Below are 135,749 nucleotides of genomic sequence, written 5' to 3' on the forward strand. Positions count from 1 at the left end.
CTTGTTCATCTCCCTGTACTTCCCCAGTTCCCTATCACCTACCTCTGCCTGTCTGTGCAGGGGTGAGCCTTGAATCACCTGGGGATTTGTTGAAAATTCAGGCCTTGGTCCCTCCTCTAGTCCTGTTAGTTCAGGTGAGGCCCAGGAAGGTGAAGTTCTAAAAAGCTCCCAGGTGACTCAATTTTAGAGCCACTGACCAGTTCAGAACCACTAGTGACTTACTGTGTATAAAGAGCTTTTATGGACTTTAAAATCACAACTGTAATTCCTAAACTCCATGTATCTGTCACTATGTGCCTTGTTTGTGTGTATTGATCACTGATTTGTTTATCAGTTATTGGTCTTTGGCCAACCATAGCATTTAACCAGTATCCAGCCATATTATATCATCTAAAGCCATGTACCAATACTGGTTACATGTTTATTTATTTTTTTTAAGAGAACTTTTTTTTAATATTTATTTTTTAGTTATCGGCGGACACAACATCTTTGTTTGTATGTGGTGCTGAGGATCGAACCCGGGCCGCACGCATGCTAGGCGAGTGCGCTACCGCTTGAGCCACATCCCCAGCCCTACATGTTTATTTATTAACACACATCAATTTAAAAGAAAATCAGTAATAACTCACATTGAGTACCTGTTACGTGCCAGGTACTGTTCTTTCCAGGCAACAGAAATGAAATAGTAAACAAAACAAGGTCCCAAAGTTTAGCATAGGGCATGGTTAGGTGGTCAGAACTGATTTCCAACTTGACTTCAATCCTTGGGAACACAATGTCTGGCTGGCAAGAGGGGCACTTCTGCAGAAGCTCCAGAACAAGGTGGAGAGTGGCAACTGATTAAGAGGATGCAGAGGGAAGTCGAAGGCGGTGGTATTTGAAAATAGACGTTTGAAGGACAGGAGAGGTCCGGTGGATGGCGGATGGCGCACGGCTGTAATCCCAGAGACTCAGGAGGCTGACGTAGGAGGATCACAAGTTCAAAGCCAACCTCAGCAACTTAGTGTGGCCCTAAGCAAATTAGCGAGACCCTGGCTCAAAATAAAAAAAATAAAAAGGCTTGGGGGTGTGGCTCAGTGGTTAAGGCCCCTGGATTCAATCCACAGTACAAAAAAAGAAAAAGAGAAGCAGGAAGGATTTGTTGATCAGGGAGCAGCTGGATTGGAATAGAGGAGCCAAACTCGAGAGCACAGACAGCCCCCGGAGGCCTGACTGCTCCGCCTCCTCTCCTTGAGAGGCTCCGGGTCTCTCTCGGCCGTCTGTGTCAATCTAAACCTGGTGGCCAATGGTAGGAGAGAAGAGAGCACTCCCGCACCTCAACCGCACTTAGGAGGAGGGTCAGAGGGCAGGAGAGGCGGGCCCAGAGTGATCACGTGCGCCACCCGATTGGCCAAGGGCCAAGGCGGTGCCGAGTAGTTTGGCGGCGTTCATTGGCTAGAGCCGGTCGGCTGGGCTCGGAACCACGCCCCCTGCGGTCGCGGGTTTGGTTGCGCGGCTGCCGGGGAAGGAGACGCTGCCCTTCCTCAGCGATGGGATCCCGGGTGAGTGCCGGCCTGGCTGAGTCGACCCTACGGGCGGGCAGCGGGACAAGGTCCCAGACAGAAGCTTGCGATGCGCGTGGCTCAGCCCTGCGCAGGGAACTGGGCGGGTGCAGGTGTCCCGGCCCAGGCGGACCGGTAAGGTGCTCAGGATGGAATGAGTAGGTACTCGGGCCGAGGGAAGCGCGAGAGGGTGCCTTGCTTGGCGGTAGAACGAGAAGGTACCTGGGTCAGAGAGGAGACACCCGGGCCTGGAACGTTGCTGGTATCCGAACATAAATGCAGGTGTCCGAACCCAGACTGAGAAAGTACTCGGGATGGAAGGACCAGGTGTGCTGGCCGTGGGTGATGCTGGAGGGTGCCTGGACGAACCTCAAGGATATTCTAGGAGTAGGAGTCAAAGAGGAAGGGGCCTGGCCTAGGCAGTGCAAGATATCCGGAATGGAATGAGCACTGCTGTCTCAGTGCTTGTCTACCCAGTGCTGGGCCAGGTGGGAGTTCGGAGGTATATGGGATGGGATGAACAGAAGACTGGGCACAGGGTGGCCCAAGGGAGGGCCTGGGTTGGGGACATTCTGGGGTCAAGATGGATTAAAGGGTACCCAGGCCAGAGGCCTTTGGGGGTTGTCCAGAGCAGGGGAAGAGGACCTAGGATGGAAGGCATGGGCATCCAGGCTGAGAGTGTTGTAATGTCTGGAAGTGGAATGAGGAGGTGCTGACCCAAGATTGTAGAGCAGGAAAGAGGTGGTTGCCCAGGTGGAGCCCTGCCTTGCCCAGCGATAGGTGTCTTTGTTGGGGGGGGGGGTGTTGCCACAGGGTTTTCACTATAGTTAGGAGGTGGAGGCCTCTTTTCCTCTGGCCCTGGCTTGTGCCAGGGGGATGTATAGGTAGGTCATGAATGGACTGGATTTGGACCCTTCCCTGCAATGAGGTGGGCTTGGAAGGGAAGTTGTTACCTTCTTCTCAAGGGGGACAGCAGAGGCTATCTAGACTCTCAGGCAGACAAATACCAGGCCTCAGTGCCCCCTCTACCTGTCTGGCTCCTGGCACATGCATCCGTGCTCATCCTTATAACCCCAGGTGGGCTTCTCAGAAGCTCAGGGGCTTGAAAGTCCTTCAGGTGTGGCACAGACAAGCAGTGGAGTTGGAGAAAGCAGTGCCTGGGAAGCACCACTGCAGCCTTAGACCCCCACCCCCACCACCACCCCCACCCGCACCCCCGCCAACTGGGGATATTTGAGTGACCTCAGTGAAGTTGCTCACTTCTCAGAGCCTTACTTTCCCCATGATAACTGTGGTTATCATGAGGGTTCTGCTGTGGCTGGACTCAAACCTGTAATAAGTGCTTTGGGAAAAGTAGCTGCTGAACCTCTGATGTTCTTATCACCCCAACTCCAGGCCTGAGCCAGGCTTGGGGATGGGAGGAGGGGCTTGCAGCATGACCTGGACCAACCACTGGAGGTCACAGCTAATCGAAGCCTCCTGACAACGTGGCAGTTTCCTTAGTCCTAGAATGTCACTGTGCCATCATTCCTTGCACCCCACCTCCCAGCCTCAGAGCTGGACTGATAGGACTGTAGGTCCTTCCCACTCACTGGGGATAAGCCGTCTCTTGTGCTGGCCCAGTGATTTTGGCCACTATCCCAGGGAGACAGGGTCTGTCCTGGCCTGTGTGTTCCTTCTGCTTGAGGTCCCTTGAAGGCATCCTTAGGCTTCGTGCTGGCAGTTGGGGAACACCCTGCAGGGTCTTAGGATCTGGGCTGTGTGATCAAGGTACTTATTCCCTGGCTTTGGAAGGGAACAGTAGGATACTCTGGGAGGGTTTCAAAAGGTCCAGAGAAAGCTGCTCTTGTTCCCTGTGGTTCTTCTGGGCCTGAGCTTCCTGCTTCCTGTCAAATTTAGCAAAAGGGTTGCATTGAGCAGTCTAGAGTCCAACAGAACTTGATCCAAATCCTGACTCCCCACACCAGTATGACTTTGGACTCCTGACAGCCTCCCGAGACTCAGTTTCCTCATTGGAAGGTGGAGGCAGCACAGGCAGAAGGGTGAGTAGGTAGCATCTGCTGTGATGTTTCCCAGCAACTCGGGAGGAGGATGAGGCAGTAGGATTATGAGTTCAAGGCCAGCCTGGACAACTTAGTGAGACCCTGTTCTCTCTCACCTCCCCCCAAAAAGAAGAATTGTGACAGATCGATGAAATAACATAGATAAAGAGCTCAGCATAAAATAGCCATTGTCCTCGTCTGGGGAGTGGACCCTGCTGTCCTTTTCTGGTACAGTCCACAGAGCTTAACTTCATAGAAGGTGAAAAAGATGTGATTATTCTCAGTCTTGGGCTGAGAATTTTGTTTAGCAAGTGGCCCGGGGCTTAAAAAGGTGACCTGTCCATCTTCCAGGCCTGGGTCCTCTTTTTGGCCAGCATGCCAGAGGTGCTGCCTTCTGCTCCCAGGGCTCGAGGTGGGCAAGGGTCTGTGAGGATCTGGCTGCCCACCTGCTGCCAGGTGCAGGGTCTGGGGCCCGATTCCAGCTGGTGTTCCAGACATAGGCTTTGTCTCTCCCTGTGCTCTGAAGCCTTGTGTGGATCTCTGTGTCCATGTGTGCATATCCATGTGCTGACCTGGTTGTCTGTCTCTCAGATCTGTGGAGGGACTCTCTGGTATGAGTGTCCCTGTCTGGTTGGCGAGTGGACGGTGCCTCAGACCCGGTGGGCAACCAGCTGAAGGTGTTCTCTTGGGAAACTCTTGGCCCCACGGGCTCTCTTGCCTGGGGTGCCGGTCCTGCCATGGCGTTCCGGAGGACTGAGGGCATGTCCATGATCCAGGCTCTGGCCATGACGGTGGCGGAGATCCCTGTATTCCTGTACACAACCTTTGGGCAGGTAAGGATGGGGATGGCCCTGCCTCTTATGCTTCTGGTCCCTCAAACACTGAACTGCTCAGCCCAGGGACCCTCAGTGTCTGGGAGAGCTGGGCCCTTGTCACTGATGTCCCAACCATCAGGTGTCATCTCTGAGCAGAGTAAGAGGGACTGGGTTAGGAGTCTGGGCCCTGAGCCTGGTCTTCACATCAAGGCCATGTGAGTCCTTGACCTCAGAGCTTGTCTGCAGAAGCAGGTGGGCTGCCTCCCTGGCAGCTCAACTTTCCTGGCTGACCTGGGCTCTTTTGTTTTTTGGTACCAGGGATTGAACTCAGGAGACCTTGACCACTGAACCACATCCCAGCCCTATTTTGTATTTTATTTAGAGACAGAGTCTCCCAATTGCTTAGTGCCTCACTTTTGCTGAGGCTGGCTTTGAACTCGTGATCCTCCTGTCTCAGCCTCCTGAGCTGCTGGGATTACAGGTGTGGCCACTGCACCCAGCTGACCTGGACTCCTGGCGCTTCTTTTTTTTTTTTTTTAATAAGTTTTAGTTGCCAGTGAATTTTTTTTACTTTATTTTTTTAATTTTATGTGGTGCTGAGGATCGAATCCAGGGCCTCACACGTGCCAGGCAAGCGCTCTACCACTGACCACAGCCCCAGTCCTCTGGATGCTTCTTGAAGCCCTATCCTATGGGATGTGGTCCACCCAGCAGGCTCCCAGTCCAGCGAGCAGAGGGCGAGGGGAGAGTGAGACGCATCATCATCTTCGCAGAGTCTTTGAGAATCGAGGGCCGGCAGACCGGAGTTCCCATGCTGCCTCTGTCACTATGAGCATGTGTCTTAACCTCTGTGACTTCCATTCCTCACCTGGACAATGTGTCACCGGGATGTGACACAGCTCAAGTGCTGGTGCAGTGCCTGGTGAGAGGCGCTGTATCCCTGTGCCCTAGGTCATCCTGACTAATGACTTCAGGGATGCCTGCTGGACCCCAGGCCTCAGCTCCTTGGTGTTGGCCCTTTTTCATCTTTATATATCTGTAGTCCACTTTCAGAGAGGCTGATCAGGTCCTCTCTCCAGTAGTGACTACCTTTGTCACTTATCTGGTCAGTGCAGGGACATTAGGTGCCCAGCACCTGAGTGCTCTTGGGATAGTGTTCCCTGGGGCAATGTAACCAGCCACCCTCTCTTTCCCACAGTCTGCATTCTCACAGCTGCGGCTGACCCCAGGCCTGCGCAAGGTTCTCTTTGCCACAGCCCTCGGGACTGTGGCCTTGGCCCTAGCTGCCCACCAGCTGAAGAGGCGCCGGCGGAGGAAGAAGCAGGTTGGCCCTGAAGTTGGAGGTGAACAGCTGGGCACAGTGCCCCTGCCCATCCTTATGGCCCGGAAGGTCCCATCAGTGAAGAAAGGTAAGCTTGCAGTGGGGAAGCACTGACTTGGTCACATTCCAAGGGCCACCAGTAACTGTGGGGTCTTGGGCTAGTGCCTTCCGTCTCACAGCTAGATTCCCACCATCCAAGAGACAGGGGTAGAACCTTCTTGCAGTCATCGTAAGGGTCTAGTGGATGGTGTGCCTGATGCACATGTCCCACCAGTGGGTGGTTCCAGGGACCCTTTGGGAGCACCTGGTACAGAGGGGCGCTGGTGGGTGTGGCCGGCTGGGGGCAGTTCCCTGAGGTTCAGGGACAGGAAGGGCCTTTGGCTCTTGCTGTAGCTCCCATCCCGTGTTTTAGAAAACTGAGCCACAACTTGCCTGCGGCGATAGTCACCCTTTTCGCATAACACTTCTGAGCGTTGACATGCATATGGTCATATAATCGGCCCACAGCAATAACCTTTCTGTCATCCCCTCATCCCCCCCAGTCCCTTTGTCCTCAGCCCCTCTCCCCTACTCCTATTCCTGGCAGACGCCCATCTGTGGCTAGCTGGTATGGGTTTAGAAAACTCATGGCTCCTTGTAATCTATTAAATGAAGCTGTCTGCCACACCTGAGCATCCTATCAATCTGTTCCAGCGCCAGGTGTTCTCATAAACTTTCACCTGGAGAGAGATTCATTTTAAGAAGCCAAAGCCTCCTTCTGGGGAGAACTTTTTATTTATTTATTTATTTTTTGTACCAGAGATTGAACCCAGGGGTGCTTAACCACTGAGCCACATCTCCAGCCCTCTTTATATTTTATTTAGAGATAGGGTCTCACTAAGTTGCTTAGGGCCTGGCTAAATTGCTGTTGCTGAGGCTGGCTTTGGACTTGCAATCCTCCTGCCTTAGCCTCCTGAGCTGCTGGGATTACAGGCGTGCACCACCACATCTGGCTGGAAGAAGAATTTTCGATATAAAATTTCACAGCAAAATAAAGTTTTATCTTTATAGTTAGAAGAAGTTAACGATAGTCTTGTCACCTTGCAGTGGCCCCTGGGAGGTCTGGACCCATGTCCACACCAGCCTCTAGTCTGCTTGCACTGTGCCACCACTACCATCCCACTTCACCTTTGACCCCTTCCCTTCTTTACCCAGGGCCTCATGCATGCTAATCATGTGCTCTACCACTGAGCTACACCCCAGCCCCTACTTTTCTCACTTAAAACAAAATTTTCTATATGTTAAAAATGTTTTTGTCTTGACTCCCTCTTGGAAGGAGGAAAATTCCAAATCTTTCACATAACCAACAACACAGGGAAGCAGAGTACGGAGGCAGGGAAGTGGCCGGACCTCATCCTGAGCTCATCCCAGCAGGCCTGGGATGCTCCTCCGGGCATGGTCCTGTGCTGGATGACAGGTTAGGGCTTGAGCAGAACAGCAGGAGCCCCGTGTTCCTTGGCTCTGCTGTTACCTGACCCAGAAGGTCAGGACGTGCTCCCAGATGAGGAGTGCCAGGGAATTGGGGGGTTTCTGCATGACCTGCCTCCTGTTCCTCACAGGTTACTCCAGCCGGAGGGGACAGAGCCCCAGTAGCAAGAGCAATGACACTCTCAGTGGCATTTCCTCCATTGAGCCCAGCAAACACTCAGGCTCCTCCCACAGCCTGGCCTCGGTGAGGAGCTGGGGTGGGGATGGCCAGGGAGGGCACCCAGCACAGCCCCCACTCTGCCCTCAGGGAGCTTCTGGACTAGCAGGAAGACTGGAGAAGTTTCAATTTATTCGTGCCTTTGTTCATCCATGCATATAGGTCTTCAGAGATGGCTGCAGGCTGCAGCCACATGGGAGAAAGGTGGACAGGTGCAGAAGAGAGAGGCTGACGGCCTCTTGGGGAAGGCACTTATCTCTGAAAATACCTTTCTTCATTCTTTTCTCAGACACTGAGCAAACGCCTGCGTGGTGACAGGGACACTGCTAGGTGCTGAGGATCTAGAGATAAATAGGACAAAGGGAAGCTTGTTTTTTCCTGGAGCAGTGCTTCGGCTCCTTCACTCGTCTAGTTAATAATTCACTCAGCAAGCTCGAGCCCAGCACCACCCTGGGGACACAGGGGTGAGCAAGGGATGGTTCTTGTCCTCTGGAGCCCATAGCCTCTGGCAGGAGGGCGCAGCCAGTCCTGTGGATGAGAGACTGGCAGGTGGTGGGCACTCCTGCCTTCTGAGTCTGTCTGGTACAGCAAGGACTGGGAGCATGTTTCACAGGCAGACACTGAGTGCCAGGCGGGCCTTGGCCTGGTTCCTCCTGTGTTGGTGGCTCTGGCTGGCATCGTCAGGTGCTTGAGCTGTGGATTCAGGCCATTCTGAAAGTTGAACAGTGGCCAGGCTTGCAGGATGGTTTTGGGAGGCTGTGGGGGTGGGCTCAGAGGGGTCCTGGAAAGGGTCTGCAGAGTCCTCACTCCTTGACCTTGTGCTTGGCACCCAGATGGTGGTGGTGAACTCATCCAGTCCCACTGCTGCGTGCTCGGGACCGTGGGACATCCGAGGAATGGAGGAATCTGTGCCCGTCACCGACGGCAGTGCTGAGCGTCTCTACGCACAAGGTGCAAGCAGGAGGCTGACTCCGCCAGGGCGGGGTGGAGGAGGGCTGCCCAGAGCCGCTGGGGCTTGGGCCCTGCTCCAGGTGCTGCCCCAACCCTGCCCCAAGCCCCCCATTCAGTGATTTTCAGCCCTTTTTGGACAGGGGACAGTGTCCAGGAACAAATTTGGTCTAAGTGAAGGCCTGGAATCTGACCAACTCTGAAGAGTGGTCAGACCCAGCTCCCCAGGCATGCTAGGTTCTCCTTTTCCTGTGACCCCCTGCCTCCCTCCGTGTGCGCCCTTCTTAAGTGAGGCTCAGGAGGCGGGGCCTGACTGTCCTCCTGCCTGTGCCCAGGCATGGAGCTCTTCGAGGAGGCACTGCAGAAGTGGGAGCAGGCCCTGAGCGTGGGCCAGAGGGGGGAAGACGGCAGCACCCCCACGCCAGGGGACAGCCTCCGGAGCCCTGAGACTGCCTCTGAGGCACTGTCAGAGGTAGGTGGTCTTCCTCCACGTCTTGCCCCCGGGTCATTTGAGGTTGGTGACGTGGAACACTGGGCAGCCGCGCTGTCTGTGACTCCTTTCCTTCTTGGCCTGAAGCTTCCCATCCATGAGGGCATTATTGGGATTTATAAAACAGTCCACGATGGTGCTTGGCACAGTGCCTGGCACTTGGTAGTTCCTCAGTAAATGATTATCAGACCCCTCCTCCCAACTCTGAGAAAATGTGCATTGACGAAAGCCTGGAAGGAAATGGGCCTCCGTTCAGAGGGGATTGACTCACGGGGCCTTTTTTGTTTGTTTTTGGTACCCGGGATTGAACTCAAGGGCACTCGACCACTGAGCCACATCCCCAGCCCTATTCTGTGTACTTTTTAGAGACAGGGTCTCACTGAGTTGCTTGGCACCTCATTTTAGGTGAGGCTGGCTTTGAACTTGTGGTCCTCTTGCCTCAGCCTCCCCAGCTGCTGGGATTACAGACATGTGCCTCCGGGCGGGCTGTTTTTCTTTTCTTGGTGTATTCTTTTGGAATACTGTCTAGGTGGTTTTCTGTAGTGAATTTTTATTTTCCAATATTAGGAAAGAAAATAAAGGTGGCTGCTGCTTTTTTTGTGGGGCTGACAATTGAAGCCAGGACTTCACCCATGCTGGCCAGGACACTGCCACTGAGCCACATCTGCAGCCCCAAGGCTTCTGTTTTTCACAGTAAACATTTCTGTGAAAAGGGCACCAAACGCATGTCCCAAGATGGATGTTCACTGAAGTTAACACAAAATCCTGGAAACTACCTAAATACCTCTAGCCACTGTAAGGAGCAGGGGAAAGCTGTGTGGACGGACAGGCCCAGGGTGTGTCATTTGAATGAAAAAAATAAGCCAGAGAACTGTGTGCATAGCACTACCCTGTGTGCAATGGCTTTGAACAAGACGCACGTGTATGTGCAGTAGAGAGCACTGGTGTGTTCGTACATTTCCATTTTTCTCTGGATGCATTTACTAGGGGAGAGTTCTGAAGAGGAAGGTGGGAAAAACTTCTACTTTACTGTGCAGTACTTTTCTTTTCTTTTTGAATATTTTTAGGTTTTGTTTTGTTTGTTTTGGTGCTGGTGCTGGGGACGGAGCCCAGGGCCTTGCCATGCTTCTGTTGCTGAGCCGCACCCTCAGCCTCTCTGATTCTTATAATGTTGAACAGACCCTTATGGCAAGGTGCCGTAGTGATATCTTGGGCTGTTTTTTTTTTTTCCCCTCATGCCTTTCTGTATTGAAAAAGATAAAAAGCAAAACCAAAGGCTGGTGGGTCCCTGTCCTGCTGGAGGACAAGCAGGAGCCCTCTTTCAGGAATGGCATGATGGTATCTGCAGCCAGCCAGGAAATGGCAACAACTTGAGGCGCCAAAAACAGGGAGTTTCCAGAGACTTGGGAGATGATTGCAAGTTCAAGGTCAGGCTCGGCAATTTATCAAGACCCTCAGCAACTTAGTGAGAGCCTGTTTCAAAATAAAAAATAAAAAGGACTTGGTCTGTGGCTCCCTACTGCAGCATCCTGGCCCCAACCTTCAGTTCTAAATCAAACCAAACCAGACAGGGAGTTTAATCCAGGGACTCAGTTGCCCGGATGAGGGAGGAGCTGGAGGGATGTGGGAAGAGGTTGTGGCCCTGAGCCCAGGTCAGGGCTGTTCTATGGGAGCTGGACCCACAGGGGAACTCACGGTGAAAATGCCCACTCTTCCACCCTGCACCTCTGTGTCTCACCTGCGTCTCCCGTTGGCCAGGAGCCATCAGGTGGGGGTGCTGGCAAGCAGTTTGCAGACCTGGATTGCACCTGGCACAGCCACTCAAAGGCTAAGAGTGCACCTGCCCTCTGCCCTGACTGGGGCATGAGCTCAGAGGCCTCCTGCCATGTGGGCATGCCTGCAGGGGCCGTGGGCAGACACGAGGGCAGGGAAGTGCCTGGGGCATGGTGTAGAGGGCCCACGCTATAGCCCCTTGATGCCAGTCCATGCAGTAGATGATGGACACCTGCAGGCTCTGTCAGGGAGGGGGAGTGAGCGAGGCTGCTTTGTTTCCCAAATTATACTCATTGCTGAAGCTGCATCTTAGGATCCTGGACCTTGTACTGTTTTCCTCACTGTGAAAGCAATGGAATCCCCACTTGGAGAACAGTGAAAACCACAGAAATCCCAGAGAGGAAAACGGAGGAGCCCAGCCCCTGCCCTCGCAGCTCATGGTTGTGGTGTGGGGCGAAGGCCCTCAGCCTCCTGGCTGCTGGGCTGTCACACAGGGTGCTTGTCATTGAGCCCCCATCCTTTCCCAGGAGTAACCACTGTGGGCCCCCAAAGGCATATTTCTACACTATAATTTTTAAAACAGCTTTATCAAATAGAATTCCCATGCTATCAAATTTATACACTTTCTATAATTCAGTGGCTTTAGTAGCTTCCTGGAGTTGTCTGTCCATCATGGAAATTGCTCCCAGAACATTTTCATGAAACCCCTTGCACTTCAGCAGTCACCCCCACATTTCCTCATCCCCCAGCCCTGGACAACCGTGAGTCTCCCTTCTCCATATATAGATGTGCGTATCCTGGACTTTTTTTTTTTTTTTTAGAGAAATTTTTAATATTTATTTTTAGTTTTCGGCGGACACATCTTTGTTTGTATGTGGTGCTGAGGATCGAACCCAGCGCCCCGCGCATGCCAGGTGAGCACACTACCGCTTGAGCCACATCCCCAGCCCCCTGGACATTTTTTAAAAATCTTTATTTTATTCATTTATTTTTATGTGGTGCTGAGGACCGAACCCAGGGTCTCGCACATGTGAGGCGAGCGCTCTACCCTGAGCCATACCCCCAGCCCTATCCTGGACATTTTTATAAGTGGAATCATGAAATATGTGGTTTTCTGTGGTTGGCTTCCTTCATATGGCATTGTGCTTCCAAGATTCACTGCTGAATGACATTCCAGCATATGGATATCCATTTTATGTATCCACTTGATTGATTTTTATACATCAGTAGATGGATGTTTGGGTCATTTGCACTCTGGCTGTAGTGAGAACGCTCTATGAGCATTTATGTAGGGGTGGTATTTTTGATTTTTGGTTTTTTGTTTGTTTTGTTTTGTTTTTGTACTAGGGATTGAACCCAGGGGTGCTCTGCCACAGAGCCACATCCCCAGCCCTTTTATTTTTTGAGACGGGGTCTTGAACTTGAGATCCTCCTGCCTCAGCTTCCTGAGTAGCTGGGATTACAAGTATGTACCACCATGCCTGGCTGTTTACACTTCCTTGATAGTATCCTTTGAAGCACAAAATTTTTTTTTTTTAATTATTGGTACTGGGGATTGAACGCAGGGGTGCTTTACCACTGAGCCACATCCCTAGTCCTTTTTGTTTTATTTAGAGACAGGGTTTCACTGAGTTGCTGAGGATGGCTTTGAACTTGCAATCATCCTGCCTCAGCCTCTGAGCCACTGGGATTACAGATATGCACCACCACCCCCAACCAAAATTTTTAATTCTAAAATTCAGTTTACTTATTTTTTAATTTTATAGCTAAGAAACTTTTGCCTACTCTGAGGTCATTTTACAGCAAAGTAGTGAGCAGGCTGCTGCCAGAGCTGCTAGGCTCTTCTGGCCACACAGACGGGCCCTGGCCCTGCTATAGAACCCAGCAAAGAGGCCCATGGGTCTGTGGTCCTGTAAGCTGAGCCTGGGTCTAGCTATGCCAGGCTATAGCTGGATAATCTGGGACACTTCTTGAGTTTTTAAAATTTTTCTATTTTCTTTCTTTTCTTTTCAATACTAAGGATGGAACCCAGGGCCTTGTGTAATGTAGGCAAGTGCTCTATCACTGAGCTACAACTGCAGCCTTTTTTGGGGGCGTGGGGGGATTGAATTTAGGGGCAATCAACCACTGAGCCACATCCCCATTTTTTTTTTTTTTTTTTTAATTTAGAGACAAGTCTCACTGAGTTACTAAGTGCGTCACCATTGCTGAGGCTGGCTTTGAACTCACAATCCTCCTGCCTCAGCCTCCAGAGCCACTGGGATTACAGGCATGTGCCACTGTGCCTAGCCCGTAGCCCTTTTTTTTTAATATTTATTTTTTGGTTGTAGTTGGACACAATACCTTTATTTTATTGATTTTTATGTGGTGCTGAGGATCAAACCCAGGGCCTCACATGTGCCAGGCAAGCTCTGTACCGCTGAGCCACCACCCCAGGTACCCACAGCCCTTTTTTTCAAAAAAAAAAATATTTTTATTTGTATTTTTTAGTTGTAAATGGACACAGTTCCTTTATTTGATTTATTTATTTTTATGTGGTGCTGAAGTTTGAACCCAGTGCCTCACACGTGCTAGGCAAGCGCTCCACCACTGAGCCACAACCTCAACCCCCACCCCCCCAGCTCTTTTTAAAAGTTCTTATTTTATTTTTTGAAACAGGGTCTGGCTAAGTTCCTAGGCTGACCTGGAACTTGCGATCCTCCCACCTCGGCTTCTGGAGTCGTCACCATGCTCTGCTACCTCCTTGTATTTTCTCTGTGAATCTGGATCACAGTATCCCTGCCTTCCCAGGACACCTTGAGGCTGAACAGCGAGGTCCCTGTCCAGGGCAAGCCCAGTGACTCCCAGCCCTTCCAGCCCTTTCTCCCCAGCAGCCTCCTCCCAGGGTCCAGTTACATGCAGGGGCAGGCTCTGGTAACCTGCAGAAACACAGTAGTCGGCTGGCTCGTGTCTCTCCCTGGGCCCAGAGCGCTCAGGGTTCAAGGAGGCCTTGGAGGCCACAGGGTGCTGTGTAGCAGAAGGCAGTGTCCCAGGAAGCCTGCTCACTCCAGACCTGCACCCCCCCCACCCCCCATAGCCAAGACCCTCCTGGGCCTCTCTGCAAGCATCCCCTTGCCTCCCTCATCCTCCCACACAGCCTTCCCTCTGCTGGCCAGCCTTGTGATCTGCTGGCTACAACCCCACAGCATGGTGCTGGGGTTCTTACACTCTGCACCCCAACACCACAGTAACAGCTACATCAGTCAGCATTTTATCGCTGTGACCAAAATACCTGACACAGGCAAGTTGGAGGACAGGTTTATTTTAGCCCATAATTCCAGAGGTTTCAGTCCGTGGGCGGTGGGCCCTGTTGCTTTGGGGCTGAGGTGAGGCAGAACGTCTTGGCCGAAGGGCTTGGGAGGAAATGTACTCAGCTCATGGCAGCTGGGAGGCAAAGAGAAAGAAAAGGGGCCAGGCAAAAAATGGTCTCCCAGTGACCTACTTTTAAAAATTGGGCCCCACCTGCCATAATGCCATTGAATGGAGTCCATGAGTGGATTCTTCCACTGATGAGGTCAGAGCCCGCGCAACCCAGGCACCTCCCGAAGCCCCACCTCTGAACCTTGCTGTGTTGGGGCTGAGCCCTCAACACGTGACCTTGGGAGTCATGCCAGATCCAAGCACAGCAGCTGTTACCTGCAGTCAGGCTCTGTCCTCACAAGGCAGTGCTGCTGAGGCTCAGTGCAGTGCTTTCCCAGGCGCGTGTGGCTAGCAACAGGGAATTTCATCCCATCTCTTCTGGCTCTGAACTGCTCTCATGGTTAAAATAATAACTACAGTAATTATCATGAGAGCTGGCAGCCACGGGCTGTCACTATGGGCCAGTGTTTGTGTGAAGTGTTTTGCATACTTTTTCTCATTGAAGTTTTTCCCCAAACTCTGGGAGATGGGCACACTCATTTCCACTGACAGATAATGAGAAGCTCAAAATGGGAAAATTATTTGCCAAGGGTCACACAGTTTGGAACTGGTGCCAAGATCCACACCCAGGTGTGTTTGGCTGCAGAACAGCACTGTTCAGTAGAAAGCCCCATGTTAAAATTTTGTAGAGACCATATTAAAAAGCCAAAAAAGCCAGGCATGGTGGCACTCACCTGTAATCCCAGCAGCTCAGGACATTGAGGCAGGATTGCAAGTTCAAGTGCAGCCTCAACATCTTATTGAGACCCAGGGGATGTAACGGAGTGATAAAGCACCCCAGGGTTCAATCCAATATTCAAAAAAAACAAAGGCAAAAACAAATTTTAAGTTTAATTTTAATGATATGCTTTATATCACTTGGTGTATCCAAATTTTGATCATTTCGGCCTGTAGATGACCTAAAAGACTGCTGAGATATTTTGCATTTCCTTTTGGCTCTAAGTGAGGGATCCATTGTGCATGTGTACGTAGGGATGTCTGTTGGGACTGGCCACATTTCAAGTGCCCATGGCCCTGGTGTCTCCTGTCATGGGCAGCAGGTCCAGAGCTCGTGCTCTTGGTGCCAGGCCCCAGTGCCTTCTCCCCTTTCTCCAGGGGCTGGATGGGGCAAGAGGCCCTTCACTGGGGAGGTGGCAGGCGTGCGTTGATGGTCACGGCTTTCCTCACAGCCAGAGTCACAGCGCAGGGAATTTGCGGAGAAGCTGGAGTCCTTGCTGCACCGGGCCTACCACCTGCAGGAGGAGTTTGGCTCCACCTTCCCCTCGGATAGCATGCTGCTGGACCTTGGTGAGGGGGCCATAGAGCAGCTATGGGGCTGAGGGTGGGGGATGGAGGTATAGAGGAGCCAGAGAACCAGGGGGCCCCTTCGGTGCCTTAGACAGCTCCTGACTCCCGGGGCCCACTGGGGGTCTGGCTTCATGCACCCAGTCCTTGTTGCGTAGATGAGGAGCTGAGGCACCCTTTCAGCAGGGCCAGTAGAGCAAGTGAGGCCCCAGGAGCCCCTGGCCAGTGTACCTGTGCAGCCCTTGGGAGCAGGCCTTGGGGCCTGTGTCAGCATGTTCCTGAGCTCTGAGACCTTTGGGAGGCTGAGTGGCTGAGTGCCTTTGAAGGACCAGAGCCTTCTACACTTGAGCAGGCAGAGATGGGATGCCAGGAGTGGCCACTGCCTCCCTCAGGCCGAGTTCCAGCCTGTCAGAGGGGAAGAATCTTGCCCAGGACTGCACAGTAAACTGAGTACTTTCCTGCAGAGCTGAGGGGCCACCAGACCTCAAGTCCAGTGGTGTGACCATGGCAAGTCCCCTTGGCAGCTTGGTGTCCACACCTACCAGGCCCAGGGAAGACACTGGAGGCCAGGAGGGCTCAGTTGCTGATCCCTGTGCCCAGATTCCTTTCAGCCCCGAGAGGGGCCTCAGTTCAGCCCTCTCACTGCTCTTTCAGAGAGGACCCTCATGCTGCCCCTCACCGAGGGCTCGCTGCGTCTGCGGGCTGACGACGAGGAGAGCCTGACTTCGGAGGACTCCTTCTTCTCAGCCACTGAGGTAACTGGGGCAGGGAACCAAGCAGGCTGGGCAGCCCAAAGCTCCCTGGAGGCCAGCCTGGGAGCACTGGGCTGTGGGAATGTGAGGCACTTCCTCCAGCTGGAGCTGAACTTCGCAGAAGCAGAGTGTCGCTCCCTGGGGACTCTGAATTGCTGAGGACTGGGCCTGAGATGCTAGGCATCATGGCTAGAGAGGAGGCCCACCCGGGGCTCTGGCCCCTACTCATCTGTCGTGGGGTTGGTGCTTGGCATTAGCCTCCTGTGTGGCCTCCAGTGTTGGGCACACACATGTCCTTGCCTGGGACAGGAGGACTTGAAGCCAAGCCTCCATCTGATGGACCAGTGTTCCCTCTGATATGCTCTGAGAGGGGCAGTGGTCAGACCCCTCGGGAGCCTCTGCCGGCAGAAGGGTAGGCAGGCGCCCTCGCCTCGTGGAGTGTTGCTCGCTGGCTCCCTCAACCCCTCCTGTGTCTCTTCCCCAGCTCTTGGAGTCCCTGCAGGTGGGGGACTACCCGATCCCACTATCCAGGCCTGCTGCTGCCTACGAGGAGGCCCTGCAACTGGTGAAAGATGGGAAGGTGCCCTGTCGCAGCCTCAGGTGAGGGTACAAGGAGGGCACAGGAGGCAGTGGGCGAAACCCACTGCGTGGAGCTGGTGGAGGAGCTGCTCGTGGCTTCTGCCCCTGCTGAGGGAGACCTGGCTGGTCTTGAACGAAGTCCAGCAGGTCTGCTAAATGACAGCTGCAGGGCTGGGGCTCGGGCTCAAAGGTAGAGTGCTTGCCCCGCATGTGAGGGGCCCTGGCTTCGAGCCTCAGCACCATGTAAAAGTAAATAAAGTATTATGTAAAAAAATTTAAAAAACCAAAAGTTACAGTAATTAATAGTTAACCATTGTTCTGAGTTCTCAAATGGTCCATCCCAGCAGCACAGTGGACACAGTCCTACACCATGTCCTGACAACCCTTGGTAGTAGAGGTTAAGAACCCAGGCTTTGGGGACAGAGCCCTGGCTTCTGTCCAGGTTCTGTCCTTTGTAGTGTTTGGGCCTGAGCAGGTCTGTCCCTTCTCATCCTGCTTTTGTTTGTGCTTATATTTCGGTCTCTTTGCCATCAGAGAGTTAGCTTTTCTGTATAGTATAAAACTCAAATTTTCCTAAGGCTTGCAAATTCATGTATTTAAAAGTCCACTGATCAGGGCTGGGCTGGGGAGTAGCTCAGTTGGTGGAGTGCCTGCCTTGCATGCACAAAGCCCTGGGTTTGATCCCTAGCACCACACACACACACACACACACACACACACACACACACACAAAGTTCACTGATCAAAAATGGTTGAAAGTTCTGGTTGAATCTGTGGTGATCTGGACAAAGGGCAGCTGCAGCAGGTGGAAACCCCCTGCCCGATGTGCTGCCCTCTGGGAGCAATTTGACCATTTTGGTCCTTTGCCAGTGATGGCTGAGGGCTGGTTGTGGCCTAAAGGAGGCCAAGGTCAGCCCAGCCACCGTGATGAGGAGGCTGGCCTCTCCTCAGAGACCATCCGTCAAACCTCTGCCTCAGGCTGTGGGAGGCTGAGGCCTACAGGGAGGCGTCACAGTGCCAGGTGAGGCTGGCAAAGCTTCCCGCTTCCCACTCCCCACCCGAGTGCGCCCTGTCCCCCACTCGACTTTGCTGAGCAGGCAAGTGTGACACTATCTGTCCTCCCCTCAGGACGGAGCTGCTGGGCTGCTACAGTGACCAGGACTTCCTGGCCAAGCTGCATTGTGTGCGGCAGGCCTTTGAGGTAGGTGTGGTCCAGGGCCTCTTGGGGAGGGTGGAGCCAAGGATGAGGGGCAGTGTGGCCATGTGGTGTGCACATGGCTTCCATCTTGGCCAGAGCGGCCCTGTGCAGGATACCTCCTGGGCAGATGGGATCTCCTGCCCAGCCCATTGTACTGCCTCCTCCATGGGCAAAGGGGCCCCAGCAGCTCTCCCTTCCTCATCCTGTAGGGGCTCCTGGAAGACCAGAGTAACCAGCTGTTCTTCGGAGAGGTCGGCCGGCAGATGGTGACAGGCCTGATGACCAAGGCTGAGAAGGTAGCCAGGGTGGGGTTTGTTTTTTTTTTTTCAGAAAACAATTTAAAACCAAGCAGAGGAGCTTTGACTTCATCCTGTGGGCATTGGAGGAAGGGCTGAGGTTTGACTCCCTGTGCCAATTTTGAAAAACAAAAAATCTGTATTGCTTTTTATTTCAGATTCCAACATAGTACAGTTTTACAAAACTTACCAATTATAAAACACAAACTGTAAAAGGTTCCCCGCACCCTCTCTGCCCAAGTGGACCCCTGCTGCCCAAGGGAAATGTGAGCCTGTCTATGGTTGGGAACGTGCCCCTTCTGCCGGCTTCTGTGGAGGTTGTTCACCCCTGGACACTGCTGTCTGGTTTCCCAGCCTTAGGACCCTCCCAACCGCCTGCAGCTTTGCTGTGTGATCTAAGGGCTTAGCTCACCCATGGAGGCACCTCAGGCCCTGGGGTGACAGTTACTGACTGTACAGCAGTCCACATCACGGACAGCGCTACTTTAGTTCTCCTCACTCAGGTCCCTGTGGTATCATGAAGTCTCTGTCCATGGTCTTGGCAGGAAGTTTTGAAGGCCGGCAGAGCTTGCCAGTTTGCCCTCGGCAAGGCCTGGACACTTATATTCCCATGAGATATTAGTAATCTTTCTATTCTTTGTATTTTATCCATTGCTTTATGGCTCTTTGGTTATGGGTGAGGTTGCATAATTTCTCGTGTTTATTGGCCACTTGTGGGTTTTTTGTTGTTTCTTTAACGAATTGGAGCAAAGTTTTGGAACAGGCCTTTTCCCGAGTGCTCTGCCCACATGCTGGAGAAGCGATTCTGAAGTCCATATGTGCCCTCATTCTCCATTTCTGAACACCCTTCATTCCTGCTGCCTGCCATGTGCAGCCTGAGCTCTGTTCTGTGGTGGCCTCACCCTGGCCAGAGCGAAGGTCCCAGGGCTTCCAGTGCACAGCAGGCCCTCTGCCTGATCTGGGCCTTCCCCTGCGCTGGTCCCTGTGTGCCTAGCACACTGTTCCTTAATTCTTTTTTCTTCTTTTTTCTACTGCATAAGATTGTTTTTATTGACAGCTGGGTCTTTACATTTGAATGTTAATTTTTCATCTGTTTATTTCTAGGAGCTAGAACCACATTATCCAGCCAATTCTTTTTTACTTCAGCAATTTTATGTGAAATATACATAGAAGCATGTGAAAAAGTATGTGTAGGACTTAATGAATAAAAAGATGAGGGTTCACTCTGGCTGTGGTGGCTTCAGTGCCCTGCATCCTGCTCAAGCCCTGTCCTCCTCCCGTCTCAGTGAAGCCCACGAGGTTCAGGGCAAGTGCTCCTTGAACATTCATGTTGGCTGGGTGGCCACCTCCAGCACCTACCACTTACCTAGCAGTGAGCGCTTTACTTGCATTTCTTTACTCGCAATTGCTTCTTGGAGCCTACTGCAGCTCCTGTGTGGCAGAGGGGACGGTCTGGACTCTGAGCAGGTTAGGCGTGCAGCGGGGCTTTGCACCCAGGTGGGCCTGGTCTATCCTGTGCCTGTGGCCTGCTCTTTGTGGCATCCCCAGGAGGACAAGTGAATGAGTGAACAAAGGCTGAGCAGGTGCCAGGAGCGGGGCAGACCAGCCCCTCTGGGGCATGCCTCCGTCCAGCCTCTGCCCCGGGCAGGACTTGGGCTTTGTTGTCATTAAGAAGTGCAAGAGGCTGTCTGGCAGCTCCCGAGCGCCACAGCCTGTGCTGAGCTGTGTGACTACAGCAGGAGCCAACGTGGCCCCATCAGGGCCCCCAGACAGGTGGCCAGGGCCAGGCCATCTGAGAAGATACTGGCCCTATGGGGCGTGGCCAGGCCCTGGAGTTACAGCATCAGGCTTCTTCCTCACCGTGTGTCAATGGGCCAGTCCCAGAAACCTCCGGGTCATTGTATGTGAGTGGGTCCCTGTGTGTGAGCGGGCATGCCCCATGTCAGACCTGCTCAGCTGGCTTAGAAGTGTCAAGGGTCAGTTACCTTCCTCCTTGACATTGATATTGAGGGTCATTGGTCATTTGTAGGTAAGGACATAAGGCTCTGGGGGTGCCCGGACAGCCCAGGGCCATCTCTAAAATTCTCTTTCAAACTTAATAAAAACAGTGGGGTGGTATGGTGCATGCCTGATGAGCCCAGGTGCTCGAGACCAGCCTAGGCCACAGTGATAATAATAATAAGTAAAATGATAATAAGTAAGTAAATAAAGAAATAAAATTGTAAATTGTAGGGCTGGGGATGTAGCTCAGTGGTAGAGCACTTACTGAGCATGTGACTTGCTTAATATATAATTAACATATATATACACACACACATATATATATGTATCTATCTATATAATATCGTGTATATGTATGTGTGTGTGTGTGTATATATAAAGTTAATTAAGGATAAAAAAAATTAAAAGTGATGATAGCCAGGCACAGTGGTGCACACCTGTAATCCCAGCAACTCAGGAGCCTGAGGCAGGAGGATCATGAGTTCAAAGCCAACCTCAGCAACTTAGTGAGGCCCTAAGCAACTCAGCCCTGTCTCTAAGATCCGCCTCTAAATAAAATATAAAAAAGGGCTGGTGATGTAGCTCAGTGGTTGAGCACTCCTGGGTTCAGTCCTCAGTACCAATAAATAAATAAATGGTTAAAAAGTTGATGGGTGGATGCTCTTTGTAGGAAAAACTAAGGGGAAAAAAAAAAAAAAAAAGCCAGGTGCCATGGCGCATGCCTGTAATCCCAGTGGCCTAGGAGGCTGAGACAGAAAGATTGCAAGTTCAAAGCCAGCTTCAGCAACTTAGTAAGGCCCTAAGCAATTCCCTATCTCAAAACTTAAAAATGGGCTGGGGATCTGGGGGCGTGGCTCAGTGGTAAAGTGCTCCTGGGTTCAATGGGGGGGGGGGCACAAAAGAAACCAAAAAGAACAAAGTAAAAACTGTCTCTGATTCTACCCTGTTCACAGTTTGATGAATATCCACCTGTTGTCCCCTTTTGCCCATGGTCTTTATAAATGTCATCAACCTGTTATCCTGCCTGGCTCTTTAGAGCATCACCTAAAGTGGGCATAACTCCTGATGGGGAGTCAGCCATGCTTAGAGCAGACCCTGGTACTTCCTGTCTCTGCGCAGACCCACGTCAGCAAACTGCATCGAGAGGCTGACTGAACCACAGGGTCTCAGAGTGAAGGTGCACGGTAGAGCTGAGGGTCTTCGTTCTTAGTAGCGTTAGCAGTCTTTTTTTTTTTTTTTTTTTTAATATTTTTTCAGTTGTAGTTGGACACAATACTTTTATTTTATTTATTTATCTTATATGGTGCTGAGGATTGAACCCAGCGCCTCACACATGTTAGGCGAGCGCTCTGCCCCTGAGCCACAATCTCAGCCCCAACATTAGCAGTCTTTTTGATTGATTGATTGATTTTGCTGTGCTGGGGATGGAATCCAGGGCCATGCACACACTAGGCAAGCACTCTGCCACTGAGTCATGCCCCAGCCCTGCATTAGTCTTAGACTCTGTATTGAACACTTAGGTGTCAGGCACTGGATTGATTGTCTTAGAGGCAGGAGTTCACCAGTTCCCCCAGAACAGCCTTATGAATGTGGGCTGTAGCTTCTCGTCTCACCTCTGAGGCCCAAGGTCAAAATTTGGATCATACACCACCTGACTAAAGCTCAGGTTCTCGTGCCTCCCTTGAGTCAGGTTGTGCTGTGCCTGTGCACATCTGGAAGGCAGCAGGTGCTCCCTGGTTCTCTGGAGAGGCCCACTGCAGCAGGCAGTAGATGCTTCCTCACCTGGTCTTCCCTAGGTCAAGGCCCCATCCCTGCCTTGGCATGTCCCCATCCACAGGCCAGCCTGTCCCTGTGGATCTCATCCAGCTGGGGCTTGGGGCCTCTCCCACAACCAAAACAGGCTGTGCTTCTCCCTACAGAGCCCCAAAGGCTTCCTGGAGAGCTATGAGGAGATGCTGAGCTATGCTCTGCGGCCTGAGACCTGGGCCACCACTCGGCTGGAGCTGGAGGGCCGTGGGGTGAGTTGGTCTGTGCTCAACTTCCTGGGCTCCTCTGTACCTGAGATCCTTGGGGGTGGGGGAAGGGTATGCCAACTTCTGCCTCTCTTCCAAGCAGCTGAGATGACACCATTACTGCTCAGAGCCCTGGTTCCTGCCCTGCCCCAGGCACAGGCATGAGGGAGGTGGCCTCTGTTGCAGGGCAAGGGAAAGATATATACACCCTCCACATGTCACATCCAGGCTCCTTCTGGCTTCAGCCTTGCTGTGTGCACAGTGGCTCTGAGTCCAGCCCTGAACTCCCCGCAGGTGGTTTGCATGAGCTTCTTCGACATCGTGCTTGACTTCATCCTCATGGATGCCTTCGAGGATCTGGAGAATCCCCCATCCTCAGTGCTTGCTGTCTTGCGAAACCGTTGGCTGTCAGACAGCTTCAAGGAGACGGTGGGCCACTGTCCCACCCCAAACCTCACATCACAAGATCCTGGAACTCACCTGACCCCTTCTCATGCCATCACTGCTTCGGGCACCAGGGCTGGGCACCTGCCCATCAGTTTCTGGGCCTGCGGTTTCTTCCTGGGCACCCTAGAACTGCCTTTCACTGGGTCCAGCACCAGGAGCGAGCCCGGCCTTTCTGCAGCGTGGATCCCCAGCTCTGCTCACTCGGTGCTGGCATTACTTCCACCCAATAGTGATACATCCTATTAAGTGAAAATAGGAGGAAACAACCAAAACAAGAAGAAATGAGGCACAGAGTAGGAGAGAGTCTGCTGGACCACAGGGACTCTTCAGCAGTCACTGTGATTCCCCCAACCACCAGATGGGATGGGGGCTTCATCCTGGCCATTTTCTATGGGAGGAAACCCAGGCTCAAGGAGAGCAGCACCTAGTTCAGGGCCCCTTGCAGTCAAGGCTAAATTCCTGAGTTAGGGGAAAGAATCTAGAGCTCAGGACTGAGCCCCATCTTCCTCCCTGGGGTGGGGTGAGCTGGGGATAAGGGATTAGAAACCAGGCAGGGTGGGTAGGGGCTCTGGGGTTGGCCTTATTCTGACACCGAGGTGGGTCCATCTCTGCTCTAGGCCCTGGCCACTGCTTGCTGGTCGGTCCTGAAAGCCAAGAGGAGGCTCCTGATGGTGAGTGGCCACACAGTCACCAGGGAGCCTAGTACCAGACCTGGTTCTCAGGCGAGATGGGTGGGAAACACTGGTGCAGGGAGGTCTCCCGAGTCCCCAGACTCTGCTGCACCTTTGGCCTTTCTCATCTCCTGCACTGGCCACCTTTCCTGCCCTCACCCCTCCGTTGGCCTGGAGCTCCCCATGGTCATTTTGGTCCTTTTTGTCTCACCCCCCAGGGCCCAGCACAGAGTAGCCATTAGGAAGTGTCCAGGGACTCGCCATAGGGGAAGGGACATCCTGGGAGGGCTGTGCACAGGGTGGGCTGGCGGGTCAAGGCAGAATGCCCAGGGAGCAGGCAGAGCCCCTCCTCCCACGCAGCACGCTGGTGACAGCCGGCTGCATTCTCTTAGCTGCCGTCCATGCTCACTTTGCCCTCTGGGCTCTGCTGCCCAGCTGGTACCAGCTGCCACTGCCAGTGCTCTGGGCACTTCCTTGCTGGGGCCTCCGGAGCCCCGCCTCATGCAGTTCCCACAGCAGTCTCCTGTCCCAGTGAGGAATGGCTGTGAAGTACCCATTGCTTGCCCAGGGCCACCTAGCCACCATGTAACCACCCTCAGATGCCCCCCAGGACCTGGGGGCGCTCACCCTCCCTGACCACAGTGCGCTTCCTTAACTGTCGCCCTGACAGGTGCCCGATGGCTTCATCTCCCATTTCTACTCCGTATCGGAGCACGTTAGTCCCGTCCTGGCCTTTGGCTTCCTTGGACCCAAGCCCCAGCTCGCTGAAGTCTGTGCTTTCTTCAAGGTACACAGCAGCACCCCTCTTTCCATGCCCCTGGCACAGGAGCCCTGGAGGGGCCAGCAGTGCAGAGAGGGCCTGGACCTGCTCCCAGAGGAAGGGCCAGGGGCAGCAACAGGAGAGTAGCCCAAGGGTGGGAGAGGGTGGGTTGGAGCCCTGGTGATCGGGAAGGGGACCTAATGGGTTTCGAGGACATCGTTGAAGGGCCCAGGCCCAACACCAGCCCTGTGCCCCCAGCACCAGATTGTGCAGTACCTGAGGGACATGTTTGACCTGGACAATGTGCGCTACACATCGGTGCCAGCGCTGGCGGATGACATCCTGCAACTGTCCCGGCGCCGCAGCGAGATCCTTCTGGGATACCTGGGGACACCAATGACCAGCAGCATTGGCCTGAATGGGGCACTGCCCCGAGAGAACCGGCCCCTGGCAGAGCCGCAGTAGTGGCAGGCATAGGCTGGAGGGGAGGTGGCTGGCTGGCCTCGCTCATGCAGATGGGAGAGAAGGTGACCCTCCCTCCTTTTGGGTTGGCACTCAAGGGCCAGGGTGGCCAGGGCAGTTGCCTCTGAGCTTGCCCCACCCCCCTCATCTGGGAATCCCCAAAGCTCAGAGAGCAAGTTTCCCTGGACAGGGCTGGAGGCATGGAGAGGCCCACCTGACTGCCCTCAGCTGTCTCTGAGGAAGGGTCCCTGGGAGAGGGTGGCATCGTGGAGACCTGGGACAGGAAAAGCCAAAGTCCTATGAGTGTGGGGCCCCAGAAGCTCTGACTACGCTAGGGCTGTCCACAGGTGGGCTCTGAGGGGGGAGGTAGAGGTGGGAGCGGCACGGCCTCGTGGTGAGCATCACGGAGTCCTGAGCTACAGCACCCTGCACCTGTGTGGCCGGTCTCAGGACCCAGGTGTCCTCTGGTCAGTCCAGAAGGCCCCACCCTGCCTGCCTCCTGCAAGAGTTTGCAAGTGTGCACAGGGGTGGGGGACAGCACCTAGTGGCAAAGGTCTGGGTCATCCAGAGGTTGACAGAAGGCTGGGCTGCAGCTCAGGGGTATGGTGTTTGCAAGGCCCTGGGTTCCATCCCCAGCGCTGCCAAAAAAAAAAAAAAAAATTGTTTTTTCCAGGACAGAGGTGGGCCTGCTCCCCCTGGCAGGGACTGGCCCTGACAAACCTGAGCACCAACCCAGGATACTGTCCCCCCATGTGCCCCTACCCTGCCAAAGACTGTCATTTCTCCTTCCACCTCTGCCACCACCAAAGATGGAGCAGGTGGTGCTGGGTGCTCCGGGCTCCTCCCACCTCCCCTGGGAAGCCAGGAATTCCCTGAGTGGTGCTAGGCTGGAGTTGGGGGTGCTGACCAGGGGTACTTGGGACCATCACCTGTGCTGCCATCAATAGCCCCAGGAGTGAGGGGCCGGGGACCATGGTGGGGGATGTCAGAAGATGAACACGGCTGGACCAGATCCCCCACCCTCATGGGGACAAGAAACTACCTGGCATTGTACCTTCAACACGACGCACAGACGCTCCAGGAGCTGACTAAGGAAGTGGAGCCCGCCTCAGGGCAGGCACCACCCGCTGCTCCTGTGGGGATCCTGCTAGCATCTGTCCCAGCAGCTGCCAGGGCTCTGCCAGCCCTTCAGACTTGCGGCTCTGCCAGTGTTTTGCCTGAGCTGGAAAATTTTATTTATTGCCTTAACAGTTTATTTGGAGTTTCTGCCCCTTCCAGGTTCTGAGACCTTTAGAGAAACAGACTCCTGGCTTCCCAGGCTGGAGCCAGAGCACTGGCCCTGGGACCAGGTCCCTATCCCTGGAATGGGAAGAGCTGCTGGGTGGGGAGGGCACACCCAGAAGGGGGGACGGGTGAAGGGTGATGCTGGGCATGCCTGTCCTCTCTGAACCTGGTCCCCAGACTGGAGGACCCATGGGCACTAGTGTGGCTCTGGCCTGACCCCCTCCTGGCCCTCCATCCTCACATTCCCTCTTTTGCACTTACCCTGCGCTGTGAATGTACGCCTGGGCGCTCGCTGCCCCGGTCACTGGAAGTGGCGTTCTCACCTGATCTTTGTTTACACGCCGTGCACTTGGCCTGCTTCCAGCTTCTGTATGGTGCAGCGTGTGGTGGAGCCTGTGCGTTGACCGCGAGTCCAATAAATGACGGACACCATCTCCTCCTGCACTGACATGGGGATGGGGTGGCTCTTTGCTTCTTGGCCAAAGCAGGGGACAAAGAGCGGGAGAAACCCCTCGCTGAACAGGACTACTGGTCCTGGGCAGTGCTGCGCTCACAGGCAGGCGGGAGGCGGGCGCCTTGGGCGTGCACTCGCCTCAGCGCTATGGCAGGAAGGCCACTTCCGGGCCTTAGTTTCCAGGTCTGCAAGCTGTAGGCACTGGGCAGGGGGCCCACAGGCTTCCAGGCTCAGTTTCTCTGACTGCACTAGGAGAGCCCGGCAGGGGCAGGGAGACTCGCGGGGGCAGGGGGGGGCGGTGCAGATCCAGCCTGCCATGTCTTCAGCTACTTCATGGACATCTGAAAATCACAAGCTGTTAAGTCTCAGCAACGTGGGAGGCTGAGGTAGGAGGAACAAAATTCAAGGCCAACTTGGGCAACTTAACAAGGTCTTGCCTTGAAATTAAAAAGTGGGCTGGGTGCCAGCAGTGGTAGCATAGCACATGCCTATAATCCCAGCACTCAGGAGGCTGAGGCAGGGGGATGGCAAGTAGGCTCAGCAATTGAGCAAGACCTAAGCAACTACCAAAATTAAAAAGTGGCAGGGTGTGGTGGTGCTGGGAACATAGCTCTGTGATAGAGTGCTTGCCTAGCATGCAAGAAGCCCTGGATTTGATCTCCAGTTTTTAAAAAAACAAGAATTCAAATGTTACAGAAAAGTTTTGGGGGGAACCTTTGAAGTCTGGGGTTAAAGCTGCTATTGTGGCTCAGTGGTACAATGCTTGCCTAGCATGTGTGAGGCACTGGGTTCAATCCTTGGCACCACTTATAAATAAAACAAAGGTACTGTTTTCATCTACAACCACACACACACACAATGTCGGGTTGTAGCTCAGTAGTGGAACACCTGCTTAGCATGCACAAAGCCCTGGGTTCAATTCCTGACCCTGCAAAACAAAACAAAGCCTATAAAGAACACCCCTAAAACTAATATTAGTATTTAGTACTTAGCTATAGTATTTCCTGTATGTATTTTCCAATTCCTTGCTGTGTGGGTGTGGTCCTTGGGATTGAACCCAGAATCTCTCACATGCTAGGCAAGCACTGTATCCCTGAGCTCCCTCCCTAGCCTTTCCTATTTTATTTTCAGATAGGATCTCGCTCACTTGCCCAGGTTGGCCTTCAACTTGAGGTCCTCCTGCCTCAGCCTCCTGAGTAAGAGGGATTCCAGGTGTGCACCACCACAGCTAGCTTCTTTTCCAAAATATTTTTAGTTTTCAGATGTGAACTTCACCCATGAATACTTGAAGCAGGTAGTTCATAAGGTAATTCTTCTCCAGCAAGACCCGCACACCAAAGTCACACCTAAACTATTAGTGATTCTCTAGTGTGTTTCTTGGTTTGTTTTAAACAATTTTGTAAAGGTGTAATTTGCAAACGATAAAATGTACTTGCTGTAATGATTGTTGGTACTTTACTAAAAATAGGTGTGTATCCACTACCACACACAACGTCAGCACATTGCCATCACGTTGAAAAGACCCCTTGTGCTTGTTTGCAGAATGTCCCCCAGGCCACCACCAACCTCTATTCTATACTTGCCTTTTCTATAAATGGAATCACACATTATGTGATCTTTGGTTTCTACCTTTTTTGGCTAGAATACTTTGAGCTTTACTTGCTCTATAGCATGGATCAGTATTTTAATTTTTGGTACCAGGGATTGAGCCCAGGGATGTTTACATTTTATTATGAGACAGGATCTTGCTGAATTGCTTATGGGGCCTCACTAAGTTGTTGAGGCTGACCTTGACCTCACAATCCTCCTGCCTCAGCCTCCTGAGCCTCTGGGATGATCACCACACCTGGCCAGTATTTTCTTTGTTGCTGCAGACCATTCTGGAATTGATTTTCTCCCTGCTTGTTCAATACCTCTATGAACTCATGGGTTTTTAATTATTTGATATGATGCAGTCACAATCATTCCTCTAATACTTAAAACAGTCACACGCTTAGCCACTGGGAGCTTCTTGGAATAGCTGCCAGGTCATTTGGACACCCTCCCATCAGTCTTTGAGTCCTTCCACAGAACACAGCATGGTGCTGCAGGAAGCTCAGCAGCTCACCTCTAGACTCAAAGGCGGCTGTCTGGTACCACCTGGGCCCAGCTGAGTCACCAGCTGCATGAGTGACCCACCAGAACTGCCCAGTGGAGCCCAGGCAAGAACTCAGACCCACAGTGCAGAGCAGTGGTTTTCAGCACAGGTTTGGGGAAGGGTGCTGTGGACAGTAGGTAACTGTGCCCAGTCCCCTCACTAATGGTAGGGAGATCTGGAGGGAAGTGGTGCTGGCCAGCCATGGCAGCTGTGGGATGGACATCTAGGTCTCCTGAGCCCAACCTAGAACTCCAGGCCCCTTACCTTGGCATGGCACTCCCATGGCCATAAGCAGCTAGCAATGAGCCATCTAATCCCACCCCTTCCCAGCCTTTGCTCAGGTGGTCATAGAGGACAATGGTCATAAGATCCTGCAGGACAGGGGCTGGGGATGTGGCTCAAGCGGTAGCGTGCTGGCCTGGCATGCATGTGGCCTGGGTTCGATCCTCAGCACCACATACCAACAAAGATGTTGTGTCCGCCGAAAACTAAAAAATAAATATTAAAAAATTAAAAAAAAAAAAGATCCTGCAGGACACAGCACTAAGTCTTTGGCCCAGCAAACAGTGGCAGGAATTACAACATAAGGGACTTCCAGGTTGGACACAGGGGGACAGGACAGCTGAGGACTCCCACCATGTGTTTATGGGCCTCCTGTGTGCTAGGTGCTGCTCTAGGCACTGCTCAGGTGTGGTATGTGCAGCAGCCACCTGCTCACCTTGGCTTTTTTCCTGAGACAGGGTCTCCTCACGTTGCTAGGCTGGCCCTGAACTTCTGAGCTGAGTGACCCTCCTGCCTTAGCCTCTGGTGCTGGGACCATGGGTGTTTGCTGCTGGGGTGGGCTCTCTGTTCTGGTTTTTGAGACAACTTAAAGTACTTAAGTCAGTAAATGTCCCAAACCCAGGGAGCTTGCAGCCTGGGGATAAGCCTGACCATTTCTGTCTCGAGACTAGGCCCTGCAGTGTGTGGAAGCCCAAGCCTTGCCTTCCAGAAGCTTTTTGTATGTGTGTTTGTGTGTTGGGGGGTATTGGGGATTGAACCCAGGGGTGCTCTACCACTGAGCCACACCCCCAGCCCTTTTTATTTTTTGAGACAAGGTCTTGCTGTGTTTTCCAGGCTGACTTCAGCCTTGTGATCCTCCTGCCTCAACCTCCTGAGTAGCTGGGATGATGGGTGAGCGCCATTGTGCCCAGCTTCCCAGAAGCTATTCTAAGAGACAGGCCATAGATGGCTCCTCTGGGAGTGTCTTTTTTTTTTTTAAGAGAGAATTTTAATATTTATCTTTTTAGTTTTTGGCGGACACAACATCTTTGTTTGTATGTGGTGCTGAGGATCGAACCCGGGCCACATGCATGCCAGGCGAGCGCGCTACTGCTTGAGCCACATCCCCAGCCCTAGGGAGTGTCTTGACAGTTGACATGGTTGCTCCTATTTGAGACTCCTAGTCTCTCTAACTGCGTCTTCAGGACCCAGAAGTTCTGCAACCTCCTCAGAATGGAAGTTTCATGAGGGCAGATGTCCTTGACACTCATGATGGCACTGACGAGGAGCTCAAATATTCCTGAAACAATGCTGGGTGGTGCATGCCTCTAAGACCAATGACTCCAAAAGCTGAGTCTGGAGGAACAAAAGTTCCAGGCCAGCCTTGGCAACTTACTGAGACCCTGTCTCAAAATAAAAAGGGCTGGGGATGTGGCTCAGTGGTTAAGTGCCCCTGGGTTCAATCCAGGGGGTGAGTGCAAAACCTAGACATACCGTGTATGGTATATGGCGTTAGAAGTCCCCTTTGTCCTCAGCACCAACAATGCCCTCAGTGCCATGGATGGCCAGACCCCTGCTGACCTCTTCCCTGCAGAGCTTCCCTGTCCCTCTTGTCTCTGTCACCCACCACTGCAGCCTCAGGACACCTGCCGTGTTGTTTCCTCTGCCAGGAAACCCACCTTGCAAAACTCCCACTCCTTTTGTAGTCCCCCATCCTTATCACCTCCTCAGGAACACTCCCTGGTGGGAGAGAATCTGGGGTCTGAGAATCCTGCTTCTCTAGGCCTGTTTGGGAAAGGCACTGCAGCCCAGACCCATGATAGCTGCCATGTCCCAGGGAACTATTCTGGGAAGCTCAGGACCCACTCCTCACACCTCCTGCTTCTCAGAGACTAATAATGGCAGTGTCTGAGGCAGCTGGGGGCAGGTGACCAGATGACTGCAAGAGCAGCCGACCCAGAAAGGCCCACTGGGCTGGGGAGGTAGGGAAGCTGAGCACAACTGAGCTGGGACAGGGGCTTCCTGGGCCCTTGGTTTTTGTCTTCTTATTGTCCACTTGGGAGGTCCTGGTTTTGGCTGGCAGGCAGGCAGGCTGGCAGAGTCAGCCATTCTGATCAGTGTGATTCCTGTTGAGTCTCTCTCCACCTCACAGGCACTGATGTCATTTATCAGGCACTTGTTCTGGGTCTGGCCTGAGACAGGTTCAGGGATGTACCGGACTCTGTCCACATGTTGCCCAGGGCTTCTCTGATGTTTGCCGCCACCTGTCATCCCAGTTACTCAGGAGGCTGAGGCAGGAGGATTGCAAGTTGAAGACCAGCCCGGGCAATTTATTGAGACCCTGTCTCAAAATAAAAAGGGCTGAGAATGTAGCTCAATGGTAGAATGTTCCTGAGTTAATCCCCAGTACTCCCCTAAACACACACACACACACACACACAAACAAAAAAAGTGCAGAGGCTAAGACTCCAACCTGGACCTTCTGGGTCAACCCAGGAGGTCTTAGTGAGACCCAAGAATCCATGTTTTCTACAAGCTGAGTTTGGCCCAGATTGTCAGAGAACCACTGCTCACTTGCAGAGACAGAAAAGGAAGCAATTAACAATCCTGTGTTGTGAGGGCTGAGGTAGAAAAGGGGATGCAACCACAGAAGTCCAGTGGAGGCCCCTCACTTGGCCACAGAAACCTTTACGTGTGAACAGACACTTGAGTCAGACTAGGCCAGGCAAAGTAGGGCAAGAGATGTGCATTCCAGGCAGAGGCACTGCATAAGCCAAGGTAAGGAGACAAGAGCACCTTACCTGACCTGTAATTCATCTAGCTGGAGAGGGGTTCAGAGGGTGAGGTGGGTGGGGACGTATGGAGGTTTACTTAAGAATGTTTTGGGAAAACTGAGGGGTAGGTGGAAAACATGCTTCCAAGATGCCTCATTAAGTAGTATCAATATGGCTGAACCAATAAATCCTTGTTAAATGAGTGGAAGAAGGAAGGCGTCCTTAACCTCAATTAGGCTTCCGTTCTGTAAAGCGTTTAGGGTACCTAAACGTGTGTGCCCCCGCCCCAGGAGTTCCCTCTCTAACCCACGAGCTCTTTAACAAAAAAGCCCTCTGCTTCGTTGGACTCGTCCTTCCGTTGATCAGTAAAGGACAAAGAAAAATAAATGCCAGAGTCTTTGGTCTCAGTTTACTTATAATTAAAAGCGGATAGGACCCAGTGGTGCTGAGGTTTCCTCTTTGCTTCGAGCACGCGCTCTTACCGGCGCGCAGGTCCCGCCGACCGCAGAGGTACTTCGGTACCGGGAAACTTTCCTCCAGAGCAAATCCCAGCCGAACCAAAGCTCCCACCAAAGCTCAACACGCCCCCCAAGCTAGCGCCTGATTGGCCCATCCTACCCACATTGTGAGCCATGCTTACCTTCTGATTGGCTGGCCTGCTCCCTGCTCTGGGTTGGAACTCTCCTTCTTCCTAATTGGTCAGGCAACTACTTGCGCTGATCCTGGATTGGGTGCCGGCTGGGACGGCTCGCAGGCTCCTAGGGGCCAGCTCTCTGATTCGCCGCTCGGGTCAGCCTCACGGCCTGTACGCTGAATGGCTGCGCCAATACCTGTATCGGTCTCCGATTGGGTGCGTGGCGCCTTCCCGGCGTGATAGGTCAGGACCACCGCCCCCCTGGCTCCCCATTGGCTGCTTGGCGAAGCCCGGTCTCCGGGTAAGATGGCAGCGGACGGACAGTGCTCGCTCCCCGCTTCATGGCGGCCGGTGACTCTCACCCACGTCGAATATCCTGCAGGTAAAAGGCGGCCCCGAGGCCCCCCTCCCGGGCCCGGCCCCGAGGCCCTGGGCGCTCCGGCCCGCGTGGGCCCGCGGAGGGGGCGCGGAGGCACCGGGGTGGGAACTGTCAAATAGTGAGCCTTGGAGGGGCTCGGCCGGCGCGCGCGCCGCGCAGGCGCAGTGGGGCAGCGATGAGCTGGGCGAAATTGTGTGCCTCTTGATCGCGCACTCTGCGGCTGCGCGCCTGGGGCGATCCCCCAGGGTCCCGCGGCTCCGGTGGGCTGAAATGGGACTGGGGTCTATGTGAGGCGGAGAAGGATCACTGGCCTTTGTTCCCCGCCTTCCCCGAAGCCAGAGAGGCCGCACTCCCTCCTCGGAGTGCGGGGAGTGCCTGTTTCTTTGGGATAGCGCTTTGGACTGGCTGTAAGAGAAAGAGCTCCCTGTTGCAGGGAGTGTGCAAGCCGAGGCCAGGTTTGTGAGTTCTTGTGGAGTCACGCCCTGAGCAGCGCTCACTGGGGGCACCGGGCGAGGAGGCAGTCAGCCAGCCCCTGGGATCCTGACTTTTATGCAGCTTCGCAGTCCACACACTTCTAGGAGGGCAGGGCTTTCCAGTTGAGAGGTCCATTAGCGACCGTTCCGTAGGCAGTCTAGTAGATACACTGCAGAGCTTGGGTCTTGGGGTCAGACGTATCCGGGCTCCAATTCAGGCTGAGGCCTTGAGCAAGTACCTATCCCCACCCTAACCCGACCCTGCCACTTCATCCCTGAAGTGGCACTAAGCTCAGTGCCTCTCTTCTGTAATGATGTGTGAATCAAACGAAGGCAGGCATGAGTAGTGCAGGGCACAGTGCCTACCACAGGGTAAACAACCCCTAAATACCTGCAGCTGATGTTACCTGTTTCACAGGTAGGATGTTTATGTGGTGGGTGAGGCTGGGGACCCCTCACTGAGCCCTAGTTTGCTCAAAAAGGGCCTGCTGTTACTGCTTTCTTGGGCAGGGACATGAGAACCTGGTCCTGCAGAGGACCTCGGGGCTGGATGCCAGAGAACTTTGGTTGTTCTGGGCTATACTAGGGGTGGGGCCGTGCTGCCAGGTGCATTTTCCTATCTGCCTGCCTGCCCACCATTCGATTATTGATTTAGCCAGTATCCACTGAGCACCTCCCAAGTGCTAGGCCCTGGGCAGTTCTGGGTTTAGATTGATGAACAGTCCTGGTTGATAGGTCCCTACATTCCTGTTCTTTGGAAGGAGGTCTCTGAGCAGGGAAGGGTCTTGACCAAGCATCTTCTTGACATCCCCTCCCTGGCCTCAGAGTAGCTTCTCAGAGAGCTTCAGTCTTACAAGGGAGAAGCAACTTGGCAGTGTATACACAGGCTGTGATAAGGGACCTGGCTGTGCCTGCAAGGTCTAATCCCCTGTAGATGCTTCTGGAATCCTTTGCTCTCCTCTGTGCCACTGCCTACACTGAACTTGCTTCCTTCATCTTTCACCTCACATAGTTTTTAGGCATGGTGAAGTGGCGGGCAGGGGAGTAGTGGAGTATAGAAAGACTGACCCTCCTTTCATGGGGCCCGAAATGTAGGGGGAGACACACACTAGGCCAGTAGCTACATGAACTAGCAGATCATGAGCTGTGTCCCAATTACAGATTCTCTGTCCAGACTGAGAGCTATGCAATGGTAGGGTCTTGTCTTTTTTTGCCACTGTGGTGTATTCACTTATGTTTGTTGAGTTCACTCCGGCAGCATCCCAGATGGGGACTGTAGTGTGTACGAAGTCCAGAAGTAGGACAGAGCACAGTTCTTCAGGGAACTAGAGTGCTGTCCCTGGAACTGGAGCAGAAGGTGGAAGGGAAGCAGGCCAGGACTGCCTGAGGGGAACGTATCCCAAAGGCAGTGGGAGCCATGGAGGAACTTAGATCAGAGAGTGGAGAGACCAGAATTCCTGGCAGCACGTACAGGAAGGTCCCAGGGTAGTTCTGGCTCTAGGGCAGGCGGATGAGATGGCTGAAGGTATGCGGCACCAGCTACTTACTGCTCTGTCCTCACAGCTCAGTACCAGGGCATCAGCCAGGTAGCAGAGAGACCCAGAATCTCAGAGCTAAGAGGGGATGGATGGGGAAGCAGAGGCCCAGAAAAGGGAAAGGACTCACTCAGCATTGCCCAGTGGGGCTCAGACAACAGAAGCACTTGAACCTAGACTGCTGCTCTGTTCTCTCAGACCAGCTCTAAGCCAGATCCCTGGGTAAGTTCAGGGAAGGCCCGATGAGGCACCCATCTTTTCAGGTTTGGAACTCATACTCAGCCCTCTGTGGGCACCTTTCCTGCTGCTTGGGGCCAGCCCAGTGTTGTGGACCGCTTCCCGCTCTGAGTTCTCCCAGCCTCTGTGTGACCCCCATGTGGAAGTGTCCTGGGTGCCAGGAACCAAGTTGGTGTCTCTCGGGCCCCATCACATCCTGTCTACACCATTGGAGGGGGTAGGTACTAATACCTGCACCTCCTGGGAGAGTACTGAGACTCAGGCAGGGGTAATCCTTGCCTGAGTTCTGTGGGCAGCATGTCCTGGCACAAGGACTGAGCCATTCCTCTAACCCCAGATCGCCATGGCCACCTTGTCTCAAACAGCAGAAGTAGCTTTTGGGCTCAGCCTTGCCTTTGGCCTCAGTGTCTCTATGGGCCAGTGGTCTTCATGCCACCTCCCTCCAGGCTTGTCAGGAGTTTAAAACCCTGGTAGTCAGTAGGTCACAATTTCTTGCTGATGGAGAAGCAGTGAGAAACTGTTACCTGCCACAGGCAGCCACTGTCCCAGCTTGGCTGCATTGGCGCTTTAGTGTGGACTCAAGTCTGTGTGAGTCCAGAGACCATCAGCCTTCCCAGCGGCCCAGGGCTTGGCTGGGGCAGCAGAGGTGTGGTGCTGTGCCATTGGGCTGCCCTCCATGCAGGGACCTGCCTCTGGTGTCAGACCAAGCAGGCTTCAGATCTCTGCTCTGGCAGAGTGATGGGTGTGGCATGTGGACCAGGTTGGATCCTTGGATTTCTAAGTCCCTCACTTCTGTGTGTGTGTGATTTGTGGGAGTGACTTTGGGCAGGTCCATAACTCCTTCTGGTACTCAGAATGGGGACAGTGAAGGCACCTGCATTAAGATCATGCTGTGTGGGGCTGGGGATGTGGCTCAAGCGGTAGCGCGCTCGCCTGGCATGCGTGCGGCCCGGGTTCGATCCTCAGCACCACATACAAACAAAGATGTTGTGTCCGCCGATAACTAAAAAAAAAAAAAAATAAATATTAAAAAAAAAAAAAAAAGATCATGCTGTGTGATTTTTGGTGGTTAGGACTAGACCTTTCTTGTTATACCTGCTTTACTAGGTTGGCGTGGTCGGTTGGTCTACTGGGCATCTTCACTGCCTCGCCCTGGGCGCCAGGTCCTGTTGGGACCTCCTTGCTGGCTCAGGCCCTACTTGGGTTGTAGGGACTGGCTCCTGTTCCCATGCCTGCTTCTCTGTCTCCCACAGGTGATCTCTCTGGCCACCTCCTTGCCTACCTGAGCCTCAGCCCTGTTTTTGTCATTGTCGGCTTTGTGACCCTCATCATATTCAAGCGGGAGCTACACACGGTGAGTCTGTCCCCTCAGCTCCACACCCTGCTCTGCTCTGCCGTCCCCTCCATGCTGCTGCGTGTCTTGCGGTGCAGAGTTCTTTGCTGGTCTAGGCTGTTCACTTGTTGGCCTGGGAGGTCAGTCAGAAGCCACAGTCTTTGCGGCTGGGCTATGGCCAGCAGGTACACAGGCTCAGCTGACTGACATCTTCCCCTGGCAGATCTCATTCCTCGGGGGCCTGGCACTGAACGAAGGGGTCAACTGGCTGATCAAACACGTCATCCAGGAACCACGGCCCTGTGGAGGTAGGGCCCGGGCTGCAAGGGCCTGTGGTTCCCCAGGTTGGGGTGTTGCCAGGAGGCCTGCGTCCTCCTGTGATGCCCTGGTCTCCTTTCTCCCCCAGGCCCCCACACAGCTGTGGGCACGAAGTACGGGATGCCCTCCAGCCATTCGCAGTTTATGTGGTTCTTCTCCGTCTATTCCTTCTTATTCCTGTATTTAAGGTGAGCTTCTGTCCCAGTGGGTGTGACCCTAAAATGGCCCAGGATGGGCTGTGCTGGGGACTTACTGCTAGCCCTTCAGATACCCCTAGGGGTGGAAAGAGCTGCAGCTGAGGCAGAAGGTTCCAGGAGCGTGTGGATGGGGCCAGGGGCTATTTGGAAGGCCTGGACCACAGACTGCGGGCTGAGGCTGGCTGATGGTCTGTTTTCCCAGAATGCACCAGACGAACAACGCCAGGTTCCTGGACTTGCTGTGGAGGCACGTGCTGTCCCTGGGGCTCCTCACTGCGGCCTTCCTGGTCTCCTACAGCAGGTATGAGGCAGGAGGAGCCCTGCCCTGCACTGCCCACTTGGGATCCTGCTAGACCTCATTGTGGGTCCCCTCCCAGGTCTTGTAGGGAAGGTCTGGGAAAGGGCCCCACACCTCAGGTTTTAAAGGGACAGGGTTCCAGTTGCTCCTTCTAGCCCATTGATGGAGCCTAAGATTCTGGGGATATCCCTGTGTGTCAGCCATTTGTTCCTGGGGGAGCCTCTTACAGACAGACTCAGTTTAAGGGCTGGATGGGAGGGAGGCAGATCCCAGCTGAGCAACCTGGTCACTTCTAGAGATAGGGAGCAGCCATTGGGCTCCAGTGCCCTGCCCCCCTTTGGAAGGTGGGCTGAGGCATGTTCCTGGGAGCTTGTCCTACCTGCGTGTGACACCATGTGTGCATACAAGGTCCCTGGGAAACTGACCGTGTTGACCACAGGAGATTGTGTAAGCCTGTCCCTGTCTGGCTCTCATGAACTTCCCTTCTGGCCTTGGCCCAGGGTCTACCTGCTGTACCACACCTGGAGCCAGGTGCTCTATGGGGGCATTGCTGGAAGCCTCATGGCCATCGCCTGGTTCGTCTTCACCCAGGAGGTCCTCACCCCGCTGTTCCCCAGGATAGCAGCCTGGTAACTGCCTCCTGTCCCTCCACCTTCCTGGCCTGTGGCACCTGTCCACTCCCACAGGTGTGGCCATCAATGGGAAGTCTCCAGCAACCTGAGTCCAGCCTCATCTCCCTGGGAGAGCCCAGTACCCAGCCACTTGCCTAGCTTCCACCTCCCCTAGGTCTTGCTGCAGGGTCTTATGGGGCCTCCCCACATCCAGAAGCCAGAGTACCATCCTCTGTCCTTGCCTAGGCTCTGAGGGACTTAGAAAACAGTCGGAGTCATACAAAGTGGTGCACACCTATAATACCGCGACTCAGAAGGCTGAGGCAGGAGGATCAAAAGTTCAGGGCCAACATTGGCAACTTACCTTGACACCCTGTCTCAAAGTAAAATCAAAAGAGCAAGGGGATAGAGTTCAGTGGTGGAGTGCACCTGCGGTTTAATCCTCAGTACTGCCAAAAGAAAAGGAAGAGGGAGGGCGGGGTGGGCCAGAGTCCTGCTGGGTTGTGAGTACTGTGGCTCTGTAGAAGTGGGGGAGGGTGCAGCACCAGCCCCAGGATCTGGTGGGGCATCTGGCTTGGTGGGAGGCTCATGCGCTGACACAGCTGTGGCTTTCTGGGTCTGTCTCTCCAGGCCTGTCTCTGAGTTCTTCCTAATCCGGGACACGAGCCTCATTCCCAATGTACTCTGGTTTGAGTACACGGTAACCCGGGCAGAAGCCAGGTAAGTTAAGGGGCCAGAAGTTACTTCTGTCCCCATATTTGGAGGGCTTCATTAAAGCCTGGAACTTGCCTACTTTTCTTTCATTGCTTTATTGAATTCTCCTGTGATCCTCATTTTGCAGATGAGAAAGTAAGCTCAGAGGAAAGGGAAATCACTTGCCTGACATCTTTCAGAAAGTCTGTGAGGGAGCTGGGCAGTGAACTTTTGTCCCAGAGCCCTTGCACTTAACATCTGCAGCCAAAAACAGGAGAGCTTGTCCACTGAGATCTCAGGGGTCCTGGGCGTGGGGTCCTGGGCGTGGCCCTCCAAGCTATTTATTGAGATGCTTCCTGGTGGCCAGGTCAGCGGGCACACCCAGTTAGGGCAGCCTTCAGGTGCAGAGCATGTCGGGGCAGTGCTGGGCTTTGGATGCTCCTGACTCACACTCTTCCACTCAGCTCACCCCAGATCTTGGGTGGGATGTCTACTGGCTCCTCTCACGGTTCAGAGAGGAGCTGAAGCAGGCTGGGCTCCAGAGGATGTTTTCCAAAGAGGAGTGAGAGGAACGAAGAGGTGGGGCAGGGAGGGGTGTCCCAGCAGCTAGGAAATGTGTTTAGTATATTAAGGTCCAAATTATCCTAACAAGCTTAACTGTAAAGCCTCAGCTCCAAGAGACAAGGGGATTTAAAGGAGTTAGGGCTGGGCAATCCCATTAACAGCAGAAAGGCCCCAGCCACCCTTGCTGTGCTCTTACCTGGCTCCCAGAGTGGTGCTGCCTTGCCCGTCCTGGCTGGCTGGCTGGCTGCCACCTGCCTTCATTTGCCTGTCCTCCACATGGACCTGCTCTGTGCCAGGCTGTGAGGTTGGGTGCAGTGAGCCAGGGTTCCACCCTGGGGGCACTCACAGCTGCAGGGAGATGTGTGGAATGAAGAGCCTGTCCGTGAGGTGAGGTCCGTGCCAGGGAGCCAGACCCAGAGGTTTGAGGGTTTGCAACAGGAACTTAACCTGCTGCGTGACCGCCCAGGACCGCCTCCTAGGAGAAGGAACAGTGGTCCTGTTAGGGCCAGAAGTGGGGGCTCTCAGCAGAGGGAGCAGCATACACAAAGCTTCTGAGGCAGAAAAGTTTGCTGAGGTGCTCAGCAGAGAGGCAGATGTCATAGGAGCCCAGGGAACAGGAAAGGCTGGGGCCACGTCGTATTGTGCCTCGTGGGCCATGGTTAGGTTTGTGGATTTTAACCTGGGTCCTAGATGAGCCCTGTTCTTCTTGAGCCTCAGTCAGCTGCTTTAGAAAATAGGGGCAATTCCCTGCTTTGATTAAGTTCCTGAGCTCATATGGATATAGGCACATTCCCAACCAGGATGTCAGCAGTTCCAAACTCTGCAGTCTGCTTTGCTTACATATTTCCAGATATAGGGCTGCTTTTTTTTTTTTTTTTTTTTTGGTGGTGATGGTGTTGGGATTGAACCCAGGGCCTTGTACATGTGAGGCAAGCACTCTACCAACTAAGCTATAACCCCAGTCCTGAGCTGCTGCTTTGTAATTCCATTTTGGTGATAACTGAACTGCTTGGGCTGACCTGTATGTAAGGGGAGTGCTCCATGATTAATTGGAATCAGCCAGGTCCCTCTTGTCCAGGTCTCTGCCCTGCCCATCTCCTGGCCCTCTTCCTGGGCTCCAAAGTTGAGGAGGTATCATGATACAGTCCAGCAGAGACTGACCCTGTCCATGTTCCAGCCCCAGGGCAGGGGCTCTGATTGGTACAGCTTGGGTAGTCACTGCAGCTGCTGTATGGGCATTTGTCCATTTCATTGGAACTTTGAGTGGGGAGGGGATACCACTGAACACCAGGTGTCCCCACATCTGACCCTATCCTATTTTTCAGGAACAGACAGCGCAAGCTGGGGACGAAACTGCAGTGACTGGTGGGTAGGGCTGGGTCCAGCCTCCAGATCTGGCCTGCATGATGCCTTGCAGGATGGACAGAATGACTGACAGAGGGCTGAAGCAGAGACCTCTACAGACCTGAGTCACCAAGTGGAGCCTTTTTTTTTTTTTTTCTTATTTTAATTTTAATGGACAAGGTGGACCAAAGGGCTGAGCCAGCCCCTCAACTAGGACCCTGGAAGGCCTGCTGCCTGGGGGCCAAATGGCCAGAGACATTTACTCTGCTGCTGCCAGCCCCCAGCTGGGCAGAAGGTGCCCCTGACGTGGCACCAGGGTGTGGGGAAGGGGATGAGGGCTTGCATCTCTAGTCTTGGGCCAGAGATTCCAGGGGACGTGAAAAGTGCACACTATTTATTTTTTGATTTTTTGTCAAAGGCAGATGGGAGTTTGGAGATGGGACCTAGAGAGTCCACGTTGCAGTGGTTGTCCTGAGTACAGAGGGGCCCAGGCCTTTTGCTCTGAGCCAGGGGCAGACTGCCTCTTCCTGGACCTGAGGGGCTGGGGGCCAGGAGAAGGGAGTGTCCCCTGTGCCCTCCCTGCCACCATTGCCATTCCAGAACCTCGTCAGTGTTTCGTTTGGGGGCAGGGCCCAGAGCAAGCACGCGTCTGGCGGCTGCTATCATTGTGTTCTTCCGTATCAACCTGACACCACAAGGGCTTTCTCTGGTCTCCTGTTCCCAAGATGACAAAGGAGCCTGCACGTAAAGCTGTTTACAGCTCCGTGTCTGCCACCCAGCACCAGTCAGTCTTCATCCCTCGAACAAAGGAACCAGGAGCCACGACAAGAGGAGTCTGGCAGCCAGTGCCTGATCCCCTGCCCTTCTCTATATGCTCTGAAGATGTCCTTGTCCTTCCCACCTCACCCAGCAGGCGGGGAAATCTGTCCAGGTGTGAGCTCACAGATCCCCATATGCCCAGCTTGGACGAGGGCTCTTCCTAGGGACCATCTCTTGAGTCACTCTGCAACACTCATGGAGGAGAGGCTTCCAGACTCCCAGAAGTTTCCAGAGCTGACCCAGGCCCCTGAGGACCTGTGTTTCCCCCCACCCTTTTCTCAGTGGAGGGTCCTAATCTGCTGCTGAAGCACAAGTTTTCGGTGCTTTCTTTATTCATTTGTTAAAGGCAGTGTCCAAAGCCATTCCAGATGCCAGGACCAGGGCTGGTTTCTAGGGAGGTAGGTCAGTCCCCATGTTTCCCTCCCCTTCCCTTAGTATTTTTATTTTTTACTTTTTGCCTGAGACAAGCCAAGTGTAAGGTGGTTTAAGAAAAATCAACAAAATTGTTTACTATTGTTTTAAAATAAAATCTTAAACTATGGCGGCTTGAGCATGTGACAGCTTATGTGAGGCGGCTGGGGGTGGCTGTGGTGACATGTGACCCTTAGGACAAGGAAATCATAAGCATCTTGAGATAACTAGTCCCTCCACTAATGCTGGACAGGGAGCCAGGGGCCTCACAGGTGCCAGGTGAGTGCCTCACCCGGGCGCTGCACCCTAGGCCCCAAGGCAGGGGTTTGAAGGCCTTTGCATTTCCCACCAGGGCCTTCCAACCTCTGGCTCCATCCTCTCTGTGGTCCCACATCCTGCCTAAGCTGCAGCTCTCAGCCTTGGGGACCATCAGTTTCTCAGTCTTATTCTCCCTTCCTGCCTCATGCTGGCTGGCTCTGGCCTGCTCTCAGCAAGTTGGGTTCCATCTTCATGGGGCAGCTTGTAAGACTGGGGAACAGGGCCTGCCTTTCCTAAGGCAAGAGGAACGTCTCCTCCACTTCTTTCATTCCAAATTTCTGGGTGCATGGATGGATGAAAATCTTGCTTTTGCAGAAGTAACTGCACACTGAACTGGGTATTTTTTTTTTTTTTTTTTTTTAATTTTGGCTGTAGATGCACACATACCTTTTATTTTTATATGGTGCTGAGGATCGAGCCCATTGCCTCACACATGCCAGGCAAGTGCTCTACCTCTAAGCCACAACTCCAGCCCCTGAACTAGGTTTTTAAAGGCCTAATAAGAGAGGGACCCAAGGATGGCCCTGAGATGCAGAACAGCTACACCCTCATGGGAGGAGGAATCAAAAGTTACCCCTAATCAAATGGGTGTTAAGGCCTGTGAGGTCCCCTGGGGCCACTGAACCTTGACATTCAATTAAGCCAACTTCAGATTAGTGGTGACCCAGGAGCCTTGTAGATTTAAAATTAGTTATCAACTTACTTTTTTTTTTTGGTATCGGGCATTTAACCCAGGGGTGCTTTACCACTAAGCTACTTCCACAGCCCTTTTTGTTTTTTGAGACAGGTTTTCTAAGTTGCTTATGACCTTGCTAAGTTGCTGAGGCTTGCCCCAAACTTGTGATCCTCCCTGTCTCAGCCTTCCTAGCCAGTGGGATTACAGGCACGTGCCACTGTGCCCCAGCTAATTATTAAATACTGCTTTAAATCACCATGGAGCCTATGGTCTGGGGTCCATCTCTTGTTCCGTGGGGCTTTGGGCAAGTGGCATCTATCTAGCCTTATCAGGAAAGGAGAAAAGAAGGCCACAATGAGTGTCCATCTTCACAGGTGAAGGAAAGATTTGGTCAGACCTTAAGGGCCTCAAGGCTGGATCAGTGCCTGGTGTACCAGTTCCTTCCTGTACTGCCCTCTCCTGCTTGAAATCCAGTTTCCACCAATAGCCACCTTCATCTCCATCCCCTGCCCTGGGTGGATATGCTGCGGGGCTGGGGGCTTAGCCACACCTGTTCCTCAGGCTCTGACCTGAAGGAAATGAGTGTGCTCTCTTGGAATTTCTGTTCTGCTACTTAGTGTCCTGGTAACCTTAACTCTGAGCTTGTTTCCTCATCTGAAAAATGGAAAACCATGGGCCACACCCTCAGTGATGGTCGCAGGTTGGTTGGGCCATGAAGTGCCTCACATGTTGCTGCCCTCCTAGCCCCAGTGCACCTGCTCCTGGCATTCCATATGTGCCCACTTGACCCTGACAAGATGCTCCACTTCTACTAGGTGTACGGGGTTGAGGGCAAGTACATGGTGCTGGCAGGTGGCTGCTTCCGCGGTGTACCCCCAGCAGGTGTTTGCCCTGGCAGCAGTGAGGGCTGGGGCGAGCATGCCTGATCTGCTACCAGTCCTGCTGGGCTCCATGGAGGGCAGCTGGACCAGCCTATGGACCCTGGGTGTTGGCCACCCCACCCCGCCCATCAGACCAGGGCCTCATGGTGCCACTCAGCTCATGGGACTTGGGAAGGCCCAAGCCAGGACAAGTGGGTGGAGAGTTGATGAAGAATATGGCCCTGGGTGTGGCACCATTCTTGGCTCAGCACCTAAGGTCCCAGCTGGCCCTTAGCTCCCTGAACCCAAGGACTCCTCTGGGGACCCTTTTGGGACACCATTTTCCAGACAAGGACAGGTGGAAGAAGGCACCTGTCCCCCTCCTTTCCCCTCAGCTGAAAGACCTCTTTGCCAGCACATTTTCCCTTTATTAATTAATTACCTGGTGTGCTCGTGTTTTACAACTGTGAAGTGGTTCAGGGACCATGCTGCATGGAAGCAAGAGGGCCAGGGCTCATGAGTCACCTTATCCAAAAAGACCATAGCAACCGTGTTGTTGATGGTACCTCAGGGGGTCCCCTTGACCCGGAAATCTTGCTCCCTGGCTCCTCAGCTCCAGATCATCCTTTGTCTTCAGGTCCTTGAGAGCTTGGAGTTCAGAGTACAGACCCTGACCTGGCTATGGAGATGGCAAGGACTAGCCAGAGCTGAGCTAGGAAAGAAACGGAGCTCTTTCTAGTCTCCTAGTATGGTAAGTGCTGGGCTAGACTGGGTCCCTTCTCCAGGGGATGATTCGCTGGAGGCCTGGGCCTTAGGTCCTGCTCAGTTCTGAACTGAGCCCCAGCTCAGAGAAGGTACTTGCTTGAGCCTGTAGGACCCCCAAGAAGATGTGTTCAGAGCCTGGGGCCAAGGGCAGAGGAAGCAAAGGAATTGAGCCCTGGAGGGTGGCTATCCCCAGATGGGATTGGCTATGGCACTAGCAGGCCTGAGCACAAGGCTCAGAGTTTGGCCCGGGGGTGGTTCTGAAGTAGGGTACGCATGTCCAGGAGTGCCCTCTCCAGGTAGTGTGCCATGCGGGCAGCGTTGGTCTCAGCACAGCTGTTGTAGGCAGACACAGAGAAGTTGATATGGGCCTCCATGGGGTTATAGCAGATGCCGTAGCCATCGGGGACCACAGGCCCAAAGAACATGACGCAGTCTGTCTTGGCAGGGACCTGGGGACAGTGGATCAAAGCTCTCATCCCTGGTCCATGGTTTGCCTCCAATCGTGAGGAGGCACTAGCCTGTCTTCTCTTCTGTCTGCTCCCACCCTGCTCTGCTGCAGACACCCTCTCCTTATCTCCAGCAGAGGGGGACTCCCTCTCGTCCTCCAGGGTGCAGTCATCTCCTCTAGGGAGCCTTCCTAGGCATTTCCTGGGGTGTGGGGGATTGTAGCTGCTCCCTCCTTTGCCCTCCCGACCCCCAGCACTTCCCATAGAGGGGAGCAGGCATGGTGGTCTGTCCCCTGCTAGTCCAGCATCTAGCACAGATTGACCCAGATCAGGTATTTCTATCTGACCAGTGAGTGAAGGAAGCCAGTTTTCTTAAGGAGCTCTGACACTACCTCAGCCTGCCTAGGCTGCAGTGTTGCCCCTGTCCCCACCTCCTTGGGGACTCGAGGCTTTGGCAGTGGCCCACCTGGCTGGTGGAGAGGTTGAAGTGCATGGCGATGGCATAGGAGGTGTCCATGAAGATGTCAGGCATGCTCACTAGGTCCTCAATGGCCTGCAGCTTCAGGCCCAGCAGGTGCCGGTCAAAGGCTTCTCCACGGATGGCCTGTGGGGAAGGAGCTGTCAGGAGCAGGTGAGGGCCAGGAGCAGGAGAGGGCTACGGTAGCACTGCCCCTTCCAGCCACTAGTCCTTGGGAACCAAGACATCAAAGTATCAAGGATCAAGGCAGGAGAGGAAATTTCCAGATGAGGAAATTAAGTCCCAGGGAGGGACAGAGATCTGGCCAGGAGGCAGGACAATGTGGGATTTAAAAGCATGAGCCCTGGAAGTGGGCAGCTCAGCCCCGTCCAGGCTGTGGGACCTTGACAAACCCTTAGGTTCTGGAGCCTCAGTGTCTTCCATCTGTGGCAGAAAGCAGTAAGATCTAGATGACAGCTGCATGTGATGTGAGCAGTGTATGGCACAAACAGGTGCCACAGCTAGGATGGGCACCTAGACCATTAGCTCCCTGGCTGTAGCCCAAGCTACTGGAAAGCAGGAAACGCATCGTTGCTGAACCACGGACACCCTCAGCATCCCACAATACCCAGGGGCCCGAGCTAACTCTGGAACTGGGATGAGGGCAGTTACCAGGTCCCCCTTAGATTCCCCAGCTTCAAAATGGGGCTATTGCTCTGGGTGTTCCAGAGCTCAGGGAACGAGTGCTTCTAGTGAAAGGTTAGCAGCCATGTAATGCAGGGATGAGAAGAAAGATGGACAGACAGGTGGGGGATGTTAAGGGACAATAAGCGGTGATACACTGGGCTCACTCACCCTGTCAGTGTAGGCTCGGTGGGCTTGCACAGCCTTCCGCAGTAGCTCCACCTTCTGATATTCCTGGTGGGTGTGAAGGTCAGGGAGAGCTGAAGCACTGTCCCTTTCCTCTTTCTCCTCTACTTCGTAGCCCACTCTCTACCCAGCACTACGTTCCCAGCTCCTTCAGAGCCGAGTACTGCTATCTCTTCAGTCCCCAGCCCCCAAGGCCCCAACATAGGGATGGCTCCCTTTTCCCTCTGACTATCAGAAAGCTCAGAACTAAATCGATGCTTCATCTTCTGTTGGATTCCCATTGCCCACCATAGGGCTGGAAGAACACACATGCGCAATCCATGTGTGATGGCAGAATGAACAGGAAAGGAGATGGCTCGAGTCCAGCTCACCGGCCCTTGCTAGATCTCTCACCGTCACACTGGAGTCATCAATAGCCTTGACGAAGGCCAGTGAGTCCATAGAGGCTGAGCGGATGGTGTCAGTGCGTCCCAGGTGAAACATGCGCAGGGAGGCACTTTCATATGTGGCACACGCCTGCCCGTAGATCCTGGGTGCGAGACATTGCTAAGCCCACCCTGAAAGGTTGCACCCCGTTCCCAGATCTCTCCTTTCTTCGCAAATAGGAGGTAGCACACCTGTAGTAGGCCAGCTGTAGGGCCATCTGGATGAAGGCATCAGGGCTCAGCTTCTCTGACTTGGGGAAGTCCTTTCCAAAGTGGTGGAACACCATCACTGTGATGTCCAGGTCCTGGATCATTCTTGGAAGGGGGACACAGGAGGAACAGGTGAGAAGCAGGTACCCAGTAGCCCCTGCCAACCCCAGGGAGGGACCCAGAGCACAGGGACAGGTGCCGGGACAGGCCTGCATGGAGCCTTGGGCTTGAAGGCTTGTTGGCCTTGCCCCTGCAAGACCTACATGCCAAGGTTCTGCTTGGCCTTCTCAATGTCGTTCTTGATCTCAGGGGTGATATTGAACCGCAACTTCCTGGGCATGGGCAGAGGTACCATGGGGGACCGCACGAGCTCTGGCTTCTTCCTGCATGGGACATTGGGGGCTCAGGCTCATGCTGGTGCCCCAGAGCCTGAGTGTGTCCCTGGGACTGGGGTAGAGCGGTTGGGTCCCTGAAGATGGGGGACGAGTTCAGGGACACTCAAATTTGCTCTTCAGAAAACTGCCTTTGCACCAGCTTCCACGCTGCTAAATGTAGGGACGCAAGGGACTTGTCCAAGGCCACACAGCAGGAAGTCGGGAGCCAGAGTTCCAACTGGCTCTAAGAACCATGTCCTCTGCCTGCTCCCTTTGAAGTAGATTCCCAGGTGAAAAGGAGAGTAACAATCCTCAAAGTTCCTACACCAGGAACTGGGAAACCAGAGTGTGACCTTACTCACGTGTACTCGATAACATGGTCCAGAAGGGCAACAATGGGTGGTCCCTCCGCTGCTGCATGCTCATAAACCAGGCCACAGGAGCCATCTTCTGCCACAATGAACTGTGGGGGGAGAAGGGACTCTGTCAGGCCCAGGTCAGGAGGGTGGTTCCTGACCCAGTCACTCCAGGTAGGTCTCATGGGAAGGGCCTCTCTGAAGTCATCTCAAGGGGTTGTGCTGTTTCTGTTATTAATGACAACTAACACTCGTAGGGTACCCTGGCTCTGCCAGCCCAGGCTGTCCGAAGCCCATCTCATGCTCAGCACAGCTCAGCCAAGCCTAGAAAGCCCCCCCCGCCCCGGAGAATTCTGCCCCCACCATGTTAAAGGCACAGGGAGGAAAAGTTGTGCCCAAGCCTGTACCGCCTGCCTGCCTGACCCCCCAGATTCCAGGATCTCTGATGAGCCCAACCACTGTTCTGGGGCTGACAGTGGTGTGCAGGTCTAATAATGACAGGTTGGCTGCCTGGTAATTATGGTGGCATGGCATCCAGCCTGCTGGCTTCCTCTCTGCTTTATAAGTGGGAGGCTAGGGACGCCAGGTCCAGAGGGGCAGGAAGTCCCTAGGCCACAGTGGACCAGCTTTGGGTAGGTGTCTGGGGATCATGGCCCTGCCAAGTCCTCACCTGCAGTGTCTTGTCAAACCAGCGGTTGCCACTGTTGAGCTTGCTGCCGCCTCCGTGCAGCATTTGGCCAGCCACATGGTTGCGGTAGACATCTTCTGAGACCCTGGGCACAGGCCTGTCCAGGCACACGGTGAAGATGCTCCTCTGGATGGAGCGCACGGACTCCCGGTTCACCTTGTCTGTGGGTAGTGGAAGGGGGAAGTGGGGGTGGGGAGACAGGGCTGAGTCCCATGACCTATGGTTTCCTGCCTGGAGATCTTCTGGCCTGTTTGCACCCCTTTGGGGGTGGGCAGCTCCCTGCATTGGGGGATTCCAGGACATTCACTGAGTGCTGGGTGCATATTTGGAACTTCACCCCCAACAAGGCACTTCAGTCTTCCCCTGTACCCTCCCTGGAGGGCAGGGCCAAACACCTGACCACTGTGGACACTGGAAGTGGAAGCCCAGGGTCACACCAGGGGACTAATGTTGCATCAAGGATCCAGAGTGGGTGGTCTGGCTCTATGATGATGCCTTGACCAATATGGATTTGGAGCCTTAGGGGGACCTACGGGGATAGAGGCAGGCTCTGCAGCAGAAGACTTGGACTCTGATCCCAACCCGTTACTTAACAGAGAGAAACCAGCCTAACCAAACCAAGCCTCAGTTTCCTCATCTATAAAAGTGACCAACGACACTCTGATTTGAGAGGATCCAGTGAGACATGTGGCTGCCCCAGCCTGGTGCTGGCCCTGCTCACTGTGCAAAGAGGCCCTGAAGTATGGCCTCAGTGTGGGCCCCACCCTGGAGGCACCTTTGATGAGGGTATTGTAGGCTTTGGCCCATGTGTTGCGATGGTTGGATGTGAGGATGCCCACGGGCTCCTTATTGGCTTGCAGAGATGAGTTCCAGATCTTCTCCAGCTGCACAAAGATCTGATCCGAGGTGAGGGGTGTTCCGTCGCTGTGGTACACGTCCAACTCAAAGAACTGTGCAGGCAGAGGCAGGGGCTGGGGGATTTCGAGCAAGAACCGTCCTGACCCACCCCCCAGCCTCCTTTTGGCAGCTTGGAGGTCACAGTCAGTGCTGTCCCAGGGCCCAGCTGAGAGGATGGAGTCAGGCTCAGGGGAAGAAAGGAAGGAGATCCTCAGATTGCTCTCCCCAGGCTGGGCAGGCCCACAGTCCCTCCTGGCCAGGGCATGGAGTTCCGGGGCTGGTGAGCATCTGTGTTGGGAAGCTGCCTCCTGCTGCAGGGCAGGGCTGTGGCAGGGACACCCACCTGGTAGTTGTGCACCACAGTGATGTGCATGGGTGGCTTCTTGGTCTTTAAGAAGTTGACAACTGAGTCCTGCTTGGGGCCCGGCACTCGGCAGGAGGACAGGATCTGATAGTACTGGTTCATGCACAGTGGCTTTCCCCCCAGATACTCCACAGGCAGGGTCTCACTGTGGGGGAAGGGGAACATTGAGGGGTCACTGGGCAAGTAAACAGGGAGGCGGCCAAGGTGGACAGGAATCTGCTAGGGGCTGGGCCAGCCAAGTGGGAGCTTACACAGGGCCAGGAACCCCTGCATCCCTACTCACCCTCAGCATGAACAGGGGCCATCAGAGCTGGGCAGGGGTCAGGAGGTCTGTATTACTCCTGCCCAAGGGTCCCATTTATGAGTCATCTGGAAATTCCCTCCCTCCCGCTTTCTGGGCTTTGGTTTGCCACAGGAGATATGAGGCAGCAAGTCAATCTCTGGGGTCCTCTTTCTGGGATGGGGCAAGGTTACCCGGTGGTCCCAGTGGCTGGAGTGAGGAGGACCTAAACATTCTAATCCCCAGAATGTGCAGTCTCTAGCCCCCACCGAGGCTGGGTCAACAGGAAGTGAAAATGACTGGCCTCTGGGCCTGCCTAGCACCCAAGCTGACACATTGGGTGAGGGGTGCCACAGGCTCAGGCAGGCCTGAGCAGGAGTGGGACAGGGTCGGGGTAGAGCTGCTCACTTGTCAATCATGGCCTTGAAGTCCAACACACCCTCGATTAGTTTGGCAGCGAACCTGGAGGGATTGGTTAGAGATGTGAAACTGTGTGGACACTGAGGGAGGCCCAGGACACGTCGGATTGGGGCAAGATCACCTGGTGGGGGAGGGGGAGGCCTAGCCAAGGTAACCTACCGATTCCCTCTCCCCACCTCCCCCACTGCTTACAGAAAACTGGGGGCTCAGGCAGGGATCTCTGAGCCCCTCCACGAGAGGCTCTTCTGAGAGCTTTCTTCCTCACTCTCTAGAGGAGGGCCACCAGCAGGGCTCAGGGAAGGTTGGTGGCCTACGGTCTGACAGGACTTAGGTGCTAATCAATGGCAGCACATTAATGGTTAGTGGCATCAGGTCCACCCACCAAGGGTCTGAGGTCCTGAACCACAGGCTGGGGCCAGGAGAGGACATATGCTGTGAAGTATCAGGCATGGAGGGACCTGAGGATGTGTGTGTGGAGGAAAGGGCAGCGGCTCATAGTGTCCCCTCTGCTAGGTCCCTTCCCCTCTCTGAGACTCTGTGTCCTCCCTGGGCCACTGGTCTCAACTTGGCCTTCCTCCCTGGGTCATCTGGGCTTATGAAGAGGGGTTTCCTAGCCCACACCAACCAGTCCCTATACCTGGGGCCTGCGGTGGCCTCAACATGCGCACCACTGGCTAGGGTTCCTGGGCCTGAGTTCCAGCCCTTCCCCAAGTGCTTTGGTCCATTGTGATGTGGAGATTGAAACCCAGAGCCCTGAGTATGTGAGGCAAGTGCTCTGCACAGGGCCACACCCTCCTGTCTCACCCTGGCCCTTTAAAAGAAGCAGGTGGCAGCATCGAGTGGCTGGCTCTTGAGCAGGAGATCCCTATTGCTGGTATTTTTATCTCTGGTAAGGACTGGAACGTGGAAAAGGGGACTGTGTACAAAGGTCACCCCTGTGGCCAGCTCAGGAGATTGGGAAGGAGTGGACTCAGTCCCAGGTTTGAATCTCTGACCCTGGAGGCCCTGCCTCCTATCCTGATTAGTGGTCTTGGGCAAGTCCCTTTACTGCTCTGAGCCTCAGTTTCCCTATCTGTAGAATAGGGAGGATGCTCCCCACTTCACAAGTCTGTTTGTAGGGATACAAGATCAGGGTTGGGTCCTTCCAATCTCCTGGGGCTTAGACTTGGTGCTAAAAACTGCACAGCCCTGCTGCTACGTCCTTGCCCCACCCCAGCCCCTGCCACTCACCGGAGCTGACCCTGCAGATCCACAAAGTCCTGCTTGGGCAGCACAACTCCAGGGCTGGAGTAGATGACCACAGGCTGGCGGAACTGGAGATAGGCTGTTTTGAGCCACCACTCAGACAGCTGGACGAGGACCAGAGTCTGGTTAGGAGAGGGGCATGGGCACCTGATACCCTTTCTCCCCAGGGCCAGGGACCTGGCTGGCCCCATGCCCTCTGCCCCATATCTGCAGCCCAGATTTTCCAAGTGAATGCTGAGGTTCAGAAACCCTCCACACCTCCTTAAACCTACCATCTTCCCCTTAGCCTGGGCAATTAGCACTGCCAGGAAGGAAACCTGGGGTGGTAGGGTGGCAGGAAGGTAAATGATTTTTTTTTGGTGTGTGTGTGGAGCTGAGATTGAACCCAGGGCCTCTGACATACTGTGCGAGCACTCTCCCACTGAGCTGCATCCCCAGCCCTTTATTAAAATTTTATTCTGAGACAGGTTCTCACTGAGTTGCCAAGGCTGGTCTCAAAATTGTGATCCTCCTGACTCAGCTTCCTAAGTAGCTGGGATTTTAGGTGTGTCCCATCACACCTGGCTCAGTGAATGAGTGTTTGACCATCCCCAGCTGAGAGGTTTCCTAAGGAGACAGGGATTTGGTGTCAGGACAGCTCACAGGTCCTGTCCTCCTCAGTAGCCTCAGTTTTCTTGGTGTCAGACCAGAAAATAAACTTTGATCTCAAGGTCAGAGCAACCTTGACCAGAGAGGAAGGGTAATTACTGTGCTAGTGACAAGATATGGATGACACGTCCTTAAGATCTATCCTCTGCCCTGGGGGTGTCGGGGGTCTCTCTGGGGACTGGCCATGGGCATGATATTAAAGGCTATCTTGATGATGTGGACACTCCTAGGTGACTGTCCAAGGTGTCCCTGAGAATTCTGTGCTGATTACAACCCCTCTCCAGCACACACTGCCCCCACCACTGTGCACCTCTCTGCAGATCCCTCAGACCCTGGAGACCCAGGCCACTCCCTGTGCACCCTTGTCCCATTCCAAGCAGCATCAGGAGGTACTTCCTCAACACTTACTCCCCTTGAGGAACTGATGGCCTATGGCACCAGGCCACTTGCCTTGGATCCTTGGCAAGAGGGAAAGGGGAGGTGACTTGCCTTAGGATGAATACTGGGTGACTGCTGTCGCTGACTCACAGCCTAAGGACTGGACTCCTGAGTCACGCAGGTCTTCCTGTGTAGCACAGTGCCTCCTGAGAGCTGCTGTGAGGCTCTGGGCTTTGGTCTACCTCTCTGGGCCTTGGTGTGCTTTATGTACAGGGAGGGACAGATAGAAGCTCCCTCACAGTCAGGGGTCTGCACTCTCCCAGGGATCTCAGAGCCTTGGGCTGCACCTTGGGAGACAGGAAAACCTACTGGTATGGCCCTGTGAGATCCTGTTAGGTGGCATCAAAACTGCTTCAGGAGCTCTGAGTGTACAGGCCCTATTCCTTGAGCCAGAAGCTTTGGGTTGAAGGAGTCCCTGGCTAACACAACTGGAGAACCAGTGGACTCCAGACCCTCCAAGGTCCTACCAGGGCCAAACCCTGACTCTAGAATCCAAGGCCTTGACCTGCCAAGCCTCAGTAAATGCTGCCCCGAACCAACTCCCACCTGCCTCTCACCTCTGATGATCCCTGGGCCAGTTTCTATACCTCCCACCTCACAGTGCAGTTGGCCCTCTGAATCTGCTGGTTATGTTCACAGATCCAACACCTCAGTATGGAGAATATTTGAAGAAAAACCTATGTTTGTACTGAACAAGTACAGACTTGTTTTCTTGCCTTTATTCCCTAAGCTACACAGTGTAACAACGTTTACATAACATTTACATTGTATTTGGTGTTGTAAGTTATCTAGAGGTGACGTATAATACCCAGGAGAACCTTCACTGGTCCTATGCAAATACTATGCCCTTTCCTATAAAGGACTTGAGTATCCTCAGATTTTGGTATGCACAGGGTCCTGGAGTGGATCCCCTATGGATACTGAAGGACAGCTGTACTTCACAGGAACAGAATCCAGCACTGGTTCTGTCCCAATCAGCTTCTCCCTTGGTCGTATCCATTCCTGCCCCTAGCTGCTCAGGATTGGGACTGCACCCCCACCCATCAGTTAAGTGCCAGGGATACTGCCATCCAAACCATCCTGGGCCTCATGACTCCCCCTTCTCCCTGCAATGCCAGGCTGAGGCCACCAGCATCTCCCTGGGGGCAAGTGCCAGCCTCCCACTGCCTCTGCTCTCAAGCTTGCCTCCCTCCCAGCAGCTGGGATCACCTTCTCTATCTTTATGTTGAAGTATAAGAACAATATAGGGGCTGGGGATGTGGCTCAAGCGGTAGCGCGCTCCCCTGGCATGGGTGCGGCCTGGGTTCGATCCTCAGCACCACAGACAAACAAAGATGTTGTGTCTGCCGAAAACTAAAATGTAAATAAAATTAAAAAAAAAAGAATAATAAAGAGGAAGGCACAGGCACCAGTACAGACATGTGCCTCATCAACACACATGACAGTGCAGCTGCAGAACAGGACAACTGACCCCTGGCAGGCACATTTCCTGTCCAAGACTATCCCACTGAGCTCAAGTCCATGTTCCTTCTACTTGACTTGCCCTGCTCTTCACTCCACTCCAGGCTCTGTCCCAGGCTGTTGTCACCTCTGCCCTAGTCTTAGAGCAGTTCCTCTTCCTATGGCTCTCCCTGCTCACCCAATATGAAGATGCTGCCATTCATCAGGCCACACTTGCATCATCATCTTTCTTTTGTAGTGCTTTTGGAACCCAGGGCCTCAGGCATGCCAGGCAAGGGCTCTCCCACTGAGCCATATGCCAGCCCTCACCACCTTCTTTTATTTCCATGGAATTTCCCTGCCTGAAATGACCTCACCCACTGACCTGCAACCTGTTTACCACCTTTCCCTCCTCTCTGTACTTTGTCAGTATCAGATCTTAGAGGCTGGTTACCAGGTCTTTCTTGCCCACTCAGCACCTGCTAGTGTCAGGCCCAGGTAAGGGCTCAGCAAACTCTACATTGCAAATAAGTGAAGACTCTGGGTGTGTTGCTGGCAAGAGGCCACAGTGAGGGGTGCTCAGGAGGACCCAGAGCTCTAGGAGCTGGGGACCAGTGCAGCCTACCATCGCACTTACCCAGTTCTCGGTTTTCTTGGCCCTGCGTTCCAGTCCCTTCTGAAGGCGTTCCCCTACACCCCCGGAGGTCTGAAACTCATCCACCAGCTGCTTGGTTTGGGCCCACTCCTCCTCACTCACAATGGGCTGCAGTGCCTTGAGGTAATGGTCCAGGGACTGCTGAAGTGGGGGCACAGGCAGCCTCGGCAGTGCATCTTGGTGTGTCTTGAAGCGGCTGGAAACCTTCGTCAGGGACGAGGGCCTGAGGAGGCCCAGGGGCTTCACCTGTGGGCAGCAGAAGACCTGCTTATTCTCTTGCAGGCTCTAAGCACCTGAATCTCCCAAAGTTGCAGTCCTAGGTAGGTGCTTATGTGACCACCCCTGAAGGCAGAGATGGCCTCATGGGTGGTGCCTGCCCTGGTCTCCCAACCCTTGAGCTACAGGTGTCCCCACCTCCCAGGGGCCTGCAGCTACACGCAGGGATGGAGGAGGGTGGGTGTGGCCATTGATCCTGGCAAGGCTCCAGGGACCCCAGTCAGGATGAAAGGTGCTGTTGGAATGGTAGAGGTGAAGGGCCTCCCTGCTGTCTGGATGCACAGGCCCTGCCTTCTTGCTCTGTGAAGATGAATCAGTAGCAGAGAGCTGACAGCCCCCTCTCTGTGGTTCCCATCTTCCTTTTTCCCACCCTTTCCAGGTTGAGAAATAGAAGGGAGAAGAAAATTAGAGAGCCAGACATTGAGAGCACCCCTGGGTGAGGCCTTGGCCTCAGGATTTCTCCTGCCTGTGGGGTGGGAGTAGGGGATATAAGGGCAGTGCAGTGGCGAGAGCTGAGTGGCCTGGCGTGGAAGGTGAGAGGTGGTAAAAAAAAATGTGAGAAAGATACACAGAGGAATCCAGGAGACTCTGCAGGTGGCAGAAAGAGAGACAGGAGGGTCCCAGGCTGCTGGCTGGTGGCAGGCAAGCGGCAGAAGCTCCATTCCATACCTTTTCTCTCTGCTGCCCGTCTTCCATGGCAAGACTGAGGTTCTGAGCCCTGTCTGTCTGCCTTGGCTGGATCTCTAAGCCTAACTGTGCTACCAAGTGGGTGAGCAGAACCTACCAAGAGGCAGCCACCTGCCCGGGCTGGAAAAAAAGACAAGAGCCAAGATTCAGGGGAGACGCAAGATGGTAATGGTGATGGCTATGGTGGCATCTGGGATTGAGACACTGACGGGTAAAGCTGCCAGACTGAAGCAGCTGCTCCACCCTCCCCAGCTTCCTCAAGTGGAGGAATGGGGAGCAGGTGAATGGGCTGCCGGTGGTGGGCAATGGAGTAGCAGTAAATATTCAAGTATTTTTCCTTTCTTCTTAGGATGGGCCCAGTGCCAGGGAGGCAGGCCAAGAGGTATTTAAAAATCCACCTGTCAAAATCTATGTAGATCTTTTTGATGGGGGAAAACTTGGCTGGAGGGCAGAAACTGCCGGGCTACTGAGTCACAGTAGCTCTGAAATCAGTAGTGAAATTGGGGTTGATGCAAGTGAGAGACACCAGTCACCAGTGAGTAGTGGCTGCCAAGAGCCCCATCCATCCCATTTCTCTCCTGGACTAATGAGACCCTTCTGCACCACCCCTCTACCAATGTCTGGTGTTTCTTCCTCACTGTGGCTGGTTCTGCTGGGGGTGGAAAGTAGAGAGCTTTTGTTATTTAAAATAAACAAAATGGGCTGGGGATGTGGCTCAACGGTAAAGCACTTGCCTAGCACTTGGGAGGCGCTGGGTTCGATCATCAGCACCACATAAAAATGAATAAATGAAGTAAAGATATTGTGTCCAACCACAACTAAAAAATATATTAAAAAATAAACAAAATGACACTGGCTTTGGAATTAGGGCAAATTTGAATCAACAGATCCAGGGGGACTGGCCAAGTCCCCCCTTGCCTCAGTTTCCCCAGCAGTAGAGTGATCAGGTCAGTATGGAGGATGACCTAGAGGCCCTGTGTGGGACAAAGCACAGATTTCTTGCAATGGAAATGGTGAGGTGGAGACTCAGGTGCTGGAACACCTTGAAGAGTCTCTTTAAGTCTGAGTTCCAATGTGTATCTTCAGCCACTGGCCTGGAGTGTCTGTCTGGGAAAGAACCAAGCAGAGAAATGCTTGGATCAAAAAGGAAAGGAACCCAGCCAGCACATGCCTATAAGCCCAGCAGCTGGGGAGGCTGAGACAGGAGGAACCGGGAGTTCAAAGCCAGCCTCAGCAAAGGGCAGCTCTAAGCAACTGGGTGAGACCCTCTCTCTAAATAAAACACAAAATAGGGCTGAGGATGTGGCTCAGTGGTCGAGTGCCCCTGAGTTCAATCCCCAGTACCCACCACCACCCTGGCACCCCCAAAAAGGGAAGGAATCCATATCAGGATAGCAATATCTGGGCTGCCTTCCGGGGAGAATAGGGTGGCTGTGGACAGATTGGGGAAGTGGGCTGGTGGGGAGAAAGGGCATTGGACTGCCACTTGCTGTCCCCTACCAGTTCCAAGGACTTCGTGTGCAGCTCAGCTTCATTCCTCCAACGAGTTTGTCTAGCTACACACAAATCCCGAGGGAGGGGGCATGTGATACACACAAGGAGACAACTGTAGAACTGGAGAAGTGACTCAGGCCTGCGCAAGGGCGGCTCAGTCTGAGCTCCTGCGACAGGTGCCAGTCACCGTAAACGGGGGAGCGAATGCGGGGCTGCACGTTCCCGGTCCCTCCCAGCTTGGCTCCAGGTCTCAGGGTGCTGCCTGAAGCCAAGGTCTCCGCCGACTTTTGCAGGTGGCTGTCACTGCGCGCCCGGGACGCGGGTTCGCTCCCGCCTCTGCCCTTGCCCCTCCGCTTCCTCCTCGGCCCAGCCGACACCGCCCGGCCTCCCGCCCGGTGCCGGGCCCTACGGGCCGGGCGCGGCCGCACTCACCACGGTCCTGGCGGCGAAGGCTAACATCTCTGCGGTGCGGGCACCGACACTCGGTGCGCTCCGCCCCCAGCGCTAGGCAAAGTCCGCTCCGCAGCGGGCAGTGTGGGTCCCCGCTAGGGCTCCGGGGCCAAGGTCGCCGCGTAGCCGCCGCCCGCGGTGAAGGCGGCCCCGCGCCCACCCACCGGGCCCGCGGCGGGCTGGCGGCCCGGGAGGAGGGCTCTCGGGCGGGGCCTCGGGCGGCCGCGGCCCCGGGCTGGCCGGCCGCGAGCGGCGGGGCGGGGCGGGCGCAGCTAGCGGTCGGGCCCAGACGCGGGCGGGCGGGCGGCCGGCGGCACTCCGAGCGCGGGGCGGACGGGCGGGGTCGGCGGTGCGCTTCCCCACGACCGCCTGGCGTCCCGAGGAGCCGCTCGCGCGTGGCAGGGAGGCGCAGCCATGTCGACGGAGTCCTGTCCTCCGGGGTATTCGGGCTCGGCGCGGCCTCACGCACCAAGATGGCCGGCGGGCTCGCCCCGCAGAGACATGGCTGCCGCCCGCCGCCCCTCAGAGACATGGCTGCCGGCCGCGCTCGCCGCGGCGGTTGGCCGTTGGCGGCCGTTGGCGCGCATGCTCCGTGGCGCCCCGCACGGACATGGCCGCCGCCCCCTCCGGCGCGGACGCCGCGAGCCGGCCATTAGTGGGCATGCTCCCCGCGCGCCCCGCACCGGCATGGCGGCTGTCGGCGCAGCGGTGACTGCAGTTCTCGGCTTTCGGCTGTAGCCGCCCGGCGCTCGCTCCTCTTCCGGACCTCGGAGCCCGCGCAGCGGAGGGCAGGTGCGGCGTGCCAAGCTAGGGGGCACCGCGGGCGCCGGCCGGCCGCTGGCGGGAGAAGATGGCTGAGGGCGAGCGGCAGCCGCCGCCAGGTAGGCCGGGGCCGCCGGGGTGTGGCGACGGGCCCGGGAGGCGGGGAAGCGGGGCGCGAAAGCCGGGGTGCACCCGGCGGAGACCGGAGTCGGGGGTACCAGCAGGACGAGGTCGGGACCCAGGGGGACAGGATTTGGGGAGCCAGAGAGGCCGGGAGTCGGGGGCTCAGGGGACACAGGAGTTGGGTGTCCCCAGGGGCGCGGGTGCGGCACAACCGGGACGCGGAGCCCGGGACGCAGCGCGGGGCCAGCGGAGGCGGTCTTCCCCGCTTTCTTTATGGGGCCCTGTTCGGATGGGCCTGGGCCTGCCTGCCGCGTCTCAGCCTCCCCGCGCCCTGCCGTCTCTTGTCCTCCTTCCCTCTCTCCTTGGAGGCAGGGCACTGGGGTTTCAGTGGCTGGGAATTTATTGAGAGAAACTGCCCTCGGTGTCTAGACCACTAATTTAAAAAGGCTGGTTGTGCCAGGAGATGAGAGTCTCTGGCGTCACCTACTGTAACTTTTATTTACACCTTGGCCTCTTTTTAGTTAATCTCAAATAACTGGGATGGAGATGAGGGACCGCTCTAGGGAAGGCCCTTCTGTCCATCCCTCACCTGGAGAAGGCTGTTGGCTGACTCTACTCTGAACTGAGAAGGACAGGCCATAGGTAACTTAGAAGTCTAACAGAAGCAAATAGGTAGTCCAAACACAACTAATGTTCTGAAGGCATTTGATATTCTGTATGTCCTGCCACACATGTTTTTGGTCCCTGGGAAGGTCTCAGGAAGAAATTTTGAAAATCAGAGGAGGCATCCTCTCTGCTCCCCCAAATAGATGAGCAGAGTGCTGGTTTGTCTGTTAGGAAATTCAAAAAAGACATTAATTTATACAAACCCTCTGTGGGCATGTGCCCTTATAAGTTCTGGTGATGGCATTAGGAGCTGAGATATTCTTTTTGGTCATCTATCGATGACAGCTGGAGATATGAGATATCACTCCGGGTTTTCTGGGCATGACAGCAGGAGATATGAGACATGAAGCAACCAGAATTGTCAGTGAGATTCATGTGTCTCTGAAGATGGTGGGGGAAGAGAACCTGTGGACTTAGACAGGATGGCTCAGGAGTTTCTGGATCAAGTGGAAAGAATTTCTGCCTAGTGCAGGGGGTGAAAACTTGGGAGTTTGGAATCACATAGTCCTGGCTCTGGCCTGGCAAGCCACAGTCTCTGTGAGCCTCAGTTGTCTGTTAAAATGAGGATACTGTGCTTTCTTTAGGGAGTTATGTGTGTTCAGTCAAAAGACTGAGCAAAGCATGGGACATGGTGGGTAGTCAGTGAACGCTGATGCTGATAAGCTTCTCAAACTTGGACAAGTTGAACATGTAGACCTGTTCCCAAATGCTGGATGATAATCCACTATGCTCCTGGGGGCTTTTTAGGAACATCTCTAAAAACCCTAGATGTTGCTTGCCATCTTGTACTCTTGAGGTCATAGGGGATTCACCGTCCCCTTTGTCCTCTTTCATTCAGGGCCTGGAGAGAGATCCCTCATTCATCACACGTCTTTAAGTCTCTTGTTTTTTGGTACTGGGGACTGAACCCAGGGGCACTTAACCACTGATCCACATCCCCACCCTTTTCTAATATTTTATTTAGAGACAGGTTCTCGCCGAGTTGCTTAGAGACTTGTTAAAGGGCTGAGGCTGGCTTTGAACTCTCAATCTTCCTGCCTCAGTCTCCCAAGCTGCTGGATTACAGGTGTGTGCCACTGTGCCCACAGAAAGCTTGTGTTTTAAATTTAGGGTCCGGGTGTTGCACCAGTGGTGCCTTTCATTGCTTCTGCTAAAGGTAGCCTTTGCCGGTGGAGATGGGGCCAGGTTCCTTCCTCCCTGTGAAACAGCCAGGAGGGCTATTTCTTGCCGAGAAAGTCTACAAAGACTCAATTCCCAAAGATGGCTTGCAAGTTGGTTGGTTGAAGGTGGAACACATTTTCCGTAGTAACCTGGGTTACCAGCTTAGCCTACAAAACTTTTTATTTGGCATCATACTTAAAGTAGCAATTTGCTAATTGTGGGGGCCTCAGTTTGGGGCTCTGGGAAACAAGCTTACAGGACAGGTGGGAGGAGGAAGAGCTGGTCTTTTCCTGGGGCCCTGGTTTGACTTGAGTTAGGCAGAGGCTGCGAGGCTTGTCTTCTTGCTCTTGGGTTCTCTGTCTTTCCCCCTCAGGTCTCCAAATCTCCTGGCACTTTTCCTTTCCTCAGGGCCTCTCCAGGCAGGGTCTATTCCCCCAAATGTCACATGTTCCAGAACCTTCCTAGTTCCCCGTCCCTTCATGCAGGTACTTGCAGCTGGATCTTAGAAGGGGGATTCGTGCTGTGTTGAGTGGTAGCCCTCTTCTCAAGGGCCGCGTCTCTGAAGGAAGCGCCAGCAGCTCACTGCCCTCTCCAGTTGTGGGTCTGGGCCTGCATCCCCTCACCAATCCTGCTGCAAGCTGTGCTTTGGCATTCAGTTTCTCATGTTTAAGAAAGCTGCACCCCAAACCAAATGGTTATTTCCACAAAATGTATGAATCCCCTCACCAAGTGGGCCATACAAAGCCTGTAAGTGTCCTCATATCTCCTTAAGTTTTGTTCCAAATGAGCTTATGGTAAACTCATTTAAAAAAACAAAAAATCTTTGGGTTTCCAGAGATCTTTGGATTTTGGAATTCTGAATGAGGATTTGCAGCTCATGTTTCTCAATGTCCCAAAGCAGAGGGTGTTCTGTGGCTTAGTGTGAGGTGTGCCTCTGGTTTGGCACATTGTGCTCCCCTGTTTTCCTTCCCCTAACCTCTGAAAATACAAATTTCTATTTAAAATTGTGGCTTTTTTTCGGATTACAAAAGTGCTGTATGCTTGTTTTTAAAAATAATTTATAGGCCAGGCACAGTGGTGCATGCTTGTAATCCCAGTGGCTCAGGAGGCTGAAGCAGGAGGATTGTGAGTTCAGAGCCAGCCTCAGCAACTTAGCGAGGCTCTAAGCAATTAAATAAGACCCCGTCTCTAAGTAAAATGCAAAAAAGGGCTGGGATTTTCCGGGGGGGGGGGAATGCCCCCCAAAAGTAAAAAACCCGTAATATGTAACTTAGAAAATGGAAATCCTTTATATCACATCTCCTAGATAAGACCATTGGTAACTTTGGTGGGACCTTTAGGTTTTTTTTGATTCATATACTAATATGTGTATGTGTTGTTTATGTTAGGATGTGTAAATGTTTTTATGAAAATGAGATTATGCTGAATATAACATGCTGCAAATTTTCTTTTTTAAAAATATTTTTAGCTGTAGATGGACACAATATCTTTCTATCTATCTATCTATTTATTTATTTATATGTGGTGCTGAGGATCAAACCCTGTGCCTCCTCACCTGTGCTGCGAGGCAAGCGCTCTACTACTGAGCCATAGCCCCAGCCCACATACTGCAATTTTCTCTCTTTACTTTTTAATATCTAGGCTGCCTTTCCTAGGCCCATAATATAGATTTTCTTCCTTTTAAAAGCTTTGACTATTTCCATTATGTGGTCATATCCTTGTTTACCCATCACCTTATTGATTGATATTTGGGTTGTTTCCAAGTTTTTTTCAGTGCAGTAAGTGCCTTTGTGTGTTCCTCAGTCTCTTTGACAAGTGCATCTGAAGGGAAGGTTGCTGTAAGGAGCTGTTGGCCCCATGGGTACTGCTTGAGTTGGCTCTTGAGGAGACAGCAGAGTGCCACTGAGCGGGTCCTACTGACTGCTTCTCCTGCTGATATGATGCAGGAAAGTTCCTATCTTTCCCCTTCCCCAGTCCAGGGCCAGTTGTTTTAATCCGCCAGCCCTATTTGGGAAAAGGGCTCACTGGTAATTTACTGGTCTCTGCTTATTTGGGAGTTGGTGGGTTTTTTCCAAATGTTGTTTGCAATTTGTATTTCTCTTTTCCGTCATTAAATTGCCTGTGTATCAACTTGGTTTTATTTTTCTAACTCTCTTGCCCAGTTAGGCAGTGGGAGGCCAGGCCATGGCTACTAAAGCCTCATCCCCAGCCCTATTTTGTATTTTATTTAGAGAGAGAGTCTTACTGAGTTGCTCAGCGCCTCACTTTTGCTGAGCTGGCTTTGAGCTTGTGATCCTCCTGCCTCAACCTCCTGAGCCGCTGGGATTATAAGCGTGCCCAGCTAGTCTCTTTTTTTTTTAAGACAGGGCCTTGCTGAGTTGTCTAGGCTGGCCTCAAACTAATTATTCTCCTACCTCAACCTCCCAGGTTGCTAGGATCACCTTGCCTTTTATCTTTGCAGAGTGAGGAAGGCAGGAGGCTCTTGGGTTTGGCTTAATAAGGTATTCCTTTGTTCTGGAAGTGCATGTCTGGCTCTGCTAGGCTCAGGTGTTAGAGTCTTGCTTTAGAAAAGAGAGATAACAGTGAGCATGCATGTGTATGTATGTATCGGAGGAGGGATTCTAATTACCTATTTGCCATTTCATTATCTTTATAAAGATTCTTCAGAGGAGACCCCTTCAGGCACTCAGAACTTCATCATTCCGAAAAAGGAGATCCACACAGTTCCAGACATGGGCAAATGGAAGCGTTCTCAGGTACCCATGGTGTCTGTACTGTAGAGTTAGAACTGGGAGAGAGGTTGGGCCTCTTCATAGACAGGGGTTTCTAGGCATGACTGAGGCCATGAGTATCTTGGCCTTTCTTATTCTTGGAGCCTGAGTTGTCCGAAGTAAGGGAGAGGAATGGCAAGGTTGCTGACTGTCCCTTGCCCTCAGGGGCAGCCTTCAGAGATGCTGGATCAGGAAGTCTCAGGGCTAGGTCCCTGGTAGCCCTAGAGAGTTCTACTCTGGTTGTCATAGACCATGGCCCTGAATATTGTTGTACTGGCTGAATGTGAGTATTCTGAATAATATCTGGTCACTGGGATCCAGTGCGTCCGAGACAGAAAAGGCTGTTTCATGTTCACTTTGGCCAGGGACATGGCTGAGCCTAAAAATAGCTAGGGACTGTGGGCAGACAGGGCTCAGGGTTTCTCTGCTGCTCAGCTCAAATAGTGGCAAAAAGAAAACAGCTTGTACATGCCAGGCGTCTGGTCCAGCTGTGGAAAGATGGGGACTGAGAAAAACAAAGCCCATTTTGAATTCTTAGGGAAGGCCTTGGGCCCAGCTTCTATCAAGCTCCTACACCTGATCTGGTCAGCTGGGATAGAGAGTGTCTGTCATTCATGCAGGCGGGCAGGCCAGGGGCCCTTGTGTGCCTGGCAGATTCTCTGAGGAGTGGGATCTGCTCTGCTGTGTTGAGCCCAGACCCTGCAGCTCCTGTGCCTTGTCTTGGTGGGGTCAGGGGTCACCAGCCTGTGGCTCTTCCTTCACATGTCTGCCTCTCAGTGTTCTGAGTCTTCCCTGGGTAAAGACCTTGGCCTCTCCAGCTGCCCAGAAAACTGAGTTTGAGTCCTTTTATCTCCAGCTTCTCTGCCTCAGAGTTTCTCAATCTCCACCGTGGACATTTTGGGGCAGAGAATTATTGCAGGTGGCTGTCCGGGAGTGGTCAGCTCTACCCATTGAATGCTAGCAGCACCTTTTTACCCAATTGTTAGCACCAAAATGTCTCCAGGCATTGTCAGCTGTCCTCTGGGAGCCATTGAAACCTGCTTCTCTACTTTCACCTGCTAGTGTTGTGGGATCCCCAGGATCCCTGTGAGGCAGTGAGTGAACACATTGTCGTGAGCCATCCATGGGCTGTGTGTGAGCTCTGCGCATTTGAGTGATATGAGGGGACTGGTCTGACGTTGCTGCCTGATTGGGCTCTGCAATGTATGTGTGCCTTTCTTTTTGCTCTGCCTGTGATCCCACACAGCACCTGAGATGGGCATGACTTGCCATGATGTCAGTCAATCTGCTGACCACAAGACATCACTGAGCAAGACTCCACCCTTTGAAACCCAATCCCTTGCCTTATTTGGGTAGAACTTTCTGTCCAATGTCCTTTCCCCAATAAATAGAGGGGTTCAGGGTGTGCCTGCTCTCTTGCCTCTTACCTCCCTTGCTCCCCTTGCCCTCTAGCATGGGAGCTGATACCTGAGGTCTCAGAGCCATCCCTAACCTCAGCAGTTGAGAAAAAGTTATTTTCGTGTTTGAGAGGCTTCTTTGCCGTTTTCATAGTTATAGATACAGCAAACTCTTTTGCACCCAGCTCATCTCATCAGCTGGTATGGGCTGACAGGAGTGTCTGGTGTAGGAATGCCTGGTTCCCATGTGCATTCCAGCCTGGCTCTGAGGAGGGGTCCAGCAGGAAGCTGGGGTTGCATGTGCCAGGGACCTGGCTGTAGGCAGAACACAGCTCCTGGAAGCAGAGCCTCTGCACTGCAGCCAGACACCCTGGCTTGTGTGCAGCAGGAGGACATCTGGAAGATGATGGGGAAGGACCCTTGGAGGTCTTCCCTGGAGTCCTAGGAGTGTAGCACAGTGGTCAGGCGCCCAGGTACTCTGCTGTGGAGTTGGGCTGGCTGGCTCCCAGCTCCGTGTCTGGTGAGGTCTTGGTCCTGGAACATCTTGGGCAAAGCACTCCTCCACTGGAAGTCTTGGTTTCCTCATCTGTGAAGTGGGGACAGCAGTAGTGGCCCCCTCATGGGGGTGTTGTGCAGGAACTGGTAGCGACAGCAAGCATTCAGTGAGCATAACTAGAACCAGGTGTCATTGTACTTGGGAACTGCCAGCTTTACTGAGTATGTGACATTATGTGTTGAGCCCTCCCATGGGTTTGGGAGCCAGAGCAGTGTGGGTGGAGGTGGGGTCTGACGCCCTTTCTTCTGTTTGCTAGGCCTACGCTGACTACATTGGTTTCATCCTCACCCTCAACGAAGGCGTGAAGGGGAAGAAGCTGACCTTTGAGTACAGAGTCTCTGAGGTAGGCGGAGCCTGCTGCTGCGCCACTCTGGCTGCTCGCCAGATGCATGGTTTGTTCTGCTGTCCATAGCTCTAACATTTTATGTCTGAGGAAATTAAAATTTATAACTGGAATCAAGGCCAATACACAGATTTGTTTTGTTTTGTTTCGGTAGCAGGGATTGAACCAGGGGCACTTTACCACTGAGCCACATCCCAGCCCTTTTTATTTTTTATTTTGAGACAAGGCCTTGCTAAGTTGCTTAGGGCCCTGCTAAGGTGCTGAGGTTTTGGCTTTGAACTCAAAAGTTCTCCTGCCTCACCTCCCAAGCCACTGGGATCACAGGTGTGACCGCCTCACCTGTAACTCTTCGTACAGTTTATACCTGCATTTTTGCTGTTTTCGGTCCTGGAAATTGAACCCCAGGGATTACCTAGCATTTTAATATAACTTTTGAAACTAAAATAAAGGACAAAAGAAGTAAATGTGCTCCCTGGAGAGATCACTTATTGAAATGTGTGTAACCCTATCAAAAAAACTGACCTTGGGCTGGGGATGTGGCTCAAGCGGTACTGCGCTAGTCTGGTATATGTGCGGCCCGGGTTCGATCCTCAGCACCGCATACAAACAAAGATGTTGTGTCTGCCGAGAACCAAAATAAATAAATATTAAAATTCAAAAAAAAAAAAAAGCTGACCTTTCCCTCAGTGCCCTGGAGATGGCACGCCTCTTGGCACTGCCACTGAGTGACTGCCTCATCCACCCAACCCTTGTTTATTTAAACAGCCCTGACTTGAGGGTTAAGGTTGTGTCCCTGGACACTGCTGCTCTGATCACAGCTGACACACAGACCTGTGGGCCTATTTCCTGAGGTTTCATTCTCAGAAGAGGAAATGTGGAGCAGAGGTCACATGCAGTTGTTTGGTTGGTGTTTGGTTTGCACTGCTCAGTGGTGTTTTCTGGTAGTTCCACAGGCAGATTTGTTTTTTCCGGGTGGTCAGGAACTGTGGGCAGGCAGAACCTGTGGGAGGGCGTATTTTGCAGACTGTTCAATGTGGCAGAGCCATCTCGCAGGGCTAGGTCCTAGGCCTTCAGTGGCCTCTTGGGTTCATGTTCTAGTTGGCCCAGAGCCACTGTGAACCTTTTATCTCTGCCACCAGAGCCTGATGTCCTCTCTCAATGCTTCGGCCTACCCAACCGCAGCCTGGGGCCTGTTGTGTAAGGGCTGGCTTGCCCTGGCCCAGTTTCTTCACCTTCCAAGGCTGACATTGCCCACTCGGCCCTCACACCGTGTCCCTGGTGGAGTACCTCTTCTTGGGCCCTCTCTAGCTACTCAGTGGCCCAGGACTTGTTCCCATCCTCTTGGGGGAGCTAGGCCTTTGCTGGGTGCAGATAGGTAGCCTTCCCTTGGGAGCCAGCCCACCAGTGGTTTTTAGGTTGGTTCTTCCTGGGCTGTGGCTCAGGGCACAGGTGACTGGCAGGAGAAAAGATTCCTCCTTGAGCCTGTGGGGAGGTTGCTTATCTTGCTCAGTGGGCCAGGAATATGGAGGGACTAATTAAAGGGGAATGTCATAATTACCCCAGCAAATGCTTAGCTCCCAATCCCTTTCTGGTTCCTCAGCTGCTCCTGAGGGTATATGGGAAACGGCCACCATGCCAGGCATTGTCTTTTTTTTTTTTTTTTTTTTTAATTTTTATTGTTGGTTGTTCAAAACATTACATAGTTCTTGATATATCATATTTCACACTTTGATTCAAGTGGGTTATGAACTCCCATTTTTACCCCGTATACAGATTGCAGAATCACATCAGTCAGGCATTGTCTTAATGTAAGAGCTGTTCTTTTGGCAGGGTGTGGTATTGCTTACGTGCTGGGGTTCTGGAGTCAGGCTAACTGGGATTGCTATTGCACCACTTCCGAACCTAGTGACCTTGCCCTTTTTGATTCTTGGTGTCCTCATCTGTATGGTGAGAAGAGACAACAGATGTATGTATGTATGTATGGCCCCAGGGAGGAGCCCCTGAAATCTTGTGCAGGGTTTTTCCCCACCTACTGTGCCTGACACAGACTACAGGCCCTTGCTGCTCTCTTGCTAGTGTTCTCGGTAGGTTTTACTGGGTACTAATGTTTATGCTATTGCTTCATCTGTGGTCTTTCTGACCTGGGTTCATCCCAGTGCTGGCCCGACTCTGAGCAGAGATGACTCATTTGGTCTCCAGCAGACCCTCTTGGCTTCTGCCCACAGCCTGCAGGGTAGCAGAGGCACTGTGCATGGCTTGTGGCCTCTCCTCCTTCCGCCTGCCCTGCGCAACTGCTGAGCTGCCTTGTCCTCTCAGCTCTGGCTCCTTCCTCACAGATGGTGGCTGCTGCTCCAGCACAGGCAGAATGACCTGGCTACAGCTTCCACACACTGAAGCCGAGAACAGCCTGGGGCAGGGAGCGGGTCTCAGCCTGTGATTAGAAGCTTTTATATTAGATTTAGATTGTACTTTAGATTTAAAAGATAGATTTTATTTTAGATGCCTGTCCTACTCTTTGGGAGTTATTATTTTTTTGTTTTTGTAAAATAAAGGTGATAGTGGATAGGAGGTTTATTTTTGTTGTTTGTTTTTCTAACATGCTAAGGGGGCACGATGAGATGATGGCTGATAAGAGTTTTAGGGGAGGTTTTCCTGGTCCATGAAATCCGTAAAGGAAGCCCTGCTCCAGGCAGAAGGAGGGCCCTCAGGTTATTCTTGGTGCTTCAAAGGGATTCCAGCCCATAGTCCCTCACCTCCTTCACTCTTCCCTCCAGTGGAGGCAGCCTCTGCATTTAAAAAGCCCTCTCCAGGAGGAGGAGCTGGGAACCTTTTAATCATTCACTGACCCAGCTGAACTAGCAGCTGGGGCCTGGCTCCTGCCTCCTGGAGCCACACCTTGGTCTCCTTCAGTGCCCAGGGAAGCCGGGGCCTGGAGGGACCTCCAGGGGGGCTGTGCTTCCTGGAGCCAGGCTTCCCTTATCACCCTTCCTGAGCCTGGTTGCCGCATGGGGTCTGGTTTGGGCTGTGCTCATGAGCAGTTCCTGGTGACCTGGTTCTTCACAAAGCCAGGCTGTGGCAGCATTTGCTGTCACGGTTCAGCAAGGCAGCTTTATGCCACCCTAGCAATCTGCCTCAGCAGCAGGGAGAGTTCTCTTCCTTTCCCCCATGTGCCGAGCACAGGTACAAGGGAGCTGAGGGGAACAGGGGCTGCACAGCCCGGCACATTGCCTGTGATGTGGTTGGTGCTTCCTGACTGGACACAGCTGGGGCTGCAGACTAGCCCGTATTTCATTGACTACAGGGGGACAACAGCCGTTGGCATCTCCACTCACAACAGCGGCCCTGCACACAGCCGCAACCTGACTCTGCCTTTAAGACACTGCTTTTTCTGTGGGTATTGCCCTGCTGGTTCCTAGCTATTGCCAGGGTTTCCTTGAGGTTTCTCCTGATGCCATTCGTTCCTGTAGACACAGGCAGGATCTGCCTGGCTTGGGATTGCCTTTGTGTGCTCTCTCCCTCCTGCCTTCAGTTCTGGCCAGCTCCTCCAAGCCACAGTCTCTAGCTGCCCAGATCTCTTTTCTGAGTGATGTTTGTGCGCTCATGCCTCCCGTCTCCGTGGCACCGTTTCCACTCCCTGGTCCCTGTCTTTTGAGGGAAAGGTGTTGAGGTGGGCATTGCATGCGATGGTCCAGCATTTCCATGGAGGTTGAGTCGAAGATCGTTCACCATAGTGTGGTCTGTGGTGTGAAACAATTGGAAACGGCCCAGACATTTAGTAGCAAGGAATTGCCAGATCAGTTGCCATGCACTGTGCAGTGGGATGTGCCCACTCAGTAGGGGCATCATAGCATTCAATTCGTGCTGATGTGGGAAGAGGTTCCTCTGGGTCTCAGAGTCCACGTATGCATCAGTCACCCCGCCACCCTGTGTGGGCACTGTGCACCGTAGGAACCCTTGTTCCTGGACTTGAGATGAAGAAATGGAGACTCACAACTATAGTTGCAGCAGCTCAGTAGTGTTTTGGCTAAGATTTGAATACAGGCCCATCTGCCGTCAGAGTTCGTGCTAAACAATGGGAAAAGACAAAGTATAAAAAGAGCAGAGGGGGCTAGGCTGGGGCTCAGGTGTAGAGCACTTGCTTAGCATGTGTGAGGCACTGGGTTTCGATTCTCAGCACCACATATAAATAAAATAAAGGCACATTGACAACTAAAAAATACATTTGAAAAAAAAAGAGCAGAGGGCATGTTGAGATGTGGATCGTTTGTGAATGGCAGGCCACTCCCCACTTTCATTTCCTTCCTTTCACACTTCTGTATTCTGGGAGGGAAGGTGTCCTTATGGAAGGCCACAATAAACTCTATTTTAGCAAAGCTCAGGGCCGGACTTGTGCTTGTCCAGCAGCCCTCCATAAAAAGAGTGCTGAACCCACCCATTCCTTCCCATTGGCCTAGTGCTGGTCCCTCTCTAAAGCTCCACTGCCCCTTGCACCCATGACCCTCCTTCATCTTCAGGATAGTTGGGAAGAAAGGGGGTCAGCAAGGAGGATGATCAGAAGGTGCCATGGTGAGGCGTAGTTGGGACTTCCCTCAGTTGCTCTGGCCTAGGGCCACAGGTCACTGACTTGGTACCTCTCTTTCACCGTGCAGGCCATTGAGAAGCTGGTGGCCCTTCTCAACACACTCGACAGGTGGATTGATGAGACCCCTCCGGTGGACCAGCCCTCTCGATTTGGGAACAAGGCCTACAGGACCTGGTATGCCAAGCTTGATGAGGTAAGGCTGCCACAGCACAGACGTGGGGTGGGCTGGTGGGAGGCTGGTTCTGGCACTGGAGGGAGGGCCTACGTGTGTGGAGCAGGCATTTCAAGCTTTCAGGCACATAAAAGTCACAGGGAATTTGTTAAAATGGCAATTCCATTTTCTCAAATTGCAAATGTGTTTACCGTATGTCCCAGACATCTTCTGGGAACTGCTACTGTGGTTACATGATCTCATGAACAAGCTTACTTTTTTACTTAATTATTTGTTTTTTTTTGTGGTGCTAGGGATGGAACCCAGGGTCTCTCAATTGCTGAGTTAGTGCTCTACCACTGAGCTAAATACCCAGCCAGGAGGCTGCTTGTTAAGTTACTGTTGGTATTGGCAGCAGATAGGAAATATCCCAAGTACCCATCGAGAGGTATCCAATACTGAGCCACCCACACCATGGAGTGCCATGCAGCTATAAAGAAGAATAAGGACACTGTGCAGGGAGCTCATTGGAAGGGAATCTGTGACTTAATGTCAAGTGAAGGAAGAGCCTGTGTAGTGATGCAGGTGGTGAGAAAGAGGAAATAAAGTACGTGTCTGTGTTGCTTGCATTTGCGTGAGGAGCACCCTGGAAGGTGCACAGGAGGCTCTTCCAGCAAGGCTTCTTCTGAGGGTGGGGAGGGGTGGAGAGAGACCTGAGCAGCCCATCTAAAGTGTTTGCTTGGTATTGGGGATTGCACCTGTGGTGCTTTGTCCCTGAGCCCTTTCCCCAGCCCTTTTTTAATTTTTTTGAGAAATGGCCTTGCTAAGTTGCAGTTCTCCTTCCTCAGCCTCCCCAGCCGCTGGGATTACAGATGTGCGCCACTGCACCTGGCCAGCCAGATGGATCATGACCTATGTTCTTACCATTACACTCATCACCATGTCAAACTGCAGAGTATTTGGGCTCTCCATCAGGGAGAATAATGCTGCTTGGGACATTCTTTTGTGTTTCTTTGGCATATTTATGGCACAGGCTCTTGCTGCCCTGGAGTGTGAAGGACGTTGACTATGGGGACAGTAGCCCTGGTCTCCCAGAGTCCTTCTGGGCTCCCAGTGTGTTACCAGAATGAGAGTAGATTCTCCATCCTGGCCTCAGACCCCTGTGCCCTGGGGGAGGGTCAGCAGGTGATAGGTCACCCCAGGGTATTCTTTCTGCTGTGGAAAGTAAGTGTCCCTCCTTCTGAGGCACTCGGATCAGGGCGCAGGGCCAGCCCCATATACTACCTGACCTGCTGCCCTCTCTTTGTGTCTCTTGTGCTGTCAGGAAGCAGAAAACTTGGTATCCACAGTCGTGCCCCCTCAGCTGGCCGCAGCCGTGCCTGAAGTGGCTGTCTACCTGAAGGAGTCTGTGGGGAACTCCACGCGCATCGACTACGGCACAGGTATCTGCTGCTTGTGGGGTCTGTGTGGGTTTGGCCTCGCAGCTTTCTTCTTGCTGGGTATTGTCTCATGGCCCTCCGAGCTGGCAGCAGTTCCCCCAGCCCTCACAGTCTACTGGGGCCTGCTTGGGTGCCCTTGTTTTGGGGAGGTGTGTGTGGGCAGCCTAATGCTGCAGCTCTGGATTGGGCCACCAGGGGGAGCCAATGCCACATGCATGGTCGCTACTCAGAGCTGATTTCTGGTTTTGTAAAGATAGTCTCTGTGAGCTCCGTATCATCACTCAAATAATAATTGATTGAGCACTTACTATACCTCAAGGCAACTGCTTACAGAAGCTTTGTCAGATGAAAGAGCCTCTGTGCCCCCAGCAGCATCTGGCCCCACTCCCTGGTGCCTCTTGCCTCCTACCCGTGTTCTCATTTGTTACTGTCTCCCCAGTACCCCACATGGACAATGACTACAAAAATAGTAGGTGCTCAGTAAATTGGGTAGGCTTGCTGAATGAGTAAAACCATAAAATAAAATGTGCATCTACCCCCCCCCTTTATTTTTTTTTTGGTACTGGGGATTGAACTCAGGGGCACTTGACCACTGAGCCTCATCCTCAGCCCTATTTTGTATTTTATTTAGAGACAGGGTCTCACTGAGTTGCTTAGTGCCTTGCCATTGCTGAGGCTGGCTTTGAATTTGCAATCCTCCTGTTTCAGCCTCCCCAGTGGCTGGGATGACAGGCACGAGCCACCGTGCCCAGCAGGTACGTGTCTTTTTAAGAAGCCAATAGCCTGGCTAGGTATAGTGACTCACGCCTGTCATCCCAGCCACTTGGGAGGCTGAGGCAGGAGGTTTGCAAGTTTGAGGCCAGCCTCCGCAATTTAGCAAGGCTGTAAGCAACTTAGCAAAACACTTTTTCAAAGTAGAAAACAAAAAGGGCTGGGGTTATGGTTCACTGGTAAGGTTTCCCTTAGTTCAATCCTTGTATCAAAAAAGACAAAAAACAAAAACTAGCCTGGGCCTTTGGGAAACTCTTATGGATGTTTTGGAAAGGCCCAGGTCCTCCTGGGTAGGACAGAGGCCTTGTTACCTCCTCGCTGGCCTCTAGCAGGTCAGGAGCAGCCCGGACTTTCTCCTGGAAGACTGTCCACTTGGCTGTTTCTTCTCCCCTAGGGCACGAGGCGGCCTTTGCTGCCTTCCTCTGCTGTCTCTGCAAGATCGGGGTGCTCCGGGTGGATGACCAGATAGCTATTGTCTTCAAGGTGTTCAATCGGTAAGGGGGAACAGGGGCAGGAGAGGTGCTGCTGGGGTTGGGAGCCAAGGGGGTCTCTTGTCCTGGGGTGGGGTGCCGGAGGGTCTTTAGTGCCTACAACCCTCATCCTGTCCTAACTGAGCCCTGGCTGTGGGCGTCCACAACTCCTTGTTCACCCGGTTGTGGCCTCAAATGAAGGCCAGGGAAGGAAGTGTCGTGAGCTATGCTCCTGGTGCTGGGCCTGTGAGGCACCGTCCTGAGTCCTGCTCAGCTCACAGAGTCCCGTGACAGCCCTTTGAAGTGCAGGCGTCCCCTTCCTTTCACAGAGAAGGAGACGGTCTCCACTGAGATCTCTCATCCCCTGAAGCCAGGTGGCCCACTTGGCAGTGCCGTGTGCACAGAGCCTCCGCTCCTGGGTGCGTTCCGCCATGCCAGTGCACAGGCCCACGGGCGGTGCGGCCTGCAGAAGCCCCATTCTGACAGAATGGGAGGTTGGAGCTGAGAGGACCAAGGAGATGATCTCTTAGATTCCCGCCAACCTCTGGACAGCACCTGGAGGTTGGAGAAGTGGAGGCTCTTGCCTGAGGTCTCACTTGCTGTAGTTGATGGCAACAAAATCCAGTTTTCTAGTTGGTGTTTTGTCCCTTTTCCTGCAGAAAGAAGACTTGAGTGGGGGGACAGAGTGACTTGGTTTGGAGGTGCTGGCTGGGCCTCCCGCCTTTGTCCAGCTACGCCCTTCCGTGGTTCTTGGCTGCCTTCTTCTGGAGGCAGGGGCTGAGGGGTGGAGACTGTACTCACTTTTCACCCCCATTTCCACTGCAGGTATCTGGAGGTTATGAGGAAGCTCCAGAAAACATACCGGATGGAACCGGCTGGCAGCCAGGGTGTGTGGGGCCTGGATGATTTCCAGTTTCTGCCCTTCATCTGGGGCAGTTCACAGCTGATAGGTAACGGAGGGGGCGCCCATCCTTTTGCCCGGACCCTGGGTGCCTTCCGTGTGCCCCTCCTCCCTTCCCTCCTTCCTGCCCAGGGCAGACAGTGACAGCTTGTAAAGCCGGGCATTATACCCGCTATTGACGAAGACTGTTTGCTGTCGACCTTCTGCTGTGAGCCCGTGTGGCCAGCCAGGGGAGGCGGAGGCCGAGTGCCACCAAGATAATGGAAAGTGACATGGGCTGGAGCAAGGATGCATAATGGACTGTGTGAAATGCACCTTGCTCCTGGCAGCAACTGCGGGATTTTATGTTGAAAACGAGGGGTTCTTTCGATTTGATGACCAACGTCATCCACTTGTTATCAAGCTGTGTGCTGGGGCCCATCAGGGAACTGCTGCTATGCTGGGGTGTGGGCTGCTTCCTGTGGGGCTTGGACAGGCCTGCTCTGTGATGCCCCACTGTGAAACTGTTCTCCAGACATGGTCAGTCGCTCAGGATCCACCAGTGGGCTGGGGGTGTGTGTCATAGTCTCTATTATTCTTTTATTTTTTTAGTACTGGGATTGAATCCAGGGCACGTAACCACTGAGCAACACCCCCAGCCCTTTTTATATTTTATTTTGAGACAGGGTCTTACTGAATTGCTGAGGCTGACTTTGAACTTACAATCCTCCTGCCTCAGCCTCCCAAGCCACTGGGATTATAGGCGTGCACCACTGGGGTTCATCTGCACTCAGTTCATCTCTATTTTAATGTAGGATGAACTGCCTGCAAGGTGATACTTGGGTGCCTGTTCGTAGAGGACCCTCTCTGAGTGAGGTGCTGCCCTCAGTGCCTAGGTAGAGGTTACTCCCTGACCCCACAGTCTTCTCAGTGACCCAATGGAGAGTCACCCAGTGAAGGGTCTTTGCCCGCGTAAGGCCAGGCGTGGTGCTGACTGCTGTGTGGTAATTTTTGTCATGTGGTCCTCAACATCCTGAGGGGCCACTGTTCTCATCTTCACCGTCCAGGTGAGGAAACAGGGCTAACCTCCTTCATCCAGGGTCACAGCTAGAGAGAGATAGCCATCTGAGTGCCTGGGAACACAGTCAGGTCGCTTCATGTTGGACACAGTTTGAGAAGCGCGTTTTCAGGTGGTCTCATTGTGCCAGCATCCTGTGCTTCCCGCGCCACCTGGGACAGCTGAGCCGTACTTAGCTGTCTCCTGACACAGGCCGGTGGCCATAAAGATGAGGCGTTCCAGGGGCTCGGGATGGGGCTCAAGTGGTAGCGCGCTCACTTGCCATGCGCGAGGCACTGGGTTCGATCCTCAGCACCACATAAAAACAGATATTGTGTCCCCCTAAAGTTTAAAAAAATATATATATGTATAAAGAGGTGTTCCAAAACAGTTTTATGGTACTTTTTTGTACATAAGCGTATACTCTTAAAATAATGATAAAAAGTATAGTATAGTAAAAACGTAAAGCAGTAGCAGATGTTTATTATCGTGATCAAGTGTTATGTATAGTACCTAAGTGTGAGTGTTATGTTTTTGTGACTGGTAATGCAGCAGGTTTGTTGCACCAGCATCACCATGACCTTGAGAGTGACAGGTTCTGCTCCATACTGTGACATCATGATGGCTGCATCACTAGCTGATGGGAGTGTTTGAGTTCCATTACACACACATACACACCACACACACACACACACACACATTCTCTCTCTCTCTCTCTCTCTCTCTCTCTCTCTCTCTCTCTCTCTCTCTCCCCCTCTCTCCCCCTCCCTCCCTCCCTCCCTCTCTCTCCCTCCCTCTCTCTCCCTCCCCCCCCCTCCCTGGTCTCTGTCTCAGTGCTGGGGTTTGAACCCAGTACACCATGCCTGCTGCCACATGCAGCACCCCAGCCCCTCCATGATCATCTTGCAGGAGGATTGCTCCTGGGCATGGTCCCTCATTGAGCATCACCATGTGATGCACAACTGGACACACAGAGAAGGCCATTTATTGCTCTTGCGAAGTCAAGTGTTGAGGACATTGCAGGCAAAACTGGCCCTGGAGAGTGCTGGGCTGGGGAGCCCAGTGGCTTGAGGGCCTGTTCTGACCGCCAGGGCTCTGCTCTTCCCAGACCACCCGTACCTGGAGCCCAGGCACTTTGTGGACGAGAAGGCCGTGAACGAGAACCACAAGGACTATATGTTCCTGGAGTGTATCCTGTTTATCACTGAGGTGAGAGGAACGGGCAGGGGGGAAACAGCCTCCAGCTTAGAGGAACCAGGGCTGATGGCTTTGGGATGGCTCAGAGCAGCCCAGGGTGGGCTACCAAAGGTGGCAGGGGTCCACTAAAAATAGGCATTGAAAGAGAAAGTCTGTTCTGCCTTTCCTGAAGGGACTAACCAGCCTTCTGGACACTGCAGGACTCTTGATCTAAGACTCAATTACTAGTTGGACTTGGCGACCTGTGCAGTGGGTCTGAAGGAGTGGTGGGCATTGTCGGGGGAGGGCCAGCATCTTCCAGGTGGGGCCTCCAAAGTCTGCAGAGCCATTGTAGGAATGGAGGACTAGAGTGACCTGGAGGGGACAGCTTTTCACCTAAAGGGACATATCTTAGTGCCTGAGGACATGCGCCTGAGTGAACTGTTAGAAGTGAAAATGAGCAGCCTGTGGTGGCAGTTGCTGGGTCCAACCCACCTGGCAAGGGCTCTGACTGCAAGCTCTTGTCTCCCTAGGTGGGAGCCCCCATGGGTGGTGGGGTTCTACGGAATCCCTAGGCCTCGCCTTAGCTTTTTGAACCAGAATCTCAGGGGACAAGCACCAAGAGCTGTATTTGGACACCTGACTGCAAGGAAATCCTGGGGCCCAGGGCTCTCAGGGCCTTGCTTCCAGGAGGTGTGGAGACTCCATGTCTCCACCCTGTGCCTGCAACCCCTCATCCCTGAATTTGCAAAGGGTGCCCTAACTCTGCTGTCTAGAAGTGGCTCTTATCTCTTCCCTAAAGCCACATGCTTGTCTGCCCCCTGGTGCCTGTGCACTCCCACCCCAGGGGGCTGCCTCCTTGGCTGCCTGTTCTGAGTCCCCTGAGGCAGGGAAAAACATGGTTAGCAGCCTAGAGCTCACCCCCCCCTCCTGGTCAGCATTCGGCTCAGGCTTCTGCCAAACTCCAGAGGCCAAAGGGGAATGACACATTTTTTCCAAGTCAGCAAATGGAGCTGGGACTGACGGCTGGATGGCTACTGCTTTGCTTTTGGAGATCTGCTGCCTTCAGCAGTGTAGTTGGCCCAAGGTCGGAAGGACTCGGGCAGCCTGGCTCTCTGCCTTGAAAGCCGATCATGCACTGCTTTCTTGGGAGTGCAGTGTGGGGGTCTGCAGAGCCCTGGGAGGCTCTGGGATGAGAAGAAGAGCAGGTGGGAAGCTGGGGGTGCAGATCCACACCCCGCTGGCCTTGAGGCCCAAAGGCTAAGCTGTCTGGTTCCCTCTGGTGGCTGTGCCATGCTCCTAGATCCCTGTCAGTAATTCTGAGAAGGAGGAATGTCGTGGGAGCTTCAGGGACTATTGAGAATTGATTCCATGCTAAAACTTTGCAATTTTTGTTTGTTTAGTTGGTTATGGTGGTATAAAAACCCCAAAACCTTTCTTGAACTGTAGCCAGTAGGTGGCGCTAAAGGCACACTGAACTCTGGGTGAATTTGGTAACATTTAATTGGGGGAAATGTGGGAGCTGGGGGCAGTTTGGGGCTGTTTTGCACCTTCTCTGCAAGGGCTGGTTTTCAGGGGGTCGAGACTCACTGAAATACATGGTGTTAAGCAGTGGATTCTGGGGGACGTGTACCTCAGGACCTGCTGGGTAGCCTCACACTTGTATTTAATTCTACTTCAGAGCCCTCTTACACTTTAGTGGGTGAGTGGCCTGGTTTGGTGCACCCAGACTCTGGGGTTCAGGAGCCTGGGGGTTTATGTGGAGGCCCTGTGCTCTTTGCTGAGAAAGGGGGCGATGTTGTTTTGGAGACCTGGAAATTCCTAAGGTTTGATGCAGCTAGGAGGTTAAACCAAACACCAAGAAGTTGGGAATCTTGGAATTGGGCTGCTCTTCCTGAGTCTTCTGCTGCCCTAGTAGCCCTGGAATGCATCCCCAGTGAAGGACCCTGCGCTGGAGTTTTTCTTCTGCTTTGGGAAAAGCAGCCCTGGCGCCTTTAAGAGCTCAGGGCAGGCAGGAAAAGAATTTCAGTTTCAATCTGGCTTCTAAATTTGGAGTTTTGGGAAGGGAGGGATCAGATTTCAGCTGGAAGGGAAGGAGCTGACAGGAAGGCGCTGTGCAGAGCCTCCCCCACCCCCTGCCCATCCCCCTCAGTTACTGACAGAGGAACCATTTACAAAAGGCCGATTCTCTGGGGAGTGGAGAGGCAGGAACGCAGCGTCTGTGAGTAATTTCCTGCTCAATATGGCTGCTCTGACTCACACGATTCCCCTGGGGTCACTGCGGGACTGCAGCCTGCTTGCTCGTTCTCGTGCGCTCTTCTCCCTTTGTGGCTAGAATGAGCTAATTTTTTTCGTCGCCTCGCCCCCAATTTCTTTTTTCTTCCTCATCTGTTTTCCTTTCCCAGAGTTGCAGTCTCCTTCTGACTTAGGCAGACCTGGGGGCTCTGGAGGCCTGGGGACGTCTGCCTTTCCATACAGCCCAGCCTCACTCTGGCTCTGCCACGAGGCCACAGAGGCCTTTGGGGGATGCAGCCCATGCCCCTGGTGGGCGAGGCCCGCCTTCCCTGCGTCCATCTGCATGCCTTTTCCTTGCAGAGACCAGGGTGCCTCCCTGGCAGTTTGCTCACAGGGCCTGGGAGTAGGCAGGCTGGGCCAGAGCCTGCAGAGAACCCAGAGAAGGGGCATCTGGGAAAGGATTGGGTGGCATATTGGCAAGTGGGACAGTTGGAATAAAGCTGTGCAAAGGGGCCCTGTCAGCTGGGGTGCACTGATGCTATGAGGTGCAGGGAAGGGCCAGGAAGAGCCTCTGGGGACCAGGGTGGGCTAGGCTCTGGTGCCTGAGCCTGAGGCACAGATGGACTCTCTGAGTTGGCCTCCCTGGAGAAGTGAGGGGCCTGCCCAGTGGGTCCCCAGCTGGGGGTGCCACTCTGTGCTCCTGAGGGCTTTGTGCCCCACCACCCAGAGGGAACTTAGGGCTTCTCCTTTCTGCTTGGAACATGGAACAGTCCCCTACTCTCAAGCCTCCATGCACAGCTTCATCTGGAACTTTCCACCCACTCAGAGTCCAAGGCTGCTTCCTTGCCAGACTCAAGCCTCTTTGCTTTGCAGTCTGTCTCTGCAGTCTGGGGCCCCAGTGCTGAGTCCTGTTCCCCAGCATAGTGCTGCCTACAGGCTGGGGAGGGAGCTGGGATGGTGTTGTAAGCCTCATGCTTTGGAGTGCAGAATAGCTCCAGACACACCCACCCATTCCCCCCCGCCCACACACACACACACACTTCCCTCTCCCAAGTTGTGAATGTTCTTCTTCCTTCCTGGAGGGTCAGACTTCTGGGCTAAAGGATAGACTGTGTCCCCTGCCAGTCTTGCTGTTGTGGTTGCCATCCCTTCCTCCCTCCTGCCAGCCAGGCTGTCTTTCCTGAATCTGCTGCTGGTGCCCCTGCCTCCTGTGCACCCTGCATTCCTTCCCTCCCCTGTCTGCCATGCAGGGGACAGTGGATGCCTATGTTTGGCCAGACCCACCACAGCCCTCCTGCAGCCCCTTTCCTCTGTCCCGCTAGCTCTGCCTGGCAGGTAGGGACCAAGTATGCTGCAGGGAATGGAGGTGTCTAAGCTGCTGCTGCCGTTATCTGAATGGGAATGAGTCCACTGCTGGAGAGGCACTCTGTGGCTTGAGGGAGCTGGTAGGAGCTGTACCAGGATCTGGGTGGCCATGACATTTTCTGTGGGTGCAGGATATGGCAGGTGATAGAAACCCAGCCCTTATTTTTACTGCAGGAAGAGTGATAACTGGGGGTACAGGCAAGTGCAGTTGTATTTTTCCAGTGGGCCTCAAAGGCCAAGGGGACCCCTGCTTCTGGCACTTGCGTGCATGTGTGCCCCTCAGAATATGCTGTGGCCTGGCCCTGGCTTGTACGTGTGAAAGACAGAGCACAGGCCACAGGGGACAGGGCCAGCCTCCGGGTGACTTTCTTTTAGCTGGTGGTCTTCTTTTCCAGATGAAGACCGGCCCATTTGCAGAGCACTCCAACCAGCTGTGGAACATCAGCGCCGTCCCCTCCTGGTCCAAGGTGAACCAGGGCCTCATCCGCATGTATAAGGCTGAGGTGAGTGGCTGCCGCCATCCCCCTGCTGCCGTGCTGTTCCTGGGGCTGGGGACCAAGCAGATGGGGGCCAAGACTGCTGCGCCCACCCCATTGTTCTGCTCCAACTCTTAGTCCAGGGCCTGTGACACCTGGAACCTCAGAGTCCCCATCTGGTGTGTGGGCAGTCAGAAAGGCACTGGGGTGAGCCCCGTCTGCCCAGCGAGCCCAGAGGCCCCTCAGGCAGCCTGAATGTCTGTCCCTGTGGTGACAGGAAACAAGGCATTCTTGGGAAGGGGCTCCTCCAGAGGCCCTTTTGGAAGCCGCGTGTGTGGCTACTGAGTGGGAGGGGATCTGCAGGGAGGCTGGGAACTGGCATTTTAATGACCAATGGCAGGTACTGTCCCTACTCTCAAACCTGTGGCTGGGAGGGGCCTCGGGTGCTGGAGCTCCCCCTGCTGGGAGGTGCTGCCCCTCTCTTGGTGCCTCCTGCCCACAGCTCCTTGGTACCACCCTCCCAGCCTGGAGAGAGCCGATGTCTTTTCATCCTGCCCCTTCCACTAGCCCTCCCATGTCTTGGGCACACTAATGCAGAAGCTGCTTGACCTTGGCCAAGGAAGACCTGGACCTGTAGTCCCTCACCTGAAGCCATGGGACCCCAAAGTACCTTTGGTGGTTGTCCTGTGGCTGCCCATGTCTTGACTCCTGGTCAGTCTTCCTTCCCTCCTGTGAGGGGGTGCTCAGAGCTTTCTCCATCTATGAGTGGCGGCAGGACCACGGAGGGGTGAGAGGGTAGCGTGATTTAGTAGCACAGATGCTTCCAGCTGGTCTGTCTCCTTGCACTTGGCCTGAAGGGGTTAATGGCGAGCTGCTTGAGCTGACCAGACCTCTCCTTCCGCCCCTCCCCCTGGATCCCCTTCCTCTGAGCTTCACATCCTGTGTCTGGGTTCCAGCCCACATACCTCTCTAATCTGAGAGGCAGTTGCTGGGGCTGCCCAGGCTCCTTCCGGCCTGAGTGCACCCGGGTCAGTATCCTCTGTCCCAGCTCTGTCCTTTCTGACAGCTCTGCTGGGAACTTGAGCACAGTGCTGGCCCTCTCCACCCCTGGGGACTGTCCCAGCAGTGGTGGTAGGGGTGCCTGCCCCACTCGTGTGTCAAGACAGTGCTGTAGCTGCCTTCTTTCCCTGTTTGGGACCTTGGCCCAGGGTCCCCGAGGCAGGCCAGAGACAGTGCAGGCCGTCAGCAGGACAGTTGAAGGGTAAAGGTGGCCGGCATTTCTATGGTTGTTGAACATAAGGAGGACACTGCTGAAAATGGCCACCAACTCAGGACGAGTCACGGGAGCAGCAATAGGTGACAAGACACATCTACCGGGCTGCCCGCTCTGGGAGCTGGGATTGCCCCTGCCCTGGGCGCTGCCAGGTGACTCCTCTGAGGGGTAGAGCCCAGGCTTTATAGTGTCCCCCCCTCACTTCTGAGTTGGCAGCAAGCAACCCTTACCTATGGTTCCCCATAGGGAACTTTGTCGGCCCAGTTCTCATATGGCAGTGGGGACCTTTGAGACCCACCACTTTTGAAGTCCAGAAGGAGGTTAGCAGGACCAGGGCCACGAGCCACAGTTGGCTGCTGGAGGGAAGTGGCCTCCTGAGCAGCCACAGAGCCTGCCCAGGCCTGGTGCTGGTGCTCAGGATTCGGAGGACCTGCCTGGCCTGCCTTCCCGGGGCTTTGCGCGGTAGTGCCTGTCTCTTCTGAGGTCGTCACTGTGTCTGAGGAGATGCTCCCTCTACTTGAATTGCTGGGACCTTCAAGGGCCTGGTGTTGGGAGCCCTGTGAGGGTCAAGTTGAGACAGCTCTCTGTCGGGGTGCGTGGCAGGGCTGCCTGGTGTGCCTAGAAAAGGGTTTGCTGGAGGCTCCCTACCCAGGAGCCTTGACTTCTTCCCAGTAGCCTCTGGCCTCTGCTCTGCCCTGGCCTCTCCTGTGGGTTCTCACATGAGAGCTGGAGGCAGGTTGACCTTTGACCTTTTCTGGCATTTCAGGGCCTGCTCTCCACATTCCCACCACTTGCAGATGACCAAAGCATAATGGTAGCTGCCTTGTCCCTGGTTTGGATCTGCTGCTCCTCCAGGAACCACACCAGGGGCCCAGCTGTGGCTTGGGACCCTGCTCACCTGAGCCTTGTGTCCCTCTCCTTTCCTCTGACTTGTGGACCCCCCAACCCAACCCACCCCCCCATTTCTGCAGCTGGTTTCTGAGGTGAGGGAAGTTAGTCCACCCATTGTCCCTCTGCATTAGCTTGAGGTCAAGACCATAGCCAGAGCGAAGCTCTCACCTGCTCTGAGGCCATAAGTCTTGTTCTAGCCCAGCCATGAGGCACCTAGCATACTGGTTGTTTCCATGGCCAAAGGTGTGGGAGGAGGCCCTGACCAGCCTGGCAGACCCTGCCTGCCTGTCTGGAGTTGCTGCCCTGAGACTTGAGCTGGGCTGTGGGCACAGGAGGCCAGTGCAGGGCTGTGGCCTAGGCTTGGACTGCCTGTGCACTAAGCCAGCCTCTGGGGCAGGTCTCATTGGTCAGCCTCTGTGAAGGGGCTGGGCTGGGCGGGTTCAGGGTGTCAGCGTCCAGTGTTCTTGCCCCTGTACCTACCCAGGGCTGCAGGGAACTGCTTTGGGTGTCAGCTGGTTCCCATTGTCTCACTCTTAAGTGCCAAGATGCCTTTTTTCAGTCCAGAGAACCTAAAAGTGGAAAAAACAGGCCCTAGCTGCTCTGTAAGCTTATGTTCAGACGTTCTCGTAGCTCTACGGCCAGGACCTGGGCTGGGCTGGGAGGTCCCATGATTAGGAGGGTCCTTTTTGTCTCATATCCAGCTTCCCCTCTGGACCAAGTGACGTCTCTCGGCTTCCACTCTGGGGCCAGTCTGCCTCTCCCTCTCCCTCTCCCTCCCTCTCCCTCCCTTCCTCATGCGCGTGCTCTCGCTCTCTCTCTCTCTCTCTCTCTCTCTCTCTCTCTCTCTCTCTCTCTCTCTCCTTCTCTTGTGATAGGGAACAGGAGAGTATCTGTCACCCTTCCTTGAAGGCCCTGCTCTGACTTGGCCATTTCCTAGGTCCTGTTGGGACACCTCCTGGAAGCAGCTTGTCCCAGCCTCCGTGGCTGTCCAAGCTCCCCGGAGACCTGAGTGGCCGATCTTGGCCGGCCGGGTGCTGTGTGGCCTTACCTTTCCACTCTCTCTTTTCCTCACAGTGCCTAGAGAAGTTCCCTGTGATCCAGCACTTCAAGTTCGGAAGCCTGCTGCCCATTCATCCTGTCACATCTGGCTAGGAGGGGCCAAGCCACCAGCGCCATCCAGGCCGGGGTTCCTGTGCCCTTCCCGACCCTGGCACGCCTCCTCCTGCCCCTCCCTCTGTTCTTCTGTTTGATGAGAGGCTGTTGACTGGGTGGGTGGTAAGTGGGGGCTTGAGGAGGGCTCAGATCCCAAAGCTGAAGGACCCAAGTTGGGAGAAGTGACCAAAGTGTGGCCAGTTTCCTGACCTCCCCTGTGGTGGATGGGCAAGAAAAAGGGACAGGATCTGTTCCCCACTCCTGCTCCCTGCCCCTCTCCTGCTTTACCTGTCCAGTCCCACTCGGAGGCAGGGGCTGAGGAGGCATCTCACTGTTTCCATTGCTGTCTGGTCCAGTTCTCGGTGAGGCCTTTCTAGGGGTTGGGGTGGCTGCCCCGCGCAGGGGTGGGTCACTCCTAAGCCATGTAGTGAGGGCATATGGGCTGGAGGCTGAGGCTGGCGGGCAGCCATGGGGTGGGCAGGGTGGGTGTTGGAGAGGCCTTGACTGTTCTAGCCAGTGACCTTCTAGACTCCTCAGGCGGCCCCAGGGCTAGAGTGCACCTATACCCAGAGCTCTGTCCTGGCTTTCTGTGCTCCGGCCCCTGACTTTGCCAGATTTACTGTCCATAGCTGCATACCCCCACACCCCGGGGCTGGCCCAGCTATGGAAGCTGCCCTTTGGGTAGGCCCTGGACACCCGGGAGGGCCGTCTCATTGGGTGGCCTGTCTTCCCAGAACTCTCCCCAGCAAGGAGCGGTGTCAAGAGACTGGTTGGCGGGGCAGGAGGCCTCGCTGTTGGGTCTGTGGAGAACCTGGATTCATTCCTCCAGCCTGTCTAGGGCCCAGCTGCCTCTGCCCCCTCCTCACTGCCCAGCCTTCCCCAAGCCCTGGGCTTCTGCCCAGCTCCTCTAGCAGGTTGAGTGGCCAGTGTGGGAGGCTGGAGAGGCTGCAGCCACACACTCCTCGTCCTCCCACCCCCTCACGGGATGAGGTAAGGAAGGGTTGCCTGGCAGGCCCCCAAGGGTGGGGGTGCTGACAGCAGCTGGCCACGTCTCTCCTGGGGCTGTTCCTGGGCTGACTCTTGCAGGCTTCCCTGCCCAGCCAGGCCTGCCCTTCTCCACAGCCCCCTCCCTGGTGTAGTCTACAGAACCTTCAGGGAGGGGGCACCGAGAAGCACAACCGAGGGCTTGAACCAAGACCAGCCAATGGTCTGGGCAGAGGCTGGGACAGGATTTTGAGAGTCACAGATGAAGTTTCCCAGGAGAGGCCCAGGGCCTGCCTCCCTCCCAGGGTTAGATCACCACTCTTCTGGTTCCCATGTGCCCCCCTGGGCCTGTAGCTCCTGCTTTTTTGTTGCTGTTTGGATTAAAGCCTCTGTTTTGCACCTGTTGCCTGTGTGAGGCCCATCTTTTCCTGCCACCTTCCCGCATGACTGTCCCATCAGGTCCTTTCCTGTGGGCCCCTGTGTCTGGGGCTTGAGGGAGTTCAGTTTGGGTTGATTTCCCTGGCAGTGCAACACACGGAATTCAGGCTCTGGAGCAGAAACCAGGATTCAAGGGCTGGAGATGTGGCTCAAGCGGTAGCGCGCTCGCCTGGCATGCGCGGGACGCTGGGTTCGATCCTCAGCACCACATACAAATAAAATAAAGATGCTGTGTCCACCGAAAACTAAAATATATAAAAAAAAAAAAAAAAGAAACCAGGATTCAAATCCTGTCATCCCTACCCCCAGTGACAAGGTTGTGGGTAGATGACCAGATCTCTCTCAATCCCAGCTTCCTCATCTATAAAGTGGCCATTGGACGTGAAGTCCTCAGCCCAGGTCTGGCACAGAGCAAACGCTTGTGGTCACGGCTGCTGGTTGTGGTGCTGTTTGGTGCTCTGGTGGAACTCTGTCTCATGCCTGCAAAACACGAGCTCTGCCACTGAGCTGTACCCAGCCTGCTGTGGCTGTTGATGAAGCAGCCCCTCTAGCGTGGCACTGGGACACACTCTGCAGTTCTTAAGGGGGTGGCCTTCCTCCTCCTCCTCCTCCACCACCACCACCACCACCCATCTATTCCTGTAGTGCTGGAATGAACAGTCTTAGCTGCTTTCCCTAAGCCCTGGTGGCCTCAGCACTGGGTCACCTGTACCTCCTTTACGGGGTTCCTTTAGGCACATGTGAGGCCAAACCTGAGGCTGGCTGCTGGTGACGGGACAAGGAAACCCAGGACAGTTGACTTCTTTCTGAGCCTGTCATTTCATAGGTGGTGGCTGTGTGTTCACAGCAGCCTTGGATCAAAAAGCAGTGATGCTGGTGGGGGAGTGTGTTGTAAAGAAAGCAGCAGCAACAGCGGGAAGGTGGCGTGGAGAGGTTTCTTGAGCTAGAGGAGGCCTCAGCCGAGAGCAGCTGCAGGGGCAGCCCACAGTGCTGCCAAGGGCCAGGGCCTGGGGACTTGGAGTTCAATCTGGGTTTTGTGCCTGAGAAGGGCCTGCGGTGAGGTGGGAGGGGAGCAGGACCTGTCTGGGAGGCTGCAGCTGAGGTCAGGCACAGAATGGTGGCCAGGGAGAGGGTACAGGGTGGGCCGAGCAGTGGTCCAGATCAGGTTTTGGGAGGTGTGGGAGGAGAGCCCACCTCTTGGCCTGTGCAGCTCGCGCCACTCCTGCTGAGCCAGAGGGAGAGGGTTCGTGCTGGTGCTGGGCACGCCTCTTCCCCTGGGAGGACCAGAGCGGGCACTGGGTGCTGGTCTAGCCCTTGGCTGGGTAGGATGGGCTGCCCAAGAAGATCGGAGATCGAGCAGCGTGGCGAGGATGCAGCCACCAGACCCCATGATGAGGGTGAGGAGGTGGGGGGAGGGAGAAGGGCAGCTGGGGCAGGGTCCTGCTAAGGGCTGCTTCCAAGGGAAGCTGGGAATGGGTGGAGGGAGCCTCATGATGCCTCTGGACACACCAGTGTTTTAGAAGACCCCTGAGATCTGTTCACTCAAGGGCCCCCTGAGGGCCCTCCCCGAGCCCACCCACCTGAAGGAATCTGATTCCCAGGCCAGTTCTTAACTGCATACCTGCCCCTCTTTTCAGGGTCCTGGAGGAACAGAGGCCTGAGCGCAGGTGGGACTGGAGGTCTGGGGACGGCTTTGGGAGGGCGTGCTGCTTCCTGAGGTGCGCAGGGGAGGGTCTAGGGGGTGGAACGAGGGCCAAGGTGCAGGCAAGAGGGGAGGTGAGAGAGCTGGTCCTTGAGATGCTGAGGCAGCCAGGCTAGTGCTGCTGTCCTTCCGTCATGGGAAGCGTGGTGGTGAGAGCCATGCTGGTGGGTTGTGCCAGGGTCACCTGCATGGAAAGGTGAGGCAGTGCCGTCGGCTCCCGCCGGGCGAGCAGGGGCAGTGGAGTTGTGAGGACGGCAGGGGGAAGCATCTCAGGCCTAGAGGGCAGGACATGGAGCCTCCCACTACAGGTGGCTACTTGCTCACCCCTGAGGGCCAGTGGGTCCCAAGGAAGCTCTCAGAGTGCAGGGTGGGCTCTGCCCATCACCCTAGGCCAAAGAGACCCCAGGAACAAGGGGGGCTTGCAGGCTGTGCCCCTCTTGCCTCTGCGTGCAGAAGTCAGGGAAAGAGACCACTGTACACACCTGCAGAATTGGTCAGAAGGGACACAGGGCTGGGGGCTTGGAGCCCAAGATGGGCCCCAGTCAGGTGATGCATTTTTCCTAAATCCAGCAAGTGTGAAGTACATGTTAATAAAAGGCTCTTGGGAACGTGGAGATGTCCCACTGCTCCCTGGGGGTGCAGGGCCCTTTTCTGTCCATCTCCATCTGCCTTCAAGAAACTTGAGCTTAGTGGAGAAACAGCGTAGACCAGCCAGGGAGGGAGGCAGCCAGTGATTCAGGCGCTGGACTTAGGGACTGTGCCCAGGAAGGCTGTGTAGGAGGAGTGGGCCCTGGATGGTGGACACAGGCCCAGGGCGGCTGGTGAGGCCACTGTGGCAGCAGTGTGGAGGAGTGGGTGGCAGGAGGTGGCAGCAGAGATGTGTGGGGTCGTGCAGGGTATTGAGGCCAGCCTGGGGCCCTTGCTGTGGACTCCTATAGCAGTCTGCATGTTGCCTTGACCCTCAACCCAAGTGCATTTAATTCTCTGCAAGAAGTACGTGTTTATGTGAAGCTTCTCTGCTCGGCGAGCTGCAGGAGGGCAGGGATGAGCCAGCCCGCCCAGTGCTGGGGATCCCAGGGCCCAGCAGACATTGGCACACAGCAGGCACACAGTCAGTGTGACGCAGTTGAGTCCAGGGCATCGTCGAGCTGGAAAGGCCAGGGGACAGGCTCATGTGCATGGGCGTGGTTGGGGAGCTGGGAACTCCGGCGGCCACTGTGTGCTGGGTTAGAAATGCTGTTAGCGATGGCGCTGGTGCCCAGGCCCAGGTCAAAGAAGTCGAAGACCCTGAGCCAGGAGAGGGACGTGGAGGTAGGAATTTGGTGTGGAGGAAGAGGAGGAGCTCCCGGTGACACCGGCCCATTGCCGTCTCTGGGAGAGCACAGAAAGGAGCAGTCTGCGAGAGAAGGTGCTGGGCTCTGCAGGGAGGGCTGGGCTGGAAAGCTCAACTGGGCAGAACGTGGGCCTGACCACAGAGGCTGGCAGAGCCACCCAGGCCCCCATATGGGGACGCAGAGCCAGGATCTTCCCCCTGGACCGGCCAGGACTCCAGCCTTAGGCTCCCTGCCCTCCCCTGCTCTCTGTCCCTGTCGCACTGGCCTTCTCTGCATTCCTTAAACTCTGGGTGACTGAATGGTTGACCCTGTTCCCAGAACCCTTTGCCCATTGGGGAGCCCTGGTTATTCTGCAGGGCTCAGCTAAGGCCTCACTTCCTCTGAGAGGCCTCACCTGGCCCTGAGCGTGGCCTTAGCCGTGGCCATGGGGGCTGTAGTTATGCATGCCTGGTGACTTTCTGGGGGAAGGGGAGAGGTGGGCACCTGCTCTTGGCACCTGTCCCACTGCTCCCTGGGAGTGCAGGCCCCTCTTCTGACCATCTGCTGATGTCTCCAGGAAGGTGCCCACATGGCAGATGCTTGGGACACATCTGTGAAGGACCCAGATAGAGTCAGGGGTTCTCCCATGGAAGGATGATGGAGATGAAGGAGAGGGTGAGATCACCTGGAAAGATCCAATAGGAAGAAGTGAGACTGGGCACTTAGCCTGAGACCAGGTGGCCGTGGCTGTCCTGAAGCCTAATGGCCAGCACTGGAGGTGGGGGCCTCAGACAGTGTTCCGAGGGTGCTGGGCTTGTGAGGCAGAGGTGCCCTGGCCTGGGGAAAAGAGGAGGGTGGGTTAGGACAGCAGAGAAGGGGAAGGACACGGCTGCAGAGGAGCAGTAGGGAGGCCAGGGCCAGAGGCTGGCTGCAGCGGCCTCTGGGAAACAGCTCTGTTGTCCAGTGGTTGGGGTGGTCCGAGGCCGGTGGGGCAGTCATACAGTGGACCATCAGGGGGCTTGTTTGTGTTCTTTCTTTCTGGAAAGGTGCAAACGATCCCTGGTTCAACGGGGAGCAGCTGCAAGGATGGTGGGTGAAGTGCAGCCTGTTTTAGTGAAAAACAGACCCACATTCTAGATGTTTCTGCGTCTGTTTGCCCATCTATTGGGTGAAACTGAGAATGTGCTCATTTCTGGGTGGTGGGGCTGTGAGAGTTCTGGGAAATCCTACTGGGTTTTCCTGTTTCCACAGAAGGTCATGAAGACGTTGAACATTGTGAACAAAAGAGGAAAGGCATTTGGGTATTAACTTCACTTTTTGTTTCTTATTTGATTTTCAGATCTTTCCACAATGTTCATGTTACTCTTGTACTAAGGGGAAAAAAGGAAACTAATTAAAAATATTTTCTTCTAAAGTGTACCTGGGAGTTGTGCACCTCTAGGGGAAGGAGGGGGCTGGTCCCTTCAGGCAGGTGGAGGGACATGGAAGCAGTGCTTAGGGACCTCAGGTAAAGGAAGGGGCAGTGACTTCTCAGCAGGTAGTTTGGCCCAGAGACCCTTGGAAGGAGCAGGCTAGGGGAGCTGGGGGGACAGGGTTTGAGAGTCCATCTGATTGGCCTGCAAGAGAGGCAGTGGGTACCTCCAGGGCCTTTGAACCGGGGAGAGGGGAGGGCTAGCAGTTTCCTGATGGGCATCTGCAGCCTCCCTGGCCTGGAAGTGAACTTTGGGGCCCAACTGCTGCTCCTGGGACCCTGACAGACATGGCTTGGGTACAGAACTCTGTCTCCAAGTTGAGGTGCTCTTTTCTCCACCTGTGGCTGGATTGGGCGTGGTGGCAGTGGCAGTTCCATTTTCTTGATGCTGTGGTTCTGCTGAGCATTTCCCTGAGCCCCAGAGAGGGGCAGCGCCCTGGCCGTCGAGCTTGAGCCAGTCTCTTCCCTGCACCAGAGTGCCTGGGACAAGAATCAGCCCTGTGTGACCATGGCCTGGGCTCCACCCTCTCGGAGCCCTGGTCACTTCTCTGCACATGGGGATGACAATCCGGAAGCATGTCATGAAGCAGACTCTGCAGTGCCCCACGTGCCACTGGAGCTGCCCAAGCACTTCCCTCCTGTGGGCAGCCACCACACCCACTTCTGGTCTCAGTGCTCTCCCTCTGCAGCCCCCTCTCTAGCCGGACCTTTGCTGACTCGGGAGGGCCTCTGTGTGGACAAACCCCTTACTCTTATTTGCTTGAGACTAGAATGGGGCTTTTCAAAAGGGACACCTGAAAAGCAGGCACAGCAGGGACTGCGCCTCTCCAGGTGCCTGGAGAGCAGCCCCAGCGGGACTGCAGGCTGGGGGTCCAGGTGGACCGGCTGCGCAGACCTCTGCCTATGGACATTATGGCGACTATGTCCTGGCTATGGGATCCACCAACCCTTCCAGTGCAAGTTGGTAGCCTCTGCAAGGGGGCCTGTGGTGGTCAGGGCATGTCTGAGTTCTGGATTTGGCTGTTGGACTTGCTGCTGTGTGACCTTGACCCATTATAACCTCCCACCCCGGTGTCCTCACTTGTGCATGGGGTAAGTAAACATGGCCTCCGGGTTGGCTGTACAAGCCACTGAGTACCAGGGCCCTGCCGGCACAATCTCATTTAAATTCCGCAGGCCCAGGAGGTGGGCGGGTGGTGGCGGCACAGAGGGGTCAGGACTTCATTGACGAGCGCTGCTCAAACCCGAGCCACCAAATGAGCACAGCCCTGTAACAGTCTCACCTCCATCCTGGGTGCAGTCCCTGAGTGCGAGCCAAGGGTGAAGGAGGAGGCGGATGCTGTCCTTCTCTTGAGAGGGTCAGAGGGACACAAAAGCGTGCAAGAACTGTGACACTATAAGGTAGGGTGAGAGGCCTCCCTGCAGCAGGAACAGAGCCCCCAGCCACGAGGACCCTGTGGGGCTCTGCGGTGTCACAACATCTGGAGCCAAGAGTGCCTGCCCCCTTGCTGGCTGTGGACCCCAGGCCCAGCTCTTTCGGGAGTGCTTCATACCCCACTCGATGCCAGTTTCTGGCCAGTATGTCCTCGTTGGCCACAGGTTTCCTGACCCCTGGGGTTTCTGCAGATCCTGGGAGTCGTTGTTCTATGTGTCCCACCTGCACACTGGGCCAGGAGCCAAGTGCCTGAAAGCCTGTCTCACCTCATCCTCTTCCACAGAAGAGGAAACTGAGGCTCAGGTTGGCCTCTCCCTGGGGCTCAGGCTGAGGCTGTCTTGTGCTGCACCCATTCCTGTGGCTGGAAGCCCCCCTCCTGCTGAGATCCTGGCCCTGGCTGGGGCACCCAGCCCAGCTTCTTTCCAGATGGCAGGTGCCATCTTGCACAAAGAGTGAAGAGGCAGGACAGTGACAGTGGCGCAGTTCTGACGGCACGCATCTCGGCGTGCTGCCTACGGGGCATGCTCCCTTGCCCCCTCATGGAGTCCCCACAACAAGCCGGAGAGTGGCATCATGCCTTGTTTAGGGATGACAAAGGTGGAGCTTGGGGATCTTGGTGGCTGTCCAGGGCCTCCAGCTCGTCCTGGTTTGTCTGACACCAGGCAGGTCCTAAGGGCCACCATGACATGGCACTTCTGGCTGGGCAGGAGGAAGACTTTTCAGCAGTAGTGGGAACTGATTATGGCCAAGTGGGCTCCTGGTCTCCCTAGGCCCAGGCAGCCCATCTCAGTGGACAGGCATTGGGTCCCAAACCAGGGCACTGCCCTTAATTTGTTTTACACCCCTGGGAAGGTTCTGCTGGTCTCCCTCCTGGGCTACACCAGGTCTGTCCACTTGTCCCGTATCTGCACCATGGCCAGCTCGGTCTCAGCCACTGTCAGCTGTCACTGGTTCGCTAGCTGCAGCATTCTCGCTGTTCCCCTGACTGCCCACCATCCCGAGAGTCTGCCTGAGCGGCGGCAGGTGATTCCCTTCAGATCCCTCAAGGAGCCCCTCCAAATACAGAGACTCTGCTACAAGATTTGGCCCCCAGGGCTCCTTCTACTCCCTCCTCTCCCTGTGCCTGTGTCACTCTGCTCTCTGTGGTCCTCCAAGAGGTCAAACTTATTGCTGTTCCAGGGCCTTTGCACCTGCTGGTCCTTCACCTAAGACCACCTGAGCCCCAGGCTGAGATATTATCATCTAGCAGCTCGTTGACTCTGGGTGTCACGTTACCCCTCTCCCCGCTGTGCTGCAGGAGCTCCTCTGGAGAGCCACCATGCAGGACAAAGTCCCACGTCCCCCGCTCTGAGCCTCCCCAGCATGGGCAGCACCCTTGATGGAGACAGGGCAGACCAATGACCTTGGCCTTGGGTGGGCTGAACTGGCAGTGCTTCAGCAACATAGAGGTGGCTCCTGGCACAGCAGGAAGAGTCCAGGCCCCAGTCCTGGCACCCATGTCTCTCCGGGGAAAGTCTGGCCTCCTTGTCTCCCCCTGGACCATTTTTGGTTTGGGCCAGAGCTCATCCCAACCCACAGGAGCAGGCTCCTTCAACAAAAGTTTGCGCAGCACCTCCTATGTGCACAACTTGTACTCTGCAGGTGCTGGGCCAGAGCTGGGAACTGAGGGGATCTGCTGGTGGGATGAAGGAGCAATGCACCCAACGCATCAGCAGTGAGGACATTTGTGAAAAAACAGGATGAGCGTGACAGAGGGGTGTGGCTTGGAGACAAGTGAACAGATCCAGTGGGCTCCAGAGTTAACCACGGAAAGAACCGAGAGGAAATTCCCAGCAGGGGAAGAGCAAGTGCCGAGGCCTTGATGCGGGAACAGCCTTGATGCAGCGGGGAATGCTAGAGGCCATGGCTGGAGGTCGCGGAGTGAGGCCGGAGAGGCAGGGCTGCTGGAGCGGCTCAGAGGGGCCTGGGAGAGCCCTCGGTGCGCATCAGCGGGAGGGGCCACCATCCAACCTAAACACTTCCGAATGCCAGAGAATGGCAAGAAGGAAGAGGGTTGGCGCTTGAGCAAGACCTCGGCTAGTGAGGGCCCCTGCGGGGGTCGGGCAAGGCGGAGAGCAGCCCTGAAAGTAGGCGGGTGGTGACCCCGAAAGGAGAGCAGACCGATGGATTTGCGATGAGCTGGATTTGGGCGTGAGAAATGAGGAGTCAAAAGTTCTGGCCTGAACAGCTTGCTGGGCTGTGGGAGAGATGGTGGCTCTCGGGTTTGGTCTCAGACAGGTGAGCTCTGAGAGGCCAGTGGCTCAAGAGCAGAGGTCAGGTGGGCCTGGGACCCCCACGATGGCGTTTGGAGAGACACCCTGGCTGGACAGCGCTGTCAGAGGATTGAGGGGCCCAGGGGAGCGGGCAGGGAGGGAAAACAGTCGTGCCGAGCCCTGGGTATTCCCAGCTCCGAAGGAAGAGGAGGGCCCTGCAAAGGAGCCTGGGCCCATGGAGCAGCAGAGAGGAGCTCACGAGCTCTCTCCTGCCCGGCCGTGCGCTTTGGGTTTTTTGCTTTCTTTTTTGTTTCAAACTAAGTGTGTGGAGGGAGCACAGTGGAAGTTTGTAACTTGCTGCTCCCTTCCCTCTGGGCACAGGATCCCTCCTAAAAGAACCCACTAGAAGGGGAAGAGGTGGAGCTAATCAGGCACCCTACGCTTAGGGATGGTCACATGCCCAGACCTGGCCATTCAGAGAGCCCTCATCTCCCTGCCCACTGTGATTGGCTCTGGGGAGGGCATGTGACCCTGATTGTGCCAATGATTATTATGCCTGGTACTTCCTGTTGAAGCTGTTGGGAAGCTGCCCCTTCTGCCAGGGCTGGTGAGCTGGGGAGGTGTTTTCCTGGGCATGGCCATGGCTGGGCCAGGTACATGATCCATGGGGTGCACTGCAAAATGAAATTTCAGGGCCCCTTGCTAAAAAGTAAGGAAGAATGACACTTCCATAGTCTCTCTCTCAGCTTGTCCTGGTGTTTTAAATTTTCTATTTATGTCATTCTAAGTAAGGAAAAATTAAAAAGTTGAGTTACTAGCATGAAGCCGGTCGCAGTGGTGCACGCCTATAAGGGAGGCTGAGGCAGGAGGATGGCAAATTCAAAGTCAGCCTCAGTAGTTTAGCAAGGCCCTAAACAACAAGTGTGGGCAGTGGTTAAGTACCTCTGGATTCAATCCCCAGTACCTAAATAAATAAGTAAATAAAAGAAATTGCTAGCATGAATTTTGCCACTCATTTTTATATAGTGCAGTTTGGTTTAAATAAATATGAATATCAATTAAATTCATGTGCAGGTAAAAGGAGTCATTAGTTTGGGGCTGTTCCCAGGAAAGGTGTCACTGTGTGTAACAGATTGTAACTTTAAAAAGCATGTTGTTTTTTTATGAATATAAGAGTGCTTGGGAATTCCTTAAATTTCATGCAATAAACTATTTTTTATAAAATAAATAAACATTTAATATATAAATATCCATCCATATATGGTTGGATGGATATTTTTGTAATATATGTATGTACATATATATACACATATATGAATTCATCTGCAGAATCATCAAAATGAGAGGCTGGGATTGTGGCTCAGAGGCAGAGCGCTCGCCTAACATGCATGAGGCACTGGGTTCGATCCTCAGCACCACATAAGTATAAAATATATTGTGTCCACCTATAAGTAAAAAATAAATATTTAATATTTCGTGGCTTGTCTTGGAGGGTCCCTTGAGCTGACCAGAAGCCAGGCTCGGGCAGGTAGCCACAGCAGGAGGAGAGGACTCTCCCAGCACAAGGGACTCTTCTCCCCTCTGGAGAAGGTTGCCACCAGGAAGCATGTACCCTTCCAGCGCCTTTCACCCCTGCTGTGCCAGCCAGAGGACATGCCCTGTCCCTGGGCCTGACACCTGCTGCTCAGGCCCTCCACCTCCAGGCTGAGGTCTTGAGCTCCAGCACTGCCCCCTTGTCTCAGGCCTCCCTTCTAGCTTGCAGAGAAATAGCCCCCAAGGATGTCAGTACTTGGACAGGGGAGGGGAGAAGCTCTCCCCACACCTAGGTACCGTCTCTGGTTGCTTGCCAGGTCAGCTGTGATGTGGTCAACCCAGGGCGGTGACAGCTGCTACCATACCCTGAAAGCTGCTGGGAACATTTGCTTGAGCCCAAGCCCTCTCTGTGCTTGTGCCCAGGCCCTGGCCAACGCTGGGAGGGCAGGTAAGCGGGCCAGGATGCCAGGGGCAAGCATTTGCCCCAAGGAGGTGGAGGTAACAGGAGACAGGACCACGGGAGCTGAAACTCAAAGCCCCTGGATCATGCTCCTAACGTCCCAGACTTAAAACACAAATTCAAAGATATGGTTGTGTATTTCAACACAGCAACTGCAGAGCATTAAACCCCAAGATGGGGACATCCGGATTCGGGATCTGGTGTGACTGCACTGGTCCTGGCAGGTCTTGTGCATGCCACAGAAAACCTAGGAAGAGGCCAGGGAGAACCGGGAGGTGCCGGGAGACAGCACACCAGCCCTGCCACAGCATGTGCTGTGCCCAAACCAACACACCAGGGATCTCCCAGCTTCCAGCTCACGACCAGACCCCTGGGGCGGAAACCGCAGAGTGTCTGAGGCCTGACCATAGGGTCCTGCAGAGTACAGAGCCAGGCCTGGGTTCCAGACCCAGGTTCCTCCCTTGACTTAAAGTACCTTGGTGCCGTCCAGACACTGGACTGTACTTCACTCAGAGGTCTGGGCGCCCCTCCCCACGTGGCTCCTTCTGGCCTCAGGCCATGGGCTTTATCTTAGGCCCAGATTTTTTCTCAAACAAAGGAAAGCTTTATTCCCCAGTCTTTCCAGTTTCACTCCCCAGGCTGGTTGATGTGGGTGTCAAAGGAGGGGTGTGTGTATAGGGGCTGGGGTACCTGGGGGCTGGAGAGTGAATGGAGAGCAAGAAGGACCTGGGGGTCTTTAAGAAGCATCTGGAGATTGGGGCTGGGAGCGCCTGGGGGTGGGAAAGGGCTTAGGCCACTCCCTGGAATGGACCAATAGTCCATTCATCCACCTGTTCACTCATTGGGCCACTGAACGACATTGTTTAGCAAGTACTGAGTAAACGCTGACTGTCCGGCACAGCCAGGCCCTGAAGACTCCCAGACACCTTGCTGGGGACTAGCCTTTTTATTAATTTATTTTTAACTTTTTGGTATTAGGGATTGAACCCAGGGGCACTCTACCACTGAGCTACACCCTCAGCCCTTTTTATTTTATTTTTTATATTGAGACAGCATCTCATTAAGTTGTCAGGGCTATTCTCAAATTTGTGATCCTTCTGCCTCAGTTTCCTGAGTCACTGGGATTACGGGTGTGCACCACCACACCCAGGTTATTTTGGCGGGGGGCTACCAGAGATTGAACTTGGGCACTCGACCACTGAGCCCCATCCCGAGCCCTATTTTGTATTTTATTTAGAGACAGGGTCTCGCTGAGTTGCTTAGTGCCTCGCTTTTGCTGAGGCTGGCTTTGAACTTGTGATCTTCCTGCCTCATCCTCCCGAGCCGCTGGGATTACAGGCGTGCACCACCGTACCCAAGTTGTTATTTGTTGAGAGCCACGGCCAGGTCAAGATGGTGCCTGGCATTTTGCCAGAAGGGGCGGCTCCTGCTGCCTTGGGTGCCCGCTACTTTTGAGTTCTCACGGAGTTCCCGTTGAGTTCGCGTGGTTTGGGGAATAAAGTAGTTCCTGTTTTGAACCTACAAGTGGCTCGTGACCTCCCGGTTATTTTGTGCCCAGCCAGACTGCGGCAGTTATTATTATTATTTTTTTAAGTAAATAACTGAGGATTGAACCCAGGGGCACTGTACCACTGAGGTACATTTCCAGCCTCTTTAAAAAAAAATTTTTTTTTGAGTTAGGTTTTACCAGGTTGCCCAGGCTGGCCTTGAACTTGTGACCCTCCTTACAGCTCTTATTATTGGGGGCACTTAACTGTGTGCCATCTGCCCTTGGAAGCTCACTGCACAGGCAGGAGCTCTCGGGCCTGTCCTTATTTGCAGAACTTATTGGCAGGAGCTGGTTGCCATGGCGCACACCTATCTATAATCCCAGCTAGCCTGGAGGCTGAGGCTGGAGGATGGCAAGTTCAAGGCCAGCTTGGGCAACTTAATGAGACCCCGCGTCAAAATCAAAATGAAAATGACAAAGGAGGTGCAGTAGCTCAGTGGTAGAGCACCCTCGACTCAATCCTTAGTACTGGGGGAAGAAGGAGCTGCAGTCAGTCACCTAGAACGTGGCAGAGAACGTCCAGGCTCGGTGGGTGTGGCTGGGAGGCTGAGTCTGGACCACCAGCTGGGGCTTTGGACAGGCACTGGGGTGGGGGGGGGCCTGCTGTCCCCAACCATTCACCTGCTGTTGAGCCACTTGGAGAAAGGCACACCTTCTCCACCTTGCTCTGCCTGGGACACTTTCCTCCTCCCTCTTTGCTGAGGGTCCCTTGGAGAGGCTGTCCATGGGGCTCAGCCCACTGGGACTAGCAACATCGCTCCGGTTGGCTGGTCTGCAGCCTCAGCCTGCCAGGCACAACCAGGAAAACTGGTCGGGGCAGCTGCCTTGTCCCCACCCTGCCCCTCGGCACCTCCCTCCCCCAACCTGGGAAAGGAAGGAAGAGCCGGAGCCGCCTCCAGCTGCCGCCGCCTCTTGAGAGCGTGTTGGGCGTCAGGCTGCTCAGGCCCCTTCCCAGGCCACCACTGAGTCACCCAGCGCTCTCCCAGGAGACCGAGTCTCAGAAACCTCAATCCCACAGCCCCTCGCTGTGGTCCTGGGGGGAAGCTGGGACCCAAATCCCTGTCTGTCCAGGGCCCCAGTTGAATGCTCACCCTCTGTGCTTAGGAAACACCTCCCACAGTGACAGGGCTGGACCCATCCCTGCCTTCCTCTCTGTCCTGTCTCTGCCCCCCCTCTTCCTTCTGCCGGGAAGGTGCTTTGGTTGCTGTTTGTTCTACTGGTGTGATAGAGGTCTCGGGTGCTCATTGACATGCACTTCAGCCTTCCTCCCAGTCCCCTTGCAGCTAGGCAGGGGCCAATGAGCTGCGAGTGTAAGTGAGGAGAATCATTTTCAGACCGAGGCCATAAAGAGCCCTTGCAGGACCTAGCTCTCACTCTCTACCACGAAGGTGGTGTTGAGATAGGAGCAGCCAGAATTGCTGAGTCACTGCATGGAAGGCCAGAGCATGGACTTTGCATAGTCAAGAAATGAATCTTTGAGGGGGTAGCTCCAGGGTAGAGCACTTGCCTAACACACGCAAGGGCCTAGGTTCAATCCCCAGCACTGTACAAAGAAAAAGAAAAGAATTCATTGTTGAATTAATTCTCTGAGAATAAGGATTAATTTGTTACTGCAGCATGACCTGTTCCATACTGACTCATTTAGGTCTCAGCTAAAATGCCAGCTACTATAATCACCAAATCCAAAGTTATCCCACCCCCTCCCCTGGCCCTGATTTTATTTTTCTGTATCACTTTTCTAATTGTTCCTTGGTTCACTTTTTTTTTTTTTTAAGTACTGGGGATCAAATCCAGGGCTGCAAACATGCTAGGCAAGTGATCTATCATTGAACTACATTGAACCTCTTTTAAAATGTACTTTTAAAAAAATTTTGTTGTTGTTGTTTAAATTTTGAAACAGGGTCCCACTAAGTTGCCCCAGCTGGCCTTGAACTTGTGATCCTCCTCCCTCAGCCTCCTAAGTCCCTGAGATCACAGACATGGGCCACCATGCCCAGCTGGTTTACTTGGTTACTGTCTGCCTCCCTTACTAGAGTGTAAACTCCATGAGGTCAGAGCCCTTTGTGTGTCTGTGTCCTTTATGCCCAGCACAATGCTGGACATGTTTAAGCATGCAAGACATATTTGAATGAATGAGTGTTTATTGAATGCATGAGTGGGAGGCAGATGTCCGTGCTTGAAGGTAGCTGCAGAATTTGGTATTCAATCGGCACTTAATCTGCTTGGACGAAAAGGCTCAGGTCATTAGAAGGCTGGAAGCCATGGTTGCATTTCTGAGTTCCAAAGCATCCAAGTTGATTCAGGGCCTTACCTCTCCTCTCATGCAGCTTTACAGAGGAGAGAATGTGGGCTTGCTCAGGGGGTGACTCATCTCAGGTCACTAGGTGAGTCTTCGGCTGAGCCGGAACCTGCCTTCGGTCTCTGGCTGCCTGGTTCATGGCTGTTCTATGGAGTTTCACGTCTTCCTTTTTAGCTTCTGCCCAAGCTGCTGAAAAGATCTCCCTGGCACATTTACCTCTTCTGCACCACCTCGCCAGGTAATCTAGCAGCTCTAAGCAAACTGCCCTGCGATGATTGATGGGTAGGACTGTGGAGCTGGGACGTTGGTCAGCCGTAAGGATGAGCAGGCTCCCTCCAGAAGGCCCTGCCACAGCCCTTGGAGAAGGGCTGGTGCTTTGTCTTGTTGCTTTGTGTGAGGATGGGTTTTAATATGCTGAGGATCAAACAGGCCTCACACATGCTGGGCGAGCCCCTGGCCACCAGCTACACCCCAGCCCAGGCCTGTGTTTTTGTCTGCCACTTCTTTTAACAAGAACAGGATGCAGGGCTGGGGTGTAGTTCAATGTCAGAGCACTTGCCTGGCACGTGCAAGGCCCAGCCCCTGGAATAAACCACAGTGACCAGAGAGCCGGTGCAGGATAGTCATCTCGAATCACACCACCGAGGAATGCCATTCCAACACTGTGAGTCTTTTTCATCTGAACATGTAAATAGATGGTGTTACCTGACCCCAGAGGTCCCCAGGTCCCAACCAGCTGGGGATTAAAGGTGGCCATGTTGGCTTGTATGGCCCTGTCCCCTCCACCCTGCTGGCTGGTGCCTGGCTTCCCCTCAAAGCCTATCCCAGGTCCATCTGAAAGTCCCCAGAGGAGCCACCTATGAGGTACCAGCCACATTCTTCCACTCTGACCTCCATGGATGTCCCCTGCTCTAAGTCCCCTGAGGGTGGCTCCTGCTGAGATCCCTGTGGTGAGCCTGCTGGAAAACTTAGTCCCCTGCCCTGGGGGCTTCACCCGCCTTCCCCTGGGTGGCAAACCTGGAGGCAGCAGGTGTCCAGGTGTGGAGCAAGGAGAAGCTTCCTTCCAGAGCTGCGGCACCGTTCAGGGCCTGAGGCAGCCCTCTGTCTCCCCAAGTCCTTGGCTTGCAGCTTCTGGAGGACATCCCTGCTCTGTCACCTGGTACCATTCTTTTCTGAGAGGGTGAGCCAACTGCCCCTCAGCCTGGTCATAGGTTTGGGATGGGACCTAGGTTTGGGACACAGTCTTTTTTCTCGGATTTTCTGAGTTAGCAATTGGGGAAGAAAACAGTCTCTCTTGGGCGGTAAATTGTGAGGTAGGAGGCCAGAGCTGCTTCCCACGGCTATATAGAGAAGCTGGTCTGCAGGAAGAGTGGGGAGCTCAAGTTCAGAGAAGAAAGTCACAGGAGACTGAGAGAGAGCATTCTCCAGAAGATTTGTGCCTGGATCCAGCTGTGCCTGAAGCCAGGTGCACACCTGCCCATTGTACGGTTTAATGCATGAGCCAAGAAATTCCCCCCTTTTGCCTAGGCTCATGCCAGTCACGCTGCTGTCCCCTTCCACACGGGAGTCTTGATGGACACAGAAATGGGCATGGGGCAGCGTACAGACACCACTGCCCTGTGTCTCTCTATCCCTTGTCCCTGGAATTTGGAGCCTGAAACATTAAGGGGTGCTGCACTGCTCTCAACCTGCTAGTTCAGGCATGACCAGATCCCAGAATCTAGCCTAGGCTCAGCTGGCAATTCTCAAAATGACCATTTAAATAACATCAGGGCCATTTGCCAGCTTGTACCATAAGGTTTCAGATTCTTCCCGACTAGACTGTGAGCCCCACCAGGTAGAGGCTGGGCTCTTAGTGGTGTGATCTTGGGCAAATTCTCTTATTTCTAAAATATGGATGCTAACTACCTCCGAGGGTCACGGGGTAAATTAAATGAACTAATGCATGCAGAGGCACTTGCTGCTCTTAGTCACTGTTCATGGTGGACAGTTAGTGTATTGCATGGGCTGGGCACCAAGCCGACACTCTGTAAATGTGTCCAAGACACAGCTCCTGGTGTGTCTGCACTGTGCCAGAGGGACACAAGCACACACACACACACACACACACACACCCAAGGCTCAGGTCTCAGTGCCAGTGGCCATTCTGGGATCCTAGGGCATCCCCAGCCCCTGGCTTCTCTGGAGGCAGCCTGCAGTATTTCAAGGCACTGGGCTGTCATCCCAGCAGCTCCGCGTTGCTGGGAGTGCAGTTTAGACTGAGCCCTGAACCATGAATCAAGGGCAGCAGGCCCTGTGGTGTCCTAGGAGCTGGAAAGCGTGGAGGGGGAGCTGGTCAACCTGAGAGAACAAGGGGCTTCTCTGGAAGCTCCCCCTCCACATTCCCGGGAGCCTCCAGCCTCTTCCAATCCCCCAGCTCCCCAGCAGCACTCCAAGTCCTGCCTGCGGGCTCTCGTGGGGTCCAGCTGGTCTCTTTGCTGGAGGAAGAAGGGCTTGTCTGTGGACCTGGTTGGATTTCTGGGTTTTCTGTCTGCCTGAGCCCAGCACTTTCAGAGGATGCCACGGCCTGACAGCACCATCCATGCTCAGCCCCTCCCAGAGCCAGTGTTTCTGTGTGCTATGCTTGGGAGCTTTAGTCTCTCTGGATGTTCAAGGCTCGCATGTTGCATGCTGTGCCGGCGGCCCTAGGGGTCTCGAGTGGGTGAGGAGAATGCTTGGAGCATGGTGTGTTGGAGACAGTGCGCTCGGCCAGCTCCAGCTGTGGGTGCGGAGCCCAGCACAGTATCAGGGCTGTGCAGAGCGCTGCTTGTGTGGAATGTCTTAGCGCGCTGGTAGGTTGCCAAGGGGCTTGTTTTGGGTCACGCATTATGTTCAGGGCATTAACCCTTTGGGTGACTACCCAAGGTCCCTGGGCTCTAGGAAGATAAAAGGGGAGAACACCTCTCTTGGGGGGCTCGCAGCACTCCACACCCAGCTTCAGGTTTCCCTAGATCCAATGTGCCCAGCGTGTTTAAGCTGAAGCTCAAAAAACCTGGTGGGGAGGTGGTTGGCAGGAGCACCCTAATCTGGTGTTCTGCGGATTTCAAGGCTCCTGTGTCGCATCCCATCACTGACACTTCTTTGCCATAGGGATCCCAGGGCCGGTGCGGAGTTCCCAAGCCGCACGGCTTTCTGTGCCCAGCACCGCGCTCTCAACAAAGGCGACCGACCACGTGCCCTTCTCATCGCGGACCTGGAGTGGGAACAGAAGCGGCTTCCGGCCCCGGCTTTCGCCCGGGCTGGGTGAAGAAGCTGTGCGGCGCCCGGGTGCAGCGCGGAGCAACCCCCAGCAGCCCCGCCGCCCCCGGCTGTGCCTCGCCCACTCCCATCCGCAACCGCTGCAGCGCCCTCGAAGCGGCGCTAGGGGGAGCTCTGGCAACTGGCTTGGTGGATTGAATCAAAATCGTGCATCCAACAGCTATTTCCTTGGACTTGCAGGGGGAAAATGGGGAGGGGTGAAGACGCACTGTTCCCCCTCCTCAGCAGCTTCAGACTCCTCCCGTGGGAGGCCGAGGAAACAGCCCTGGGGTGTGTGTGTGTGTGTGTGTGTGTGTGTGTGTGTGAAGGTGCCTTTCCTCCCAGTAACTCACGCCTCCAGAGCCTCCCTCTTTCCCTCCACCCGTGTCACGGACCTTCACTGCCCCCTGCGTTCTAGAGAGTGTCCCCGAGAACTTCGCCTCGATCGACCCCGGGATCCAGAGCCGAGCCTTCCCCCGAGACTGGATTGTGTTCGCCTCTCGGAGTCTGGGCTGGGCTGTCTTGGCAGCAGCCCCTCCTCTCGCTGCGGGAGGCGTGAAGGCTGGGTGGGGGGCGCGAGCCGTCCTGCCGGTGGCTGGGAGGCTTGTGCAGGAAAGGGGAGCGCGGGGGCGAGCCAGCGAGGGCTTTGGGGAGACACCGACAGAGGCACTATCAAACAGCAAGCAGGCTGCTGCTTTGCTTATTACCACCCGCCCCCCCGCCCCGTCCTGGTCTTTCTTGCCTATCCCCTCTTTGCAAAGCTGGAACCACCCCGCGAGCCCCCAGGCCTGAGCCGCGGTTCCAGATGTGAATTTGGTTCCAGTGGGGAGAACGCGAGCTTCCTCCGGGCCTTGGCACATTCTCCCACTCTGAGGTCATTCCGTAGGTGGTCAGAGGGGAGCGCGCGCCTGGAGCCTTCCTGCCTCCATCCACTGGGGAGGGAAGAGAGGCGGGAGGAAAGGAGAGGAGAAGGAGAGGGGAGGGGCGCGAGGAGGGAGGGAGACGCCGCCAGCACACCACCAAGTGGCACCGAGCAGTGATAACAAACTCAACTTAAAAAAAAAAAAAAAAAGGAAAAAAGAAAAGGAAAAAAACTTCCCAAGTTGCAGCCGAGACATGCGGACGTGCGGGCGGAGGCGCGGGGTGGGGATTGTGGGTGGCCCAGAAGCCCCTCGGCGTCCCTCCACTGCGGAAAGCTCAGACTTGAGGCCGACTAGGCCCTTCACCCGTGGCTACGCAGGGGACCGGCTGGAGGCTGGCTAGGTTTCCTGCAGAAGACCTCGGGGCGGCCGGTTCCCATCGGGGACAGGACCCGCGGGCGAGGGGGTGGGCAGGAGGCGCGCGGCACCGGCTTCATTCCCCCAATAACACCACTCCTCTCCCCCTTCCCGCTCCCACCCCCAGCCCTGCGGATGTGGGCAGATCCCGCCCGCCCAGGCCCTGGAGAGCTGGGGTTTGCCTGTGTGTGTGTGTGTGTGTGTGTGTGTGTGTGTGTTTCCCACCTCCCTCTATCCTCCCTGCTGACCCCAGGCCCATACGAAAACAAGGCACCACCATACTCTACAGTCGACTTTTTATTAAGATTATAAATTTAAACAAATAATCTGAACAGTTTTATCCGGTGATATACAATTCAGTATGCACAAAAATACAGAAGGACGAGGGAGAAGGGCCGAGAAAGGGAGGGTTGGCGACTTGTTTTGGAGTCCGCATGATGCTGATGGCAGAGAACCAGAGGGGCTGCAGAAGAACCCCACCTTTTTACAACAAAAGGATTTTAAATTAAACAAAATCTATCGAGCTGAAGACACAAGACAGGGTTCTCACAGGCTCGAACAATGCTGGTTTCATGAAATGCAACCTAAGACTGAACCAGGACAGTGCAACTTAGCAGCACACACACAAACACCACAGCTGACCAGGAACTTAGTGAAAAGTCTCCAACGCAGTCGGCGGTCCCGGCCCCTCCCTCCCCTGGGGCCGCCCGGGATCCAGGTGAAGAAATCGACTTCCTTTTTTGTTTAGTGAGGACCGCAATGCTGGGCATGATGGGAAATGTAGTCCGCCGTGCTCGCCCCCCACCCCTTCCCCAAACAGTGTTCAAGAGTGTTGGGGTGTCCGGCGCCACCCCCGAGTCCAGGAGACGGGTGGAGGAGGGGAGAAGAACAGAGCCAGAGGGGCGGGGAGAGGAGGGGCTCAAGACACCCGCCCCGGGAAGAAAAGAAAAAAAAAAAGTTGAAGTGTTTTCATTTCTGCCTTCTCATTTTGAGAACTTTGGAGGCCGCCCCCAGAGAGGAAATGTGACCCAAACGTCCCTTTTGGAGATTGAATTTGCCTTTGTTTTTTGCTCAGGATTTCACAAGACCCTTTCCTCACGCCACGGAGGAACTCAGGAGAGCGGAACGTCGGGCTTCCCGGGTCTGACAACTGATTGGAATCAGCGTCCCCGGCTCCGCACCTTCCTGCGCCGCAACCCCGGCGCGCCCCTGCGGCCCGGGCGCCCTGCCTCGCCCCCGGCTGCCCGGCACCTCCTCCGGGCAGCAGCCCTCCCTCACGTGGCAGGCTCCTTGCTAAACACCACTGCAATCACTACAATAAAAAGAAGGGGGAAAAAGAGTAGGAGAAACACAAAGCATACTTAAATAGGCGCTTTTCTCTCTGCAAAAATAAAGTCCAAGAATTTAGATTTCTTTTTTTTTTATTTTACAATTTATAAAACATCAGCTGCCTCCCCCTGGTCGCCCCCAGCTCAGCCCCGAGTGGCCAGGCGCCCGCTCGCTCCCTCCTCTCGCCCCTTGGCCGAGTCTTTGTCTGGCCCCAGCCCCGCGGGGCCCCCGGGTCCCCGTGCCCTCCGGGGTCCCTAGAAGGCGACAATGGCTCGAGTCCAGGCGCCGAGACTAGCGAGCGCCTGCTTGGCGCACAGCTGCCCGTTGAGCGGCGGCGGCTGCTCGGAGGAGTCCGGCTGTCGGCTCACCAGCCCGGAGAAGCCCGAGCCAAAGATGGAGATCAAGTTTGAGATGTTGGACGCGTCCGGGGACGAGTCCGGACAGAAGTCCTCGAAGCGGGGGCGCTTGCAGGGGGCGAACGCAGCGACCCCGGGGGGCTCGGCCCCCAGGTCGCCCGCGTCCTCCTCGTCGTCGTCCTCTTCCTCCTGGCCAGGGTAATACTTGCGCTTGCAGCCCGCGGCGGACGCCAGGCCCGGTCCCGGAGCGCCCTGGCCACAGCAGGGGCAGTGGGCGGAGGCGCAGCAGTCCTGGTGCAAGTAGCCGTTTTCCACCGTGGTCACCACGTGAGTGTCCAGGTCCAGCACGGTGGTCTGGCTACTGCAGTGCACGCCGAAGTCCGAGGGGGCCGGGTACGCGCCCCGGTAGAAGCCAGGGGAAGAGGCGGGGGCCGGAGAGGCTGGTGGGGAGGCGGCGGCGGCGGCGGCCGGAGGGGCCGCCCCCGGGGGCGCGGAGGACGCAGAGCAGGCGGCTGAGGCGCGAGGGTCCCGCGGGCAGAGGGCGGCGGGCGCAGGCGGCGGTAGCGGCAGCGGCGCAGGACCCGGCTGCAGCGGCTCCAAGGGCTGCCCGCGGTGGGGCGCGCCGTGCGGCGGCTGGAGCGCCGCGCACCCGGGCAGCTCCGAGAGCGCCCCCGCGCCGCCCGCGGGCGCCCCGGCCGCCGCCGCCGCGCAGCCCCTGGGCGCTGGGTGCTGGTGCTGGTGCAGCTGCTGCTGGAGGTGCAGCTGGTGGAGCTGGTGGAGCTGGTGCAGCTGGTGCCGGGCGACCGGCTCACGCGCCTCCGCGTCCCCGCCGCCGCCAAGTTGGAGCGAGCCGAAGTCGGCCGCGCTGGCCGGCATGCCCGGCGCTGCGTACGCGAGGTGCTGGTGCTGGTGGTGGGGCGGCTGCTGCTGTTGCTGCTGCTGCTGCTGCTGGCGCCGGTAAAGCTCGGCGTAGCGCTCGCTCAGGTAGAGCTGGCGCGCGTTGCGGAGCACGTAGGACACCAGGAGGTTCTTGTGCAGCTTGATGCCGCCGCGCTGGGTCCGGGAGCTGTGGATCTTGCGCAGGGAGATGCTGATTAGGCTCTGGGCGTCCAGGGCGCACTCCATGCTCCCGTGGAGACGGCGGCGGCAAAGCAGCTGCCGCCGCTGCTGCTAATGCTGCTGCTGTTTCTGTCTCAAGAAGGTCGCCCGGGCGCGCCGGGCAGGGGAACGGAGCCCAGGTCAGCGGGTCGGCTGCGCTCCGAAAGGAGCCACCACCATGCGCTGCGCGCCACCCGCGGGCTCGCGCTCCCCAGACGGCGCCAAAGCAATGAGCCTCTGCCGGCCCCGGCCCCAGCTATTTAGCTGAGCACCCGAGCCCCGCCTCACACCTGATGAGCCAATAGAAGTGCTCAGAGCCTCCCGAGTGACAGGCGCTGCCCGCCCCGGGGCCACTCGGCTGGCCAATAAGACCAAGGCGGTTCCTTTGTGCTATTCAAATACCGAACGGACCCCGGGCCTCCAACGCCGCCGCTGCCTCGAATGTTCTCCTGGGGCCGCCGCACCGCGCGGGACTCGGAGCCGCCGGGGTTGCGGTCTGCAACATGCGTCGCTTCGCAGCGGCCACGGCCACGCAGGAGCCCGCAGCTTCCTTCAGCCTAGCTTTCTGGTGCTGGGGGTCGTTCATCTATCTGAGTGCAGCGACCATGGCTCCTCCTCCTTCCGCACGGTTGGGCCTCACCTGCGGCAGGTGCGCGCGGCTCCCCAACTGACCGGCACTGGGCGCCTTCTCTTTTTCACCTGCCCGCCCCCGGGTGACCAGGGGAAGCCAAGGTCTCTGCAAGAGGCTTGTGGGGCCGCTGCTTGATACTGGGGGCCCCTCGAGGGAGAGAGGTTTGGAGGTATCTTTCACCGCAGAGAATGACTTCCTGACTCTTTGGGCCCAGGGCTTTGGGAATGCTCGCGCAATGCCCAGCCACCTCGGAAACCCAAGGATGGTGAAGTTTGATCTCGGATGGAGAAGCACCCAGGCCCGCCCAGGGAGCTGAGGACCTGCCTGCGGCCGAGGGCCCAGGTTCTGAGAGGACCCTGAGCTTCCTAACCACCAGTTCTATACCGCTTCTCTTCTGGTCTAACTAATGACAATAGGGACAATTCTTATGTGCCTTCTACGGAGCAGGCCCTTTCCAGAAAGGCCTTTATTGTTGAGGAGGGGCCTGAGGTTGGAGGTGTGAAATGACTTGGGAGGCACCCAGTTCCTGGGGACAGAGCTAAGACAGGGACCAGGACCCTGAGCTCCAGACCCTCATGTGTCCCCAAGGCAGAGGAGCTCATGACAAGTTTTGGGGACTGTTTTCCTTCATATCCTGAGCTATCCATGGTCCACCATCTCCCAGCTGGGGTCAGCGACAGAGAAGAGAGGGACAGGGCAGCGGGTTCTGGCGGCTCTAGGCCTGAGGGGCAGTGGGGTGACTGGTGCCAGATCCGGGCTGCACGGCAGCTCCTGAGGCTCTCTCCTTACCTGAGCAGGGGTCCAGAAGTGGGTGAACTGGGTCCTCAGAGACCAGGAGAGATAAGAAGGACCTGTCCTGAGAGAGGTTGGGGCTGGGGTAGGGGAGGCCACTTCCTGTTGTTTCACATCCTACTTGGGGTTCTTCTGAATCTCTTTGTTCCTTGGACCTTCCTCAGTACATTCTTTGTCCCTAGGTGAGAGTCAAGAGACCCAGCCAGCCCATCCTGCAGTCTCGGGGTCTCCTTTTAAACCTAAGAATTCTCACAGTTTGTTTCTTCAAACAATTCTCCAGCACATTCTCAGTGCCAGGTGTCAAGAGTGGAAAAAAAGAAGTCAGGGTGTTTGCCCATTTTTCAGATGAGGAAACTTGGACACTGACAATGTAAGGAATTTGCCCAAGACTGCGGGGCTCTGGGCGCAGTGCCCTGTCCTTCCCATGCCTTCTGAGGTCATTCTCAAACTGGTCCAAGACCCCAGGGACCAGTAGCACCTCTCTCTGCCATTCCCAGGGAAGCCAGGATTAACTTATAGGGGAATTGCTGAGCAAGCACATTTTATTTACTTCGGAGTGGTGATCTGGTGACAGGGACACCCAGGGCTGGGGAACCTGCTCACGTGGTGATACCTGTAAGAATAAAACTACACTGCCCTATATTTCTTTAAATCCCATTTCAAAGACACACAAAGGCTTCATTTATTTATGTTTGAAGTTCACCTTTGAGATGTCACCAGCATGTGGAGTGAATCTGTAACTTTTGTCCGACTTCCAGCCAGGGACATGGGCCTGCCACAGACAAGCCTGGGGCCCGGGAGGTAGTGTGGCCTTCACTCTTTTCTTGCCCAGTATTTACTGGGAACAGTAAGACAGTTTTAGTTGGAGTTGTTAGGATTTGAACCCATGTCAGCAGGTTCCTGAAAGTCAGCTTCTGTTGTGAGTGGAGCTGAGCCCGGTTCTCTGGGCTCAGCTCTTGGTGAATGTGCCCTTGATTGTTGGCCCCCAACCACCTGCTGTGAGGCCAGGCCTGCCAGAGCCCCACAGAAGCAAGAGTCAGCCTGAGCTCAGTCCTCTGTCATCCATTCTTGAGCTGTACCCCACAACCTGACTCTGCAGGTGCACCTAGAGGACGGGGTGGGGTGGGGTGGGAGTGGATAGTGGGCAGGGGGCCAGGCTCCTCACTTGGGCAACTCCTCTTGGTACTTCCTAATCTCTGATCCATCCACTGTCATGAAGCAAGTTTGGAGCTCCTTAGGGCCTTGCATTCCCTGGGCCCGCTGAGAAGTGGTCAGTCTGCCCTGCTCTTCCCGTGGCCTCTCCCAAGGAATCCAGAGGTGGCCAGCAGGGAGGGCTAAGCCGTTGTCTAGCTTGATAAAACCTCTTGATCTTTTTTGGGGTGGCCTGGGCAGGGGAGCTCTCGCAGCCCACCAAAGGAGCCAATAGGACAGTGGGCTGCGTGGGGGGCTGGGAGGGTGCGGCTAGGGCTCCCCGCAGGAACCACAAGTGCTCATTGGCTGGGCGAGTCGCTCCCCTGTTTGTGTGCACCGTGGTTCATGGAGGGCGCCGCTGGGGGGGTCTTGTGCACACACTGGGGCGCAGCAATCCATCTGTACCCTGTCAAGGGGGTGATGAGGCTTTTCGAGATGAAGGGCTGGCCTTTTTGTTTGGGCACCTGCACAAGTTTGGGGTGCTCACCTTTCCCCCTGGAGCTGGGGAGGTCTGGCCTGAGTCACTGCTCCCGGAGGAAGTTAATTAATGGCCCAGTATTTACCAAGTGTCTGCTGGGACAGCAGGGAGCAGGGCGCGGGGACTGCTGGGGACCTGGGCTCTGGTCAAGCCCCAGGGGGTGTCAGCCCCACCTCAGAGCCAGGAGATCTTTCAAGTGCACAGATACCTGTGGCCACCTTCTGGTCACCCAGGCTTGGGGCCGTGGTGTGGCTGGGAAGGTTGGGTTTCGCCCAGTGGCTCCCAGGGACTGGTTTGGGGACAGGAGCAGAAGCAAAGCGCTGAACTGGGGGCTTCGTATTGGGAGGAGGGGGAGAGACCTGGGCTTCACACATGCATTCATGTGTTTGTTCTCCAGGGAAATGTTTCCAGAACCCTCCTCTGGAGTCCCTGGAAATGGGTGAGGGAACAAGATGGAAAGTCACAGTTCTCAGGGAAACAGACAGGATAGATAGATGAACAATGTGGAGTGATAAGCCTGATTAGAAGCACTGCCTGGAGCCTGGAGGGGGTGGGAGGGACCCCAGAGCTGGCCCAGGAAGCTTCCTGTGGGGAGCCAAGACCTGGAGACCAAGGAGGGGGAGGGCCTTCTGGCAGAGATCAGCAAGGGGCTTAGCAAAGGGCCCAGTACACAGTAGGTACTCAATAAATGCTTGTGGAATAAGTGGATCAATGAACACAACTGCGCAGAAGGCATTGCTAGTGTTAGAAGGGTCCTAGAGTCCAGGCTTCCCTCTCCCCAATTTCCAGATGGGTAAACTGAGGTCCAGAGACCTTAGAGAACTGGCCAGGAGCTAGAACTGGAATTCAGATGTCCTGCTTCCCAGTTCAGCCTCTAACTGCCCCAATGTCCTGTCTCTTGGGTTGAGTGTGAATTGCTGTGGGAGGACTGACACCTGGGCTTTGGCCAGCACAGGGTCAACTGTTGCGTCCCTTCTGAGGCAGGGAGGCCATTGGGTCTTGGATGTGGGAGCTCTGGGCTGCATCTCAGGAAGGCCTGTGGCCGGTGGGCACCGGGAGCAAGGCTGGTTCCAGATCCAGGGCAGCCCTTTCCCCCAGTCCTGCAGGACCACACCCTGACACTGGCCCAGGTGGGTTCATGTGTGATTCTGAACTCGTAGATGGAGTTGCGTAGACTGCAGATACCGCTTGGTCTAGGTCTCTGGGCTCCTGGCATTGTTGGGCATACATTTGCTCACTCATTCCCTCATTCATTCATGGGCTGAGGGCTGGCCAAGCTACAGGGAGATGCCACACATGTCTCACTGCCCAGCGTTGGGCTGGGGAGCCTTTTTATCTTCTGGGCCAGGTCTGATCAACTGGTAGCATCTGCCAGGAGCTCTGGGATCTAACAGGTGCCCCAATTGATTAGTGATGTCTGCCAAGGGCTTAGCCGGAGTCTTTATGGCAAGTTTGCTGGAGTGGAGGATGGAGGAGCTGCTCAGTGCTTTGGACATCTGGGTGGTCTAACAGAGAGTGGGGCAGGGGGCCAGGAGAGGGGATGTCAGCCCCTGATGGGTGTCATCCCTGGGTCTTGTGCATTGCCTCCCTTGGGTCTATTGTCACCCTCCTCCAGGAGGTGCTTTGCGCATCAGGTGACTAGAAGGAGCACTGGATTAGTGGCACACAAAACAGGAAACTTCCCTCCCTCTTCTCCTTTCTCCAAATCCTTCCTGAAGCTGCACAGGCTGGGCAGGCCGGGGTTAATCCTAGGCAGCCTGGGTGGGTGTGTGCAAGGAGTGGGTGGGTGGGGGGCAGCTCTGCAGTCCCTGGCTTGGAGTTGTTTTTATAACTCACTTAGTGCAGACCTTTGTCCCCTTGCCGGCTCCACTGGGAGTTTCTAAGGAGTGAGAAGCTCTTTGGATCTTAGGAACTGAATCTTAGAATTTTATTTTTCATTTGCACGGTGGGGGCGGGTGACTGCACTGCCTGCACCCCACAACTCCCTACTCAGCGAATAACGACTGTAGACACCACTGTACCAGGACTCGCTTGAACGCGAATTATTTTTCATTAATCCTCAAAATGACCGAGCCAGGTGGGTAGTTCTGTAACCCCCATTTGAGTAAACTGAGACCCATAGAAGGGAAGCTCTGAATCAGGGAACACGCATGCCTCGGCCACCGCAGCGGTAAGAGCCTGTGGTCCGAGCTGGAGAGAGATGTCTTATTTATTTATTTATTTATCTGTCTATCAATCATTTTCTGCAGTGCTGGGATGGAACCCTGGAGCATGGCGGTCCTGCCCTCTTAGCCCTTTCCTGCTTTCCAGATGGGAAAAGGAAGTAAGCAAAAAAATAAACAAGTCTGCACGAGGGTGACAAAGGAAGCCCGAGGAGGGCAGCCGGCAGAGGGTCCCCAGTCCTCCCCTGGGCAGGTCCCCTCCAGGCGTCCCGCTGAGCGCCTCTGGGGCCAGAACCCTCCCGCAGTCTGCAGAGGCGGGGGCTCCCCGTCTCCCGCTCCCCACAACTTGAATTTTTAATGTGGCTCCACAGAACAAAGCAGAGTTTCTGTTTCGAGAGCTCAAAACCCATTTCTCAAGTCTGAGCGGCCCTGCGTGAAGAGGCCGCGGCCGGCAGGGCCTGGGCCGTGGGTCGTCCTCAGCTGTCCCCAGGCTCCTTCCCAATCTTGTTTAATTAAAAAGCAAAAAAGAGGCCGAGTAGAATTTCCGTTCTGGACCTGGTGCTGGGCAGGGGCAGCGGGCAGGGCACCCCCGGCCCCTCGGGGGGCTCAGGTGCCCTCGCGGCCTTTGCCATGCCGATGAGGAAACAGGCTCAGAGGCAGGAACGCGTCCCAGGCTGGGCTGTGGCCCTCTCCTGTGGGGGACACCCCTGGCCTCTAAGCCACACCCCCACGCCCCAGCTACTTGGCCTCCCAAAGCCGCAGCCCTGGCCTCAGGAGGGTGTAGATGAGGGAACCGAGGGGTGACGCAAAGGGGCTGAGAGGGGTGGGAGAGACTTACCGAGAAGAGCCTGGTGGTCTGTGAGTGAGGTGGGCACTACTTTTCCCCAGAACTGGCCTCAGGATGTGGTAAAATGGGTGGCTCCCAGTGCCTTCTCAGTACCAGGTAGAAGGCGGCCTCTGGGACTCCGGGGCCAGGATTTGTGGAAATCGGGGAACCAGCGAGGGTTCTCTGCTGCTGGGGTTCATCTGTGCAGCAGGGGCTCACTGTCCAGTGCTCTGCCTCTGGCTGCTCCCACAGGGTCACCTGCCATGGCCCCGCCTGAAGGGAGCCTCATCTCCCTTCCTCAGTTCCTGGTTTCCTGAGGTTCCAAGAACATGGTTAGACTCACTGCTTCTTTCAGAAGGAAATGACAGTGAGCTGGGTGCGGCCACACCCGCCTGTGATCCCAGCCACTTGGGAGGCTGAGGCCAGAGGATGGCAAGTTGGGAGCAACTTAGTGAGACCCTGTTTCAAACAAACAAATAAGGGCCAGGGATGTGGCTCAGTGGTTAAGGGTCTCTGGGTCCAATCCCTGTGCCCCCCCTCCCCCCGCCACAAAAGGCAGTGATTTTTATAAAAGTCTGTGAGAGTTGACTATGCTTTGCCGCAGTAACAAATAATGCCCCAAATCTTAGAGGTTTGACCAGAACAAGTGTGTTTTCTTCTCATGCTCCAATTCCATGTAGATCAAACCCTGTCCTCCAGCTCCAGGATCCTCTCACTGTGTGGTTTTACCAACCCAGAGGGCAGACAGAGGAGGCAGGAAGGTCTGAAGACAGTAAACACAGATGTATTACTGTGATGCCTTCATTAGCATTCCTCCCTGTCATTGGCCAGCAGTGAGTCACATGAAGCACATAGGTGCAAGGGAGATTGGGAAATGTAGTCCTCAGATGTGCTCAGCAGGCAGATGACCCACTTCAGGGACTCTACAGCTTTGTTGTAGGCACAAAAGCCTTGAAGAATGCACAAGAGGAGGTTCGACTGATTTTTAGAGGCAAAAATAAACTAAAATGTTCTTAGCTGGGCGTGCGATCAACCACTGAGTTATACCAAGGCCTGATCTCTCATCTGTAGTATCACACACTGAATTTAATCTATTCTAAAGCACCCTCATCCCCATATCTGACATCTTACTGTTGATGACCTCTTAGATTTGAGAAGGGCTGGGTTTTTAGACTAGTGAACATTTATAGGCAGGCACGTCACACAACATATCTCCTTATTCCACAGTTGGTGACATGTAGGTTGGTTAAGGTAGCCTACTCAGTATTTCAGGGGCTTAGAGAAGGGAAAGGGGACCATTTTTTTTATTGAGAACTGAGTGCTCACTGGGCCGTGTGCCCAGGCTTCATGGCACAGGGCTTTTCAAACACCCATCAAGGGTTTGCATCGTGCCCATTCTGCAGACCAGAGCTCTTCTAGAGACCCTTGTGGAGAAGCGTGAATCCCAGTCACGGGGTGTCGTCATGGACCCGTTTCCCAGGTGGGGGAGCTTGGTGCATGGAGGATTTACAAAGTCAGAAAGCGGCAGGCTGGAGTTGGAGCCCCCGTCTTTTCCTTCCCAGAAGCCAAATGCGAACAGCTCTGCTCTCCTGCACCCAGTGTCTCCTGAACGGGCCCGTGGGGAGTGGTCCCAAGACCCACCTGGAGAACAAGTCTGTGAGGCCTCCTCGTCTGGGGTTCTGGACGAGCACACAGACCAGCTGTTCTTGGGCCAGAACAAACCCGATTCCAACAGGGCTGACAAGGCATCGGATAAAAGTTACAATGCCAGCCGTGCTTGTGGCACAGGAGGGGTCCCGGGGCTCCTTGTCACAAACGTATTAGTGGGGCTTCAGCAATCTGTATCTGATGTGTGTGAACAGGGATGTGTACCACCAAAGGTGGGTTTTGTGGAGACCTTCCTGACGCAGGATCCAACTCTTCTCAGTCAAGGAACAGCCCCAAGGATTCCGTGGCATTGGCTGAGAGCTACTAAATGAGGAAGTCAACTTTCTATTAAAAGAATATGTTTCTTTCGTAGGTATTAAAACCTTCCAGGTGTGTTTGTGGATATGAATTTGCCTTGGAGTATTGCTTTGGCTGGGCAGTGGCTGTAGCCCATGCATACAGTCAACCATCACAGGGTGCAGGTACCCTTAGGTTCCTCTGTGTAGGAACTTTCCTTGGATCACTGTTCAACATTTTTCCATTTTTCCAGGGCAGAAAAAATTTTCCCATCCCACTGACTTTGGCCTTGGCCATATGAATTGTTTTGACCAGTGGAATGTGGATAGAGAGCTAATGTACCTATTAAGAGGAGGTCCTTGGAGATTATTGTGGTTTCTTTTGTCCTCTGCCACATTTGTGATCTGTCATGACAAAATACCCTACTGAGCTTCTGGTCCCAAAGGAAAGCGGAGACCTTGTGCAGACTGGAGCTCAGCCCACAGCGTGGAGACAGGTTCCACCCCCCCACACCTGAAGCCAGGTGACTGGGGAGAGCGCAGCCTCGCCAGCCAAATCGCAGTCCAGCTGTGGACCAGGGAGGAGAAATGCCTCTGTAGGAAGTTCTGAGCATCTAGGGCTATTTGTTTGGAGGACAGCATAGTCAGGGCAAAAGCTGACCGCTCCATCGACATTAAGTGACTTACGGCCACAGACCTAGAAGGAGAAGGGCAGGGCCTAGAATCTTGGCCTCCTTTGATCTTCTCTCCAGTACACATCTGGAGACTTCCGGGAAATGAGTCCAGGAATGAGAAGGGAACCAGGAGGGAGGGTTCTCCCGGGCCCCAGGGCCTTTTCCTAGCTCACCTTCTGTATCTCATGGAGACAGTGATCCTGAGGACCCCCTGGTTGAAGGTGGAGTCAGGGTCTGATAAACCCACTGTAAATGGAAAGTATCACTTAGCAAAAAATGAATTTAAAACATCTGACCTACCAAATGTCATAGTGTGGCACACTGTATATAGCACTGTATCAGGTTTTTTCTCCTTGTGATCTCGCGGCTGATCACGGGAGCTGCAGCTCATTGTGGCTTCCCAGCATCACAAGACATTATGGGACGGTTTATCAGTAGCCCAGGAAAAGCACAAAATTAAAAAAAAATTAAATACTTTTTAGTTGCAAATGGACCTTTATTTTATTTATTTATTTTTATATGATGCTGAGAATCGAACCCAGTGCCTCACACATGCTAGGCAAGTGCTCTACCACTGAGCCTCAGCCCCAGCCCTCAAAATTCAAATTTTAAAATACAGTTTCTACTAAGTACATATTGCTTTTGCACCAGTGGGGAGTCAAAAAATTATTAAGTGGAACCACTATAAGTAGGGGACTATTACTTATTGATGCATCTGTGACTAGTTGTAAAATTCCATCATCATATTCATGTTTGGAGATGGAGAGTTTTAGGAGGGAAAACCATGTATTAACGATTTTTCTATTTTATAACTTTTAAGGAAACTTAGACAACTAGATAGTCTTAGAAATTCCTACTTTACTAAGGGCTGTTTAGTGAAAAAGTCAACTTTCTGGCTAAAAGAATCTCTCAGTCACTTTGTACTTTTTAGGTGTATTTGTGGATATGAATTTGCCTTTGCGTACTGCTTTGGCTGCATCCTCAAATTGTAGTGTACAATCTTCTCATTTTACCTAACATTGAAATAGCACAAAACATCTAATTAGCACAGAATTTCCTTTTGCATTCCCTTTTTTATCTCAAGAGTCATATGGAAGAAACTTTTCAAATTTCCACCAAGTCTGATTTCTAAAAATAATTCTTGAGCTATGAATTTTAATATTTCATTTCCCTGTGTTGGGACTGTGCTTTGCTTTGGAACTTACTGAGTTTATCTTTTTTTGGGGGGTGGGGTAACCAGGGATTAAACTTGGCACTCAACCACTGAGCCACATCTCCAGCCCTATTTTGTATTTTATTTGGAGACAGGGTCTCACTGAGTTACTTAGCTCCTTGCTTTTGCTGAGGCTGACTTGGAACTCGCCATCCTCCTGCCTCAGCCTCTTGAGCCACTGGGATTACAGGCGTGCACCATAGCACCTGGCCTTGCTGAATTTTTCTGAGTCCTCTCGTATGTGTGTTATTTACAAATTCTCTGGATTATTCTTTTCAAGAGTGCAAGTGTTCAATAGCTCCAAATGCCTGCAATGACCTTGTCATCCAGGTAAACATAATGTGCCTGCTGGCTCCTTGGTATCATATAAAAATGATGGAAAATTGTGGTACACTTGTCTAAAGAGAAAATTCCCAAAGGTCCAGCCGAGCCCGTGTCTGCTTCCCCTGGTGACTTGGGGCCCTTCTGGAGAGACTGGGTTTTGCTGGTCTCCTGCAGGGTGAGATCAAACGTGACTCATCCTGCGGACACATTAGTCAGTACCTGACTGCTGCTGCGTGGGTCTGGGGGTGGGGGGAGGGTTTGGTGTTGGGGTCTCTTCCCTTGCCCCCTTGCCCCTGGGCTAACTACTCATTCAGCTTCCCTCTTGGTTGATAAAAATCTGCATTTTAAAAGTGATCTGGGAGATGCTGAAAGGCTTTGGTCCCAGTGAACTTTTCACAAACGGAATGATCCTCTGGCTGTGGTCTCTGGGCCATTTCCTGGTCTCCACAGAGGTCAGGGCCATTAGCAGTAACCGGGGACTCCTGGTTAGATGTCGTGGATGAAGGTCCCCTGCCTGTGCTCAGCTCCAGGCTCCACCTCACCCTTTCTTGACTCTGCCAGGGGGTGGGACCCCTGCCCCACACTTTCCACATAAGGAAACTGAGACCTGCAAACGCCAAGCCAGCGGCTCTCAAACTGGCCTCGGAACCCAGGGCTCAATCATGCGGGACCCCAGGAGGGAGGCAGGTCACCTGACCCGCAGGGCTCCAAGCCAGACGCCCCTCCCCTCCTTCCAGCTGGACTTCCGCCACCCAGGGCAGCAGGTAGAGACCACAACAGGTGAGCCCACCACGGAGCCGTCCCAGAGAGCCCCGCCCCCCCCAGCTCACCCGTCTCCTGGGCTCCCTCCTGCCTCCCATGCGCTCAGCCTGTGCCAGGCACAGAGGGGCTCAGTCTGTCGCGGGAGAGTCCAGCGCCAGCTGCCTCCACTGTCTTCCCCACACTCCGAGGGAGCGTGGCGGGGCCTGGGCCTTCCTAGGGTTCTTGACGGCTGGAGGACAGTCCCCTCCCCATTCCCACCACTCAGAATGCCCCCTTCCAATGCCCCCCGCCTCTGTGACTCTGAACATCTCTGCTCAGCCAACACGGTGTCTCTCCACGCCGACCTGCCCCGTCCACGGCCACTCTTCCTGGGAGGCCTTGCATTCAACCTTGGGCTCCAGGAAAAAACCCTTCCACCTCTTGCCGCCCGCCGCCCAGTGACCGGGTGACGCCCGCGCACCCTACATGCAGGCCAGGGTGTTTAAGTCGCCCACGTCACGGTTTTCTCATTTGTTAAATAGGGACGACAAGAGTGCCCCGCTTTCCTGGGTGGCATGAGATTCAGAGGTGACAGGACGTTCTTGGTCCAGCGGCACAATCAATGCTGGTTCTGCCCAGAGGACACCCACTGTCCTCTCCAGGAGCCTGAATCTGAAGGTGAGAGGAGCTTCCTCCTTCCGGCCAGACCCACCTTAAAGACCTCCAAGTTCCATATAGTTTTTCAGATAGGAAAACTGAGGCTCAGAGAGGGGAGGGAGCTTACCTGGAGACACACAGCGTGGCCCTGGGAGGAATCCAGGTCTCCTAGGTGGGACGGAATTGTCTGACACGCCTTCCTTTTGGGCCGAAGCTGCTGTTCAGGTCCTGGGGTCCCAGGGTCTCCTCGTCCATCATTCACTCTTTTGCTCAGTGTTTATCACAGCTGCTCTGGGTTGGCTCTTCTGCTGGACATCTGGGAAGTCCCTGAGGAAGCCTGCTGATGAGTCAAGATTCGCAGTTAGCAGCAAGTCACAGAAACCCAACCATGATGACTTTAAAAAAAATTTTATTTTTTAGTTTTAAGTGGACATAATATCTTTATTTTAGTTTTATGTGGTGCTGAGGATCAAGCCCAGTGCCTCATGCATGCTAGGTGAGCACACTACCACTTGAGCCACATCCCCAGCCCCAACCACAATGACTTAAACAGGAAGTACACACCGTCGGGGCTACAGTGATGTCCTTCTGGCCTCCCCAACATGTGGTTTTCATCCTTATGACACAAAATGGCTGCTTCCACGCCAGGTATCATGACAGCATTCCAAGCAGTAAAACTGGGGAGGAAACCAGGGAAGGGTGAAGAGCAAACAACAAAAGGGCCCTGCCAGGTAAGTTCCTATTTTTATCAGAAAAACAGTTGTTTTCCTGGCTCAGTTCCCAGCAGAGAACTCCTGATTTCATCTCAGGGTCAGCATTGGGCCAAGTGGCCCCCCTAGCTGCAAAGGAGCTTGGGAGGGGAGTATTTTTACCTGGGCACATTTCCCACTGGAGGAGGGAGGACGGGGACGCCTGGTCGTCTGGCTCACCAGCAGTGCTCTGACCCCGGAACGGGGTTCCTGCCTGCAGGGAGCCCACACTGGGGGCCTGTCTCCCCTGACCTGCCGGCCATCCCTGGAAGGTGCCCTGAGAGACCCCGGCTCTCCTTTAGCCGGGCGCAGTGCGGTGCTGTCGGGGCTGCGTCATATTTGGTGGGACTCTGGGGACCACGGAGTTCATTCAGCACAAGCCCTCGGGCCGCGGAGGTCCCCTCCCTCTGTCTAGGGCCTGGGGCAGCGGGGGCCCAGCCCTCCCTGGGGGAGGCCGCCAGCCTCTCCCACTGTGAGGGCTCCCTGGCGTCTGGGCCTGTCCCCTCCTGGACGTGCACCTGCTGCCGGGTGGCAAGCCCTCTGTGAGCCCTGGACCGGGGACCCTGCGAGTCCTGCCTGTGCTGAGCACGTGCTGCCCCCAGGGACCGGGAGTCCAGCCCGTCCGAGGCCCAGAGCCTGTCAGCGGCGGGTCTGTCTGTCCCCGAGGTGACGCCCCTCCGTCCAGACCTGCCTTCCTCAGGAGGCCCCTGGCCTGGCTCCCCGGGGCTCTGGCTGCGTTTCTCGGCGGGTGAGGAGGGGACATTCCCGGGGGCCGGAAGGCAGAGGGGCGAAGGAGAGACGCAGGGCAGGGGACAGGCTGGAGGCCCGGCCTGGCCAGTGTCCTTGGGGCATCTCGGTGTCCCCCTCCTGAGACAGTGATCTGGGCCCTGCGGTGTCCGCTCCGTGGAAACTGCAGCCTGTGACCAGATGAGGCCAGCAGCTGGCGGTGCCCGGGGCAGCTGGCGACTGAGCCCTGTTGAGAAAGGGCTTTGAAGACAGTGCCATGCGGGGCCCAGGGCGCCAGGCCACTGGGCCAGGGGCGTGAGGATGGGGCGCAGGGAGGGCCAGGCCTAGCTGGGGATGCCCCTGGACCCCGGGATGGCAGCGAGGCTGCTCTGTGGAGCCAGGGTGGCCGGCTCTGCTCAGAGCAGGGGTCTGAACGCGGCTCGAGGCCTCCAGTGGGTTCCTGGCCCCTGTAGCAGGGACGAGCGGTGGGAAGGGATGGCCCTCGGGGGGTCTCTGCCTCTGCCCGATTGTCCTGCCTGTCAGTCACTCATTCAGCAAGCACCTACTGTGCGGGGCGCTGGCCAGGGCTGGGCAGGGCGGCACCAAGAGGTGAAGGTGCCAACTCCTCCGGGGGCGGGTGGGCACAGGACCAGACTCTCCAGCTCCAGGCAGAGGGGGAGCCAGCACAGGGCAGAGAGACCTTGGCTGCATGCCTACTCTGTGCCACGCGCTAGGGATACAGGACAAGGATCAGGCCGACCCCCAGTGCCCCGTGGAGCTCACATTTGGTAAATAAGCAAATGAAGAAATAAGTATGAAGAAAATCGCTGACAGTGATGGGGAGGTGGTGAGAGGGTGGTGGTGGGCGGAGGTGCCTGGGGATGCTCTCTGCTCCTGCAGTGGGCGGGGCAGGCCTTTCTGAGGAGGTGGCATTTAAGTAGAGGCTGGAAGGATGGAAAGGAGCCAGCCATTAGTAGATACAAGCAGTGCAAAGGCCCGGAGGCAGGAATGAGCTCAGTGTGGTCAAGGAACCAAAAGAGGTTAGTGCAGTGGCAGGAGCACAGTGAGCCCTAAGGAGGGCCACAGGCTATGAGTTAGTAGGGGTCACTCACCCCCGGCTGTGTACTGTCACCATTGCATTGATTGCAAAAAACAAAACAAAAAACCACTATTACAGTGGTTTAAACAGATAGCAGATTTTGACTTAATGAACACTAAGCCTGGGGTGGGCAATTGGGTGCTCATGTAGTGACCTACAGATGTCACCAGGCACTGTGGCACTTTCTTCTTTTTCACTGTCTTCAAATGTGGAGGACTTGTCCCCTCACATGGTCACAGTGCAGCTGCTGCACCTCCAGCTCTCATGTCCATGTGCCAGGCAGGAAGACGGAGAAGGAGCAAAAGGCCAAAGAGCCAAAGGTCCAGGGGCCTTGTCCTTGCCAGAGCCCGTTTCTATTCAGAAAGACAATTTCCTCCCCGGGGTTTTGTTGTGTCCCTTTGGCTACATGCGGATTGCGCAGCTGCCTCCATCTGCAAGGAAGGTTGAAAAACAAGCCTTGAGACGTGGCTGGTCTCTCTAGTGGAGGATGGAATGGAGAAGGGACTTCACCTGGGGGACCAGAGGGAGCCAGAGAGCGTGTCAGGAGGGTGACGAGGGAGATCTGTGCTGAAGGTCTGCTATTTAAACTGAGAACCTGTGACAAGCCACCAAAGCGTCGAGGGCTCACTTAAGATGTGACCAGGGCTCCGAGAAGGGCCTCCAGTCCGGCCTCTCTCCTCTGCCCTCCTCCAGCCCTGGCAGCCCCTATCCCTGTCGGCCACACATGGTTCCTGGCTGTCCCTCGCGTAGCATCAGGGCGCGGAGCAGGAAGTGGCTCCCACTGGCACCTCTCTGGCTTGTAGAATGCCCACGCATGTCCATCCATCATCTTTGGTTTTCTTGCTAGAAATGACCCTGTCCCCAGGGAGGTCACGGAGCCCTCCCTTCATGGATGGGGAAACAGGCTCCCGGGGACCTTTGCCTAAGGAAGTTCTGCTCACCTTGGTGGCCCTGGTGCCACCGGCCACTGCACCTGGAGAGGGGGCTCTGGGCCCTTGCTGGACGGGCGCCTCCCCTTTGCTCAGGGTAGAGCGTTCGGTCATTCTCTTAGCCCGGATTTGAAGGTCTTGAGGGCCCGGGGAGTGAGTGCTGTTTCCGGCCTCTCCAGGCAGCGTGTGAGAGCCACCAGCCCCTGGCCTGCGTCTGCATCCATGCGGGACATGGGGACCCGGCTCTCCCCCTCACACACCAGGCGCCAGGCTGGCTGGGAGGCCGTGCGGGTGCTGCCTGGCTGACACAGGATGGGCCCTGCCCTCAGGGAGTCCAGCCTTCGAGCCTGACTCCTGGGCCACCTTCTTCTGATTCACTGAGTGACTTCGGACAAGTCCCCTCCTCTCCCTGGGCCAAATTTTCCTTCCTGTTCTTTTTCTTGGTTCTGGGATCCAACCTTGCCCAGGCGGGGAGCCCCTGCCACACGGCCCTGCTGTTGCTCTAGTGGGATGACCAGGGGGTGGGTCTGGACTGTCCCCACTCACCATCAAATCCACCCTTTGAAAGCTCCCAGTCCCTTTCTGCCTACCCCGCCCGCATCTGCCCCTGCCCGGTTTAATTGTGGCCACTTTTCCTGTCACCCCGTAGCTCTACTCCTCAAGCAATGACAAGTTGGATCCACCAAAGGTCTCAGGTTGGTCTAACGCCTGGACCTTGTGTCCAGCGAAGACAGGGTCGGGGTCCACCTGTGTCTGTCCTCCTAGAGATCAGCTCCTAGGAGGTGCTCACTCCACAAGGCGGGCGCGCCCTCAGCCCCGCCCTGTCGCGGCGGCGCGGGTGTCCCCACCCCACCCCCGGAGAACTACGGTCCCCAGAAGGCCGCGGGGCGGCGCGGAGCGCGTCTCGGGAGCTGTGGTCCCGCGCGCCCTGGCGCCGGCTGGACGTGCACGGCGCGGGGCAGCGGGGCTCGCGGTCCGCTCTCCCTGCGGGACACCGCTGGCCGCCGGCCTTTGGAAGAAACCCTCGTGCGCTCCCGTGGGGTCTCCTTAAGGGGCGGGCTGGGCGCCCCACCCTGGACGCCACCCTGGGCGGAATCGGACCTGGCGCTTTCCAGCCCCTGATGTCACTGAGACCCCGCCAGTGCCCGCTGGCCCGGGCTGGCTCCCAGCTGTGCGGCCCCTGGGGGTACAGGACTGAAGACGGGTAGGAGCGGGGATCACAGCTGTCCACTGTCAAAACGCGCCAGCGCCCCTCCCCCGTGGGAGAGGGTGCCCCGGGGACCTGGCCCAGGCTGGCTTCCATTGGCCTTGGCACTCGGCCTGGCCATGGGGTCCAGGTCAGGGGGAACAGTATGTGGGAGGGGTCACTTGAGGAAGTGGCTGAAGGGAGTTTGGGCTTTTGGGGAAGAAATCCTGGGGCTGGAGGACAGAGCCTGGGGACCGGCCAGGGGGAGCGGAGGTGCGTCGCAGGGACCTGGAGCCACAGCAGCAGGGGTCTGTTGGATCCCAGAGGAGGCTGTGACCAGGGTCCCGGGCAGAGCCTGCCCCCTGCCCAGGGTCCTTCTTCCCAGGCTCCGCTTGTCCCTAGAGGCAGGGGCTTCCCGGGCCCAGGGTACCCCAGAGCTGGCTCAGTGCTGTCCTGAGGTGGGCCAGGCAGCCAGGAAACCAGGGCTGGGGCCAGCATCCGTGCCTCGGAGAAGGGAGACGGAGACCCTGCTGAACTTCCGCTGTGTGGCCTCTGCGGGAGACACAAGGGAAGCTGCTCCCCAGGAACTCCAGCTGTTGGGACACCGGGGACACCGGGAAATCAGGAGGGTCCGCTCACACCCTCCCTGCCCAGATGTGGCAGCCGCAGGAAGGGTTCAGGCCCCCTGATGGCAGACCCCCAGAGCCACCTGGAGCTGGGGGCCTGGAGGCGTCCTAACTGGGATGGCTGCTCTGGGTCCCTCTTCTGGTCTCGATGGCCACGGGACTCAGGAGATCATGTTCTCTGGCTCTGAGAGTGTGGCAGGGAGCTTGGCCTCCATGCTGACAGCCTGGGCTTGTGCTTCGCGGGAGGCTTGGTGAATGGTCCTGGGCCTGCAGGCCCCAGGGAGGTATCCATCCTGCCCCTCCAGATCCTGGGCTTCCTCCCTGGCACCTTGGACCCTGCACTTCCCCTAAGTGCTCTGGGCACCTGAGGAAGCCGACTGCAGGCCGGGGCTCTGTGCTCCTCAGTGTGGCCTCGTCCCCCAGATCAGAGGCCCGGCTCCGTTGTGGTTTGTCTTTGATTAATAAAAAATGGGGAAGCAAATCAATTACCCCTTCCACAAATGCAATTCAGACGGCAGGAAAAAATCTCTCTTGAGGATCAGGGAGCCTCTTTCTCTCATGAAAAATGTGGTGTCCTGAGATGCCCCTGACCCATCCTGGTGGGAACAGGGAGAAGATTCAGAGTATACATAAGTTAAAACTTAGCCTATGTTGGGGCTGGGACTGGGCTCAGCGGTAGAGCACACGCCTTGCACATGTGAGGCCCTGGTTCGATCCTCAGCACCGCATAAAAGTAAATAAAGGTACTGTGTCCAATTACAACTAAAAAAATTTAAAAAAAACCCAGTGTATGTGGGGGCCCGATGCGTGTTTGCTCCTCAGAGGTCCCTTCCCCATGGGGGCCGTGGGCTCCTGAGGCTCGGGCACTCTCTTCGCCTGGCTCCTCACCCCTTGGATTGGATTTCAGGGCTGATATTCTGAGGGTTTCCCAGGTGTCTGCTGATCAGAATCTTCTGGAAGTTGGTTAAATGCAGATTCTTGGCCCCTCCTCCCTGAGATCCTGATACAGGGTCCAAGGAGGGACCCAGGAATGTGGATTTCAGGCCATCCCGAGGCGGTGTGGTGGGCATCCGCCGAGACCACGCCCCAGAGCAGAGGGCAGCCTCGGAGCACGGAGGACACAGACGGGGCGCAGCAGCACCAGCCCAATACCAGCTCAGCTCCTGCTGAATGACGTTGGTGATGTCCCTTCCTTTGTCCGCGAAGCAGTGACCTATCCAGGTTGCCCGGGGCTGGGTGTGTGGGTCATGTTCAGCAGGGGGGAGCTTGGGGCTGGGGACTGAACCTAGGTGCTCTACCACAGAGCCACATCCCCAGCCGCTTTTATTTATTTTGATGCAGGGTTTTGCCGAGTCGCCCAGGCTGGCCTTGAACCTGGGGTCCTCCTGCCCTAGGCTCCGAGTAGCTGGGATGGCAGGTGCGTGCCACTGTGCCGGGCTGGCTTTAGATTTTTTTTTTTTTATTGCTGTCTAAATGACCGCGGGTCATTGCTGTAATGCACACTGCAGAACTGGGGGCCAGTCAGAGCTGGGGACACGCTTGGGGTCTGGGATGTGGCTTGGAACACCTGCAGGGAGAGGGCAGAGACGGCCGGCATGGTGTGACTCCAGAGCTCCTGCCGTGTGAGCCCCGGCGGCCCCAGTGGACCGCTCCCTCACGCCTTCTGTTCTGCAGCACCCCACGTCTGACGGCCCCACAGCGTGGCTCCTGGGGCAGGTTCACCTGTACGTCTCCTCCTTGGGGCTGGGTCTGTGGAAGGGCCCTCTGTCTTCGTTCCCCCTGCTGGGCTGCCGTCCTCCGGGCTGGCCAGCCTGGGGGAACTCGGGAAGGCGGGCAGGGCTCTTTCTACCTGCCGGGCACCATCCTGGAACCAGGTCCCCATTCAGGCATTTCCATTCTCCTCCAGGAACAGGCAGGCCATCCCTCCCTGGCCATCAGGGGACTCCAGCCCCTGGTCAGAGAGCTTGGGAAGGGGACATTCACGTGACCCAAGGCAGGCCATGAGACCCAATCCTGGGAATGTAGCTCTCTTTCTTCGGGGAGCCCGGGCTGGCAGGACAGAAAGCCGGAGTTCCCGGAGTCGGCCGCGTGGACAGCTTAAGCCAAGATGAAGCCAGACAGTCACAGAGCTGAGAGATGGAGCCGGCAGGGAGACACCCGGGAACCTTGTTGGAGCACCTGGATCCAGCTTTGCCTGAGGCCATCCACCTCTTTTGGCTTAGGACAGCTGGCATTGTTTCTGTACTTGCAACTGGTTCTAAGGCAGAGAGTGTGTGTCACTTCCACCTGTCCGTCTGTACACCAGTCTGTTCCGCAGGGCTGAGCACCTGCCCATACCAACCCCTCCTGGTACCAGGCCTCCATTTGAAAGGGGAGGTGGCAAGGTGACCCTAGAGCTTCTGCCAAGGCGAGCCTGGGGCTGGGGCATGGGAGTTCCCGGGAGGGGGAATCTCGGTGGGCTTTGGGAGGCGGTGGCCTGGGGGCTGGGCTTAGAGGCACAAGGAGGATTTTAGTGGTTTGAGAATCAGAAAGGGGACCTCCCAGAGAACAGGGGTCAAAACGGACAGGTGGAGAGAGAGGAGCCCTGGGCCCTGTGCCTGGGCTGGCGGGGCTGGGTTGGGGACTTTGTCTTGGTTAGAAGTGAGGGTCTGGGCAGGTCCCCGCCCTTCCCTTTGCGGCTTCATTCCTGGTCCTGCCCCCTCTCAGCCTCATAGGAGCCTGGCACCCTCCCCTCTGGGTCTTTCCAGGGTGTCTCCCCACTCGGGGCATCAGCCACGGCACTGACCCTGCTGCACCCGCCCGTGGCCTGCGTCTTGCTTTCCAGCCCTTGAGAGCAGACCCAGGGCTGGGCCTCGGGTCCCCCACGCCCCCCCAGGCCATGCGGGGTGGGGGGACTGGTGGTGGTGGGGGGTGGGGGGTGCCCGCAGGGAGCTCCGGGAATTGCCCTCGCTTCCTGGCACTGATCAGGGTGAAGAGAGGCACCAGAAGTGGGCCTGCAGGCCAGCGCCCTGAGGACTCAGGTGACCGTGGACTCTGGCTGGGCTGCAGGGGTGGCCCCATCCCAGGGCTCCGAGGAGGCTGCCCGGAGGAGGAGGAACGGGAGGGTTGGGGGTGGCTTCCTGGACGGGGTGGGCTGTGACATTGATGGGGGCAATGCCCCTGCCCTTTGCTGGGCTGGTGAGCTTCTTAGCCGTGGCAAGCACTGTCCCTTTCTAGCCACCACCCTGCCAAGACTCCCTGAAAACACGGCTGCACCCCCAGGGCCCTGCCCCCTGCTCCACGGCCTCAGCGCAGGCGGCCTGGACCTGGGTGCACACATCCTGCTCACCGTGGGAGCCGCGGCGTCCCTGGCGTCCTCACACAGCCAGGACTGGACGTGTTGTGTTTCCAGTGCTTCACAAATAAGTAGGTGTAGGATGTCAGGCCACAGGTCTCACTTCTGATTTGAAAAAGCTTAACCACCATTATCTACTTATAGAATCTTAAGAAAAAAAAAAAACTCCACATATGTGCACACCCGTGGTCGTAGCAGCATTATTCACAAGAGCCAAAAGGCGGACGCCACCAGGTGTCCATTAAAGGACAACAGATGAACTAAATGTGATCCATCCATACAATGGAATATTAGTTGGCCTTAAAAAAGGACAGTTTGGAGCCAGGTGTGGTGTGCATGCCTGCAATCCCAGGGGCTTGGGAGGCAGAGGCAGGAGGATTGCAAGTTCAAAGCCAGCCTCAGGAAAAAAAAAAAAAAAAAAAAAGGACATTTGGACAGCCGTACAACACAGATCATGGATGGATCTCCAGGACATGATGCTCGTGAAGAGGCCATCAGGACAAAGCCCATGTGATCCCACTTAGGTGAGGTCCCTAGAGCAGGCAACCGGGGCTGCGGGGAGTTGGTGTTTACTGGGGACAGAGATTCAGATTGGGGAGAGGGATGAAACTCAGGGGGACAGCAGAGATGGCCGCACAGCAACGTGACCCAGCCTAACTGGACACTTGACGGTGGTTAAGAAGGTACATTCCTGTCGGATGGATGCTACCACGATTTTAAATGCCAGGGAGAACCCTTGCTAGACTCCATCATGGGAGCTGGTTACTCTGAAACACTGAGCACTGACCAAAACCAGAGAGCTGGTGAGCCCCCCGCCCAGCCACACCAAGACGCTCGGCCATCTGTGTCACTTCATTTCTGTCCCCTCCCTATTTACTTTGAGGCCAGTCCCAGGGCCAGGGGTCATACTGCTTCACCTGGAGACACTGCAGGACGTAGCTGTCAACTCTCAGGGCCATTCCCACTCCACACCGACCGCGGTCCCCGAAGGAAACCAAATCAGCACCTTCACCTTTCCACACCGGAGGGTCGTGTATCTCATACACAGTTCCACGTGCCAAACACACGACGTCATCGGATTTCCAGTGTTTGTTCAACATATCAACACATGCCTACAAAATGCACTTGTGTAACATCTATTAGTCTATAACTCTAAGTATCTGATATAGAAATGCATCTCATGTAAGATACAGAACACACACCCATGTGCGCCTATCTTCACATGAACTTGGACCTAAATAAGATCCACATGTGAAAGCTGGCCCTCTGCCCTGGACCCTGCAGACCGTCCCAGTTCACCCTTCTGCTCTCTGGCAGGTGAGCAAGGACCCCAGTGTCCGGCAGAGCGGGAGACTCTCCCTAGCTTCAGCTGTCACTTCTTGAGAACATCAAGTCCTCCTTGGCCTGGTGTCCAGCGAGGCCTTGCTGGGAAGGCCGAGGGCCTTCGCCGTCCACCGGCCCCTACCTAGGTCTCTCAGACTCTGGCTCCCGCTCGTGGACTCTGAGCCCCAACCCTCTGCTGAGGTTCTTCCAAATCAAGTCTTATACCAAGGACTAACGTGTCATTTTCTAAATGGATTATGATTTTTCTTTAAAGTTCTCTTTTGGAAATAATTGAACAGATTCATGGAGGAATCATTGACATGCAGTAAACTACAGTCTGCAAGGTCCACTTCAGCAGAGAACTCGGGATTTAGAATAGCCACTGGATTGGTGGAGCTGTTTGTTACACAGCACTATTAGAGCAGAAACCTGACTAAGCCACATGGATAACACTAGTGCTCACTTATGAGATTGAGGATCAAATGTTATAGTATACTTTAAGAATAATATCCACTTATTGTGTACCTGATACTCACCTGGCACCTAGGGGACAGAGCAGCCTGAGGTCAGACAACTGTTCCCAGTTGGAATCACACATGCAGCTGTGGGACATGGGGCTATGTGTGTCCCTGTGGAAGGTCCTGGATTCTTGTGTGTGAGACCTCTTGGGGGTAGATTGCATATTATTCCCAAATTTTCATCCTTTCTTGAATTTTGCACTTATGTTTGCCAAATGACTTGCAATGCCTGGGACTGGGGCAGGCCCAGTGTCCCCTACCTCCCCCACTGAAGCATGGTCTGGCTACGTGACTTGGGACACTATCTTAAAAACATAATCTTGGACAACGGTTGGGATTTTGGCCTGGTCTGCTATGCACTGCAAGACCAATGTGTCCCAAGAAATGGATGGTCCCCAGATAGACTCATGGAGCTGAATAAATCTGCCCTGTGGCCTGGAGCTAAATTGAGTCAACGCACAGAATGAAGCAAAGTCACTCCAGCTGACCTGCAGAACTGTGAGATGAAAACAAATGTGACAGGGCTGGGATCCAGCTCAGTTGGTAAAGTGCCTGCCTCGCATGCACAAGGCCCTGGGTTCAATCCCCAGCACCACACACACAGAACAAAGCAAACAACAACAACAACAACAACAACAAAAGGAAAATAAATGTGACAGCCCTTGGATTGGTGGGGCTGTTTGTTACACAGCACTATCAGATCAGAAACCTGACTAAGCCACATGGATAATACTAGTGCTCACTTATGATATTGAGGATCAAATGATATAGTATATTTTAAGAATAATATCCATATACAAAATATACAGCTCACAACCTGGTCATAGAATGGAAACCTCTCAACATTGAGACCCTGAAGTCCCTCTAGATTCCTCATCCCCATCCTGCCATCCTGTCCATCCTGAGGACTCTCTCAGCCTGATGCAGGACCACTGTCCTGGGCAGAGCTTTGGGGATTAAAGTGTTTGGGGGGATTAACGGAGAGACCCGTAAGTCCCAGCAGGAGCACGTAGAGCGGTGTGCTTACCCCAAGGTCCCCACAGCACAAGAATTCCCTCTTGCTGTGTGCGTCTTCTTTAGCTTCCAGTTTTCTAGTCCTTAGCACCACCTGCAATTTTCCAGGTTGCTTTGAAATACGCCACAGAGAAGCTGTCATTCAGCTGAGGTGTCCCTGGGCACGCTCATGCCCTTGTGATGCACACCAAGAGCCGCGTGTGCCGGCCACTGGGCTGGGCTCTGGATGCTGTGGCAACTCCCTGCCCTCGTGGTGCCTGTACTGGGGGAGGGGCTGACCCGTATTCAACCAACACTCCTGGCATGTGTGTGCACGCACGTGTGTGTGTGCCTCTGTGCGTGCATGTGTGCACCTCTGTGTGTGCATGTGTGTGCCTCTGTGTGCATGTGTGTGTGCATATGTGTGCATGTGTGCATGTGTGTGTGTGTGTGTGTGTGTGTGTTGGAGAAAACTGCGGCAAGAGGGGTATAGGAGGGTGGTCCTGGAGCCCGGGAAATCGTTCTGAGGTTTTACCAGGAGAAACAATCTCTAGAACAGAGAAGTTGAGCCAAACTGGCACGCGGTACCCTGTGCCAGGTCGCTCTGAGGCAAAGGGGGACAGGCCCAGGGAAAGGGGGCCTGTCAGGGAGGCAGCCATGCCTGGGCCATCAAGAGAATGCCCCTCCCCCTCTGTCTTATTCCCACGCTACAGAGGGCACATGGAAGTGCCCTGTGGTGAGGAGCCTTTGCATGGCCAGAGGTGGCAGGGGCAGTTCTGGGCTCCAGATGATGCTGAGGAGCTGCCTTAACCCAAGAGACCGGGCATCAGGACTGGACCGGGGTGTAGACGAGTGGCTGCCTCCAGCTCTCTGAGGGACAGCCTGTGCTGGTCCCCAGGTTGTCCCCACCCACCTGGGCAATTTCAATCTTCCAAAAGGGACATCAAGGGGACAGAAGTGACAGACCCTATTTTGACTGGAGGGAGGGAGTCTCCAGACCTGCAGCTGCTGTGAGATCCTGAGGGGCCTGGGGACTTGGAGTCCTGCCTTGTGCCTGGGGTCCCTTTGCAAATGTCAGCTGAGTCCCTGCATTGGGGACGAGGTGGGTTCCAGGCACTGGGGGCCTCTGTCCTCCTGCTGTCCCTATTGGGGAGGGCTGGTCCTCCTGCAGTGGGCTCTGGAGCCCACTCTGCCCTCCAGTGTCAGCAAGGGCGGGTGGTATGGGATCAGACCCCATCACCAGAAGGGCTTGGCTCAGAAAGGCCACACCTGGGTTGGAGTCTGGAGCCTGTCACTGTCACTGGCAAGCGTGTGATCTGGGAGTGACGTCTGCCCGCTCTGGGCCTCGGGTCCCTCTCAGTCAGATGCAAAGGCGGGCGGCTGAGCCGGTGCTGGGTGCTCGGTGCTCCGTGCGGTGCTCGTGCTCGGTGCCCGGCGGGGTCCCCCCTCCCGCGCAGCAGCGCCAGCGCCTGGACCCGGCGGCGCCTCCGCCCTCCTCCCGGCGTTGCTATTTCAAGTGGCGGTGGTTGGGCTCGCTCTTTTTTTAAAAACCATTCCCGTACTCGAGCCGAGTTCCACAAGGCCAGCTGTCACCACTAAAAATGTCTGTCGTGTGACAGCCACCAGCGAGGAGGTGGGAGGAGGCAGGAGGCCCCGGATGGGACCGCAGAGTGGCTGGAATTGAAACACACACACACACAAAAATAAACCCGGCGACGGCGACGGCGACGCGGGAGGTGGAGGCGCTGCCCTCCCGCCCTCGCCCTCCCCGGACGGACGGCTGCGGCGGTGGCCAGGGGCGGCAGACCCCGTCCTCGCCCGTGCCAGCCCCCCCAGGTCGCGCCCTGGGTCCCCGCGGGCCACCGCGTCCGTGCCACCTCCTCATCCGCTCGCCGGGGAGCCTGGGCGACCCCCTGGTTGGGCTCTGAGCGAAGCTGGTGTCCCAGGGGGGCCGACCCAGCCTTCCCCGGGGAGGGGGGCCAAGAACGTCCGAGGGACCTCTTCTGGGGTCCAGCCACTCTGGAAGGGATCAGGAGTTCACAGCCAACTTGAAAATCAGTCTTCAGTGACCCCGTTTTACAGACAGGGAAACCGAGGCTCAGCGGGTGGAGGCAAGCGGGGGAGGCCGGGAGAGGGGCGGAGACCGGCCTCCCGCAGGTGCTCCGTGGTCTGGAGCCGCCAGTCTCCCGGCCTCACCTGCTCAGCTGGGAACCCGGCGGTGACCCAACTGCTTCCTGAAGATGCCTGCGGTTGAAATATGACCAGGCATATCCAACAGCCGGCAGGTGACAGGCTAGAATGTGCTGGAAGGTCAGGAGTGGGGACAGGACCCAGGGCGGTTAGTTTCCCAAGGCCGGATTCCTTCCACCACGCAACCCTCCCAGGACTGCAAGGGCCGGGTAGGGTGACAGGCAGATACCCCTCCCCAGCCTCCAGCCACCGAGTGGCCATGTGGGGGCCAGGGGCTTCCTGACCACAGTTCTGAACCTGTGGCTTCTCTGATGGGAGCCCCTGACCCCTAAACTGGGAAGTCTTATGGGGAGGGCAAAAGAGACCCACACAGAGACTTTCTGAAAAGAAAGGGGAAATTATATAATTGTTGTAGAAAACCTTCCAAATAGAAATTCTGTGTGTCTGGAATAATTTCCTCCCTCTCTTCTTTGGGCTTTTTAAAATTTCTTCCTCCTGCTCTTAGAAAGAGACCCAGGCAAGTCATGGGCACATCAGTAATGAATCACACTGTAGTCCCGCCCACCTCAACTGTGCTGTTGCTTTCTGAGGTTTCAGTTACCTGTGGTCAAATTGGCCCAAAGTATTAAGTGCAAAATTCCAGCAATGAATAAAGTTCATAAGTTTGAAATTCTGTGCCATTCTGCAGAGTGTGACAAAAATCTCACATCATCGTCATCCTGCTCCGTACCACCCAGGATGTGAATCATCCCATTGTCCAGGGTATCCACACTGTATATGCTACCTGCCTGTTATTCCCTTACTATCCTCAGTCATCAGATCCACTGTTGTGGTGGCATAGTAGCTTGTGTTCAGATGACTCTTACTTTACTTAAACATGGCCCCAAAGCACAGCAGCAGTCCACTGGCAATTTGGTATACCAAAGAGAAGAGAAAGTGCTTCCTTTAGGTGCAAAGGGAAAGTGTATCATAGATGTGCATGTCTGGAAAAAACATCAAGTGGAGGGGTCAGTACTACCCATCAGGAGTCTTGGGATGCCCCTTCTGATAAGAGGGGACTACTGTACTAGCTTCTGTGAATTGAGCATCTATTGTATGCTGCTCCTCTCTGGCATTTTCCTCTTAAAAATCTTCATTTGTCCCCCTGGAAGAAATGCCTTCATCTGGCCAAAGGCCTTTAGTCGTTCCTTCCTTTATTCATTTGAAAGACATTTATCTAGCACCTGTGGTGTGCCAGGCTTGGTCCTGTGTTCGAGGGCATCTTGCACCGGGCAGCCCCGGGCAGCGTCTGCAGGTGCAGACTCAGGCAGGTGGGTGCAGCCCTGTGGTCATTCTCTCTCTGCCCACAGGTGTCCATTCAGTGCCTCTGGCCTGGGTCCCCTGATTCGGACTCTGGGACACAAGGTTGAGCAGAACATGACCCTTCACTCATTTGAGTGCAATTCCAATGAGAGGGACACACAACACTCAAATATACATCTGACGGGGGGAAAGTCCTCGATAGGCCTATGGATCGAAACAGAGTGGCCTGGGGCTGGGGCTGCAGCACAGAGGCAGAGCAGCGGCCCAGCAGGCTCATGGCTCTCGGTTTGATCTTCAGCCTGGGGGAAAAATATATAGCAGTGTTCATTTACTAAGGTCGGCCCAGGAACGGCTCCCTCGGAAGGTGACCTTAAAAATGCACCCATTCATTCATTCTCTGTCGTGTGTGGTCCATTCGTCTGGGTCAACACTTAGCTGTGAGAAGTCCCCTCGCCTCTGTTCCTTCAGCATGGTCCCCTGCCCCATGATTCACTCTTGGTAAAGGTTCCTCTTGGACTGGGGGTGTAGCTTGGTGGTAGCCCTCACTGAGCATGTGCAAAGGCCCTCGGTTCCATCCCTCGTATTGCCCCTCCCCCCAAACTCCTTTTGTCTCTTTCTGCCGTTAAATGCAACTCTAAAAAGCCAGTGCAGGGGAGGTACCGTATTTGGACTGAGACCTGACAGATGAGATGTCAAGCCCAGGACGGCTTCTGGCAGAGGAAGGGCAGGGGGCAGTGGGCAGAGCCGAGGGCAGGGCAAGAGGTGGCCATAGGAGGGGGTCAGTCGGCAGACCTGATGGGATATAGGCTCTAACAGGTCCCTGTGGGCGCTGCTGAGAGGCCAGGAGCGTGTTCCTGGAGCCCGCGTCCACTGAGTGTCTGCTGGTGCTGGTGCCACGTACTTTTCATAGGCATCATGAAAATGGCCCTGCCCAGAGGAGTGCACTGTCGCCCAGAGAGTTAAGCGCGAAGCCCTGGAGGTCACCCAGCAGGGAGCTGCAGAGGCAGGAGCGGAGCTCAGGCAGCCCTCCTGATGGCCGCGCCTGGCACCAGCTGAAAGAAACAAAGTCAAAAGCTGGGCAGAGCCGGGCGCGGTGGCACTCACCTGGAATCCCAGCGGCTCGGGAGGCTGAGGCAGGAGGATCACAAGTTCAAAGCCAGCCTCCGCAACTTAGCAAGGCCCTCAGCAACTCAGTGACCCTGTCTCCAAATAAAACATAAAGAAGCAGGGCAGGGGGAGAACCTGCATTTGAAACCAGGAACTCCCTCCCACCTTGCCCCATTCCCCTCTTCCTGAAGGTTGAGACCACCAGGTGGTAGGAGTGGAGACCTACCCACTCAGCCAGCTCAAACTGTCCCTGTCAGGGGCCAAGCCCAGCTCCGGCCTGCTGGCTCCTGGCTGGAGGTCTCTGCAGGCGAGGCAGGGTCTGGGCATGGCACCTCCTCCCAGAAGCTGATTGATCTAGGGGTGGGCTCCCCGCTCCTGAGTCCTGCCCCATCTGCCTGGAGCTGAGACCTTGTCTGGCCACCTCCAGGGGAGCTCTGGTGCCCCCTCCCACCGGGAATCCTGCTGGCCAGCCCCCTTCTCCCCTTTGAGCCCCAGACCCAGTTTGGCACAGGGGACTGTGTGCCGCAGGGCTGGTCATGTCCTCTGCAGGAACCCAAGCCCCACGGGCCCTGCCGACGTGCTCTGGGCTCTGGGGAAGCGGGGGCCTGCGCTGCCCCACACTGGTGCCCCCCGTCTGGCCCCTCTCCCCTCCCATGTGCTGCTTTTCCTTTAGGAGAAGAAGCAAGTCCCCACCAGCGGCCCTGCTCCCAGGGCCAGCCTCTGACATGGCCCCTGGGCACATCTGCCTTCCCGTGCCTCCAGGACTCCAGACACACCCCTGTCCCCAGCAGGGCCTGCTCCCGGACCCTCTTCTCCCCGAGTCTCTGTGGCCATGTTTGATCTTGGGTGTGGGTCAGTGGTCTCACTGCTGGGGACAGGGCCAGTGGCCCTGGAGGTTGAGTCTCCTTGTAGCGGGGACCTGCTGGGTGGCAGAGCAGGCCGAGGGCACTCCTGTGCCGGTGTCCTTTCCGCTGCATCCTGGACTCACGTCTTGGGGTGGCCCCCTGTCTGACGGACCCGTCTTTGCTTCTCTGCACCTCGTCACAGGATGGTGTTCCCTCCGTGCGCTGTCCCCACACTCCGCGCTTCTCCCCCGTGTGTTCTGCCGGGTTCCCAGCGCTGTGAGCCGGGCTGGGCGCTGAGCGCGGAGAGCCCCAGCTTTCAGAGCAGCCCTGGCCTCGTGCGAGTGGGCGCTTCAGGGAGGCCCCGGACAGGGCTGGACAGGCTCTGCAGAGGCAGGGGCCTCAGTGCCCCTCACCTCCTGTGGGGGCAGGGAAGACTTCATGGAGGAGGTGACGTTGGGTCAAGCTTCGTGGGAGAGACAGGGACTGCCTGGTGGCCGGCTGAGGGGGAGGAGGTACCAAGGCCTGGGCCTGCTGACCAGGGGTGAGGCTGGAGGGTGACCTGAGGCCGGGTGAGATGCTCAGGGATTTGTCCAGGAGCTCTGGGGAGCCACTGTAGCTGTGGGCCGAGGGCAGTGCCCAGGCAGGGCTTGTGGCTGTACAAGTGGCCCCGGGGCCTGACCCAGGGGCCTGGGGACCCGAAACTGGGCTGGAGATCCAGGAGCTGGTGCAGACCTGGCCTCCCAGCTGGGCCTCTGTCCCGGGATGGGGCCTCTGCTTCGAGGCCCGGGGCTTCGTGAATTAGAGACAGGCCCCTGCCCTGGTCCAGGTGCGCCAGCCAATCCTGCCGTCCCTCGACTTCAAACCTGGGATCAGGACCAACCAGGGTGTGGACCCCCAACCTGGAGGCGGCTGGGGGAGAGGCCGGGAGCTGCCTGACTGCAGACCCAGCCCTCTCCCTCTGGGTTCTCCCCTAAATCTCGAAATAAATGAGGCAGAATCAAAATCAGACTCTCTTCATCAGGAGAAATTACTCATTTCAAATATTTGCAGCCGCTTGAACTGAAATTGAGCGAGATGAAGACTTAGATGAATAATCTGGGGCCTTTTCAAAGACAGATTTTACTCAGCACTTTTTCCTGACTCCAGAGCCGTCTCCCCGCCCCAGCCCTCTCCTGGCTCCAGAGCAGCCTCCCCGCACAGGGCTCCCTCTTCTCACCCTCCTGCCCTATCCCCCTCTCCCAGCTCCCTTCTCCTGCACTTCATTCATTAAATCTGCAAATATTTGCCCAGCGCCTCCTCCTGCCTGGCATAGAGCTGGTCCTGGGGACGCAGCCGGGACAAGACGGCCCGGCCCCTGCCCGCGGGGAGCCACGGGGTCCCATCTCAGGACTCGCCCCTCATCTGCCTGGCTCCACACTTCTTAATATCGGCAAAAATGTTCTTTCCACACTTTTTTAAAAACGAAATCTTACATAACCTCTCCAGAGGCCCTTGGAGGCTGGAGAAAATCTGGAGAGTTCCACCCCCTCCTGACCCCCTTCCTCCTCCGCAGGCTGCGCGTATCTGACCGAGCCAGGCCTGCCCCCCCTTGGCGGCAGTGGCCCCGACCGCTGCAGGAAGTCGGCTGGAGCTGGGGGCGGTGTGGCGAGGAGCGGGGAGACCGAGGCCGTCCCTGGCCAACGCTCTCGGAA

The 135,749-nt window shown here is 55.1% G+C and overlaps 6 protein-coding genes and 3 long non-coding RNA genes across 18 annotated transcripts; 6 read left to right on the forward strand and 3 right to left on the reverse strand.

The window, feature by feature from the left end:
- Nucleotides 1-1,453: 1,453 nt before the first annotated feature.
- Miga2 (mitoguardin 2) lies at nucleotides 1,454-26,251 on the forward strand. 4 transcript variants are annotated; one of them, XM_058581832.1, is made up of 16 exons: nucleotides 1,454-1,541; nucleotides 4,175-4,416; nucleotides 5,597-5,807; nucleotides 7,318-7,430; nucleotides 8,237-8,354; nucleotides 8,687-8,823; nucleotides 15,243-15,360; nucleotides 16,012-16,112; nucleotides 16,594-16,709; nucleotides 17,817-17,889; nucleotides 18,096-18,182; nucleotides 22,103-22,201; nucleotides 22,490-22,846; nucleotides 23,260-23,313; nucleotides 23,984-24,100; nucleotides 24,332-26,251. In XM_058581832.1, exons 2-16 carry the CDS (start codon nucleotides 4,321-4,323, stop codon nucleotides 24,536-24,538), a joined length of 2,004 nt encoding a protein of 667 aa, XP_058437815.1. In that variant the 5' UTR covers nucleotides 1,454-1,541; nucleotides 4,175-4,320; the 3' UTR covers nucleotides 24,539-26,251. The 4 variants fall into 4 exon arrangements, with proteins under 4 accessions (XP_058437815.1, XP_046307536.1, XP_058437816.1 ...); XM_046451580.1 differs by having other exon boundaries at nucleotides 22,490-22,624; XM_058581833.1 differs by having other exon boundaries at nucleotides 1,539-1,676.
- On the reverse strand, nucleotides 18,319-32,370 carry LOC124097232 (uncharacterized). 2 transcript variants are annotated; one of them, XR_006853160.2, is made up of 3 exons: nucleotides 32,086-32,370; nucleotides 25,590-26,258; nucleotides 18,319-25,173 (listed from the first exon to the last, which is right to left on the reverse strand). It is a non-coding gene; the product is annotated as an uncharacterized LOC124097232 (long non-coding RNA). The 2 variants fall into 2 exon arrangements; XR_009227457.1 differs by lacking the exon at nucleotides 32,086-32,370 and having other exon boundaries at nucleotides 25,590-28,769.
- Nucleotides 32,350-41,421, forward strand: Dolpp1 (dolichyldiphosphatase 1). Of its 2 annotated transcripts, none has more exons than XM_046451583.2 (8): nucleotides 32,350-32,461; nucleotides 35,957-36,057; nucleotides 36,260-36,344; nucleotides 36,443-36,542; nucleotides 36,754-36,852; nucleotides 37,350-37,478; nucleotides 38,091-38,180; nucleotides 40,043-41,421. In XM_046451583.2, exons 1-8 carry the CDS (start codon nucleotides 32,386-32,388, stop codon nucleotides 40,077-40,079), a joined length of 717 nt encoding a protein of 238 aa, XP_046307539.1. In that variant the 5' UTR covers nucleotides 32,350-32,385; the 3' UTR covers nucleotides 40,080-41,421. The 2 variants fall into 2 exon arrangements, with proteins under 2 accessions (XP_046307539.1, XP_046307540.1); XM_046451584.2 differs by lacking the exon at nucleotides 32,350-32,461 and adding an exon at nucleotides 32,777-32,913.
- Nucleotides 41,422-43,552: 2,131 nt separating this feature from the next.
- On the reverse strand, nucleotides 43,553-57,217 carry Crat (carnitine O-acetyltransferase). Of its 4 annotated transcripts, XM_046451585.2 has the most exons (16): nucleotides 57,013-57,215; nucleotides 55,069-55,206; nucleotides 54,538-54,699; nucleotides 54,106-54,369; nucleotides 50,928-51,046; nucleotides 49,686-49,739; nucleotides 48,977-49,142; nucleotides 48,512-48,686; nucleotides 47,719-47,897; nucleotides 47,055-47,155; nucleotides 46,582-46,701; nucleotides 46,301-46,423; nucleotides 46,077-46,212; nucleotides 45,669-45,731; nucleotides 44,823-44,960; nucleotides 43,553-44,359 (listed from the first exon to the last, which is right to left on the reverse strand). In XM_046451585.2, exons 2-16 carry the CDS (start codon nucleotides 55,093-55,095, stop codon nucleotides 44,144-44,146), a joined length of 2,043 nt encoding a protein of 680 aa, XP_046307541.1. In that variant the 5' UTR covers nucleotides 55,096-55,206; nucleotides 57,013-57,215; the 3' UTR covers nucleotides 43,553-44,143. The 4 variants fall into 4 exon arrangements, with proteins under 4 accessions (XP_046307541.1, XP_058437814.1, XP_046307544.1 ...); XM_058581831.1 differs by lacking the exon at nucleotides 46,582-46,701 and having other exon boundaries at nucleotides 57,013-57,217; XM_046451588.2 differs by lacking the exon at nucleotides 54,538-54,699 and having other exon boundaries at nucleotides 57,013-57,213.
- Nucleotides 57,218-57,733: 516 nt separating this feature from the next.
- Nucleotides 57,734-84,115, forward strand: Ptpa (protein phosphatase 2 phosphatase activator). Its single transcript, XM_046451589.2, has 10 exons — nucleotides 57,734-57,911; nucleotides 62,401-62,498; nucleotides 64,723-64,809; nucleotides 69,459-69,584; nucleotides 70,867-70,984; nucleotides 72,147-72,246; nucleotides 73,048-73,172; nucleotides 75,268-75,368; nucleotides 79,331-79,438; nucleotides 82,650-84,115. Exons 1-10 carry the CDS (start codon nucleotides 57,881-57,883, stop codon nucleotides 82,725-82,727), a joined length of 972 nt encoding a protein of 323 aa, XP_046307545.1. The 5' UTR covers nucleotides 57,734-57,880; the 3' UTR covers nucleotides 82,728-84,115.
- A 4,577-nt stretch (nucleotides 84,116-88,692) lies between these two features.
- On the forward strand, nucleotides 88,693-102,466 carry LOC131424448 (uncharacterized). 2 transcript variants are annotated; one of them, XR_009227458.1, is made up of 2 exons: nucleotides 88,693-89,727; nucleotides 91,712-94,138. XR_009227458.1 is itself a non-coding variant. In XM_058581835.1 (2 exons), the coding sequence occupies exons 1-2, from the start codon at nucleotides 89,144-89,146 to the stop codon at nucleotides 101,447-101,449; spliced, it is 741 nt and encodes a 246-aa protein (XP_058437818.1). In that variant the 5' UTR covers nucleotides 88,693-89,143; the 3' UTR covers nucleotides 101,450-102,466. The 2 variants fall into 2 exon arrangements, 1 of the variants encoding a protein (XP_058437818.1); XM_058581835.1 differs by lacking the exon at nucleotides 91,712-94,138 and adding an exon at nucleotides 101,293-102,466.
- Nucleotides 102,467-103,000: 534 nt separating this feature from the next.
- Ier5l (immediate early response 5 like) lies at nucleotides 103,001-105,738 on the reverse strand. The gene has a single exon (XM_046451942.2). The coding sequence runs from the start codon at nucleotides 105,524-105,526 to the stop codon at nucleotides 104,300-104,302; it is 1,227 nt and encodes a 408-aa protein (XP_046307898.1). The 5' UTR covers nucleotides 105,527-105,738; the 3' UTR covers nucleotides 103,001-104,299.
- Nucleotides 105,739-110,396: 4,658 nt separating this feature from the next.
- Nucleotides 110,397-111,283, forward strand: LOC124097512 (uncharacterized). The gene is made up of 2 exons (XR_006853254.2): nucleotides 110,397-110,668; nucleotides 110,841-111,283. It is a non-coding gene; the product is annotated as an uncharacterized LOC124097512 (long non-coding RNA).
- A 10,273-nt stretch (nucleotides 111,284-121,556) lies between these two features.
- On the forward strand, nucleotides 121,557-124,731 carry LOC124097401 (uncharacterized). The gene is made up of 3 exons (XR_006853194.1): nucleotides 121,557-123,667; nucleotides 123,788-123,863; nucleotides 124,353-124,731. It is a non-coding gene; the product is annotated as an uncharacterized LOC124097401 (long non-coding RNA).
- The last annotated feature ends 11,018 nt before the right edge of the window (nucleotides 124,732-135,749 follow it).

This window comes from Marmota monax, unplaced genomic scaffold (genome assembly GCF_021218885.2).
Source record: "Marmota monax isolate L192 unplaced genomic scaffold, Marmota_monax_Labrador192_F-V1.1 WCK01_AAM20220418_F8-fsc00020, whole genome shotgun sequence".
Classification (NCBI taxonomy): Eukaryota; Metazoa; Chordata; class Mammalia; order Rodentia; family Sciuridae; genus Marmota; species Marmota monax.

What these genes read in the sequence shown, in the direction of transcription:
- Crat (XM_046451585.2), bottom strand. Translation starts at nt 55,095, where the DNA reads ATGGAAGACGGGCAGCAGAGAGAAAAG. An exon ending in ACGGGCAGCAGAGAGAAAAG is followed by an intron (nt 54,700 to 55,068) that starts GTATGGAATGGA and finishes TCATCTTCACAG; the next exon opens with AGCAAGAAGGCAGGGCCTGT. An exon ending in TAGCTGCAGGCCCCTGGGAG is followed by an intron (nt 54,370 to 54,537) that starts GTGGGGACACCT and finishes TGCTGCCCACAG; the next exon opens with GTGAAGCCCCTGGGCCTCCT.
- Ier5l (XM_046451942.2), bottom strand. Translation starts at nt 105,526, where the DNA reads ATGGAGTGCGCCCTGGACGCCCAGAGCCTAATCAGCATCTCCCTGCGC.
- LOC131424448 (XM_058581835.1), top strand. Translation starts at nt 89,144, where the DNA reads ATGGCCTGGGCTCCACCCTCTCGGAGCCCTGGTCACTTCTCTGCACAT. An exon ending in TGTCCTCACTTGTGCATGGG is followed by an intron (nt 89,728 to 101,292) that starts GTAAGTAAACAT and finishes TCTTTGCCATAG; the next exon opens with GGATCCCAGGGCCGGTGCGG.
- Dolpp1 (XM_046451583.2), top strand. Translation starts at nt 32,386, where the DNA reads ATGGCAGCGGACGGACAGTGCTCGCTCCCCGCTTCATGGCGGCCGGTG. An exon ending in TCAAGCGGGAGCTACACACG is followed by an intron (nt 36,058 to 36,259) that starts GTGAGTCTGTCC and finishes TTCCCCTGGCAG; the next exon opens with ATCTCATTCCTCGGGGGCCT. An exon ending in TTCCCCAGGATAGCAGCCTG is followed by an intron (nt 37,479 to 38,090) that starts GTAACTGCCTCC and finishes CTGTCTCTCCAG; the next exon opens with GCCTGTCTCTGAGTTCTTCC.
- Ptpa (XM_046451589.2), top strand. Translation starts at nt 57,881, where the DNA reads ATGGCTGAGGGCGAGCGGCAGCCGCCGCCAG. An exon ending in GCAAATGGAAGCGTTCTCAG is followed by an intron (nt 62,499 to 64,722) that starts GTACCCATGGTG and finishes TCTGTTTGCTAG; the next exon opens with GCCTACGCTGACTACATTGG. An exon ending in TCCGCATGTATAAGGCTGAG is followed by an intron (nt 79,439 to 82,649) that starts GTGAGTGGCTGC and finishes TTTTCCTCACAG; the next exon opens with TGCCTAGAGAAGTTCCCTGT.
- Miga2 (XM_058581832.1), top strand. Translation starts at nt 4,321, where the DNA reads ATGGCGTTCCGGAGGACTGAGGGCATGTCCATGATCCAGGCTCTGGCC. An exon ending in GGTCCCATCAGTGAAGAAAG is followed by an intron (nt 5,808 to 7,317) that starts GTAAGCTTGCAG and finishes TGTTCCTCACAG; the next exon opens with GTTACTCCAGCCGGAGGGGA. An exon ending in TAGCATGCTGCTGGACCTTG is followed by an intron (nt 15,361 to 16,011) that starts GTGAGGGGGCCA and finishes CTGCTCTTTCAG; the next exon opens with AGAGGACCCTCATGCTGCCC.